General features: G+C 36.2%; 3 protein-coding genes and 3 long non-coding RNA genes across 12 annotated transcripts in view; 3 read left to right on the forward strand and 3 right to left on the reverse strand.

Annotated features, from left to right (window-relative positions):
• The window catches only part of kif7 (kinesin family member 7), a 20,276-nt gene extending 7,293 nt beyond the window's left edge, over positions 1–12,983 (forward strand). The window contains exons 5-19 of one of the 2 annotated variants that reach the window (XM_083559009.1): positions 89–629; positions 1,531–1,671; positions 1,775–1,963; positions 2,876–3,006; positions 3,696–3,823; positions 4,080–4,241; positions 4,542–4,744; positions 7,484–7,681; positions 7,885–8,010; positions 8,362–8,538; positions 8,830–9,045; positions 9,615–9,821; positions 10,165–10,363; positions 11,560–11,709; positions 11,928–12,983. In XM_083559009.1, the coding sequence (XP_083415135.1) occupies positions 89–629; positions 1,531–1,671; positions 1,775–1,963; positions 2,876–3,006; positions 3,696–3,823; positions 4,080–4,241; positions 4,542–4,744; positions 7,484–7,681; positions 7,885–8,010; positions 8,362–8,538; positions 8,830–9,045; positions 9,615–9,821; positions 10,165–10,363; positions 11,560–11,709; positions 11,928–12,298 (3,139 nt within the window). In that variant the 3' untranslated portion in view covers positions 12,299–12,983. The remainder of the gene's footprint in view (positions 1–88; positions 630–1,530; positions 1,672–1,774; positions 1,964–2,875; positions 3,007–3,695; positions 3,824–4,079; positions 4,242–4,541; positions 4,745–7,483; positions 7,682–7,884; positions 8,011–8,361; positions 8,539–8,829; positions 9,046–9,614; positions 9,822–10,164; positions 10,364–11,559; positions 11,710–11,927) is intronic. The other variant, XM_083559010.1, reaches the window with a different exon arrangement.
• An 11,209-nt stretch (positions 12,984–24,192) lies between these two features.
• On the forward strand, positions 24,193–30,030 carry LOC310736097. The gene is made up of 3 exons (XR_014536435.1): positions 24,193–24,397; positions 26,610–26,674; positions 27,941–30,030. It is a non-coding gene; the product is annotated as an uncharacterized lncRNA (long non-coding RNA).
• A 2,205-nt stretch (positions 30,031–32,235) lies between these two features.
• Positions 32,236–41,128, reverse strand: LOC310736121. 2 transcript variants are annotated; one of them, XR_014536458.1, is made up of 2 exons: positions 41,041–41,128; positions 32,236–32,634 (listed from the first exon to the last, which is right to left on the reverse strand). It is a non-coding gene; the product is annotated as an uncharacterized lncRNA (long non-coding RNA). The 2 variants fall into 2 exon arrangements; XR_014536459.1 differs by having other exon boundaries at positions 32,236–32,637; positions 41,041–41,104.
• Positions 32,637–37,289, forward strand: LOC310736108. The gene is made up of 2 exons (XR_014536445.1): positions 32,637–36,225; positions 36,260–37,289. It is a non-coding gene; the product is annotated as an uncharacterized lncRNA (long non-coding RNA).
• Positions 41,129–68,977: 27,849 nt separating the features above from the next.
• Positions 68,978–73,154, reverse strand: rhcga (Rh family, C glycoprotein a). 2 transcript variants are annotated; one of them, XM_083559262.1, is made up of 12 exons: positions 72,871–73,154; positions 72,395–72,587; positions 72,042–72,192; positions 71,768–71,915; positions 71,515–71,681; positions 71,270–71,407; positions 71,049–71,185; positions 70,774–70,898; positions 70,378–70,451; positions 70,172–70,247; positions 69,349–69,596; positions 68,978–69,284 (listed from the first exon to the last, which is right to left on the reverse strand). In XM_083559262.1, exons 1-11 carry the CDS (start codon positions 73,085–73,087, stop codon positions 69,574–69,576), a joined length of 1,449 nt encoding a protein of 482 aa, XP_083415388.1. In that variant the 5' UTR covers positions 73,088–73,154; the 3' UTR covers positions 68,978–69,284; positions 69,349–69,573. The 2 variants fall into 2 exon arrangements, with proteins under 2 accessions (XP_083415388.1, XP_083415387.1); XM_083559261.1 differs by having other exon boundaries at positions 70,168–70,247.
• A 13,262-nt stretch (positions 73,155–86,416) lies between these two features.
• On the reverse strand, positions 86,417–116,264 carry fes (FES proto-oncogene, tyrosine kinase). Of its 4 annotated transcripts, none has more exons than XM_083559117.1 (19): positions 115,717–116,264; positions 113,365–113,611; positions 111,852–112,025; positions 107,319–107,415; positions 106,763–106,946; positions 105,473–105,610; positions 103,082–103,201; positions 102,136–102,258; positions 101,079–101,268; positions 99,765–99,845; positions 98,916–99,152; positions 97,043–97,165; positions 96,297–96,350; positions 93,700–93,818; positions 93,520–93,614; positions 93,281–93,404; positions 92,182–92,339; positions 90,628–90,750; positions 86,417–86,810 (listed from the first exon to the last, which is right to left on the reverse strand). In XM_083559117.1, exons 2-19 carry the CDS (start codon positions 113,587–113,589, stop codon positions 86,677–86,679), a joined length of 2,499 nt encoding a protein of 832 aa, XP_083415243.1. In that variant the 5' UTR covers positions 113,590–113,611; positions 115,717–116,264; the 3' UTR covers positions 86,417–86,676. The 4 variants fall into 4 exon arrangements, with proteins under 4 accessions (XP_083415243.1, XP_083415244.1, XP_083415246.1 ...); XM_083559118.1 differs by having other exon boundaries at positions 98,916–99,125; positions 115,717–116,069; XM_083559120.1 differs by lacking the exons at positions 107,319–107,415; positions 111,852–112,025; positions 113,365–113,611; positions 115,717–116,264 and adding an exon at positions 107,076–107,176 and having other exon boundaries at positions 98,916–99,125.
• Between the last annotated feature and the right edge of the window lie 5,632 nt (positions 116,265–121,896).

Below are 121,896 nucleotides of genomic sequence, written 5' to 3' on the forward strand. Positions count from 1 at the left end.
ATATAATTTAAATTACTTTTATTATTAGTTTTAGCTGTTCCCTGAATGACTGAAATAATACAGAATTGTATGTTTCCCATTTCCTTAGAATTTTAAAAGACTCACTTGGTGGCAATGCCAAAACACTCATGATTGCCTGCATCAGTCCCTCATCCTCTGACTTTGACGAAAGCCTTAACACCCTAAATTATGCCAAACGTGCCCGCAACATTCGAAACCGAGCCATGGTGAACTGTCATGGGGAGCCAGATCGTGTGGAAAGCCTGGAACTCCAGATCAAAGCTCTAAAGCGGGCCCTGGAGAACCGGCATCGCTCTGAGACCCGAATACTTGCACGTTCAGAGCCCGAACGCCAGGCACGTTCCCTGAAACCAGATGTGTGCAAGTTGCAGGCAGAGAGCACCCACTATAGGACATGCACAGACTCAGCCTACAGGCTGCTGATGGAGCTGCAGGGGGAGGGAACACTAAACCCAAGCCAGCTGTTGCGTGTGAAGGAGTGGCTTTGCGCTGTTGAAGAGGAGCGCAGTGGTTTGAGTACGGCCTCGGAGCTGGACAGTGGCATTGAGAGCAGTTCCACTGAGGACACTACTGCACTGAAAAAGGGACGGGAGCTTCTAAAGTGCCAGGTGGGTCATCGAACAGTACAGTTTTATACATGCAGTGGCCATTCATACATATACCCATCGGGCTAAATTCATTACTGTACCTTCTCGAATATTTTTTGGGGAATATGTCTCCTTTTATTTAGTTCTTGTGTCTGACAGTAACCAAATTTGAAACAATGCTAATCTTCTTCTTCTTCTTCTTCTTTCGGCTTCTCCCATTAGGGGTCGCCACAGCGGATCATCTGTTTCTATACCCCTCTGTCCTCTACATCTGCCTCTTTCAACCCAACTACCTGCATGTCTAACCTCACCACATCCATAAACCGCCTTCTTGGCTCTCCTCTTTTTCTCCTTCCTGGTGGCTCCATCCTCAGCATTCTTCTACCAATGTATCCCATGTCCCTCCTCTGCACATGTCCAAACCATCTCAATCACACCTATCTCACTTTGTCCCCAAAACGTCCTACATGCGCGGCCCCTCTAATAACCTAATTTGTAATCCTGTTCATCGTCGTCACTCACAATGAAAATCTTTTATTGTTTCGCCAACCTCTTTCTCATTATGCTTTCCTGTACTTCCTAATTCCACCATCACGTCTCTTTGCCTTTCTTTCTCTTTCCAGATGTCATGCCAAGAACCTTCCAAACTGTCTCTCATCACTTTTGCAGTAGTTGCCCAATCATCCAGCACCTCTTCACCACCATGTCTGACCTCTTACATGAATGTGTTCCTCCTTCAGTTTCCACAATCTTATTTTTAGTGTTGCTATTACTATCAAAATCATATAAGATATGCAAACAATTTTTTTTTTCCATTTTAGGGATGACAGATTAGTGTCCTTCTGTGTGAATTACCCTACCATGTTGATTAACTCTGATTTCATTCCTTGTTGCAATGTGCTTACATGTTTCTATTGTCCAGGAGCTGAATATGAAAGAAGAATGGAACAGGGAAAGGGAGAACTATATTTCCCAGCTTCAAGCACAGATCCAGCGATTAGAGCAGGAAAACACAGACTTTCTTGCTGCACTGGAAGATGCTATGGAACAGTATAAACAGCAGGTTAGAATATTGATACATATTTGACTTTCATCAGGGGTGAAAGATACATTTTTGTTGTTTTTATTGGCATTTACTTCAATTTTGGCTTTGACTTTCATTTCAGAGTGATAAGCTCCAGGAACAGCAGGACATCATAGAGGAGCTTCAATGTCTTCGGGCCCATCCAGGGATGGGGCTGCTGACACAGAGACCCCATACTGCACCTAATAAGTCATTTCAGCAAGCAAGCCTTCGCCCAGGCCATTTGACACCTTTTAGCAATGGAGAGGCTGGAGAAACCCCTGCTCGGCAGGTCCATACCTTTCCCCTTGTTTATATTTAAGAACAGACAGTAAAAGTTGTTTTACTTCTCACAGATGGTGCAGTGAATTGAGGGTTAGCAGTAGGAGTATTTTATGTAACTATACAGCCAACTTTTTTATATATTTGAAGCCACAGTTCAAGCAGTATCACATTTTGCATAAAAAAAACAAAACAAAATAAAATAAATTTTCACAAAGCATATGTTATCTGCAAAGAACAACTGAGCAACTAAAATCTGAGTCTAAACAACTAAATGTGTCATACATTGCTGGTGTATATGAATCACCTTAATTGCTTTACAGAACTTCATCAGTTAGTCTAATATAGTGAGAGAAATTGAATATCTAAACTGACTCTTTATTATCTAACTAATCATTTCAGACAGAATCTGGACAGTAATAACATTAGACTCTAGTAATTAAAGACAGATCCTAACTGATACTAAAGAAATTGCATAAAACATGCACTGGTACTGATGTGTGAAAATGTGACATTTCGGTTATATATGTTATTATTGAACTTACAAAAAAAACTCTTTATCAGTGCAAAAGACATGGTTTTCCCTATGCCACTTTATACACACCATTCAAGCATGGAAGGCAATGTTATCTAGCTACTGAGGGCAGTGATGCCTGTGCAACGAACTAGGTGCCATTGGGCCTTTTGGGAGTTATCCAATATGCAAAGAATTTAGTGGAAATATTTATTTAAAAAATTGTGTGATTTTGTGTGATATTTGAGGCGTCAAACCTTTATATATCATATGCAACATAATTTTTTATATATCATTGTAGAGTATCTTATCAGAATATCCAGGTAGTGTGGAGAACAATATACATTTTCTTTTCTAAATGTTCTATATATAATGTAATGTTCTCTGTAATATAATCTATGCTTTCAGACTGGCATGAGTGTTTCAATGGATTGTCATTCATTTTTGGAAAAAGCCCATTGGGACAAGGAATGTGAGTCCTATGAGGAGGATAGAGAAGGCGAGAACACTTGCAACAAAGGAGTCAAAGACAAACGCAAGTATGGGTGGTACTCTTTTTCTTGCTACTTCTCTAAAAACAAATCTGTGCACATATTAAGTGAAATCAGTGTAATGTTTACACTTCATGTATAATAGCACATTCAATATAGTTATTCATAGTTATTCAGTTCGCTTCAAACTGCAAATCGGAGGGCAAGTGTAATCCTGTGCCTAAATTGACCGCAACACAACAAAACAAAGCACCTGAAAATTCTGTCAATTTATGGGCAGAGTGAGTGAATTTTTACTTTTTAAAAGTACCAGTGGGAGTAATTATTGTGGCCATATTCCATAAGCCAGTAGCAACTATGGAATCCAGAACAACTGCCAGGTTCTCAGGCTAGGACCACCCACAAAAAGCAACGTTTGATGACTTGAGAGAAACTACCAGTTTGAACGCAGGGTAAAAAGTAGGAGGCATTAAATTAGCATGAAGGGTGCCCTGAACCAAAATGTAATATGTAGGCAGTGTAGTGAAATGTGATTGTAGAGATGTTATTAAGAGTTGGTGGGTGTGAAAAAGACTTGCACACAACTCCACTCCAATCTAATGATCGGTTGAATGATTACAAGATGTGTTATTTGCTTTGCCAAAAAGTGCAGCCAGTGTTTTAAATATAGCTTCAGTTCTTTGTAAGTATATTTATTATAGATACTTAGATTATGTATTGATATGATTTTTCTACAGATACATAAATATTACCTGGTCCAAGAAGGATGCACTATTTCAAGGATCACCCAGAGGAGCTAGGGGAACCCTGTCTCAGGTCCTGGGGCCTAGCCACCATCAAGGATTACATTACAGCAGACGAACTTGTAAGTTCAGCACTTACATTATACAGATTCCGAATTATTACAACCCTTAGTTTTGTAGGAATTAATTGTAGTTTTTTGGTTTGTTATTAAAAATTCATTCATGCATTTCATACTGAATCTATGACAGAAATGTAACACTTTTATTAAAATAATTTAAATATGCGATTAAATATGCATTTTCAGTGTTTGATAGATGACCATATAGCAGTTTGCACTCCTGTGTGCTGACAGATATGACTGTGTTTTATGTGGATAGCTAACACCAGTGTAGGGGAGAGTTCTGTGCTGGAAAGCCTAAGAGGCTGCTTATTGGAGATGGGTTCAGACAGAGGGTTGCTTCAGGCCCAGCAGAAGATCAGAGAGCTTTCTGTCACCATCCGAATGAAGGAGGAACTCATCAAGGAGTTGGTCAAAACAGGTAATTTTGATCATTCAGACATGAGTATGTGTGATGAGCACCAATTGCACGAAGCTTTTTCATGTCTTTTGGATTGAAATAATATATGTTTATTATACCAAGCAATGAAATATAGAATTATTAATAAAAGTAAATATTCAAGCACAACCTAATCGCTGACATAATGATTTGAATGAGACTGACTTTCTGCTCTTTTGTTATTGTTATACTAAATGTAAACATTTGTTTTGTCTTATCAGATCATTGCCCCAACATGTCTACACTCAATGCCCTGATGGTATTTTCTTGGTGTGTTTACAGGAAAAGATGCCCAAGCTATGAATAGGCAATACAGCCGAAAGGTAGCTGAGCTGGAGCAGGAGGCTGAGCAGGCACGAACCGAGCTCACAGAGGCCCACAAACAGCTGCAGGAGCTGGAGGTTCATGGCAGTCGTGATGCTGCTGACCGCTCTAAAGCCCAGGAGTGCCGGAGAAAGATTGCAGCTGCGCAAAGCAAAGTGCAGGTCAGGCTGTAGCATGTGTCTATGGTTGTTATATAGGAGTTATAGCATCAATTGATTATAATTACAATTGTTGTGTTAAATACAGATATTGAGTCTAATTTATACCTTTAAAATGGGATTTGAACATTTAATAACCTGGTTTTTAAAGTGGTACAAGGCATGTGCGATTGACGTCTTTATATTCATTGGTCTGACAGAACTTTTTATAACTGCTATAAATATCATAAGCAAGGGACTATCTTGTTTTGGGGATATTTCACAACATTTCATGTTACTATAAGCAGATAAAAAGTACAGTGTTTTTTATTGTTTTATAAATACAAATTGTAAGAAATAAACAGTTGGGGGTGTATTCTGTAATAGAAAAACAGCCAGCTTTTGTACCTCTAACAGCATACTACTTTTTTTTTTTTTTTACTCTTTGCTTGCTAAGTTGATCAAGTTGAGCAGTGATTCTTTTTCAAGTCATGGCCTGATTTTTTTGGAATCGGTTTTGGCAGCGGACATGGAACGTGGGTGGGGGGGCACTCCCACACTTCATTCCTTAAAATTTTTGTAAAATAAATTCTATAGAAAGAAATATGCAAACTTTAAAATTGGGTATTTTGAGTTTGTATGTCAGAGATACCATGCCACAAAAATTTGCAAGAGGTCCCAATTGTAATTATTTTTTTTCATGAACAACTTATTGTAGGAATAAGGGGGCGCTGGTAAGATTCCATTATTGGACAAGCCCCTTAACCCAGCTGCTTAGTTGTATAAATGGGATAAATGCCTCTCTGGATAATGGCATCTGCCAAATGCCTTAAATGTAAATGTAAAAAATTATTAGAATTAATTAATTAATATAAACGTTATGCTACAATAATATCAATAGTGTTACTGGCTCTATGATGTTATGGAAAATAAATGGACAAAAGAGAAATTCAACCACTTGAAACTCAACTTTTTAAAATAGATTAACTTGTAGCTTGAGGGAGAACTGAATTCTTAAAGTAAATGGATCAAATTATGTTTAAAATAAAGGTTTCCGTTAGATGTGCAAGATGTGCTTGTTTGCATGAGGCTACTGAAGAAGAAGAATAGCAGAAATTCACCTTCTTTTTCTAAAGCGTTCTTCTAGATCTTGTGTTGCAGGAGTAACAGATGCATACAAGGTCATTTTTTTTGTCTTTGGCAAGTGTCCCTTTCAGCATGTTTGGTTTGTTTGATGAAATCATACTGTCATCTTATCCCTAACGCTTAATTTGGAGATGTTGTCACCCATGTAATATATGTACTAACATAACAGCATTGTATCTCTGAACCAAAGATCACGTGTTTTTGGCAATTAGATTTGAAGGGAGCAGTGGCTCTGTGCTTTTTACTGGAGGGTTGAAGAGTTGATTTCCCAGTGGAGCATTAAGACATTGGGACAAAGCATATTAGGCCTGCAGCTGTAACCATCCTTCCACCATTTTTCTTTTAGAGATTGTCCTGAGGCACTTGAGCAAGGAGTGTAATCCAAAATCACAAGACCTTACAATACCTCCAGGAACACTAATATCACAAGGAATGCAAAATCCTTGCGATTCATATTAGTTACCCTGGAAGAAATTCCTTTGCTATTACAAACCCATTCATCTGCATATATCAATAATTTGTTGCCATGTGTTTACCTAAGTGCCAAAGTGTGGGAGTCCTGTCCCGAGAAATCACAGCACTGCAACGTTCCAATTTTCTCATTTATTCAATCTCATTTAACACACCTGATGGAGGTCTTCATGGGCTGAAGCCCAGCTGTGGTGTACAGATTCACCCTGAATTTGCATTAAATCTCAATACAGCATGGAACAACTCTTTGTATTTTAAAATGTGATTTTGTTTAAAATTGTCATTGTTTTCAGTGTTATCAACTATATTCATTTATTCCACCTGGTTTTTGCATTTACTTACTGTAGCCTTGATTTCCCCATCATTTTCATCAACACATCTCAGTAGTGTATGCAAAAAAATTTTTTATTTGATGAACAGGCATGTTGTTTAGTGTTTAAAATCAAGTTAATTGTGTTTTGCTATTTAATATCCATATATATATATATATATATATATATATATATATATATATATATATATATATATATATATATATATATATATATATATATATAATTATACAGAACAGCCTGTCATATTATACCTTAAATTTCTTTTATTACAATTGTATTTGGTTAATGGTTTAGTTTATGGATAGTTTATATGTCCAACATCACACATGGACTAAATTACACAGGACATGCACTTGTGTTCATTTTGTAACATTTGTTTAAAGATTTTCTGTCAGCAGAGGTCTTCTAAAACCAGTCTTAAAAAGCAGATTGCTGTTAAATATAATTTATGCTGGAAGCATATGCTGTTCCATCCACTGGCATATGCTATGGGTTTTGTGGTAGGAGCATTTTTTCCTCTCTGCATGCCAGGATTTTCCACTTAGCAACGTTGGCACCTCTGGTTTTTGTTTATAATGGTGACCGAGAACGTCTCTGTGCCTTAAAGTCTGAAACATTGTTTCATGTGGTTTTTTTTTTTTTTTTTTTTACGTCTGTTAAATAATGTAAGAGTATTTTATTATTGTAAATGAGATAAAATTATATTTGTAATAACATTATGTATTTTGTAACCTAAGTCAACATCAACTGGAAAGACTTTTTGTCTAAACTGCAGCCTTGAGTGTGATGTCTTCGTTCCACATGTTTGCAGGTGCTGAAGCAGAGGCAGCGGGACACTGCACAGCTGGCCTCTCTGTCAGTGCAGAGTGAGCGTCGTGTGCAGGAGCTGGAGAGAAGTGTACAAAGTCTGCGGCAACAGCAGGACCAGCTGCAGAGGCGCCTCCGGGAAGAGAGTCAACAGAAAAGAAGGCTAGAGAGTGAGATGCAAAGAGGCAAACATCGTGTAAAGGTGACCACATTAGCAATGGGATTTTCAGCCATAACAGTACCACCAGTATTTCTGATGATCACTTATCAGACAGTTCATTCTGAGATTGAGGTTGATTGGGCATTTAAAACCTTCACACTAACATGATGTCAAGTGACATCTGAAATACTATCTGACCTTAACAAATTGTGTGATTACAATATATGCTACCTGTCTGTTTTCAGGAGCTCGAGATAAAAAATGAGCAGCAGCAGAAGATCCTGCGTATTAAGACTGAGGAAATTGCTGCCTTCCAAAGGCAAAGGAGGAGCGGCAGTAACGGCTCAGTCGTCTCACTAGAAGAACAGCAGGTACAGATCAGGAAAACTCAAACCACAGCATTATCAAAACAGTAATTGAATCTTTATTAAAGCCTGCCTTAAGGTTTTTATGTGGTTTGTTTTATTATAGGAACCCTTGTTTTTACTGTCTCATGGGTTGTTTCAGCATGTTTTAAGTTTACACTCTGTGTTTTACTCATGTTTGGACTGGTATTTGAGCTTATGTTTTAAAATAACCGTGTTGTTTTTTTGTCTGTGATAAACATGCTTCATCTTATCAGAAATTATTTTCCTCAAGAGTAACAGTATTTTGGGTTGACAAAAATGTGGCAGAGTTCAAACAGTTACAGTCTTTGTGACTGTTGTTGGTCTTTTGAGCAGAAGATAGAAGAACAGAAGCGATGGCTAGATGAGGAGATGGAAAAGGTTCTGGAACAGAGGAGAGGTTTGGAAGACTTGGAGGGAGAATTGACTAAAAGGGAGGAGATCCTAGCCAAAAAAGAGGCATTGCTCTTGGAGCGTAGCGGCCTGGAGACCAAACGACTCCGGTCAAGCCAGGTATATCTGACCTTGTTCATCCAACGTCTGTATGATTTGATACAAAGCATTTCGTGCAGACTCCACACACATCGGCCTGAAAAGATATTCTTACTCTCTTAAAAAAGTAAGCTGACTGTGTTAAACCCAAGGAGGACCCTATGGCAAAATTACAATCTACATAATTAGGCTTATACAGAATGCGAATAATAGGTATTAACATGAATTCCAGTCTCGAAATACATTAAATGGGTTTAAATAAAGCATATATTAACATTGTCTAAAAGTTCATTATGATCATTTACCTGGCAGGCTCTAAGTAAGGACCTGGCGACATTGTCAAACCGTATTGAATCGCTGGAGCGGGAGCTATGTGAGCGAAACGGCCAGCTGCGCAGTAGCAGTGCTCAAGACTCACAGCACATCCGCCAGGAGATCTCCAACCTGAGGCAGGAGAAAGAGCAACTCCTTAAACAAAGAGTAGAGTTGGACGACAAACTCCGCCAGGGTAACCTGCTGTCCCCTGAGGTGGGTACACAGCATGAACACTGCTTTATTACACCTACATTAATTGATTGAGTTCCATTAGTCACCTCATTACATCTATATAAATATTATGTAGACATTGCATTATATCTTAAGTTCAACTCCCTGTTGACCAAGTATATTAAATTAGGTAATTCTTGTAGGTAAACCCTTTTGTGACAGAAGCGTTAGCACATTATTATGCTGACAAGAGGTTCTTGTTGTTATCTATGGCTGTGATAATCTATAATAATAACATTCTTTTTAAATGCTTCTAAAGGTAATGATACATTCTGACTATATGTATTAAATGCACAATATTGTCTTAACCTAACCCTAACCCTGTCAAAAGCATTGCATCACCATCTCTGTTACAAAACTCTGTTAAGAACTTAAGGTTTGTGATGTGTAAGAGGGTTGGCATTAACAAAACCTGAGTGTTACCAATCAGTGTGTTTAGAAAAGCTTCACCCCAGTATTTCCAGAACTTCTGATTTCTTTCAACAAGTCTCTGAAAAGTTTTTTGTTGTTTCTTGTAATTAACTGCTCACTGTGTTGTAACTGTCCTGTAGGAGGAGCGCACCCTGTTCCAACTAGATGAGGCTATAGAGGCTCTAGACGCTGCCATTGAGTACAAGAACGAGGCTATAACACAAAGGCAGAGACAACTAAGGGCATCAGGTAGCATGCTCACTCAGTGGGAGATGAACCTGATGGCCAAACTCACCTACCTGTCAGGCTCTGAGACACGGGCACTACTCTGCAAGTACTTTGATAAGGTCTGCTTCGACATTTTTTATTGATATTGTGTTGTTAGGTTGTTATGAGGAGTGTATTATTAGAATTGATTAGATTTAATTATGAATGTATAGTTACACTTTCCCTTACGAGGGAAATATCAAGGTCCGTGACGTCGGAGTGACGTGGGGCCGCCTTCCCGTGGGCTCACCACCTGCAGGAGGGACCGTAAGGGACGGTGCTGTGAGGATTGGGCAGCAGTCGAAGGCGGGGGCCTGCTTAGACTGCTGCCCCCGCGACCCGAATTACGGATAAGCGGGAGAAAATGAATGAATGAATGAATAGTTACACTTTACCTTTCTTTTTGCTGTGAATTCTTTGAAGGTGGTATCTTTGCGAGAGGAAGAGCGGAAGCTGCAGATAGCCTTGGCTGAGCTGGAGATGCGATTGGAGGAGCAGCAACACCTAGTTGGGTGGTTGGAAGCAGCACTTGAGCGACAGCAGCTGGACACAGACCGCCGGCTCACACAGCAGCAAAAAGAGCACGAAATAAACGTGCAGCTCCTGCTGCAGCAGTGTCGAGGTAACTCATCAGCAGACAAACCACCCTTTTTAAGACTTAAGAGTAATGGGAAGACAATGAGCAAAAAAGCTGTGTCAGTGTTACTCGGTGCACAACAGAAGTTTTTTTTTTTTATACTAAATGTAATGTAAAATAATAAAATAGATAATGTCTTATGGACTACAAACCTCAAGAGCAAAAATTATAATAATAAAAATAAGATATAACCATCATAATAATAGGAACCAGCTAGAAATTGCTTGGGCAGAACCTAATATTCTAATGAGCACATTTGATTGATAATTTGTTGTCCTATTAGTTGGCTTTGAAAAATTAACCAATTGTTCATGCTTTCATTATTCATCCTTTGAGCTTCATATTGTGGGCAATAAAACCAACATAATTAGAAAGAACTAAACCTTATTGAAAAGTAATGAATTATTTTCCCATGGACTTTAAAGATGGTGCTTAATTATAATCCTTTAAATTGAAATTAACACAGAGATCATCTATACACATTACAGGCAAAACAGTTTCATACAAAAAACAAATGCCTGAAGAGGGTTCAGGGTAAGAGTCAGGCACCAAGAATTATGTTGCTGTTATTCCTGTGGATATATAAAAAAGCTGGCAGGAAAATTACATAAATGTTTAATGTAGGATGCAGATCATTAGCCAAATGAAAGGAAAGGAAAGCATTAGATTCAGATAAGCTGATGCGAGTGCAGAGAACTTTAATTAGAGTGCAAATATATAAAACAAGCAAACAAAAATCATTAAACAAATGCAAAATAACATGAAACATAAACCTGAGCGTGAAAGAAACCAACAGCATGGAACAAGAAGCATAAAAAGACAAACATTAGACAAAGGTGTGTGTTTAGTGACGTATGACAGTCATGTGATGGTGTGGTGGTTGATGGTGTGAATCATAGTCCACCTCAATTAGGCAAAAAAAATATATAATTATTAAAAATAGAGGATACCATTAAATTACCTTTCGAAAACATGTTTTTGTTTATAATTAGCAAATATTTAATTTGTGTCAGAGAAATTTGTAAAACAATGCACTTGTCCCATTTGTATTTTGTTTGTTTTTTTTAGTTTTCTGTTCTATTTTGTGAATCAGCTGCCAAGACATTAGATGGAATTTGCTGTGAATGAAAAAAATATATATATATTGCATAAAAGTGAAATAAGTCTTACTTCCTCCACAGATCAAATGGATGAAGGTCTGGCTGGTAGACAGCGACAGTATGAGGGACTGATCCACAACCTGAGCAAAGAACTGACTCTGTGCAAGGCAGCCAATCAGGAGCTCAACAACAAAATAAGGGACATGTGTGGACTGGGAGATCAGAGCAAGAGTGAGCCTTTAGTTAAATGTTATGATAACTACATTTTTCCATTATATATTTGTAATTTTTAAATTGAGAAACTATATCCTAATTTACTCAACTTCAATATACTAAATAATAGCTAGTTTTCTGTAATCTTAAATTATGAACACATCAGTTTTGTAAATGTATTTTTATATTTGTAAAATCTCATCTTAACCAGGTGAAATGTCTGATTTTTACTGCAGGTGGAATAGACAAGATGCAGTGCAAAGCAGGTGGAGACAGTACCAAGTACACTCCTGAACCAGACAGAGTTCACAAGTCAAGAGAGGAAATGCGGGAGTTGGTGAATGCACCGCTGCCCCCCACATGGAGGCGCTCTTCCCTCCCCACTGAAGACCAGCATGTAATAGAGGAACTTAGGCAGAGGGTAGCTTGTGAGCTGCCAGCCAACAGAACTGTCCAGCCTAATATGAATATGAACACTGCATACTGGAGTGGAACAGGCTCATTGTCCCTTAACAAACCAAAGAGAGAGAGCAGACGCTCAAGCCTAAACCCAGGACACATTAGTTCAAACTCTGTTATCATTGATGTTCGGAAAAACCCATTATAGCAAACCTCTTATTCTTCTTGTTCTTTCAGCTGCTCTTGTTGGGGGTCGCCACAGCGGATCCTCCGTCTCCATATTACTCTGTCAGCTACATCTGCATGTTTTCCCTCACTACATTCATAAACCTCCTCCTAGGCATTCATCTTTACCTCCCTTTCAGAATTCTTCTACTGATATACCACATGTCCCTCCTCTGCACATGTCCAAACCATCTCAATCGCACATCCCTCACCTTATTTTCAAAATGTCCTATATGCTCGGTCCCTCTTTTAGTCAATGCCACTGTCTCTAAACCATGCAACATAGCATGTCTCCCCACCATCCTACATATGTTCCCTTTCACTCTTGCAGATACCCTTCGTTAATACGTTATAGCAAAGTAATATTTACTTAATAGTACATACATTTTTCATTAAACTGAATCTTTTCCATGTGTACAATTCTAGTACTAAGTTTATACTGTGGACTTTTTAAACCATTATCACATTTTTGTGTACCGGACAAAAGCACTTTATGTAATGGCAATATTTGTCGAGCAGATCTTTTTTGTCTGCTCTTTTACAAAAAAACAATTGCATGCTTAGTGGCCTAAATTTTATATACATGAACAATGTAAACAATGTTGTATAAAGTTTGTGTGTGTATGTAACTTTTTTTCAATAATAAATTTAAAGAAAAATTCGAGCCAGCCAGGAGTCGAACCTAGAATCTTCTGATCCGTAGTCAGACGCGTTATCCATTGCGCCACTGGCCCAATTAAAGACGCGTCTGACGTGGCTCTATAAGACGATAGACTCGGATTCAATATGTAATTTTGATAGATTATATAACGGGAATTTCTATTACGATTGATTTAAAATACCTTACTAAAGCGGGTATGACTGCTAGCACAGCACCGTCTCTATTTTTAATGCGTTGGCATTAGTAACGAGTGAACTGGTTAGTACACACGTTTTTAAAATGTTTTAAGCTCTTTTGTAAATATACTTCATATGTTCAGTTTAACCTTGCTAGCATTTAATTTTATAGTAATTAAATAAATAAAAAAATTAATAAAAAGATCCGAGCCAGCCAGGAGTCGAACCTGGAATCTTCTGATCCGTAGTCAGACGCGTTATCCATTGCGCCACTGGCCCGATGACGCAAATAGTTAGTTGATAGTCGATGTTCTCTTTCACGTATGTATTCTGTGAACTGCAACCGATATGATTATGCACTTTAATTGTTGCATTATGTTTGTAAAGCAAATGTTAAAGTTAATGTTAAATATCTCACCTTCAAAATGGTCGTTAAAAAAAATCACAAAAATTAGAACGAGTCCAAAGACAAGTCGAACACCCTTATCCGTTACGCCATTGCGCCACTAGCGATAACACCTAAATATGGAACTGTTTATGAAGCGTCTCTACGAAAACTGGAAATAACATTTATTACTTGATTATTTTAGTAATTTAATTATATATTTATATCGACAGTTATTTGGGTTGTATTTTAGTTTTCTTAGTTTTAAGTAGAAGATTAAAACCGATCATTTAGACAATATAAACCCAGCCATTATGGATGCACAAGCCAGTGCACTCTTAGTGCCGGTCCCAAGCCCGGGTAAATGGGGAGGGTTGCGTTAGGAAGGGCATCCAGCGTAAAACATGTGCCAAATCAAATATGCGGATCACAAATGAGAATTTCATACCGGATCGGTCGAGGCCCGGGTTAACAACGACCGACACAGGTATCGTTAGCCGACAGGGTACCGGTGGAAATTGGGCTACTGTTGGCCGTAGGAGGAGAAGTAGAGGAGGAAGACGTCTACGGAGACGGCAGGGAAAGGAGCAGTGTAGGAGAGTGGAGGTTCGGGTTGGTACTTTAAATATGTTGGTACTATGACGGGTAAAGAGAGAGAGGTAGCTGATATGATGGAGAGGAGAAAGGTAGATCTGTTGTGTGTTCAGGAGACCAAGTGGAAAGGGAGTAAGGCTAGGAACATTGGAGGTGGGTTTAAACTGTTATCATGGTGTGGATGGAAAGAGAAATGGTGTAGGGGTGATTATGAAGGAAGAGTACAGTAAGAGTGTAGTGGAGGTGAAGAGAGTTTCTGATAGGGTGATGATCGTGAAGGTGGAAGTTGAAGGGATGATGATAAATGTCATCAGTGCCTATGCTCCACAAGTTGGCTGTGAGATGGAGGAGAAGGAAAAATTCTGGAGTGAATTAGATGAAGTGGTAGATGGTGTACCTAGGAAAGAACGATTGGTGATTGAGGCAGACTTTAATGGGCATGTAGGTGAAGGGAACAGGGGTGATGAGGAGGTAATGGGTAGGTATGGTTTTAAGGAGAGGAATGTGGAAGGGCAAATGGTGGTAGATTTTGCTAAAAGAATGGAAATGGCAGTGGTGAACACTTATTTTAAGAAGAAGGAGGATCATAGGGTGACGTATAAGAGTGGAGGAAGGTGCACACAGGTGGACTATGTGCTATGCAGGAGATGCAACCTGAAGGACATTGGAGACTGTAAGGTGTTGGCAGGGGACAGTGTAGCTAGACAGCATCGGATGGTGGTCTGTAGGATGGTTTTGGAGGCGAAGAAGAAGAGGAGGAGAGTGAGGACTGAAAGAAGAATAAGATGGTGGAAACTGAAGGAGGAAGAGTGTAGTGTGAGGTTCAGGGAAGAGGTCAGACAGAGGCTCGGTGGTGTTGAAGAGGTGTTGGATGATTGGGGAACTACTGCAGGAGTGATGAGGGAGGCAGCTAGAAAAGTACTTGGTGTGACATCTGGAAATAGAAAGCAAGACAAGGAGACGTGGTGGTGGAATGAGTAAGTGCAGGAGAGCATAAGGAGAAAGAGGTTGGCAAAACAAAAGGGGATAGACAGAGTGATGAGAAAAGTAGGCAGGAGTACAAGTAGATGCGGCAGCAGGTAAAGAGGGATGTGGCGAAAGCCAAGGAAAAAGCATATGATGAGCTGTATGAGAGGTTGGACACTAAGGAAGGAGAAAAGGATTTATACTGATTGGCCAGGCAGAGGGACCGAGCTGGGAAGGATGTACTGCAAGTTAGAGCAGTAAAGGATGGAGAGGGAAATGTCTTGAATAGTGAGGAGAGTGTGTAGAGAAGGTGGAGGGAGTATTTTGAGCAGATGATGAATGAGGAAAATCAGAGAGAGAGAAGGTTGGACGATGTGGAGTTGGTGAAGCAGGATGTAGATAGGATTAGTAAGGAGGAAGTGAGAGCAGCGATTAAGAGGATGAAGAGTGGAAAGTCGGTTGGACCAGATGACATACCAGTAGAAGCGTGGAGATGTTTAGGAGAGATGGCAGTGGAGTTTTTGACCAGGTTGTTTAACAGGATTTTGGAAGGTGAGAAGATGCCTGAGGAATGGAGAAGAAGTGTGCTGGTACCGATCTTCAAGCATAAAGGAGATGTGCAGTCTTGCAGTAACTACAGGGGAATTAAGTTGATCAGTCACACCATGAAGTTATGGAAAAGAGTAGTGGAAGCCAGGCTGAGAGAAGAGGTGACAATCTGTGAGCAACAGTATGGTTTCATGCCGAGGAAGAGCACCACAGATGCCTTATTTGCTTTGAGGATGTTGATGGAGAAGTATAGAGAAGGACAGAAGGAACTGCATTGTGTATTTGTGGATTTAGAGAAAGCGTACGACAGAGTGCCAAGAGAGGAGTTGTGGTATTGTATGAGGAAGTCAGGTGTGTCAGAGAAGTATGTGAGGGTGGTGCAGGACATGTATGAGGACAGTGTGACAGCAGTGAAGTGTGCAGTAGGTACGACAGACTGGTTCAGGGTGAAGGTTGGACTGCATCAAGGATCGGCCCTGAGCCCTTTCCTGTTTGCAGTGGTGATGGACAGGTTGACGGACGAGGTCAGACAGGAGTCTCCCTGGACTATGATGTTTGCGGATGATATTGTGATTTGTGGTGAGAGTAGGGAGCAGGTTGAGAAGAGCCTGGAGAGGTGGAGATATGCGTTGGAGAGAAGGGGAATGAGAGTCGGTAGGAATAAGACAGAGTACATGTGTGTGAATGAGAGGGAGGGCAGTGGAGTGATGCAGTTGCAGAGAGAAGAGCTGGAAAAGGTGGAGGAGTTCAGGTACCTGGGGTCAACAGTGCAAAGTAATGGAGAGTGTGTTAGAGAAGTATAGAAAAGAGTGCAGGCAGGGTGGAGTGGGTGGAGAAGAGTGACAGGAGTGATTTGTGATAGTAGGGTATCTGCAAGAATGAAAGGGAAAGTTTATAGGACTGTGGTGAGACCTGCGATGTTGTATGGATTAGAGATAGTGGCATTGAGTAAAAGACAGGAGATGGAGCTGGAGGTGGCAGAGCTGAAGATGTTAAGGTTTTCGTTGGGAGTGACGAGGATGGACAAGATTAGAAATGAGTTTATTAGAGAGACAGCGCATGTAGGATGTTTTGGTGACAAGGTGAGGGAGGCGAGATTAAGATGGTTTGGACATGTGCAAAGGAGGGACATGAATTATATTGGTAGAAGAATGCTGAGGATGGAGCCACCAGGAAGGAGGAAAAGAGGATGGCCAAGGAGGAGGTTCATGGATGTGGTGAGAGAAGACATGCAGGTAGTTGGTGTGAAAGAGGCAGATGTAGAGGACAGGGTGGTATGGAGACAAATGATCCGCTGTGGCGACCCCTAATGGGAGCAGCCGAAAGAAGAAGAAGAAGTAGGAAGGGTACTAACGTTCATCTTATGTGTACGTTTTAGGTCTTGCCATTTAAATTACACCTAATATGCACAATTATGCACAAATGTGATTGTGAATAAATGTGTTGCTTTTATTTGTGATGATCTACATGATGAGGCACTTTAGTTGTTGCACTGTATTTGAGAGCAAATACTACTATTGTTTCACTCGGTTTCAGTACATCTAGTGGTTGTGTGAGCACACAACCCATCAACGGCCTCGTGGCCTAATGGATAAGGCGTCTGACTTCGGATCAGAAGATTGCAGGTTCGAGTCCTGCCGGGGTCGTGATTTTGAAGGAGTTGAGGTTTTGTATAAAAGGCGCTGCAAAAAATATTGGGAAAATTAAGAAATGGAGAAAAGAAAAAAGAAATAACCGTATTATCAATTATCAACTATATGACATGTAATCAAGACATCCGTGTTTTCATTTATCACTGTTCTTTTTTTGCGTAAAATATCAAAACCGTGCTGCGACAAAGGCTGTCCGCTCAGAAGGCTTTAGTTTCTGTTTTGTCAAGTAAACACGATCTGGGATCAGTCAGCGAACCGAAAGATAAGGGGAAAGAGCAAGTCTATGTCAACCCACTAGGGGGCAGAATAGAACAATGTTATATTTTAAAACTTTATTTCCCAGTGAGCTGTGTATGTTCAGTAAATTTAGTACCAGTTCAAAAGGGTGAACATTTCAACAAGCAATTCAATGGAACACAATATAGAATTAGTTGATGATGTTTATGTAAGGAATTACAGCCTGCATTTCGTTTTAAAAGATGCAGTCAAAGAAATTTGTACTTTCTGGACGTTCATTTGAAAGAAGATGCAGAAAAGCACAATTCAGAGAATTATTTTTACCCGGCCTGAGAGTATGTGACTCGCCTTTTATCTTCATTATAAATGAACCCAGACGAAATTCAAACTGGAGACATTTATTGGCTTAATATTTTTAAAAGAAAAGTATATCCGCAAGGTTGTATGGATATGTCTCCTGAGCCTTTGTGTTGTATTCGCTGTCCTTTCAAACATCAACTAACAAATTAAGCATTACTGGCGACGGAAATGTCCTCCAAATAAATTTAATACGGGTGGATTAAACTCAGTATTGTAACACAGACCCGAAAAGGCAAAACGGAATGTCTCTATAGTGAAACCAAATTATGTATCCATCAGAAAAAAGCCTAAACATTATTGCAGTTACTTCGTGTGTCCACTAGATGTCATAATTAGTTTCCTTACAAAACAGCTAATCGACGGGTTTTCCAATCAAATGTCCAATTTGACCACGTGTTTCAGAAAATACCTTTGGAAAGATTTGGTTAAATAATGGAATATACATATATATATTAACTTTAATTAAATATTTTGTAATATCGATGTTCGAAGTTAAATAATTTATCGGCGATTTGTAATTCCAAAAAGGCAGTAGGGAGCAATGCGGGTTTAAAGCCATTAACATTCATCCCTTCCTATTTGTGATGTGTTTTACACACAGAAAAAAAAATGTTTCGATTCAGAGCATTATCAATATATGATTTATATTTGTGAAGCGTAACGCTTATTTTCAATTACATGTTGTATTTGTAAAGAGCCTTTAACAACAGACAAAGTGAAAGGAAAGAATACATTAGTATATACAATTGACATTTATAAATGTATACATTTATCCCTAATATGTAAACCAGAGGCAACAATGGCAAGAAAACCCCCTGAGATGATATAAGGAAGAAAACTTGAAAAACTCAAAAGGGAACTCCTCCTCATCTGGGTGACGAACAGTACGCTTATACAGAATCGATTTCTATAACTGTCTACTAGATTATCAGAATTGCAGGTGTGTCTTCAGGAAATCGACGTGTATTAACTGTTCACTGGAGGAGACTTTGGTGCAAAACTGTTCGTATCTATTGCAGTTCAGCGCGTTGTTCTAGTTTCTAAGTGCTACTAAGGTTGTCTATGCGGGGGCTATGCTCATCAGCAGGGAGTGCATCAGAATATATCAGGCACATCACTGCATTTTGCTTACATGACAAAAATACTTGTCATGTAAAATTAGAGTGGTTATCTCTTCTGCTCTCTCTGAAACCTGTCCCATGTTAATACTAGATTAAATAGACGGTAAACAAAATATATTTATTCAGACATATATGTATTGTTGCAAAAGAATAGCAATCGAAACATTTTTCTTATTTTTGTATATTAATGTGTGGAAATATCTGTGTAGAATTTCAAATTTTTTTACCGTAAAGAACAATTTCAGTGATCTATTTCTCAGCAAAATGGCAGGCGGCAGGAAAAAGGGTAATTTAAAAGGTTTGAAAAGCTGTATGTGGTCCAGTGTTTGTGTGATTGAACGATGAGGAAAATATCGGTTTATTTCATTTATTAGTGAAGTTATGTTATTCAATCTATATACCTCGCTTTTTGTTTAGACTATATTTTGAATTATTGAATTATACAACATTAATATAGTATCACGAGTCTAAACAACAGACTATATTCTAACACGTTTTCATGTATTTTCGAGTCGTTTTATTCAAACAAGCGTTTTGACGCGATCAGATGATCACAGCGTGCAGTCGCCGCTAGAGGTCAGTGTTGTCGCAAAAAGGCTCGCACATAATTAACGTATTTGTGGCCTTGGATAATCTATGAGGCTCTTCAATTTAGGCTTACAAGCGTTTTGATTTGCAGACAACTTGCAAATAAATATAAATTTATCTTGAGATAAAATAATTCAAAGTCAGTGTACAAACAACGCATCACGCAACGTTAATGACACATTCATAGCTCTACTTATACCATCTTTTGGAATTATACACTGAGATTTGGTAAAGATGAATATGAATGCATTATGTTAAATACTAAAATTCAAAAACTAGATTTCGTGAAATAAGACATACAAGGGCACAGTATCTGTTTATTTTCTGCCACGATTCTTTTCTTATAGAGCTTACCTCTATTAATTATTCCCCCAGGACGCGATAAAGGTTAAACTATACAAAGATACCCGAATCTATGTGCAGCGTACATTTAGTGTACAATGAAAGAAAAAACGAAAATTGTCGTTTTCTGAACATTTTAACTAGCGTTTGTGACCTACATATAACCTAAAAGGGGGGAAAAACATTTAAACTGGTGACTTAAAGATTATGTAATTGAAAAACAGGAATTAAGATTAATCACGTAAATTATTCTGGTCAGTAGCACATACCCATTAAGCCCAGTAATTTGGCTATACTTACTTCATTGTACGTACAGTACTTTGGTTGCCTTTTGAGGGGAAAATCCAGAGGAAGCACCCTTGCCGTTTTAACCACCATAAAATAACGCCTAAAGGTTATGCTTTGTACGATGCAGGACGACTGATTATTAGCAGATCGAGGGTCAAAAGACAACTAGTGTCTTCCTGTCTGACCTGCATTAAACCGAGAGGGTGGACTTTTAAAGTGAGCACTTTATTAACACAAAACGAAAAGTCAAGGGTCAAGGACTTCCATCAGACCGGCCAGTCACTCTTATTGCCTGTCCTTTATGAGGAAAACCATTGTATTTTATCTAGCAATTAAATACAACCCGTGGATAGGTAGGAGTGTGTGTGTGTGTGTGTGTGTGTATGTTTAAGATCGTGGATTAAACTAAGCTTTATTTACAAGTTGTAACTTTGTAACTAGTAAGTAAAATCAGTATAATTATTTTTTTCTATATGCTGTAGGTTAAATGTCTGCATTGAAGACACTTAGTAGGCAATGGTAGATATTTCTGGTTAAGATAATAAAGTAAAAAAAAATACATACATAATTATTTATCTAAAGAAAGAAAGGAAAAAATGACCAGAGTACATGGGTTTGGTAGACGTGATTAGGATTATTTCATATACACCAAAGATTATTTAGCTATATTATTTAAACATTTATGATTATTATCTAGTCGTTTATTTAAGGTATGAGTGGACTGTTATCTACGAGTATTCCGTATCAAGCAAGTTATCGATTAAGATAAGTGAATAATATAAAACCCAGAAAAGTAAAAACAGTATAGTAGTTTGTTCTGTGTTTTCGGCTATAAATATGTGTGAATAATGACATTATCCTATTTAATCAGATAATGACTGTGAGTGATTGTCTGTGCCTCATGTCCCGAATCCCGACAAAAGGTGTAAAGAGGAGGATTAAGACCGTCGCGAGATCTAAATGCAATATTTGGTGATTTTTTTTTGTGTGGGGGTATAAATAATTATTTTTTTATTAGAATCCTTATTAATTTGCGTTTAAATACAGTATAGTTGGGACCTGTGGTCTTGATGCGAACGAGGCTAACTTTCAGTTAACCCTCTGACTGCTGATTTAAGTCTGGCTGGACAGAGATGTACAACATGTGTTCATTCTACAGCATATATAGCATAATGTTCGGTAATTAGCTATTTTACTGCGTCATTGTTTTTATTTATCTTTAAAAAATTGCGGTGTTTTATACAACAGCTGCAAAGCCAAATTATTGCAGGCCAATGTTTCAACGAAGCATTGAGAGTTCACCAGTTTATTTTGATATAGATTATTAACGCATTATCGCTCATGCTGTATTTATATATATATATATATATATATATATATATATATATATATATATATATATATATATATATATATATATATATAATACAGTGTTAACCATTACAGTTATATACACAAGTAGGAATTTAAAAATGTATTGTTTAAGTTTATTGTCTATAAAATACCTCGGTGTCGGAAAAAATTTAAATAGATGTCCGCTAGAAAGAGAGAGAGAGAGAGAGAGAGAGAGAGAGAGAGAGAGAGAGAGAGAGAGAGAGAGAGAGAGAGAGAGAGAGAGAGAGAGAGAGAAAGAAAGATGCATCCTCTCTCAGCTTTGATCCGCTTTTCTCTGATTGGCCTGTGGCCTGCTGCTTCTTGACGTCACTGCGGGAAAGAAGCGACAGTGCAGGCTTTTAGACCCGAAAACTACAGACTCCAGAGCCAGAGAGCGTCGCACCACACGCACGGAAGAGTCTGCTCCTGCCTCAAGCTCAGCTCGGCCTGTGAAAGGTCAGACAAAGCCACGAGCATCTTAAATAAAACACGAAACAACGGGCTTTATTGGTTTCCATGGGAGGAAATCCCCCATGTTGGAAATAAAACAGCTCAGTTTCTGCTCACTGGATCTTAAAGAAACGCCATCACAGGCATCGCGGACTTACAGAGGAAAACGCAGCAGGGCTGTTGCCGTTAACCATCACGATTAATTTGTTAAAATATTTTGTAAGTGAATGTTTCAGAAGTACAACACAGTCCTGGTAGCATGACTTTAGCGGCAGAGATCATGCTTGGAGAACACAGAGAAGACCATTTAGATGTGCCCAACAATCGGGCACTTAACACTTTGCATCCTGAGCACGACAGAAAGGAATACGCACGGCATCATAAAAAAAAGTAAGACTTTATATTTCGTTGTCAGAAATTGGACGTGATCTCTGGATCACAAGATCGTACCCATTATTGAATTGTCAGAGCATAGACTGGTCGCTGACAAGCATGTGATTATAGCCATTATTACCTTTATTAATGTTTGTGATTATCTTTTATACTCAGACTAAATGAGGAAACCAGACAAAGTGCTAACAAATAATTTTTATGTCCTTTCTACTCTTACACCGCTAAGCAGAGCCAATGAAAGTCATGTTAACTTACCGGTGTTAACTTTTAGGGGATAAAGTGAGGGTATACACGCTGCAGTAAAGCTCATTATAGCGGCATATGATAGAGATTATTAATAGTAGTAGTAAATACAACATGGACAAATGCAATCCTGTAAAAATGTGTGAATCTCTTCCCCAATTTCAGTATACCACGTGCATAAGGGTGGAATAATGGAATACAGGCCAATATGAAGTTTCTATAATGAGTTTTTTTTTACTTCACTATATTAGAATATAGTTATTTGAACTATGTTAAACTTAAAAGCTAAAAAATTAAAAATAAAGCATTCATTGTGCATGCCTTATCTTAAATATTATATGATTGAAAATTATAACGGTATTAACAAGATAACACGAATATAGGTTTGTTTGTTCCTTTTAAAATATTAATATGGTGTCCTGTAGTATACGTAGTAACATGACTCATTCACTTGCTATATACATCTTATTTAAGATGCAACACAACAAGTAAGTCAGGCAGTCACAAAGAAATCAAACCCCATGACGTCATACGCTGCCCGCGCTCCAGAGAATTGTAGGGTCATTATTAGGGGGTGGTGTCTACATTTAAATTAGTTACAGCTAAATAATAATAATTGCATGAGTTTATAAAAAGTATTTCTTATTTGCGGTTTTTTTATTTTAAGACGAAGAAATAAAGACAAAACTTTTTTTTTCGGCCTATAGAATGACATTTTTAAGTACCTGTTAATCTTTTTTTCAAGATGATGAAATTATTTTAGGCTATAAATAAATTATGATTAGTTAATTGCAATGCCATCTAATCAATAGAACCATTATATTTACAGCGCGATGCTGTGAGTAAAATACACCAAATGAAAATACTTTCCAGCAATTAAAAGTTAATTATAGGGAAAGGGCATCACAAAACCATTTTATCATGACCCACGTTAATAAGTAAGGGTTTTATTTTTATTGTTGGTCACAATACAGCTTAATTATGGCATAAGACATGTGACGAAAAGATTAATAATGCTGAAGTTTTAATGCCGTAATATCAAACAATGTCGATTCATAAACAATAATGAATAAAAAAAATTGTCCTGCTTGAAGTGTGATTTCTGCTCTCAAAAATTATTTCACCTAAAATGAACACACGTCTGTTAGGTTTTGTGCAAAGAGATATTGAGCGCTGAAAAGGCCAAAGGATCAGGAGGACTAATGTCTAACGAGACAGATAAAATGATCTATTTTAGGAATATTAATCTTGCGCTAGCAATTATTAGACAACAGGAACTATTCTTGCCTAACGGAGCTAAATGAATGACAACCTCAAAAAAAAGAAGAGAAAAGAAAAACGACAGCACCATAAACTCTGGTGATCACACTGAATAAATGCCCAGGCCTCCCTAATACAAACGTGCGCACAGATTCAGTGTGCATTAATAAACGAACGTGCTTCTCTTTGTTCGGTTGCTAAGATATTAACCTCTTTTTTTGTCCATCATCAGGTCGGCACCTACGAGATGCTCCCCGTTACTTGTGTCGCGTGTGAAGGGGTCGGTTGCTATCTTTGGTTATCTAGCTGTATGAGTGTTTCTCCTCCTTCATAAAGCTAGATAACCGAAAGTAGGAGCGGTCTCCTGTACTGCGCACTGCTCCTGCACTAGAGCATGAGCAGGAAAAATACTGACCACTGCGTGAAGAGCAATCATAGGAAAGGTAAGCAACTGTGTGCAAGGTTTTTTTTATCCAGAGATATGAAATATTAGCTGTGATATTCTCGACCCCCAAAAGCATTATTTTCACTTATACTTGACGATTGACATTCTACAACACAAAAAACGTGTTTTTTTTTTCTTGTTCTAGAATTTGGACACGTTGTTTCTTTTCAATTTGATTAATGATATTGTAGAACACAAAATAGATCTGTCAGCCTACAGATGTTTTTGTATTGACATCCTAAAGGCACTCTTATGCAATGCGTCACTTTCACCTGTTATCAACCATCTAAGCATTTAATTTGAGTGGCTTTCTAACTGCCCATAATGTTTAGTTAATGAATGTGCAGCCTTTTTTTTTTTTTTTTTGGTTATGCTAAGTATTTCCCGAAATCACCTATTAACGCTAATATGAAGGGGCGGGGTTAGCAGTACCAATTCGCGCGAATGCTTTTTTTTTTCCAGTTTACATCAACAATTTGCATGGGAATGTGTTCCAGATATGCCCCAAAATATTATCTCAATTCTCAAAATGAGATCTATTTGCAGCCAGACAGCAAGGTATTTTATTATTCTAATTAAGCACAATATAGCATACGTACTAAACAGTTTGCATTGCATATATGAAGCAAAACGTTTGCATTAAATTTGGTTCACATTATCTACACCTACTATACACTTCCCAGTTTGTTCAAGAAAATGGAACAGTTTAACTTTGCTAAAGCCCTATACCACATTCACAAGTCAATTTGTCCTTCCACAAGCTTTTCATCCTGACTGCTTATGTATATAGGACTCTGTCGATGTAGCAGTCTCACAAATGTGATGAACCACTTTCTTTCAGTCAACAGGGTTACATTACAGCCTATAGCACTCTTAGCTGTGAGGCCTACAGTGGCGCTCAATAGGCGTGTAGTGGTGCTCAATGGCTTGAGCACGGTCCCTACTAATTGGTTTGATTTGGAGGGACTTGTGAAAGGCCTGCACAGGGTTTTCCCACGACGGCACAGATTTCTGCCCGAAGTGGTTCAGGGGCCAGTGTGGATTTTTTTTCTCCCAACAAAAGAGAGTAGATGATGAGGCGGCTTATGGGTTGGCTGTCTGTAATTTGAATAATTACACACAAACAAGCGTGCACGCACACACGCACGCGCACGTTATATGACTTTAGCACTTTTTTCTATGGGAAAACAAAAGCACATCTACAGTTATCATAATTGCCACAAATGTCACAACCCATTACCAAATACAAGCTAACAGGTTTATATTGCAAAGATTTACTAATATTACATCTTATTAGTTTACCTTGATCAAAAATGCTGCATACAAAGACCACCCCCTCAAGGCTCACAAATGTTTTTGAAGTGTCCATCATAATCATATCAATATAATGCTTGTATACAAAATTTGCATGCAAAGTTATATATATTTATTTAAATTTATTATATATATATATATATATATATATATATATATATATATATATATATATATATATATATATATACACATACACACACACATACATATATATATATATATATATATATATATATATATATATATATATATATATATATATATATATACACATACACACACATATACATACATACATACACACACATATACATACATATATACACACACACATATATACACACACACATATATAATGTGTGTGTGTGTGAGATATATATATATATGACAGCAATACAGTTGTCTAGGACAACTGCTTCACTGATACAACGTAAAGCTTTGACAGTGGTCTATTTCTTTGGCATATCTATGTGGCTTCGTTAGTAGTTTAGTCACAGTTATTCGCTTAACCACAACATTAGAACCACATTACCAAGAGTTTCATTACAATGGACTCCAAAATCTGTTTAAATTAACAAAGACAAAATGTTCAGTTGAGCAGGATTATTATGTATGTCCTCATAATGTGTAACTACCAGTACCCATTACTCATTTTGTAAAACTCTAAGTGCTTCTTTTATTTATCAGTATGAAAGAAAGTCACAGATAGACCTGTCAAATTGCCAGTTCCTGACTAATTAAAACCAACAAAATAAAATTAGCAGAATTACTTTATGCAAGTTGTTACATCTAGGAAATATATAAACCTGTTCTTATTTATATTTTAAGTGCAATTATTTTAATTTAAAAAAATACTGTTGAAAGTCAGACATGTTTCTTATTCAAACCTCTAGCTATCTCCTGACAACAGTGTTTGCTTGATCGACCAGACCACCAGGAGCTGGCACAACACCAAGTGGTAAGAACAAGCACTATCTCAAATTGGGGTTTGCTGTGTGGTTTAGCAAGTGTGAAGCACATTTAAAACATGCCAATGAAAAATTATGGCTTCTAAAATCTGACCTTGAACTGCTTTACTCTACTGAGGCAAGCATCAAGGAAAGGTAAAATATATCCAGGTTCCTCCAAGGAAGCATTTGAAAATGGTATTTGCAGCCATGTTTTCCTCTCTGGTTCAGAAAAAGTCGTGTAGTATGAGATTTAGCTCTGAGTTTTTAATCAACTGCTTCAGATAAAGGATATGAAGGATTAATGATGTGACATAAGCAGCCTTTTTACCCTCTAGCATTTGTTTTGTTTAGTTATTGTTTAGTATCTATCAAAAAATACCACTTGGAATATTCCTAAATGATGACTAGCTTGAGCTGGAATTGGAAATGATGCTAATGCCCAGAACTCAATGATGCCATGTTAAAACCACAAAATATATTTTGTATGAATCCTAGATAAGATCAAAGAGACAGAGACTGAATTTGAATGTCTTTTGGCGTGCTTCAGAATGCGCAGTTAGAATGACTCCAGGACATTAGGCTGGGGGCTTCAGTGCAATAAATGAGCAAAGAGAGGAAATTATGTGTCTGTCTCCATCTCAATAATGATAAAAATGTATGGCTAGCTATCACATTACATATTACTGTTATGTAAAATTAATGCAAGCAAAGAAATTTTGTCATCATTCATTAACAATGATCTTTTCCAGCTAAACTGGTTACCCAGCTAAATTGAATAAGGGTTATGGGATGAAATTACGGTTGGATAGCGATTGATGGTGAAGCTGATATAGTACACCTATCCTGCAAGCACTACGTTAAACACACAACTATAAGATATAAATATCCAAAAAGCCAAAAGGTTACACAACCTGCAATATTGCATTTATTGTTCTACTTGAAGGACTGTTGGGGGGAAAAAAGCAGAAATGGTTAAGTCAACAATTCTAAGTTCTTTGTTGTGGGCTTGTTTTGCAAAGAACACAAAGGTATTACAGTTATTTTGCTCCCTGATATTTTTCCGCTATCTAAAGACAGATTATATGGTAGTTGCCATGACATCTGCTTTGGCAGTGATTAAAAGGGGCTTTTTATTTAATTGTGCTTTACTCTTGTCCCCCTATAGTGACTGCCAGGCCATTCACACTGTCTTGATGGAGCATAATAGCAAAAAAAAAGGCTATCTAAATGAAAGAGCAAAAAATAATGGTCAACTTTCATCCTCTTTCTACCAGCCACCTCCTTCAATCAACGGAAGCATTCAGTGCCATGCCTGCCTCCCGGAGCAGAGGGCGGGCAAAGAGAAAAAAAATGATGTGCAAGAGGCTACAGTTCATGTGCCAGTGGAGACAAAGAGGCTGCCAGTCGCCACGATCCCCACAGATGCTGAAGATTGAAGCTCTGAATGAGGGGCTGTCCTTTGAGGAAGCCATCTTGACGGAAAGGCTGGCTGCCTGCTTCCTAAAATGGCTGTGTTGGCATGAGGTACGTTTGCATCATTGCCTCTGTTTGACCAAGCGTTTGCCATTAGTACTAGTTCAGAGCAAAGCTTTGAGTTCAGTCTTTACTGGCTATGATGATCAGCTCATCAAATACCTCAGTCAATCCTGCTGCTTGACAATATGTTAACATATTACTCCTTGTTTTTAATCATGTTATTGTTGCTTCTAGCTTTTATAAGCATGTAGTGAAATTATTATACAAAATGAGCATGATATGCTTTCAGTCAGGAGAAATAGAAACATTTAAAGGTTACATATAGAACAAATACACAGTAACAAGATGCTCACAGTTTAAAATAATCATTCACATTTTGTAATTCCTGATTAAACTAAATTACCAAATATATTTTATTAAAATATGTATTATAAGCCAGCACAATGTAAGAGTGAAGTAGCAATAAAAGTTATGATAGAATAAAAATGACATAAGAACACTGTGATTATCACATCAAGTGTCACTTTACTACTATATGCAGAAAGATCCTCACTTGTCAAATTGTGTTGAACCTCCTGTAAAACGATCATAACTACTTCACATTTAGCTAAAAGGTGTTGCTATATATTCATATCCTTTTGACCAGTGAACCAGAGCTGACCCAGTTTGAAGTGCTCTCAGGCACTTTATTGAGTACTTTTAATAAAATTCATTTTTACTCTTCGCCAACTGCAATATAAAGACGTTGAAGTACTTACTCTATTCAGCCCATCATCTAATGTTGAGATTAATCTAATGACATGGCATCAAGGAGCATTCCTAACAACACGAGTAAACTAATTTATCAACAGCTAATTTACAATGTAGATATGGACTAGTATTGTAAATGTAGTATGGTGTACTTCAGTCGAGCAATTAGCAAAGAAAAATATTTAGTTTAGATAGCTTCTTCTGGTTTGCGCTACTAAAAATGAAAGAAAAAAAAGAAAAGAAGAAACACGTACATTCACATGGATGACTTTTTTTTTTTTTAAAGGCCAGTGTTTTTCAATAGTGTTTATTATCTGTCCATTATCAGACTATTCCAATATTAAAGGTTGGTATTCAAATGTGTATAGTTGTCATCTGATTAAACATTGAAGCCAACGAGGTTTTATTTCTCAGCTTCAGAGTAAAGAAACAAGTTGGCATTATTTACAGGCCTTGAATTATTCCAGTTTAGATCTCAACTGTCCAGGAGAAGATAACTCAATAGTAAAATATAATACATTCGATAAATGCAGATTGTTATTCCCACTAGTGTAACAGAACCCAGACCCTTGTACTATATTATTTGGTATAAGATTGCAACATTATAGATGTAACCACAGGTTGTACATAGGAACAACGCCAAATACTGCTCCAGCTGGTTCTCTCTCAATAAGTACATACAAAACGACCATATTTAGCAAATATTGGATAAAAAACCCACCACTAAATAAATGGGTTTGTCAATGTTTAAAAGCATGCGGATGTGACTGAAGTGATTTTCCAACAGTTTGTTATTATTGCGTAAAAGCATCATATCAGTGCATAAACCGCGTATCATGCACCAAAATGATACCACTGCAAGACTAGTAGGTTTTAGGCTTTTGTTTGTCCCTATGATGCAATACTGTTCTAGAAAAAACACACATTTGTCACTAATGTGTTTTTATGTATAAAATTAGTGGAATGACTGCCGACCGTGTGAACAATAGCTGCGCGTCTGCAACGTGTTTCCGACGTCCTGAGGCAGGACACAGCTTACCTGTAGGAAGAAGGCTAAAGACAGTCTGTCGTTAACAAAGGCCGGCTCTCTGTCCTAATCATTTATGTAAAAATAAAAAGAAAGAAAGAAAGAAAAAAACGCTGAGACAGGAAGTTAGACTCTTCGTGTGGAAGAAAGATAAGTTGGAATAAAAAGTGAAGACATAAGAAACGCTCTTGCAGGCTTCTTGTCCATAGGGGGGCAAAAAGGATGCAAAGGAAGCAACAACGCAGAAGCAGTGCGTTAATGAAAAGAGGGCACGCGCGGGTATTAGCATAATTGCATAGGCGCGCGAGCTCACAATTAAAGGCGCAGTGACTCTTTAATGCAGCCTCCATTTCTGAAAAGCGTTTTCTTTCATGTTATGTTTAAGTGTTTAATTGTGTGTGTGTGTGTGTGTGTGTGTGTGCGTGCGTGCGTGCGTGCGTGGGCTTTCTAAATGCCAATGTGTGCCGAGGTCATACAAGACGACATTAGCTCCTGAATTCAAGTGATAAGTCCCTGTATAAAAAAGAGACCATCCCAGGTATTTCAAAGCTTCCATTATGATAAACAACGTAATGAAGTGGTTTAATTTCCTATTGAAAGCCGTATCAAGTTAGGCCAAAGCGTTTACAATTATATATATATATATATATATATATATATATATATATATATATATATATATATATATATATATATATATATATAAATCAGAAGCCCTCAAAAGAATTACAGCTCTTAAAGAGAAATAATAGCACAAACGAGATGCACTTGCAGGAGAGCCCAGATTGAGTCTAAAGTCTAAATGTCATGCACATTAATGCATAGTGTGGGAGATGCTGTCACATCCATAATGGACATAAATGCACAGGGAACTATTAGAATGGTTAATCAAATGCATCTTCACAATGCCTATTGATAACCATGTGATGATGGTTGTTCAGGTTATGCAATGGAAAATTTTAGTCCAGAACTCCACATTCAAAAGTGGATTGATGTGTGTTACACATTTGGTTTTATTGTCATGTATTTACAATAAAAGAGTAAATCCAGAAATGCATCATCTTTTTTATACTATTATATTTGGCACATCACTGTAGTCTACATGCATGAGAAGAAGTGTCTGTGGATGAAAGCAGAGCACTTTGCCTTTAATAGCTGTTTTCTAATTAGGCAGTGTATTACTGGAGGAAGGGGAGGGGAGGCTCCCCTTCCTCCTTTGCTTCTCTCAGACCTTTATGTCCAAGATCTTCACTGGCTATGTGTAGATAAATTCACAGAACAATACAGGTAGCCACATAAAGATAGGATTTATGATAGATTTTTACATACTAGCTGCACACTCCAGTATGTAGTAGCTCTTAAAACTCACTTATTGCTTTATACATTTATTTTACAAATGTTATTTTGTGTATTAGATGAGAAGCAATTTGTGTGTGTGTGTGTGTGTGTGTGTGTGTGTGTGTGTGTGTGTGTGTGTGTGTGTGTGAGCATCGCGTGACTGATGCAGAGCATTGGCGTTAAGTGTTAATTATGCCACTTGGCACGGTGCCAATCCTATACCAGATCTTTCCAGTTTTCATCATGCAAATTGAATTGAGCTTTGTTATTGAGGTTTAGCTCTAAAAGCCACTGTGTATTTCAGCAGTGTAGGATAAATGTATACCTTCTGGTTAATTACGTAGTTGTGCAAAATACTACCTATCCGTTTACAACAAGGAACGGGATAATGACTGTACTGTCATACAACACAAACTGCATGCTTAGCATTTTTTTATTATTATTATTATTATTATTATTATTATTATTATTATTTAAATTGTATTCGCTTGAAGGGTTAATCTACATTTGACATATAAATTAGGCTGCGTAATTAAACCATGAATTAAATAATGATTATTATTTTTTGGATGCTGAAGCTGACCGCTGAATATATTAGTAATTATTTATAAATATAATTAGTATAATATATATTCAGCTGTGTGTTAAAACTGAATAATATTTGACCTGCATTGCATCTCAGCATGCATTATTATCTTGTGTATTTTGTATGCAGTACGTTGATTGGCTTTGTCTTTAATAGACAGATTTTGAAAATGTCTGATTATCCTATGTGCTATGTGCCTTCTTATTTTTATATTCTGGGGAGGAAACGTGGCTAAAAGGATAGAAATATCTGGTGTATAGGGGTAAGCATATAATTACTTAGCTGCATTAATAATTAGCATGAAGGTCCTAATAAGGAAAATAAGACAAAGGTGTGTGCGTGGGTGTGTGTGCCAGATCTAAGAATTCTATATAAAACAACAAAATGCTGTCTCAAAACTATAAAGCATTTATTGCTTTATAAAGATGGTCCAATTATGTGCTGACATCATACATTGCATGACAAAAAAAATTGCTTGCATAATACATTCAAAATTATTTCACTGTGGATGGCTTGGAAATATTCGGACACATAGAGTTGAAGTCTGCAGCTGTAGAGTACATGTTTGTAAACAGTTAGACGTTACTGCATTATTATTCTGATCCTCGTCTGCCCTCTACAATAGCAGCATTGTAAGTGTAGCTCTTGACGTGATTCTATGGTGCCCCCTTTTCCCATCATTGTCAGAATGGATGGGGAGTGAGAGACACAGGAGGCACTAGACTGGGAAAGATGCTCAGTCCCAGACGGAGCCAGCTGCCTAAATTAGCGCCCAAATCCCGAGAGACAATCTGCTGAAGAGGAAAAAACAACAGAGAGAGCCCTTATTTTAGTGGGCATGTGGAAAAATGGGTGGGAGTGCATAGGTGCATACAATGTTTCATATTTCTGATCATGTAATAGTAACTATTTGATGTTTAGTGATCTTTGGGTTTTCTTATATCTCTGTTCAATATTCTGCAGAACATAAAACATGATATAATATCTTATCAGAGATAAAAAATATTTGTCTCATCACAGAAATAAAACAATGGGTCATTGGTCCCAAGAAAAATAACAGTGTAGACCTGACAGACAGCCTGTCTCTCTTTTCCCTTCTGCCAGGGCAGAGCAGTTGGGAGAGCAATTAATTAAAGCGCCATTATAATATATTACCCAAAAGAATTGAGCCAGCGTTACAGAAAACCAAAAAAAAGAGAGAAAATGTTTACACCAGGGACTCAGTATTTCATGGGAAAAAAAACAAGAAAAAAAGAGGAAAGAGGAATAGATTATTCCAAAAGAGTTGTGAATTAAAGACAAAATGTCTCTGTGTCAAGATCACCTGTATGCTTAGGTTGTCTCCCCATGACCAGATCATTACACCTTTAAGAACAAATCTCAGATAACTACATGATGGAGTTGGTGTCTGTATGGTGGGAACCTTTGCGCCCACCATGTGTGTGGTAAGAAGTGGTGGGTGATATGTATAGGGAGGGGCAGGCGGGCCTTACTCTTTGACTTTTCCTGTGGCCCCATGTGGCAGATGCCGCAGCTGGCATGCTAATCGTAAAGGCCTGGGAGCCGACTATCTGGGAATATTTGTCTAGCATACTAACAGTATTTCCAGAAGACCCCCGTCAATAATATCCCAACTTCCCCCACACCCAGATTCCAAGCCCCCCAAATGTCATGTAATTTTTCATTTCCACTATCAACATGTTTTTTTTTCTTCTTTATTTTTAATTTTATGACCACTTTTTCTTTTAAATCAGTGAAATCTGATTTGATATTGTGATAACATAGTACATGGTGGAAATGAAACTCATACAATAATAAATTGCCAGTGCAGTATGGCCCAATTACATATCTCTGTTATTGCATCACCAAAGGTCTCAAGACCACTCCATTTATGTTTCTCCATTCATGTTTATTATTGTAATATATGAATTTAAATGTCATCTTGTTTTTAATAAATGCCCTAGATACACTCTACAGAATTCTGTCAAGACATAAAGATACTTGCAATTACTATAGTGAACACCGTAAAAATCTCAACAGTCAATACAGCTAAAACCTCATCAAACCACCACTGGGATTTTGCTGAGGATGTTTTATCGTGAAATCCCTTTTTCATCCATTGTGCCTACCTCAGCTGCCGTTCCTGTTTTAATCCCAGTATAAAAGTGATTATCCGGAGAACGCTTGTTCTCAGCTTTGTATCAGCTACAGGGGCACTTTTAAATGGCCTGTTCCCCTTTCTTTGCCTTGTCACTGGCCAATTGGCTGTGAAAAGTTTACCACTGGAATTCTTGCAATGCAAAAACTGATATATTAGCAAGTAAATATAAATTTTATATATATTGAATTTTGTCTAATACTTGAAATTTTAAGATTCAAATAGACCAAATATAAGATTATTAGACCTATTTATAGTCATTTGTTCCAAGTTCAAGCCTGAAATGTTCTGGTCATTATGATAAACGTGTTTTCTGTACATGTCCATAATAATAGACATTTAAGCGGTCTTACACAATGATAGATCTGAAGAAAATAGAGGCAATCTCTTACTTCAGCTTAAAGCCTAAAGGAAGGGGATAAATTGAACACCAAGTGCTTCATATTGGAACATATGAGTGACAGAATGTTTAAAAAAAGTGTATATGCTCATGAAATGCCAGTAATTTCAACAATATAGGAATTTGATAGACTGTCACCGTACATGACAAATAAAATACACTAGTTTTTTTCTGTATTGTCAAACTGGTCTAATATAAAATAAAATGAAAAATAAAATGCAAATAAATACAGCAAAGTTTCAATATGGTTTCTTTGAACTCAAGTTCAAGTTCACTTGGAGGATGTCTAGCCAAGGCTAGACAGACTGGGTACTTCTTCATCCAGTTCTGTCAACTTTGTCTCCCTGTCTACCCCCAAACCAAAGGGAGGGGACTCGCAGCGCAGGGCAGTTGCCAAGGGAGAGGGGGCAGACAGGCCCAGAAATGTGTTGCTGAAAAGGCCGGCCTGTCAAAGTGTCTGAGGGAAGTCAGGCTAGTTGCCCCCCACACCCACATACACACTCCATACGCCATCCCTAGCAGCTGGGCACATTTACAGTGTAAGTGTGGGTGCATTTCCAGGGCCTGGGAAAGTCAGCTTTGCGGTGAGCACTTTATATTCATCAGGCCCTCCCTCCACCCCCTCTCTCAGTGACTTTGATAAACAGCCCCCCCTCATCTTAAGGGTCTAGTCTATCTCCATCTACTAAGTCCTGCTCCATCTTTATAAAAGTATTTTACTCTTTTTTTCCCCCCAATTTTATTTAAACTGTCAGTTATTAAACAAAAACACATTGTTGCTGTATATGTCTAAATGAATTAAGCCTGTTATGTGGTGATTTTCTAATAGGTTAGACTAGTAAAGCTGTAGAGATTACAACTTATTTCTGACTCCACCAAGAACTAAACTGGTTATGAACTTCATGCCAATCAAATATAAGACAGAGATTTTCCAAAAAGAGCAAATTGTTTTTAAATGAAAGAATACGGGCCATTTTGTGAGAATATTTTTGTCATAATATTCCTCAGTTTGGATGTGAGTGTGTATTTCCATATTGCATTATAATTTGAGTTTATTGGCAATTACAGTAAATGTGTTGATTTCTGTAGTATAAAAATATATGTGGGTACAGTGTACAGTAGCTTGCAAGAATTTTGGTGAGAAAGACCTAGTGTGTGTGTGTGTGTGTGTGTGTGTGTGTGTGTGTGTGTGTGTGTGTGTGTGTGTGTGTGTGTGTGTGTGTGTGTGTGGTTGTGTTTTCTTGAGATCTCATTGAAGTCGGAGGACGAGTATCGAGGATAAAAGGCCAATGATTTGCATAAGCTGCATGCTGTCTGAGGGCTTGGGGCTGGGGAGGGAAAAAGCGATATAAGGGAGCATAAAAAAGGAAAGAAAGAAACCCCACATTGTGGAGGCAGAGAAAGAGAGAGGGTGCTTGAATGAGGGAGAGGGTGAAAATTAACAGAAAAAGAGGTCTCACCAAGTCTCCTGGAGGGATTAAATTGTCCAGAAGCCTCTCTACACATAATTTGGTCAAATTGGTAATGGCACCACTACATAGTACTCATGCATGATGAGAAACAGCAGTGATTTTTATGACTTTGTGAAGCAAACAGGAAAAACATGACAAGGGTCCTGTAAAGAAATGGAAAGGTGAGGGATTGGCAGTTGATCATATATAGGAGATAAAATTATTAATAATTTTTGCAAACTTATAAATTTAGTGATTAATATACAGCAACATTATAACCACATAAAGGTACCATTTCAGTTAGAGTTGATATGTAAGAACCCTACAAAATCCTGAAAAAGCCTTGTCGCAGATCCAATAAAACGTGACCATTGTTGCAGGTTAACACGTTTATTAATTCGCTCAAGCATGCATATTTCCTAAAAATGTATTTACCAATTTATTAGATGGCACAAATTATGACCACAATTTGGTTTTTGTACTTGCCATAAAATGAATCAATGCCAAAACAATTTCCACTCATTTACTGTGCATAGAGACACAAATTTAGAATGCAACTGGATCTTTAGTCAAAAGATTATTTAATGGGAGAACATGCATTACACATGATTCAACATCAGAGCAGGCATGTTCTCTCAGAAGCTTGCAGGGACATCCTGGAAATGCAGTAAATTGATCAAATGGATGCTTCTCCCTTCCAGCAGTATAGAGTTAATACTCTATATAATGACTTTTTGGTAGATAAAACTCTAATGTTTTTATTGAATGCATGTACATTCTGTGGACAGTGATGTTGTCAAACCATCTCTTCTGCAATTGCATGTTGTGTCTGAGTTGATAATGTTCATAGCATCCCATATTTATATTTATATTTTTTTTCTTCTTCTAGGAACTCATCATCAAGCAGCATCAAGCAGATGGGATACTTTTCGATTCTAGACTATTCTAAAGTCCCTGTGCCACTCTCATCAGCTGCGTTGGTCCCCAGATATCTAATGACTTCTGGCTATTTAATAGTGGACAATCAAAACAAATTGCAAAACATACAATATTAGGAGACTGGCATTAAAAACCTTTTGCTTCTTGAATAAACAACATGACAATATGTATAAAACTGAATAATTTGTATTTTCAAAGCTAAAAAGGGCAAAGACTAAGTATGTATTGATCATTCTAGACTGTGCAAAATGCTGGCAAATGCCAATGAGCCTTACTGTGTGAGCTGTTTACATTGTAAATTTAATTAAGTGAATTTAATAAATAACTGTATAGTTAATGAACATAGGAGTAAATTCTATTGTCTATGTTTTAATTTTTTCTTCAGAACTTCAGTCTCAATAAATAAAATGTATTACTTTCTATTCAATCTATTAATCTTTGTCTTTCAGTTCGTTTTTCTTTTTTCTTTTTTAATAAACATGTGCAATATAAAACTGATATTTATGGTTTGAATTGAATTCCTAGAGCAAATATTTTAAATCGTGTTTGTTACTTGTGTGCCATATGTAGATTTGCACTCTGGACACCCATAATGCTACCATACAAGGTAATTTAGACCAAATAATTTAGTCATTCAAACAGACGTTTACAGCTTAAAACACCTGCATGATTCAGACAGGATTAAACCAACTATTTATTAAGTAATTATAAACATTACAATGGCATTTATTCTTAAAATGTGTACTACAGAACAAGTCCTTCATCTACCACAGCAGGTGTTTTGGATCCACATCTTATGTATAAGAATATTGCTAATGAAGTACATATGCCAAAAATACAAATGCATCAACTTTGAAGTGCTAGATTTAATAATTTGCTTCATTGTGCTAAAATGAAATTTAATAACAATTTAAATACAAATTATAATGAAAAAAGTGTCTATTTATAATAAAAGAAAATGTCTATATAAGCAGCCACACTATCTCAGCATATTACAAAAATATTTAACAGTCTATTCAGGAAAGTATAATGATATTCCTCTTAAAAATTACACTGAGGAAAATCTAAGAAAACATACACTCAAATTTACAGTTTTAAAAATTATTGATCATTCATACATCGGAAAAAAAAGTAGAATACCTATTTACATAAAGGCTAAAAGATTCTGTGTACTATAAATATCTATAAAATTTGAATGCAGGTCTTTTCACTGGACATCTTCTGATCATGTAAAAAAGAAAAGTTGTCTTAGAAATCCTGATATTATATTTTAATGTTCATTTTGTAAATCATACAGAGGCTACTGGAGCAAACATTTGACATTATTTGAAGCACTAGTTACCAAAGAAAAAGTATAAAACTGAATAAAACACTGCATCATTACATGTATACTTACATTTCAAGCTGATAACATATAGACCTACATGCTAATATTAACATTAAGATAAAGCAGTGAGTGCTATAAGACCCGAGTTGTCCTATAAATAATGTCTTCAAATAAAATGCTGGTTTTACCATATATTTATGAAAAGGTCAGTATGAATTGTTAAGCTTTATAACTAAATAAAAAAATGGAGTATATGTTATATAAACATTTTTAAAAAGCATACAGGCAATTGTTTTTGTTGTCAACGGTTACATAAATTTATAATTACTAATTGGTTTTTGTTAACTATGTTAAAGGGATACTTTTTGACCAAAGAATTGCAGAATCTGTTTATTTGGTAAGTCTCATGGTCTTTTAATTGCAAATGAGAAAAATAAATACATACATTATAATTTTTAAACAATACATTTGCAATAAAATATAACTGCAAATAATTAAATAAATAAATAATTTAAGTTCAATGTCAGTGTAATATTTTGGTAAACAGCTGCGCTTATAGAGTGAAGTTGATTAAATAAAGAGGCAACATGCAAAAGGCCTAAATACAGTGCTCACATGCAGGTAGATATTAAAATTGTTTTGTTGCAAACATGCATTGCTTTTATTAGCAAAAATAACACAATATGGAATTCTATTAATTGGAATAAGATGCAGTCAGTGGAGGTAGGCGTTGTGCGAGTTTGCGTTTGATCGCCAGTCTCTGGAGGGTCGGACAGGGTCAGAGGTGATCATCAGGGGTCAAGTGGGTTGTCCAGCTATTCCCTAATGGCTAATCTGACAGGCTGAGTTAACAGGAAACGACACGATTTTCCTCACCATGTCATATCAGTTCATGTTAAAAAGCGACATGTGCAATAATCAAGGATTACATCTGTTTAAGACAAAATCTTAATATCTTATGCTAGAAATCCATTATTGAATCAATTTGAACCCGTTAAGATCTATTTAATTTAAACCATTTTTTAAACCAAATTTTTAATAATTTTGCACAATACATTTCCTAATATCTTTGTTTGATTCATTTTAAAATTATTTAAACTATTCAACTCTTTAAAACTATACTTCCAGATTTATTTATGATAGCACAGCTAAAGATTTGAAATAAACCTTATACGGCCTGAGTGTGTGAATGCTGTTGCTTTGTGCAGCTGATTATATATGAGAATGTCTCTGCGTGTGGTACTGGATCATCATTTGTATTCATTCTTAGACTCTGGTCAGATTTTCTGCTTGTCATAAGAGAGATAAATAGGCATGGATTCTATTGTATTAAAAAAGCATTCAGGATCCATTTATTAAAAATAGCATGCAGAACTTAATCATCTAGGAAGAACCAAACATTAGTCTATTATGTTTTGTGTTGTGATGAAATTCTGATCGCCAAAGATGGCTACATGTACCAAAGACAAAACAGCCAGTTCATGTCCCGAATTAAAACACTGGAATGCTGAACCTCAACTCTGATTCACCAAAAGACTTTTTTTTTTTTTATTCCTAAATGTTGGGTTTGGGTTCAGCTGAAATATTATCTAATAAATGTAATAGTCTATTATAAGGTAAAGCATACATATATGCCATTCATGATGGCCTACACCAGAGGTTTTGTTCAGCAACCTTTATTTGTGACTATAGTGACTACAACCTGTCAGAAAATTAAGAAATAAAAGAATTGGCACCACTATAGCCAGTTGGTAATAAATAGCCGTTAAATCTCACAGTGAATGTGATTCAGGGTGCAAATTAGCTACAGAGCTGCTCGTCTAGTCTCAGAGAACCAAGGAATCATTGTGCCATCATTTATATCTTCCAAATCAGTAAGCATTAGAGGTTGTGCTATATGTTAGCATAAGAATAGAACGGGTCCTGTGAACTTCTGCGACCTCCTGACTCTCTTTTTCCCTACGATGAATAGCACCACTTTGAGACTCCCCAGTCTCTCTCCAACAAGCTTGAACCATGCCTAAATTCTTAATTATGGTAATTTATTATATCTTAAGCTCCCAACCGCCTTTATTCTTGTCCATCTACAGTTTGTTTTAGGCATTCATGCCACCTTAGAACATCATTAAAGCCTATTATTTGGCAAAACTCAATAAACCATGCTTATATATTGTGCTAAAAATGGAACCTGTGCATTACAGGACAAATTAGGCAACAATGAGCAAACTAATTATATTCCTATATACAAATATTCCTTATGCAAATGTAAATTTGTACCGAAAAATTTAGCCTGATATTTATATAACATAGTAATTCAGCTGAAATCACTTATAATAATGGAACAAAAAAAATACTTATTTTTATATAATTGTATAGTTAATGGCAAATGTGTACCCTGATCTTTATATCACTTGATAGTAATACAATATATATATATATATATATATATATATATATATATATATATATATATATATATATATATATATATATATATATATATATAATTTTTAAATGTAGTTTATCATGGCAATTCAGCCCAAATTTGAACATCCTGTATCTGCAATATGCCCAATGCACAACACCATCACAAGCAGCCCCTCCTAGACCTGTCTGTCTCTAACGCTCAAGCAAACCAGACTTGAGGGAAAAAGGCGACATCTCTGGGCGGAAACACGAAGCAAATTAATTTAGCGCTTTAGAAACCCGAAGTTCAGGACTAGAAAACCAAACGATTTATAACATACGTATAGGTTAAACAAAAGGGAAGATGAGGCCGCCGCCATATTTAAACGACGCCATGCCGTGTTAAATAAGTGTAAGCCTGTTATAAAATACCACATATGCGCCTTGAAATAATATTTAATACCCACAAAATGGTGAAAATTACAAATATTACTCCGATTTTAGTCATTTTCCTACCCCAAGATTGATCTGCGCCTCCTTGAAGGGCGCACTCGGTGGGCAGAATGAGACTGAAACTGAGCACACCAAAGCATTAAACAACATTAATTATGGCGGCGAGATAATTTATGCATAAGCTAATTGGGGTGATGTAACAGTATCGCGAGAGCATGGAGATGAGCGCCTCATTTCTGCTTCAGTTAAATTGCCCTTAAAGACGTACATACACGCCATCATACATACACGTGAACACATTTCTATAATACATTTGCAATGTTCTGGCGTCATTTCGTGCATTTCAGTTAAGCTTGGATTTTAGTTTTTAACTAGAATGCACAAATAGATTCTTTGTAGAATGCTTAATCTTTCCCATCTTTCATAGAGTTTCATAGCGATCCTCTGACCTTCATCTTTTTCCATGTGACATTTTTCTTCTTTAATAAACGTAATTACCCCCATCAGCCCTGCTGCACATAATGCAACACATGACAAATGAATGTTTGAGGTATAGGCCTACTAACAATAGGACACACCGAGAAAAATAAGATGACGTTTTTTAGTTCATATGATCGTGGATATGTTTGACAAGAGTCTTAAAATGTAAATATTAAAATATTTATATTTCTTTTGAAAAATGTTGTTTGTGTATTTCAACTAACCATTTATTGTTAATGTATTATATTTCAGTGGCCAGTGGACTTTTCCTTTTTTATAAAAGAAAAAAAAGTTAAATAAAAAAATAAGTAAAGAAATATTTCTCTGCATATCCGAACAACGCTTTTGTTGAGTTTCTACATAATGTTATTGCTTTATAGTTACATATAGACTATGCAATCAGCTCAGTCTAATGCAGTATGGCAAACTTAAAACCGACTTAGTATCCTGTAACTTACAGATTAAAGGTTATATGGACTATAAAGGCTACTCTATTGAGAATTAGAAATGTTTAACACACACACACACACACACACACACACACACACACACACACACATGTATATATAGTATATAGTATATATATATATATATATATATATATATATATATATATATATATATATATATATATATATATATATATATATGTGTGTGTGTGTGTGTGTGTGTGTGTGTGTGTGTGTGTCCCCTACGAATCCTAACAATTCAAATGAGTGATGAAACTTATACGATCACTCACTTATCCTGAAGCATTTTTAATAAATTAAATTAGATTATAAATCGTGGGAACATACAGACAGACATAATTCAGCCCGCTTTATAAACCACAGTTTACATTTCAAATAATTTACATCTGAAATATTTTTCAGGAAACTTTTACGTTCAGAAGGTGATCAATCAAAATAAAAACCCTGTTTATTTTTGTTTTTAATGTTGGTAATGCGTTCACAAAAATAGCTTATTGGCAGCATGAATAATAAATAATTCGAGTCTGTAGATACAGCTTAAATTACGTTGTACGAAATGATTTCTAGTAATATAAAGTTTTATTTGAAAGGGAATCTTTGCTTTTACATACATACTGTACATACATACATACATACATACTGTTCATACATACATACATACATACATACATACTGTACATACATACATACATACATACATACATACATACGCATGCATACACCAAAAAGATTTTTCATACACGTCCATACATACATGCATATAAAGTGACAGAAAGTTAACACAGACAGATAAAAAATAAACAAATACGTACATATATGCATATTTGCTTATTAATATGTAAACGAAAGATGCTCAACACGTTTCGTAAGCCATAGCTTTAGGCTTTAAAGGTCGTTTATTAGCAAGACGTTTTCAATAGATTTGATATGTGAACTGGGTTTAGATTTTTTTTTAAACCAAATTAGCACCTTCCCTTCGCTTTTAATTTGATGCAATCGTTATCAAGACCAGGTCTTTGTTTCACGAGCGCTCACACAGACACGTGCGCGCGCGCAAACACACACGCACGCACGCACGCGCGCACACACACACACACACACACACACACACACACACACACACACACACACACACACCGCCATAGACAGAATCTCATAATACGTGCGACTGCCAGGCATTTAATGCATTTAAGAACTTTTCTCAAACTATTGCAAGTTTAATGAAAGAAAAAAATCTTAGAAGTAGTTGTATTATAGTGTAGTGGAAATACTACTACTGCTACTACTATAATAATAATAATAATTATAATAATAATAATAATAATAATAATAATAATAATAATAATAATAATAATAATAATAATACAAATTATAATAATAATAATAATAATAATAATAATAACAATTGTTATTATTATTATTATTATTATTATTATTTGCTGTAATGTGTATTCAATTTCATTTATTAAATAACGCATTTAATGCGCAACAAATTTATAATCTATTTATAATTTACATTTCTAAAAATATATTCACATTCATGTACGATATAATATTGCAAAGAAGGAAAGGAATAAAAAAGTACCCACTCATTTACAAAATATCGGTTTACATTTCTAGTTCTGAGCTCTCTCTCTCTCTCTCTCTCTCTCTCTCTCTCTCTCTCTCTCTCTCTCTCTCTCTCTCTCTCTCTCTCTCTCTCTCTAAAACAAAAAAAAGAAATTTGCCATGTCTAACCCCCATTATGAGATCCGTTCCTTTGTGTTCCGACCTGCAAAACAGAAACGGATGGGAATGGTTTTAGAGAGAATTAGAATACAGTCGGATATACATGTTTATAGATGGAATTGACATCAGCTTAACCAGAACAAAATTAATAATATAGTGGTTATTTAAACTAAAATCCAAAAGCAATAGGGATCATTTTGGAGAATGCTCAACAAACTGACTAGCAATAAACTCAGAATTACATGTTTATTTAAAATGTATGGAGTCTAGTAGGTCAGCACTTTGTAATGGTCAGTGAAATTTCTGCCAGTCTTCGCAGTCTACGAGTCTTCAGTACAGTTAAATTTTTTTGTCTTTAAGAAAAATAAAAGAGGCGCTGGGTCGGGAATGGCTGTTTAAACTGCTATAATGTAACTGAAAACAGAAACTAACTTGTTTTACCAACATTTTGCAGTACTAAATGTAACTATAAACAGCTAATTTATTATAACGCCCCTTAATAAAATGTTTAATAGTTTGTAATTGTTGTGATAAAAAAAAAAAAGAAAGAATAAACCAATTTACGACATGCTTTCACTGAAAAAATTATCCATGTGCTTCATGTTGGGCCACATCACACCACACCATCATTGATTGCTTTCCTACCCCACATGCCTTGTCTTGTTTTATTTCTACTTCCTGTCTGACATATATTGACTGGAGAATTTGAAAAAAGTATATGCTTTAGCATAAACATTTGTTTCTTCACTCTTTCATAACGACACCACAGTGCTTTATACTTTGTCCTATTCACATTTAAATTGATTAGACTTATTAACATGGCTGTGAAACATTGCTTTCCTGTTGAACTTAATACACTTTTGGGTATCAGTATCTAAATGACTGTTTATCTGCAGCACACTGTATAAACAAATGCTTAACAAACTAGTTGCAATTTACCTGATTTGAAATGAGTGTGTAAAAGCAGAGAAATCTCTGATTTGTGCAGGACATTGGGTACCCCAGGAGGTAAAAAAACTTGTATAAGTGCATAAGTTATAGTCATCATTGTTGATTCTCATGCAGTTTAAGCTACTGGTATTCATCTGTGGGATTTTGTGCATTCTAAGAACACCTCCTAAACCTTTCAGTTAATTTTAATAGACATTCTGAATTGGGCATGTTTAGTCCAGTACAAAACATAGACCAGGTTAAAAAAAAAACCAGCTTGGGCATGGGGTGAAGGATGTTGTTTTGCTTGTCTAGTAGAACGAGGGAACGTTAAAAGAAGAGGAAGTTGCACAGTAGATTCATTGTGCTATAGTCTGTCACAGTCACAGAAAGGTTTAGCATCACTCTTCAGGGTTCGGTGACTTGCTCAGAATGTTAAAATAGCCTGCCGTCAGGTTTCTTTCACTATGCAGAGAACGTGGTGATTTGTGAACCAGGCTTTTCTTGCCCCTCTTATGCTTCTTCCTGTGCTGTATTGAGAAAGAAGGGAATGAAAAACAGGGAAACATTGGTTGAAAGGTTTGGGCTTTGGCATGGGGGGGTTGAGGATTGGGGAATAAGCCATAACTCGTGTCTCAGTGGGGTGAAACATTGCCTTGTGCCACCCAGGTGCCTGGCATGCTGGGGCTTTGTCAATGTGGTAAAGGAGAAAAAAGGTTGGAGAAAGGGGTGATCTTAAAAAAAACAACAGATTTACATTGAGCACTAAACATGTAACACCTCTGTAGCCTGAGGTGGCCTGAATATCAAGTCTAAATACATAATAATCAGGTTTTAATAAGGACACTTATTCAGTCTTACACCATAAAACTCCCATTATATCAAAATTTATAACTATTTCAGAAATTTCAACCAAACCAAGACACAATACTGATTTTTTCTTCATCCTTTCTTCAATTTTCTTATTATAACAGCTCTCTACCTTTCACACATTCTCTTTTTTTAACTGCTAGCATGTTACTTTCATTCACAGATCTCTATAATGGTTCTTTTAAATAAGTGAAATAAGTATTATGACAACAGAATACAGAATGTGTTAGTCAAAGAATATTAAATCATGTAAATGATCATACTTTTTTATAAATCTGTTCTTAATATATTTTTTAAAATATAAATGTATGTATCAGCCTTCAATTAATATGTGCGGCAGATTTTTGAAACTTTGCTGGAAATTATTATAATTCTAATATAAAATTAACTGCAAGAATACTTTCTAATACTAAACATTTAAATTCCAGCAAATTTCTAGCACCATTAAGATTGAACCTCTTAATGCATTAGTTCAGTCACACTTTCAAGTCTATATAAAAAAAGGTGGGAAACAGCTGACAGAAAAATGACAAATGAATGCTTTGCTTTTTTTGGCAGTAGAAGAGCTTAGAAACCCACAGTGAGCAACTGACAGGCAGTTTTATTGAAGCCATATTCCACAGTGTCTGTCTAAGCTATTAGTTTCAGAAAAAATGAAATGCAATCATTAGAACTCACCATGGGTTGCACATATAATTGTATGTAATTACACACAGTGCACAAGCATGTATTAGTTTTGATTGATTGAGCTTTTAGGTGTGATTAGTTTACACTGTTTGTTTGTTTGTTTGCACCAAAACTATAGTCAAAATGGTCACCATTATTCAAAATCTAAATTCTAGAAATTATTTTACTGAACTGGTGAAGCTTTTTTCTTAATGTGCTCACAAAAAAAATCTGGGTCATTTCTGATTTTTATCATTAATATACTACTGCCCAAATTATTGTATTTGCTGAATTCAAATGCAAGGAAGAAATGCCCTCTTTTTTGTCTTATATTACATCATGACAGAAATGCACCTTGATCAGTTTATTCACTGATAAAGTCTGAGTGTACAATTCATTGTATGTACTACAGACAGTGCTAGAGTTAGGTTTTGATTTGCATTATGGATGTCACACGTCATAATGGCACACAATGCCAATCTTTAGTCTTGGCATGCCACTGTGGCACCCTCTGGTGGCAACAAAGACTATATTTCTAATGTTAAGGTATTTCTTGTACTGTTTTCAATCAAATGCATCCTTACAGATTGGCATACAGTCAGTGATACTCCTAAATAATTAGTATTTCAAGTATTCTCAGTTTATTGTGCTTGACTTCACTTTACCTTAAAAAAACGAATGCTCTGTTCAGTTACCGAGTTGTCTGAAATTTGGTGATGAGACATGCCTTTATTCTTCAGATAACTATTCTCAACAAATGTTCACTGTTTTGATTATTGACAGTTAAAAATAAGGGAAGGTCTGTGCTGCACCGGAGAAACGGCACCAGTCAGGAGGCTGGAGCAGAAGGCCAGAGTGTACCTTGGCCCTCAACAAAGCTTTCCCGAAGCTTTGAACATTGAAACAAAGCACAAACATTTCGCTTTGCTTTGCCCACTTTGACCATTCAGATCTTCCAATTTACATTGGATATCCTTAGTGAGATCAAATGTGTACAATTATCTGCTGGGACTTTGATAGTGCAGGCTCGCATTATTTCAACTCGCTGAATCCTAAAAACGAAACAAAACAAGGCAGTGTTTCGTACCATGCCTTTTGCAGTGCAACACAACTATAATGAGAGCATGCTCTAATTCTTGGGTCATTTCACACACATTCCTATATACAATGCTGCCTGGGCGCTGATAATACCTATTGAAAGTTTGCCACTTTTCATAGAGTGGGCAGTGCCAGGCAAATCTGTTCTTCCAGCTAAACTTGTCAATTTAGTTATTTGACTTCTGTTTAAATGCATGCACAAATTTCATACATTCCCACTTTAAAAAACATATTTGCATACATGGCGACAAGTAAGATCATCTTTTCTTTTTGATCCAGAAATGCAAACGAGGGTTACAGGATTGGGTTAGGCTATAACACAAGAGTATAGTGTCTTTCAGAAGGCAATGCAGGCCAGGTTCAGACATCACCATTTGTGGGCTCTTTACATGATGTGACAGCCCAACTATAACTCACCAAATCCTGCATTTTGGGCCACTTTCCTGCCTTGCCCATTTACAATGGTTCAGTGGAGATTTCTTTATTTCATCACAGACAATGGCCCTTTTCTTTATAGCTCCCTCAGTCTCTTTTTCCTCTCACGCAGACACACACACATATGCACGCCTGCATGGACACACGCACGCACACTCGCTCACTGCCGTGCGCATTTTGATGGTAATTAATGACATCAGTGAGAAGCGAGATGAAGAAAAGCGAGGTGCGTTTGTTTGCTGCGCAGACCGTGGGAACCTCGAGGCTCTTGAGGGTGGCGAGTCAGAGGCTGGAACAATACTCATGCTGTTGCCTTTCACCCAAACACCCCCACTGCACACACACAGACTTCCTGAGATTCTCCCATCCTCTCCACTCTGTCCTAGATTCTCCATCTCTACACTGTACACTTTCTTGCCCTATGTTTTGACTGCCCTCTTTCTGTCTGGTGCTGCACTACAGAATCAACATAAACCTGATTCATAAATGTAAGGACACAATCCAATAATGTTACTTAGATTTCCCAAAAACCCCCACAGATACACATGAAAGTTTAATTTTCCTGTTACTGTAGAGCATCACCTTAGTAAATCAAGCATGCATCATTACTTTCCCTCTTTCATCCTAGCTTCATTATGGCACAGATGTCAATCTAGGCCACAATGTGATTTTATAATCAGTGGTAGGAGGAATTGAGTCTGTCAATCAAAATCTGTTGGTGGGTCAGCTATTCTAATAACCCCTCAGTCCACGTAAAGTTCCACAGGAGGAGAGCAGTATTTCTCCACCCCCATGTGCTCTTTAATAACAGGGTTTGTACTAGTTCGACGTGGCACCTACGTAATCACTTCTCACACTTTCGTCTACTGCACCATGCCGATATCTATAATCACACCCTTTTATGGGCTTTGCCACTGAGACGAACACAATATGTATGCTAGATACTATAGATGAGATAGTAGGATCCTTTCAAAAAATTTACTTCACTCATGCCATTTTTCATGTCATAAGTTTCTTTGAAGAACCTTCTACAAGAGCAGAAAATTGTATATGATAAGACATATGTCATATGACATATGGTGCATTCATCTTTAGCACAATGAATATACTCTTTGAGGGGATTATATATTGTATATAAGCTACCCGTGGTAAAAATATCACATATTCAACATTCAACATTTTTATTTTCTTTGTAAATATGCAAGACACGCACACAGACTATAGGAAAAGGAATGACCTTTTACTTGACCTTTTTTAAAAAAAAACATCAAATATATTCTTGTCAAGACTAACTAGCTTCAGATCCTCTACTGTGTAACTTAATGACAAATGATGGATTTATCGATCATTGCAGTTGTGCATGGTAGGTTTTGTATTGCTATTGTACAACATAATGCCAGAATACACAGATGGACTATAAAAAATCAGGACACCCATACTTTAGTTTTGACCTGTATTGTATACTATAATATTATTTTTCAATACACCACAGGCAGACATTTAGACATCAGACTTAAAAGAAACCTGACCAGACAGTGCCTACCAGACAGTCAAGATGTGGAACAATGTAGCCACTCCACCCATCCCTTTCTGGCACAACATATGCCGGAATGTGGCGGCTGTGCGTTCCCAGACATGATATGCATTAATTGGCTGCCCCCTCCACAGTGAAGTTTTAGTGCAGTAAGACTGTGGAACCCTTTAACATCACTCCCAGTGGCCCCAAGTGGCCCCAGGAGTTCTTCACAGTGCTGCATGTGGCGGTATGAATATGCATGCAGTGATAAATGGAGGCAGGCCAGCACTTGATTGTGATCCATGGCTAGAGCACAATAGTCCCCAGTCCTTTTGCTTTATAGCTTTGCTCTGCGAGTATGCAATGGCTTCAATGCAAACTCTGATTTAGATGCATGGGAATGGTACGGCCTCTCCCTACCCGAGACATTTTCTGTCTACCTGGGTGGGTTTATGTCCCTTTAATGGTCTAGAAATACTTACTGGTTAAACAAATTTGTATAAAAGGAAAGGAAATGTGTTCACAGTACATTTGTGGTATGCTTTCTGATTTGCGTGACCTGGCATGGTGAATTGAAAGAACAATAGACAATTAAAGAAGACTTTGAAATCCATGATTATTTAATTATTTACCAAATTTATATTTTAGTAATTTTGGTACTATTTTCAATACATAAAACACAACACAGACAATATTTTACAAAAGTTTGGGTTTTAATAAGTAGGAGTGGAAATACTTGTGTAAATGTAATTTGTCACTGCATTTAAATATAATTTTCTGAAGTAAAAGAAATATGAAATTGTGTACCACTGTAATTAAATATTTGTACTATTACAATTAATTTTTTTCTTATAGTCTTATTTTTTGCATGTATGTGAATATCAGCATTCTATTTTTCTCTCATCTAGCCAATAACTCTGATATGCATCAAATGGGGCCATTTTAATTTTGCATTCATTCAAATTTATCATTGCACACTATATGACAAAAGGTTTATGAACACTTAACCAACATACCCACATGACCTTTTTTAACATCCTAATTCAGATTTGGTTCCCCTTTTATTTTATTATAACCTTCACTCTTCTGGGATTTCCACTAGATTTTGAAGTGTGGCTATGGGGATTTGTCCATTCAGCCACATGATCATTAATGAGGTCGAGCACCCATGTTGGGCAAGTCAGCCTGGGACACAGTCAGCCATCCAGTTCATCCCAAGGAAGTCCAGTGGGGTTCAAGTCAGGGCACTGTGAAAGCCATGAATTTTTTTTATTGAATTAATGTACCTTATTTGCTGCTGAAACATGTTTCAGCCCCTTTGTTCCAGTAAAGGGAAATAGTTATGTGACAGCATACGAAGCATTTTTCCATCACCAGAGTCTTTCTTGAAGTTAATTAAACAAAAAATGTATGTAAGGAAAAAAATTAACTATAAAGCACAAAGTTCTATGCCATTAAGAATCTCTCATGCTGGAATAAAATGCTGATGCCCCTGATTCCTTCAGTAAATAATTAAGTAATTAAATATTTTCAAACATTTAACAGAGTGTTAATTTAGGCCAGGACTACTGTCGGAGCCATGCTGTTAAAGAAAATTAACTCTTTCTGACTTGAAAATTCAATAGTGCTGTAATATAATAAATATTAATTAAAGCACATTTTGGTGGTTCAATACTTAAGTAGAGAAGGCAAGCCTTTAAACCCCACTGTATTTATGTCCATCACTCACAAAATGCAGTCAAAATGGATATAAATTAGGCCTTTCCTCTGCCTGGACAGGAATGTGGTAACTTTTTCAGGCCCAAAACAGAAGTGAAGAAGTCAAACATGCCTGGTTCAGTTGACCATGTTTGAAGGCATAATCACTGCAATCTACAGAGATCCTAGTCTCACACATACTACATGATTAAGCTGTCTATGAGCTACTGTCAGAAAACAAGAGACGTCTGGACCAACCTGACAAAGCAACCATAAGTCATAGCATGCACTCCTCCACTCGTTGTCCTGCCTAGCAACCGCCATCAAGTGACACAGAGGCTTCATCCCTAGCAACAAAAACTGAGAGATGGGGAGGCCTCACACCTTAGCAACAAGAGACCTGCAGCTGAGAAAGGCACTTCTCTGGGTATCTGAAAAGACACTGTCCTCCTTCACCACCCACCCCCAAAACAGCCTTTTTTCTTCTTGGTGTGAAGTTCATCCGATGGCTCTGAAAAGACAGCCCTCCCCCAACTCAGACACTTGTCAAATGAGGAGAAGAAAGAGGCAGATACTTGGTGGATAAGATCATGACTAATCTGTTGTTCTTTACTGCCGAGATCCGACAGAGTCTCTAAAACAAGTTGCTGGCTGAGGTGCATACAGATGACTGGCTGTAACCAACACATTCATGGAGTATGAAGAACAAATGGGGGAGTGAACATGGGGATGGATGTAAATCCTTTCAGAATTCAGAATTCAGAAAAAGCTTTTGAGAAGGAAGAAAGTTTTTCTACTTCTCTACAAAGGTTTCATTTCAGTCAAATATCACACAACAATAAGCAATTTAAAAATAGTAGTTTACATAGAAGCTTCTTTTAATCTTCCACAATTTTATTGTCATGATTACATTTTCAAAAGTAGTTAAAAAGCAAACAGACAAAAATATCCCATTCACCTATTACAGACAGTAGAGTTTGTGCTCATGCAAAGAGTAAGAAAGAGCATTCTGTTATATTGTATATATATACCCCATGCTTTTAGCATGGGGCTTCCACCTTGCATGCAGTTTAAAAATACAAACAAAGCAACCAGGTAGTGGAAAAGAGGGAGGGGTACCATCCACTTCTGCTCCCTTTTGTCTAATGGCACACACTTTTTGGCCATGCATTCTCCTCCCTTTTTTTCTCTCCATTCTTTCAGGTAACTACCCTTTTTTCTGACAATTAATGAAAGCTTATGTTTGCCTGTCTCTGTCAGATAACTGTGAGGATTGATTAAAAGGGCCTGGCAATCAGTTTATTCCAATCAATTAGGCCTATTTTGGCCAGAACTGGCTTAACAGAACTAGCCATAATCAGTGGTTTCACCTTATCATTAGCTGTAATTCTAGCTGTGATGTGGCTTCAACTAATTCTGAGGTCCTGTCTTGACTGGGGGTGGGAATGTAATGCCTTGGGCAGGAAAGACTGGCTTCTCTTTATGTAGAGCAGATGCTTTTCTCTATTGATTCTATCCATCGTCACCTCAAGATCTCTTTTGGGTTGAGAGAAGACCCAAGGAACAGAGGAACAATCCTGTGAAAGGAGGTGTGAGACCAGTAGTAGATGTGTTAATGAGGAAAAAGGAAGTTAAATTAGCACAGACTAAAACCAGCACAGAGCAAGATTATGTGTTGTATACCACAAGCGTTTTCATGATGACTTCATACAAGGGATCAGTCATCTCCATTCTACAGACTTCAAGTGTAGATCCTCTTTTGAGTGCTTAAAACATCCACTCTGGTCCATCGCATGGTTGAACACCTCTTCCTTTCTTTTGCTCTTTAACTTGTCAATCAAGTTTTACAACTGAATGAAAAGGCAAATAATCAGCTTTTTGAAATTAGTCACCATTATATAGAGTCCCGTTACATCCCTCCCACTCTTTTTTATGCAAGATGTATGCAGGTGGATCCTCTAATTAGATGGATCTTTTAATCCAGACCCCGCACAGTCCATCCCAATTGTTCAACCACCATCCCTTTCATTATAGGCTTGATGCCTCTACTTTTGTGTCCAAATCAACAAGACCTAGGCTTCTAATGATTCAACTATTTCTACTGACACGTTACACATGGACTTACCCTCATCATTGTCCGTAGGGTCATGCTCTAGTGTGCCAGAGCTGTTGACCCTTACAAATGGATTCATGTCACATCATGACAGGCTTGATTGAGTTTTAACAAGGACCAAAGTTCCTGGCAAGAAAAATGAACATAAAGAGAAAGTAGATGTGAGAAGAAATTTAAGAAAAACAACACACATAAGACTGGAAGAAAAGGGTCCCTATCGAGAGAACGTACCCGACAGTTTAGATTGACATGGTATTGTAGGCTTTTAACTGTCATACTTCTCCTTGTCTCGTGTACTATATATAAAGATGTAAATCCAACAACAAATGTAATCTATAATAATCTAATTATCAAATCTGATTCTGAAGTTTAGTCTAACCCTTTGTTGTGTAAGTTTTTAAATTCCCTGGATCCACTGGCATGTTCAGACTTCCATAAGTCTCATAATGGTAAAAACTTGTACATTGTACTAGATTTCTATTAGATGTTCATTTGATAATTTTATATAAAAAATTGACTTTATCAACGGAGACCACTGCTATATTCTTTGAAAACCACTGGAAAAACCAAGTCAACTTTTTTGTGCAAAAATAACTAAGAATGTCAATTCTATGTAAAAAGATCTGTTCGGCCAGATGTACCAATCATCCTACAGCAATCAACCCCTCAAAGTGATATAATTATCAGGTCAGAAGGGGAACGGCTGGTGCATAAAAGACACCACCTTTCTCCCACCCCCTTCTTATAGCCCACCATTATACCCCACCAACAACAGGCCAATTTGTCCGTGAGGCCCCTTGTGCCCACACTCCCTGCTGAGTTATTTAGCTCCTCTCCTGCACTTCAATGGCAGGTACTGATTAGAGGGGCTGCAATCTCCCTCCCCTTCTCTTAAAAGAGAGGTTGAGAGGGAAAAAACTAGCCCCCTTCTTCCAAGCAATCTTTAATCTGATTACAGGCTTTCTACAGCCTTTCAGACAAGACCAGCCTTGTGGGACAATGGAAGACCAAGTGGTTTCACACACAGCCTCTGAGCTATGTGATCCAAGTGTAGAAACTCAGGGTGCTCTCCCTTGGCTAGTAGTCTCTTTCAGGTTACACTATAGTTGGGTCAGCCCACCTGTCGCACAGGGTCGGGAGGGGGGATTAACGAGGACATCTCTGTTACAGGGTCAGCCCCCGCCTTTCCATGCAAAACCTGTTCTCCCTCCCTCTCTACATCCCCTGCAGACATGTTTGATTAAGAAGAGAAGATTTGACCTAGACGCCTTTGCTTTTCGCCCACTTGGTTTGAAGCTTCATGTTCCTCCTCCAACCCATGGGAAAGGAGCCGAAAAAACAGTCCAAATGCTGGCCTTCCCAATGCAAACCCCTGCTGTCCATCTCATTTGTACCTTGTAATCCTTCCCAAAAACCTGCATATCCTTGTCAAGTTTATGTTTTTACCCTGCTTGACTTTTTCATGAGAGGCTTACAAAATGAGAATTCTGTAAAGAGCCACTGCACAATGGTTAAGCTACACTCTTTAAAAACAAGATTCTTGGCAATGGTCGTGTATAGAACAAAATTGATTCAAAGACTCATTCTCGTGCTTAGACGTTACTTTCCATTTTAGAAAATTGTTTTTAATAAGTGTGCTATTCAAATAATGTGACAGTTGTCTGCACAAGGTTGCATTTTTTTACATCTACATTTTTATATATCAAATATTTAATAAAAAACTTGCATAATGTAAGTGGTTATGTCAAATAATTGAGGAGAAAAGCAATTATGTTAATAGCATTTGCTAAGAATAACAAGTAATACAGAGATACAGGGTAAAACATAGTGAGCACAGTTGTGTACACTCTGCTTGAGAGGTAAAGGGTAGTGCTTCATATTAATATTGTTATTTAATTATAATTGTACATAATAATGTTGCATAGTGAATAAATAAAATAGCAGCTCATGTGTGATAGGGTACTAGCCTGCTTGTAAACCAATGTAGCTATGTTTTAACTCTGTTTAAATCTAGAAAACTTTTCTCACATTTTCAAGTTAGAATTAAATCTGTTTTTAAAATATATTTTGATTAACCTTTTAGTGTTGTGGTTTTCAGTAATTTATTGAGTTACATCTACAGCAGGTGCTTATTTCAGTAGTCATCTAATGGACACTATACCTTTACCATATCACAACATTTGATGTAAAACATTTTTGACACACTGTTTCTGGTAATTAACTTCAATACTTGTTTTAATACGTCTCCCAATTGAAATTCATTGTTTTGCCATTTTTTGTATTCAGACATTATGTTCTTTCTGTTTTGTTGTTTTTCTGCCTGCTCTTATTGCTATACATGGAAGGCATTTGGAGCATTTGGATTTGAGATCAAACAGAACTTTTTAAGGACTAATCAGAATTTCAACAATTACTTCCTGATATTTATACCTAGATGTGTTAAATGACCTAAAACATGATTCGTTTGGTTCCAGATCACCCATTTGTCAAGTAAGTAACAGTACTGGAATAAAGTCTTAAAATAAATAAACATAAATCACTTAAATATAAGGTAAAACATTTAATAGTTGGTTATATATACATTGCAATAACTGCATCAAGCATGTCAGCAGTTTCAGGATTTTATTTTTTAGGTAGATATATTCCCTTCAGTTCTCTATTCAGAAGTTAAAATGCATACTTAATTAGGTAAAGGTTTTGTGTTGATTTAGCCAGTCTAAAACCTTCCACTTTTATCCTGATAAAGTCATCTTTTGTCTTGGCAATGTGTTTTACTCATCTTGCTTCATGAAAAAGTTTCTCATAATTTGAGTGGATGGATTTCTTTGCAATTTGAATGAATTCGTTCATTCTGCTGCTACCATCATGAGTTATATAATCATTAAAGATTAGTAAGCATGTTCTAGAGGCAGCCATGCAAGCCCAAGCAATGACACAACCTTTGAATGAACCACCTCTACTTGATCGATGAGCTTGTATGTTCTGGATCATAAGTAGATCCTTACTTTTTCCACACTTTAACCTTTCTAGCACTTTGTTTAAGGTTAATCTTGTAAATCTGATTTTTTTTGTTGATAAGTTGTTTAATCAGTCTATTAAGGTACATTGGGACACCAAGAAAAGGCCTGTAATCAATATTTTTGATTACTTGTAAAATGTGTGATTTCATGCAAACGGTCCCATGAACTAAGTTGTTTTTATTTATCTAAGTTGTATTATTTTATAACATTTTATAATATAAAATAATACAATTCTTATTTATATTTGATTATATTAGCTAAACTACAAATTACTTATCTGTATAACATTAACAAATGAACAAAATATGTTTTTTGATGAGGATTGTTTATAGCTTACAACTTACCATCAGATAATTTTTTTCCTGCTTAATAATATATATTTCTTATTCATTTAAAACATTTTGTGTGCATTTTTATATTGCTGCTAAGATTGTAACCATGGTTATGAGGCTAAGCTAATGTAATGTAAAGATGTTTTGGTTGGTATGCACTGGTTCACACAGCTGAGATTTAAAAAGAAAAGTTTGTGAGAAAATTCATTCTGAACTACCTAAATGAAAAATAAGTATATTATATAAAAAAAAATTATTTTATCTTAAGATTCTTTAAATCTAAGTTCAAATATACCCATCCTTTTTTATTTTATTTTATTTTTTACATATTACTTTTTTCTTTTTTTTCCTTTTCATCATATAAAATGTTTATCTTCAAATGTACAAATTCAAATATTACTCAGAAATACATTTAATATCTACTTACAATTTGGCTGTCAGATATTCACAAACCTCTTCTGTGTATTTTAAGTCCATTAAAATGTCATGGGGATTGATCAGGAAATCACCCTATTGACCCTGTTTGACCTCTCTACAAGAAGTTGATTTCCATAAGAATAGTGGAATTGAGTCAGGCCTGAGGGTGACCAACAGGCTTAACACCAACAGATATGCTTGAGAATTCAGTTTATATAAATGTTGAATAATTAAGAATATATTTTTTGTTGTTGTTATTAACTGTATTATTTTAATTCCCAACAACGCATACAGTCTGATTTTGGAATAGAATGACTATTCCTGGAGTAGGTTTGAATTGCATTCATTTTTCCGATCAGAATGCATAACATACAGAATCGTGCGAGCAGCAATATTACTTTGTTCTGCTGACATAGCAGCTTATAGGCATTGGGGAAATTTCTCCTGAAAAAATGAGTGTGTGTTGTTGATTTGAACGAAGAACCCCACTGGCAGAACAAGTACATGCATGAGGGATGTCGACTAAAGATTGTGGTGTTGAGCCATTTGCCCTTTGACCTCCACCATGTCCCATGCACTTAACTAAACAAACAGTTTAGGAGTCACACAGTGGGTGAACAGCTGACATAAGGGCAAAACAATAAGGTGACCACATTAAAACAAATGTCATTGTGCAAACCTTTCTAGCAACAGAGGATTAAAATAGAAAAATATAAGGGTCCAGCAAGCACCTTGTCCAGCAAACCCCCAAATTGCAGGCTTTTTTCCAATTACTATAGCCCAATGCTTTAAAAACAAATTGGTCTCTAGAATTAAAAACATTTCTAGATTCTCTAAAATATTTTTTCATTTGTTAATTTAGCAAAACTACTAACCAGTCAGACTTCTAAAACTTCATTAAATGTAAGTAGAGTGTGGATAGAAGGAAATTAATTCATTGATCTCTTCAGTATCTACTTTATTCAGGTCAACGTAAAAAAAAAAAAAAAAATGATAATAAATATGACTTATCTGTTTTTATTTAAAAACTGAAAAGTTTTTTTTTTTACTTTACTTTTATATTTCAATATTGTATGCAGACAACTGTGGTTGATAAAATATAGCAAATGTGAACTTATTGTTTATAAAAACTATTATTTGCACAAGGTAAATAAATGTATAGGTGTAGATTACATAATATCTAATTAATTGACTTTATCTGCTAACACTACACATTATGTCCTTTCCCAGCATATGAAGACACACAGACTGCCCTGCTGCTTTAATGCCGAAAGAGAATGAGAATGAAATGGTGATAAATAAGTGAAATATTTTTAGCCTGTCTCAAAAAAGTATTTTGGCACAGCTGCACATTTGCCAAAGCACAGAAACTTTCCACAGAATACATATTCATATTCAAATATTGATATTAAACTACTATTATTGTCACGTCAGTGTTACCATCATTTTTTGCCTTTAGTATGTAATAAACTTGGAAAGGTGCATGTTGTGTGCTTTGATTAACTTATAGTTAAATGGTCATTATAGATGATAGATTATTATTATCATCCCTTTCTTATTACTTAAATATGATGCTGTGCACTTGTAATTTTTTTACAATGTAATTTGATAAAAATAATATCAAATAATATGTCCATTTTACAAATACAACAAAAATCTTTTTTTAACTGTTGAAATGGGGCCATCACCCCTTGATAACTGAAAAAAATAATGGTTGTACATTTTATATGCATATCAAACTGATATGTAATATATAACTCTAATATTTACCTGCATGACTAGAGCTTAAAAAAATGAATGTATTGTACATTTTTAATAAGTGCTGAATGGTGATCCCTCAAAGCTGTGTAAATTCATTCCATTTTATTCTGACAAACGACAAACAATGAATTATTAAATACTTAAATATATTTAGGATATTTTATATATAAATATATATATATATATATATATATATATATATATATATATATATATATATATATATATATATATATATATATATATATATATATATTATTGTTTAGGATATTTCTAGTACAAAGAAAGAATTTCTTAGAATAAAAAAAATCCCAGGTTTCAATCCCCAGTGGATAAAGTGAATTGTTATATAGCGCCACCGTGTGGTTGTTTAAGGGAGAATTACATACCATCTGCAGAGAAATTATTTTATCTATTTTAACACAAAAGACTTAGTTTTATGCACCAGTGTTTTATAAATTGTTGTACTAACATTTAATTTCACCTATGAAGTTGAATCCATTATAAATGCATGAGGAGATATGGGTGATATCATAATACATGTTACATAATCTGAGGTTATGACACCTTCAGACACAATGAAACCTTATTTTCTCCTGTATTTTTGTGTAAGTCACACGGTTTCAGTTGGCATGTTAACTTCAATGATACTTCCTAAACACAAGTGATCACATAATTCACATAATGTTCATGAATTCACTCTGCATTGTAAGGACATATGTTATAATGCTGAGATGTGATCACATTTTTTCAAATAGCCATGCAGTTACTATAACACTACTTTAACAAAATAGATTTGTTCCAAATTATTTAATTGAATTGTATAATTCAAAATGGTTTTTTTTGTTTTTTGTTTTTTTTATATTATCAAACATAGATTTGTTAAAAACATGGAAAGCATATAATACTATACCATTTGGCTACCACACTAGTCCTCCAATCCTTCATTAGATAATGACTGGTTATTTGATTATATTCTATATTTGTATATTACTTTTATCAAAAAATGACATTGTCTTAAAGCAGCTTTACACATTTAAATAGATGTCAAATATAACTTTACATTTATAAATCAATTCAGGAAAATGTATCCCTCATTATTTTATCTGAGCATGCCAGTGGTGACAACTTTTTAAGACAAACCAAACTCGAAAGGGAACCCATACTCATCTCACTGACACCAAATATCGATTCATTATTGTTCATTTACTGTTAATGTTTTATAATGTAACAGTTCTCCAGCATAAATTGAAACAAGAAATTTGGAAAAACTTTTGTGATTTTATTTCTTGCTTAATTTCTTGTTGATATCAGCTTGTGCATATGTTACATGTTACTCAAATAGACATTAGCCCATTAAACTATGTAGCTATTTTAACCTTCTAGATTAGACCAGTTAAGCCAGTAGGTTGACCCAAACCTGAGAATCTGTGTGGTTTCTGAGTCAGGTTTCTGAGTAACATACAAAGTACAAAGTCAAACTGTATTATGCAACTTGACTTTTTTAATAATCAAAGGAAAAAAATGCATTATTAAATTGCATTAAAATATAGAAAAAATCTATTTCTCATCTATGGTTTAAACATACACACACTGAAAATTTTACATTTAACTAATTAAATCAATATTATGGAAACATCTGAATGTGAAATTTGGGCCCCAATAAAACTTACAAATAAAACAATTTGAAATTTTGCACTTGGAAAAACAAATGATGAGAAATCATTTGGTTATATATATTTTTTTTAATGTTACACTTTTTTGTACAGTTACTGCTGCTTGAAATTGGAATGGCAATTATTTGTCTGTCAAAGATTTAGGCATAGGTGAGGCTTGGAAAATTACCATGTCTAACCTGCTCTGCTCAGCAGAAAGGCTAAAAATAATGAAGGTGGTAAAGATGTTGGCTACTATGACAGAACAGAAACTGAACCAGATAAAAAGTGAACAGGGACATTTAGAGAAACACATATGAACCTTTTGAAACTACATTTGAACCTAAATTAGGATATCTAGATCAGTGGTCCCCAACCCCCGGGCAGCGGACCGGCACCGGTCCGTGGGTCAATTGGTACCGGGCCGCACAAAAAGAATATATAACTTACATTATTTCCATTTTATTTATTATCTGATTCTGAATTATGTTTTATTTTGGAAAATTACCAGATTCTCTTTGCCACATCTGTCTATGACTCACTCTTGATGCATGTCAAGATGCTTCAGTCACATGTCTTACCCACATCCGCTACCTTTTTAAAGAGGCTGCTCCGGCCGGTAACACATAATACATTACCGCTAAATTAAAACTCCCAAGCTAGAAAAATTAACAAACAACAACACAGTGAATTCACAATTATTATTATATTTAGAAAATATATCATACATGCTACATTAGTTTGTATTAGATTATTACATTTGCATTGCAAATAAGGTGATACAAACAGATTTAACACCATCAGCTGAGTAGGACTTGATTTGTGCAAATGCACAGGTAGATACACTGCCATACAGAAGTCAGCACTGATGAAACTGAAATTAATAAATCAACACTGCTTACAGATCAAAGGGCTACTGTTCTGTAACTTGGCAGTTTGTTCAGTAGAACCGGTTTATACAGATCACATTGTACATGTACATGTACATTGTAACGCCGTAGGTACGCAATAAGGTAATTATGCTTTAACATTTCTTACATAGAGATTTTAACAAACAAGTCTCAACAAGACAATTAATAATAAAAACTTGGAGAATAGTCACCAGCGACAGCTCCACACTGGCAAATAACTTAAACAAACTTTAAATATGACTAAGTCCATAAACCACAAATGAACATGAAGTGAACACAACAGACGTGAGACAAAGAGCTACTGACAGACCTTTAAAAACTCTTATGCATTACTAAGTAATTTGATTCATGTGCTCAAAAGACCTTACAGTTACTATATGGTAGCATAAAATATGCACTAAAATGAATAAAATAATCAACTGAAAATTCATTAGAAGCAATCAGATATGATGTATCACAATATGTGCAGCAGTAAGTCTATGGTAAAAATCAAACACTATTTTCAGTTCCAAATGCTCACGTGTGAAGTACTGAAAACAGAAAATAAAAGCTACAACAGGGAAAGACTGCAGGCAACTGGTTTGTGTCCTAGGCTCGGTTTGTGATTTACAGAAAGTGCCAGTGTTATAAAAAAACAAAATGAATGCACGGCCTCTTGTACCAAGATCAATGGTTTATTTATTTGACTGACAGGCTCATTTCGAATCAAATTTCTCCACTAACTGCTTAGAGCAAAGATTAAAGTCAAATGTTAGGCGTAGAGCCCAGATGTCATTCACTGAAGTGATTTTGCTTATTGAGATGAAAAGAGGAACCTGCAGGCACATTCTAATTTGTACAATAACTTAAGCAAGTTTACTTTTATATAAGAGGCATTACTTTCAGTAATGACAGCTAGGTATGACAGCTTTTTGTTTAGACATTGCGTACTCCTAGGCAAATAAGGTACATGTACAAAATATCAAATATTAAGCTTTCAACAACAAATAATTCATTATTTAGATGCCAATATTTTGCTGCAGTAGAAACTAGAAATTCACTTATACAGTCTTTTTGGACAATCATAATAATTACAGATTTGATGTAAAATTAACACACAAAGACTAACATGTCTGACTGTAGAAAACTTACAAAGAATTTTTTTAGGTTGTGTTTATTTATTAATTAATTAATTAATTTATTAATTTATTTTAGTGTGTGTGTGTGTGTGTGTGTGTGTGTGTGTGTGTGTGTGTGTGTGTGGGTGTGTGTGGTTATCTGCCACACTTGATATAGAACAACAAGAGCCTGTTAACAAGCTCATTGGAAAACAGGAAGAGATCTACACTATTTACACTACACTATAATATTTTTGGATTTTTCTTTTATTATATTTATGTTCTTTGTTTTAAATAAAACTGATTTAAAAATGTTGGACAACTAAATCTTTTCTTTGCCTTGTTTTTCAGCAGTACAATAACAGTTAATAAACTGCACATGAAGAAAAATATAGGGCTTGGAACACGTCAACAAAACCGAAAACACGTCAACAAGTGTGTACCCAAGGCGAGTTAATTGTGGCACAATGCCAGAGATCTTGGAAAGTAGCGCATGCAAACTTTGAACTTGACCACTCTTTGTTCTGTAAACCAGAACACCATTTAACATTTTATTGTTAAATACATTGGATATAGAAAGTCTACATACCCTTATGAAATTGTAGGGCTTTTAAATATAAAGAGAACAATAACAACATAAATATGAGACCTGGTACACCTTTAATGGGATCTTCCAACAAACAAAAATCCAAACCAAAAAAAGATAATTTTTTTACAATTCAGAAACTTTTAAATAACCCCCCGCCACCCCACCCCCCACCACAATTCCTTTGGTTGCATAAGTCTGAATACCCCTTCCAATTAATACTTTGTGATAGACTTTTTTGCAAAAAAAAAGTTAAAATTTGTTTAAATTACAAGGAGATCTCCAATGTTTTTTTAGGTCACTCCATAATTTCTAAATGGCATTGTGGTCTGGGTCGACTTTGATTATTATTTTTTGAAGCTATGTCTCTGTTCATTTTGATGTGTGCTTTGGATCATTACTATGTTGAAATGTGAAATTCCTCTTCATTTTCAGCTTAAAGGACAGAAGCTCTTTTGTGCCAAAATATCTTCGTATTTGGAGTTATTCATTTTTCCACCTATCTTGAAAAATGCCCACTGAAGAGAAGCAGCCACAAAGTATAACACTACCTTGACTATGTTTTTACAGTTGGTAATAATAATCTGTATTGACTTTGCGGCAAACATACCTTTCAGAATTTTGGCCAAGATGTTCCATCTTTGTCTTGTCATAATACATTTTTCCACATAGTTTGAAGTGACTAAATGTGTCTTCTGTCAAAATTCAGACTTGAATAATGTTTGAATATTGTTCTTCATAAGAATACCCCACAGCCCGGACTTAAAAGGAGAATACAGACATGAATACAGGAGCTGGTAGTCACATGCAAGGAGTGACCAGTACCTGCAATACCTGCTGGATATTACAATAGATCCTTCAGTGTTGCATTTGGTTTCATGGTAGCCTTCTCATCCTCCTCTCGTCAACTGTGGAGGGCAGTCCTGATGTTTGCATTGTCCCTGTGTTTCCACATTTTCTCCACTTATGGATGATGGTTTTGATAGTGTTCCTTGGTAGGTTCAGTGCCTCTGATATTCTTTTATATCCCTCTCCTGATTGGTACTATTCTACAGTGGCCCATGGCTGTTAACAGAATGCAACCCCAAACATTCAAGAAAATACTACAGCAACGGTTGACTGGTTTTAATCAGAATCACTTTAATTGATAGCAGGTGTATGCATTTCATCTACAGGTCTAATTTTATAAGTGACTGGTTACTCTGAGGACAGTTAGGGCCTGCATTATATAAGTGTGTGCAGACTTAGACAATCGTGTTGAAGGTGTCAAGGATAGATCAGGCGTCGGAAACCTGGAGTAAAACAGAATGTCTTTATTTTCCTTAAACGTACAAACACACGAGAGAGTTGACTGGAGCAGATGATACACTTAACTGAGTGCTCCCTTAGAAGCGTAGCCAGGAGTATGGAAGCATGGAAGCACAGGGAACAAGAGGGTAGGAAGTCTTGGTGGTCTATAGTCGTAACAGGTAGATCGGGCAGTGAGTGAAGGGGGGGGTAGGGACCTTATAAAGGGGACGGGTAAATAGAGGACAGGTGTAAGAGATTAGTAGAAGGAGGACAGGTGTAGGTGATTTGTAGGAGGGAGAGGCTGAGTGAGAGTGTGAGCATTGGAGGGAGGCGTGACTGGTGACTCCCTGACAGTAGGTTTTATATATTTTCAAATTACCTAATTAAAAAAAAATATTTTTTTTCTCTGGATTTTGTTTGTTGGATGGTCACATTAAATATGTAACAAGTCTGACATTCATGTTGTTCTTCTCTCTTTATATTTTTAAAACCTGCAATTTCATAAGGGTGTGTTGCCTTTGTATCCACATTTTATATCCACTTTATTACCCTAGCATAAACAAATGTTATAAGGTTTCGGCACTGTTGTATTCCATAATATATCTACATTAATCACAATGGGCAACAAGTTCATAGAAATACATTAGAAAAAGCCTGAACATTGTTCATTATTTGAATGAAAGGTGCCCTGAAAAGGAGTCATGAACATTAATGAAACAAGCACATACGATAGAAAAGCTATAATGTTTAAGATTTATACATTTTAAATAACAGTATAAAAGTATAGACATCATAGATCATAGAGTTTGAAAGCTTGGTTGCTTCAAACCAATCCAGGTTAATTGAAGCATGCTAGCAAGTGCTTTTAGAGGAAATTATACTACTTTGGAAGAGAATTAAGATAATTCTTGAAACCCAAGATGAAAAAAATGCCAGCTCTTCAAATAACTGCACTCTTATTAAACATTAAAAGGAATTTGTAATAAATACCACTCTGATCTTTCTCTACAAAATTCTCACCAAGTTTTTGTTGGGTTAACATTGATTTTAATTGACAAGGCACACTAGTGTTTTGTTGTTGAACTACTGTTGTATATGTAGTTATTGAACTTCTACATATGTAAGGAACAATGTTATCATTGTGAAACAGAGTTTTAAAGAGTACCTAAAAATCCTACTTGAGTAAATGTATAGATACAAAACTGCAAAACTTACTCTATTACCAATTAAAAGTCACCAATTTTAACATGACTTGAGTAAAAGTCTAGTATCTGAATTGAACAATACTTTAGTATTTGACTCATATTGAACAAAGGCTCAAAGATGCACTAGTCCTCAACACCAAGACACGTTAGTGAAAAGCAAAGATTTGTTGATTTGTGAGGTTTTATTTCTTAAAATATGAATACTATTTTACACCTCAACACTGCACTAACCAAGATCATTACAACAGTCTCTTCAACATGCCAAAATGAAGAGAAAAAAAAACAAAGTAGTAAAGGGTAAAGCAATGCTAGTGAAAGTACCTTCACAGAGTTAGTCATTATCAATTAAAATGTAGTGGAGTAAAAAGTACATATACCAAATCATAAATGTAGGTGCATAGAGAGTAAAAGGTGCCTTTATTTTTGATACTTAGTAAAACTAGGGCGTAGCCAATAAATTACTAAAATTACTGTAGTGAAGCCATGCGTTGTTTTACGTCCATGACAGATGAACAGCTGACCTGATAATAAGGAGGGGCTTAACACTGCTTCATGCAGATTGTCCATTGGTGTCCCACAAGTTTCACAGTCATTTTCTGTTACACCATTATACCCATTATTGGTGATATCATATTCTTACATAGTTTTTCATAACTCCTATGCTATTGGCAATTAATTATTACTAACTGGACTTAGTCACACAGGCTTTTTTCACATTACCCAACCAAGGGTGTTTCATTATAGCTAAATACATTAAATTTAACACACTATTGCTTGCCTTTAAAGCCACAAATGGAACAGCCCTCACCAACCTAAAAGGTCTTTACATCTTGCACTAGTCCATGCTCCCAAAAGAGATCATGCCTTCAAAAGACTGATCATCTTAAGGTGAAAGGAAGAAGGAAGAGGAAACACCTAATTTAAATAGGAAGGCAAATTAGAAGTGAACACAAAACCCAAATGGATAAGTAATTGAGGCAGACAGTAGAAAAAAAGTCAAACATATGGTTGCCCTCTGGTGGTCTGAATTGCAATTATTCATGGTGGCCATAAAAGTGACTTGTGCTTCCTTGTAATGCTGGACATACTTTCAATAGTCCTCCAACAGGCTTTTTTAGACTATAAACTATTGACCTATTGACTCTTAAGATAACATACCATCACTAGTCAAAGTAGCTGTAAAAACCAAGAGTTTGCAATCCATCTTTGACTTTAATTAAGGTCTCAGGATGTTTTTGTGTTTTTCCCCATACAAGATGGCATTCAAGTGTTTCTCACTGTCCCTGACAGTTAGGAGGGAGGAACAAAACCCATTCACTACATTTCCAGGGTGGGGTTGATAAAATGGTGACTAACTGAAGCAGATCTTGAAAAATGGTGCTGCTGGACTACACCCAAAACTTCCAGGGAGGCCTCTGCTGTCAACGTTTTGCGTAGATCAGACCTGGGCAAACTACGGCCCGCGGGCCACATCCGGCCCTTTGTACGTCCCTGTCCGGCCCGCGTGAGGCCAATCATAAATTACAGGGATGCACCGAAAAATAGGCCGAAAATACCTAAATCACCGAGACAACACGGCAGAAACACAATTGTAATGACGCAATAAAAAAGCGCAGCAGCACACGGTTATCTGTATAAGAGCCAACATGTCTGCGGTGTGCGGAGAGCGATTTGCAAAACATGCAATGCTGAAATTTCAAGAGGGGGTGTATCTGCAAAGAGTTTCTCCAAGTTTCTCCCATATGGGGGCCCAAACTTCTGTCTTGCATACCCCCCTTAAAACTGTTAATTGTGCCCCTGATTACACGGCTCTTCTTAAAGCTCATTCACTTAAATGGGCTTCTAAACGTTCGGCGGTCAATTATTTTTGTTTAACAGACCGCTGCTAATAATAATTGACCGCTGCCTGTTTGTCAATACCTATGAATGGTAACAAAAATAATAATTTATAATAATAAGTAAAAAAAACTTTTGTAATTGATTTAATCTTGGAATTGCAATGCATTGATTTTAGTGAGGTTAGTACACACTCAGCCATAAATGCAATGGTTCTAATAATTGACAATCTTTTCTTTCGGTGTTTCAGTTTTCGGTTTTGGCCTTGGTTTCCTCATTTTTGGAATTTTTATTTCGGTGCATCCCTAAAATATTATCGTTGGTGTGGCCCTCTGACATAATTCAGGTTTCTCTTGTGGCCCCTTGTAAAAATTAATTGCCCACCCCTGGCGTAGATTGTGTTAGAAAACAACATTGTGTTAGAAAAACCTTTCCATAGAGCTACATGGAGAAAAAGAGAGGAAAAAAAGTGAAACATTTATATGAAGGACCACATAGTCTGAAAACTGTCAAGCCATATGACAGAAATATCTTGGAGATTAGGTTGGGGCTCAAGTTATCAAAACATGATTATATAAAATGAGAGGGAGGAAATTACACACCCTTTTCTGTCAGAAATAATTTGTAACAAAGAATGAATCACACACATTGGAAAGAAAAGCTTAAATCTGTAATCTATGTATTATTTGAAGAATGTTATGTAATTATGGGAGGAAATATATGTTTGATCACCTCAGAACTGTCCAGGATAAACATGGCATTTTAACATTCAAGTGTATGATCCAACTTCATAATCAAATTCATAAAATGCCTTCTATTTGTTCCTGATATGTACAAGAACCGTTATTCTATCTATATTCTACAACAATATACTACAACCCCAATTACAAAAAGTTGGGATGGTGTTTAAAATGTAAAAAAAAAAGAACAGAATGCAACAATTTGTGAATCTCACAAAGCCATATTTTATAAAAAAATATTTTTCATAATGGTTATTAATGCAGTGCCAGCTGAGGGCCAGAAGATAACAGACATCCAATATTGATTTTTACCCTTGTCACTTTAACACAGAAATTTGTCCATATATTTTTTTCATGATATTATGTAGATGACAAGATGTTTAAAGTATTTGCAATTTAATGTTAAGGAACTTTATTCTGAAATTGTTTCACAATTTGTGGATGCAGTTATTTTTGTAGATTAGTGAACCTCTACCCATCTTTAGTTCTTTACCACTGCACTACTTTAAGATACTCTTTTATACCCAATCATGTTACTGACCTGTTGCCAAGTAACCTAATTAGTTGCAAAATGTTTTGTCATGTTTTTTCTTTTTAGTAACATACTTTTCCAGGCTTTTTTTGCCCTTTTGTTGGGTTTATGAGATTGCAAATCATTGTATTATGTTTTTATTTACATTTTTCACAATGTCTTGAATTTGGAACTGGTTTTGTATAATGTTTATTGATGAGTACATTAAATGTATTAACTGATAAGCTGATATCAATACCTATTTGATGTTATTTCCTTTAAAAGCATTACACTGCACAAAGCAATTCACAGGTAAACTCTTTCACATATAAATCACTTGTATTGTTAAAATAATACAAAAATATATATACAATGTTGGGTAATGGATTGATATATCTTTAATTTATAAGAAGCATTAATCAAAGCAATTATATACTGTCACACAGGTAGTTATAAACAACATAAACTTACTAAACTGTAAACTCGTCATATAAAAGCCTAAACATGCACTTGAGAAAATAGCAGTTCAAACTATTTTTTTTTAGGGGAGGACAAATTTACAGTTTCCTTTCAGTCATGTGTTTTGGGGCTGAGTATTTTGCATGAATATCAACAGAAGGAATATACACTTTAAATTCATCAAAATGTTTACTTTAATGGCAGCAGATAATAACAATGAATGCATAATGCATTGAATAAAATCAGTCAATTTACAAAACTGACAATACAATTAGATGCAAAATCTAAATAAATATTACACAAAATGGAGGTAATCGAGCCTTAACCATTAAATTCTGGAAAGCAGAAAAAGATAACTCTAGCTTTTGTACATATAAAACAATGTGCTACATGCTTTATGAAAAACCTGCATATCAATGATCAGCAATTAAATTTTTTAAACAATAATAGTATTTCATTTGTGTGAACAAATACACACACACTCTACATACATACATACATACATACATACATACATACATACATACATACATACATACATACATACATACATACATAATACAGCAAAATGTTACTAAACCAATTATTATTACAGGTATGACACCTGGTAATTTTAAAAGGTTTTCAGATAAAACTGGTTTAATTTCAATTAGTCTATTAAATCTACCAAAATGCAATTATATCTTTGATTTCCTGGTTGCCAAGAGGATTCATTCAGGGCTGATTGTCCACACCATCTCTATGTCATTTTCCAATTCTGTTTAGCTCTGCTCTATGGAGAAGTTTGACTCAGACCTTAAAATGATAAAGGATTTAACATAAGAAAACTGACAAGAGATCATGAAGAATTCTATGAATATTGTATTTTTAATTGTACAGTATCTACAAAGTTTGTACTCCAAATATTAAGTAAATGCTGTTTTGGGCATTTAAAGGCACAGGATTTTTCTGTTGGCTGAATTAGTACTGGCCATAATGCAGTAAAACTGTGGCAAAAAAATGTTGTTGCATAGCCTTGACCTACATCAAAGAGCAGCCCACCATCCTTCAACACAATCTAATTTCTTATTCAAGTAATAGCTAGTGTTATTTGTCTTAAAAATGGGTCTAGGTTGGTTTATTTGGAATAATTTTATGTTTTGGGGATCACTCAAGATTTGCATTGTGTTCATATATGTCACTTTATGCACACAAGTAGGATATAATATTTTTCCCAAATGTAAAGGATTTTCATCAAAATCAAATTGTAAATGTAAATTTGTAAAGATTGTAAAGATTTATTTGTTTCTCACTTTATTAATGATGCCCTATTGTTACCTACTATACTGAAATACAGTAAGCATGAACATCATAATGTGTTACTTACATACATGTGTCAGGTTGCTTGTTAGCAAAGTGGTTGTTGTATTCCAGGATTGGAGGAATACTTTCTTCATCTTCAGGTACCTTCACAACAATAAATGCCCATTAGAATGTAATCACTGACAGATCTATAGACTTTTATCATTTGAGATACCTGAACATTTAGGTGTAGAAAAGACAAACAGATTTGCCAAATGCATGTCCTATCACTCACCTCCCAGTACACTTCATCATCAAAGCAGTTATCATCAGCTGGGTCTCCCCATAAAGGCAGTTTCAGAATAAAACCTTGAAAATATAGAAGATAACGAAAGTTAGAGATATCTAAAAAATTTTATATCAAAATGATACATTTATAAGAGCTTAGGACACTAAACTCAGATACACTGATTCTACAAAAAAAGTAAAAAAGTCAGATGATAATGAGCTAAACTGGCTAGATTAACTAATCAGATAAAAAAAAAAACATAAATTGTTTTTTTGCAGTTGCTTTTTGATAAAAATCTGGTGAGTGGTACCAAAAATACAAGTCTTTTGAATGTTTTTGTCCATTGCTCCCTAACTTGGACTTTTTATTAAATAAATTACACTCACTGGTAAGTTTACTTACCCACTATTGCTCCACCTACTAGTCCAAAGGCAAGGGCCACACAAATACCAGCAGCCTGATACCCTCCCTGTGTCTGAGGAGACCTTTTTGCTAATTCGCCATGAAAATCGAATGTGTTGACCAATCTGCAAATAAATATATTATGGCTAGTTAATTATTTGATTAACTGCTAAAAACATTTTGTCTAGGAAATGCAAATGAAATTTAATTAATGTATTTAATTAGTTTATGTATTATTCACTTGATGTAATCAAATTTTGAACTTGCACACCTACCCTTCATGTGAATAGACAGTTTCACTTGCAGTGGCAGCTGTAATTGCACCTACAACTCCTCCAAGGAACCCTGGCATAGCATGTAAATTGTTGATTCCACAAGTGTCCTGGATCTTCAAGCGTTTCTCAAGGAATGGCTGTATCGAGAACCAACAATTTGTTGGTACAATAAAACTTCACATTTAGAATGAAAGTCAACTGTATCCTCTTGCAACACTTACACTTATCACTAGGTAGCCAAAAGTAGAGATGATCCCACAGAGGAAGCCAACAATAAGTGAACCATATGGTGTGATCATGAATTCGGCTGCTGTTCCCATCGCAACACCTCCAGCCAGGGTGGCATTCTGGATATGAACCTAATTGGCAAAAAATATACATATTATATTTTACATGTAGTGATTAAAAGTTTTCTCCACAAAAAATATACATGGTAAAAAATATACTTTGTGTGGCATGCTGTTACCATGTCTAATTTGCCCTTCTTGGCAGAAAGGCTGGATATGGCAAAGGTAGTGAGGACGCTTGCTGCTAGAGCCAGGTACGTGTTGATGGCTGCTCGGTGCTGCCCATCTCCATGATTTGCAATGGCAGAGTTGAAACTGGGCCAATACATCCAAAGGAAAAGAGTGCCTAAAGCAAAAGAAAATTTCAGTCTTTTGTATCAGATCTTCTTATAAAAAAAAAAATCTGTGTTTGGGAAAGAAACATTTTCTCACCAATCATTGCAAAGACATCAGAGTGGTATGTAGATCCGTTGAGACGTTTGCTCTGGTTTAAATTAGGCCGATAGAGTATCCATGATATTGTCAGACCATAATATGCTCCAAATGTGTGGATGACCATGGAGCCACCAGCATCTCTGGCCTGTAGCAATGTTACAATCATATAAACATATTTGGCAAAATTTCTAGATTCGATATAATAGAATGTGCAAATACATACAATTATGCTTAGTATAGTTTTAATAATTGTCTACCATGTGGCACATACATGCAAAAGATTGAGGATGATGTACTCTTCTACTGCATATAAAGGGATGCCAAAGAGAGTTAACACCATCAGCTGTACAGGACTGACTTTTCCCAGACAAGCTCCATACGCAATTAGGCACCCCGCCACACAGAAGTCAGCATTGATGAGGCTAGAGATAGAAGAACAAATAATACATTGTATTATTATTTAAAAAAAAAAATTTCTTCTTCTTCTTCTTCTTCTTCTTATTATTATTATTATTATTAATAATAAATATAAAACATGAAGTAGAAATTTCACAAATTTACAATTTCACAAATTTGCATTTAAATGGTGCGTGGTGGCCATGAACTAGTCGATCCAGTTCTTACCTTTCTACTCCAATCTTAATCGTGCCATCTACAGGGTCCAGTGAATGGAACCAGCCTTGCACCAGCAGGGCCCACTGCAACCCAAAAGCAGCAATAAGGAAGTTGAAGCCCACTCCACCAAAGCTGTAGCGCTTCAAAAAAGTCATGAGGAAACCAAACCCCACAAAGATCATAACATGCACATCTTGAAAACCTGTCCGACAAACAAAAGAAAAAGTTAGAGAGATTAGAAAGGATCCTTTCTTCCAGTTACAAAGGCTCTACAACTAATTCACTTTAAATGAACAACAGTTCAGCCTTTAAGTTTGCAGAATTATGAAACATGAAATATAATTTGAAATTAATAAATATAAATAAATGAGAGTATAAATCAGTCTCTGCTTTTCTATAAAATATTAGATGTAAATACCATGGATACTATTTCATATTTAAAACAAAATTTCATAATGTCTGCAAAAAAAAAGATCCATACTCACTTGGATATCTGTAGTAGAAATCGTTTTCAATATCACTTGTAATATTATGCTCCTTCTTATATTCGGGCCAGTGAGCATCAGACTCATCATTATAACGCACAAAGACCCCAAACAGGATGATCATAGCAGTTTGCCAAACGAAGCAAACAACAGGCAGGCTGATCCGGACATCTGTGTTTTTAGGAGCATTCCAGAAGCTTTGGAAACTGTTTCCCATTGTGTCTGAGAAATTAATTTCTAAAGCGAGAATACCTTTCAAGCTGGGGTTTGTGTAAAGAGACGCTCTGTGCAGAGACATTTATAGCTGAATCTTTAGAGGTGTGTCTCATCTAGACACCTGTTTGGTTGTTTCAATTGCATCATTTGCACATGACTCAAAAGTCAGGAGACATCATTTTTGATGAATATCTGTAAGGTGCTTGTGAATCACAAGTGATGATATTGCTTATATTTATACTGAATAATTCATATAATTAAATCATTAACCAGACTAAAACAAAAAATATATTTGGAAATCTAGGGAAAAATAAATTATAATTGGTTATTTTTTTTTATTAAAATATAAGGGACCTGTTCAGCAACAGGTGGGCATGTGAATATTGCATAGTAATTTATTTACAGTAAAATAAGACAAAAATATTTTATTCCATTAATAAATAATAGCTAATAACTAAGTAACTAAAAGCATTCAACACCGTTCTATGTTCTAGCCAATTCACAGGATATTAATAGAAATGGAAATGGAACAGAAATTAATGAATTTTTCCCACACAATATGTTTCATAAAGGAAAATATATTTTACAGTTAACAGATTTAAGTGTACAAATTACACTTTATTTTAAACATAGTTTTTTTATTTTTACACCCTAAATTTGGGACATAAAATATGTAGTTGTTTCACCTACCCTTTGCTTTATATATATATATATATCAGCATTAGATATAAACTGTCTGCTTTCTCTGTAACTCTATTATGAAAACTATTAATAAACTTCACTGAAGCTGTTGAGTTCAACTATGATACAGCTGCTATAAATCAACTTAGTTTTGCATTCAAAGAAAACCAATAAGGGAATTTCTTATTCAAATGGGAACCTGAGCAGCAACACATTACAGTATATCCAGCACATGCCAGATAACTGATCAGATGATCTTTACTGTCCAACCTGATATTCTACCTTATAAATGCAATTTACAAATAAACAGAAACCTGCAGGTGAAAGAAATGTACATTAAGTGTCACCTAAGTTTACATTCAAGATACTATTAAGTGCTAGATAAATGTAAGATGTTTTCAAAAACTTTATTTTGTTAAATACATACAAAAAATTAACATTATTTCAATTAGTATTATTTCTTTCCCAAAAGATGCAAAAAGCTTGCATCAAATAATCCTTATAAAGTCTGTAGGCATGTGTTTACTGACCCCATGACAAAGACATTACCCTTTCCTGCAGAGAGATTCCTTGTGTATAACTGTTGGTTTTTTTTTTTAAATCATATTTCCTTTTTATAAGATATTACATACACACATACATACATATAAAAGAAGATTACAATTTAACTTAACTTGACTTAATGCAAGCTTGTTTTCATGATAAAAATCAAATGCACCTTTTTTTGGTGGCTTTCCAAAATGATGCTTGTGGATTCTTCAGGATACTTCTGGAGTGTCAGTAAAAAGCTTTGCATGTAAGAACAAAACAGTACAAAGACAAAAGTATCTTTTAAAATGACTAATTATGATTACAACCTTTTCAACCAGAACATACATCCTGTTGAACTTGTTGAACCACTGAATCATGTCCCATTTAATCAGTCTGTACCTGTTAGTACAGACAGTAAGTTGCAAGTTTCTTCTTCCAAGCATGCTGAAATCTTTTTAATTAACACTTTTCAGTGCATGTGCTTACATTATGCTTGTGTTTCTGCTTGTACTGTCACATGATGATCCACCCTGAAAACTGTGAGATGTTCTGTTATCTGAAGATTTCTGAGATGGAAAGAGGCATTTGTGTAGTCTGCAGTCAAATGTGGATTAGTAGATTTTGGAGATAAACGAGATGTCATTGTGACAGTATGAGCAGGTTCACCTCACCTCAGAGTGAAGCGGAACATTGAATGACGTCTGATGAAGAAAAAATTGTTATCGGGGCAGCATTCCAACGATTGCTGCAGTCACATGTGATCATGTGGTTACATGCCAGCAGAATAGAACCCATGATTCCTGTATTGTCAATGCCAGAGTGAAAAAGCTGATTGCTGAGCCAGAGACTGCCTCAGGAAATCTTTTGATTGATTTTGTCTTTTAACATTTTTCTCATGTTTCACAGTACAACCAATAACAGTGAGAAAAAACCAACCCACCCCCAGAATGACTCATTATGTAGTGCTGGTCGTCGTTCTTCTGTCTTTCTCTATCATCAGAACACATAAAATGACTGTGAATCTCTCTTTAATGGGTAAGGATTAGGGTTAGATATCTTAATTCATATCATATCTGACTGGTCAAGGGTTTGTGATTATTTATTTTTAAAAGAGCAGTTCTGACAATAGTACTGGCTGCAGGTTTATGTTCATCTGTCAAATGCATTGCTGCTCTGTATTCAGTGATAAGTTATAACATTAAAGCATAAAATTGTTTTAATCTTTTAAAAAGTGATCCTGCTTTCTTTTTTTTTTAATTTACAATGTTTTTACAATGTTTATACAATGGCCTTTATACTGCTGCTAATTAATGCTAAATTACTCAAGGGATCCAGTCAAATGTGCACACAATGTCTAAGCTGTCAGATATACCTATATTTACCTTTATATTGTGGTTTTCATTACAGTTTAGTTTTAGAATTCTTTGTCAACTTTGCCTTTATTATTCTTGATAATAATAATACATTTAATTTATGCATGCCTTACATGACACACAGGACACCTTACATAAAGGTACAATTTTAAAACAAGTAACTAGAGCCAGGTACATGTTGATTGCAGCTTGGTGCTGCCCATCTCCATGATCAGGCAATGGCAGTGTTGAAACTGGGCCAATACATCCAGAGAAAAAGAATGCCTAGAGCAAAATAAGATTTGTCTTTGGTATCAGAAAAGAAATTCTGTGTTTGGGAATGAACATTTTCTCACCATTTGCTGCAAAAAATTAAAAAATAAAAATAGCTCATCTGAAAAATGTTTTTAATAAGAGTATTAAAGGGGGGGGGGGGTCTTTCCTGTGTAGTGCATAAAAGTCAAGATAATATAAATCTCAAACTAATTTGTTTTTACTTCGATTTAAAAGGAACATCTTAAAAAAAAATGTAAGTGCTATAAACAAAATAAAACATATTTCGACGTTCAACATTTAAAACATTTAGGAAGGTATAATATGTAATTTTAGAGCAGACAATAAAACATTTACAGTCAATACAACCACTGAAGGTGGCATAAACTGGGGATTTTGTAGACCATTCTTGTGAACATGACTGGAAGGTATGCCTATACTATACTATACTATACTATACTATACTATACTATACTATACTATACTATACTCATACTCATATACTCATTTTTATTTAATCGATAGTTACGTTTTTTTTTTTAAGTGGGATTATATGAGGTATGTATGCGTAGTCAGTGTATTACAGGTTAGACAGTGCTCAGCACTGTTGTAAGGAGCAGAGTGAAACACTCCTGATCTTAGGGACATCTTAAGCAACAGCTTAGTCTCACAGCATTTCGTAATATAGTCAGAAAATGTAATCTATTGATTCATGTTCATAGACACATTGACACATTCTCTCCTTTTTTGTGTCACTGAGGATGACATTCTATGTAATGTATTATAATAGAAAGTATTTTTTGTGCCTCCACCAAAGTTTTCTTTTTGCCACTTGATACCACAGATGCTGTATTGATTTTTTAAATCTTTAAGCACTTTTACTCAACATTTAAACATTTAACATTAAGATTATTGCTTTAAATTCAGTAAGCTACTCGCTATTATAAATACAGTAAATATATTTTCCTGGTTAATTAAGGAGGCTGTGTTAATTAGAGACACACACATTTATTACAGTATAACCCTAACACTTACCCTAACCGTATATTTTCTGCCTTATTCTTTGATAGAAATGTGGAAAAAAGATTCCCTTTGGCATTTCTGTCAGCATTACCCATGATCCTCCATTGCTATGATGCAGTCATGCTGAGTGACATAAAAGAAGAGGAAAATTCGTGTCCATGAACACGAATCAATAAATTAAAGTTTGTAACTATATCACAAAATGATGTAAGACTGTGTTGGGGACAATAACACAGCAATAATTATATTACATATTACATATTTTTTTATAAACGCATGCTGCATAATAACGCTGTTGACGTTACAGTGTCCTTGCACTGTAAGCTGAAGTATATATTAAAATATGTCCAGGGGTTCACGTCATTTTTTTTTAGTTTAACTTAAACAGAACTTGACAGGGTTTTGCTTTCATCTGGGTCTGTACCACTGCTCTCTGACTTGTTCATTTCCATCTTTCTTGTGATTTTAGAGCAGTAGTTTCTGAGGTGCAATTGTTTTGCTTTGCTTTTTTTTTTATATTCTAATTTTGCTCAGTAACAGATGTGATATGATTTGAAATAAAGCAAAGTACAATTCTACATACAAAATATATTAATTCAAAGTTAAATATACCGATTTTAAAAACTACTTTATTTACAGTACTGTGTAAATGAAATTCAATACTTTCCACTAGAGGCCATAAGCACAACATTTTTTTTTCTTAAATACCCATAACATTCAAGTGCATTAAGGCAACATATGAACATGTAAAAATAAATTATGTCATTCAAAACCATAGGAAATATCATGCATAGATTTGCACGTAAAGCCGATAATTATTATAAAACCAAAATAATTTAAGTGTCAGGTAAACAATACAATTAGGCTAATATGACACCATGGGCAGAAAGAAAACTTGGCAGAAAAGCACATCAATGTAAACTCCTGCTATAGAAATGCAAAGGGGACAAATAGGCATTTGTGCAAAATTCTTCTGTGAAAAGCACTCAATCATATTAAATTTACATGAGTTTCTTGATACTGAGGGCAAAAGGGTACGTATTTGGTGGCTCAGTGGTTAAGACATTGCACTTCTAAGCTCAAATTCCAGCACTGCCACAGCTGGGCCCTTAAGCAAGGTATTTATCCCACAACTGTTCAACTGTTTTATAAAATGAATTAACTGTTAGTTGCACTAGATACTGGTGTCTGCCAATAGCCATTAATATAACTGCATGGCATTCATATACAGGACCTCTGCTGGAGGAAGTGTGTCACACCCATAACAATCTAACTGCCATTTAATCAACAGAACCTGAACTTGACACTAAACACACAATACTTTCTTTTAATTTAGTTAATTAAACAGACATTTTAGCTTTTGTAATATTTTATGAGGCACAAATCTCATGCTAGGTACAACTCAGTGCATAACATCAATGCAGTCTGAGTGTAAAAAAAAAATCATTATGAATCCACCTGCAACTCTATCAACTTGGGTTTGATAGACTTCTCACTACTGCAACAAAATAAAATTAAAAATTAAAAAGTACAAGCCAATTTGAGAAGCACTGGTTTAAAGTATTACAACATAAGGTTTGCAGCCAACAATGCTTCTCAAGACTTCTTCTCATTACTATTTGTTCTAAGTTTCTGCTCAGCAAAAGAGCACACAGAGGATAAGTGTCACTTGCATGACATAATAATCCACTCAATGCCATATACTCATTGTTTTAAATGATCTTTCATCTCAAAGTAAGTAAGTAACTGGGCCAGGAATGTACTTTGGGGGACTCTGTCCCAAATTATCAGATTAGTCTGAGATGGCATGAAGGAATGCTAGCTAATCGGATGATTTTGACAGCTGGCAGGCGGCAACAGCATGAGAAGGTGATAGTGATATGGGAGGTATCACATGATACATAGTACATGATGCTGATTGACAGCATTTAAAAATGCCTGCATCACACAACTTTGTTTGCATGTTAATGTCTTGATAAAGATCTGTTATGGTTTAGGGTTATGTACAAAATGCTGTGTTTGAGGTGCGAATTATGAAAGCTGGAGCTAGTTCTGCATGCTTATGACCAAATGACAAATGAGCAGTTTGCGCTGTTTTAACAGATTGTATTAAGAGAATGTAGCTTACATAAACAAAACTCGTGACTGTCGAGGAGGTGTTTTCCCAATAATCAAAGTTATGAAATAGTTAAGAAAGACTTTCACACTAAAGTAAGCTTTGGACTTTAGATGGAAAATGCAAAGTTCAAGTGGAAGAACAATAGCAAGGACAGTAATTAAAGACACCTATGGGAGCTTTGTCATAATTTTGTCCACAGCTAAGCACCCTGACAGCAATGTTCATACTCATGTCCCCTAAAAAATTTATAATAAAATAGAAATTCCATGTTTTTATAAACATGTGCAAAGCACCAGTCAAGTAAAAGCAAAATAGGTAATAAAGATATAAATTAACCAACATGAGATAATCTCACTTCTGTAGCATGCACATGACATGGAGTATAACTCTATGGCTCTATTACTTGTTACAACATGTAACTCTTGGCTCTATTACTTGTTACAACACATAACTCTTGGCACTTTCTATGCCAAAATGGTAGCAGAAAAAAGCCAAAGAAGGCAAATAATTATTATAATAGAATAGAATAGAATAATTATAGAATAAAATTATTATTGTTTTATGTGCTGAATAAGTGACAGAAGAGTTTCACAATGAAAGTGTGTTGAATGACATGAAGGTGTGTTGCTCATTTCTTGGAATTCTGACTTCTGGTATGTGTGCATGACCTGAACTTACAGGTATGGCAGAGTTCATTGCATGCAATCACATTTATAACTAAAAACACGTTTTCATATAATGTCTAAAGAATTGTTTGTACAGCTCTGTACTATATATTATACATGTAGTGATATAATTGTTCATTTGAATTCTTCATTAAATGTAACCATTCATTCATTTAACTTCAGCAACTTCTGCTCAGGGTCTTGCAGGAAAACACTATGGAAAATCATTCATTCGCAGGGAACAATTGACATGCACATACACACACTCGTTCACTGCTAAGGGGCTATTAATAGCAACCAGTTTACCTACAAGCATGTTTTTGGGAGGTAGATGGAAACTTGAGAATCCAGAGGAAGCCTATTCTAAACAACCTGCAAAGACGCTCCATGCAGATAGTGGGTATATATGAGCTATATAACTCTTGAATAGTTGATGTTGATCCATGATACATAACTTTATAAGTGCATGCAAATGCAGCAGCAGCATTGATTGTCCATCTGTAGAATTAAATTCCGCATCCAATCGATAGCAATTAAAAACCACTGATAATCTGGTGTCAGGATTTGGGAGCTCAGCTAGGATTCTGCTCTTTTCGTTTTGTTTTTCTGTCTTTGTATTTTTTTATTTAACAGAGCCATTAGGGTTGCACAAGCCAGTGCACTCTTAGTGCCGGTCCCAAGCCCCGATAAATGGGGAGGGTTGCTTTAGGAAGGGCATCCAGCGTAAAACATGGGTCAAATCATATTATGAGGATCACAAATCAGACTTTCGTACTGGATCGGTCGAGGCCCAGTTAACCAACGACCTCCACAGGTATCGTTAGCCAACAGGGTACCGATGGAAATTGGGTTACTGTTGGCCGAAGGAGGAGAAGGAGAGGAGGAAGAGGTCTACTGAGACAGCGGGGAAAGGAGAAGTGTAGGAGAGTGGAGGTTAATATTGTCAGTGGTGGTGAAGAGGTGCTGGATGATTGGGCAACTACTGCAGAAGTAATAAGGAAGACAGCTAGAAAGGTACTTGGTGTGACATCTCGGAAGTATGTGCTGCAACTTAGAGCAAAAAAGCAGCTAATGAATGAGGAAAATGAGAAAGAAAGAAGGGTGGATGATGTGGTGATAGTGAAGGAGGATAGGATTAGTAAGGAGGAAGTGGGAGCAGCGATAAAAAGGATGGAGAGTGGAAAGTCGGATGGACCAGATGACACACCGGTAGAATCATGGAGATGTTTAGGAGAGATGGCAGTGGAGTTTTTAACCAGGTTGTTCAAGATTTTGGAAGGTGAGAGGATGCCTGAGGAATGGAGAAGGAGTGTGCTGATACTGGTTTTTAAGAATAAGGGAGATGTACAGGCCTGCAGGAACTACAGGGGAATTAAGTTGATCAGTCACACCATTAGGTTATGGAAAAAGTAGTGGAAGCCAGGCTGAGAGAAGAGGTGACCATCTGTAAGCAACAGTATGGTTTCATACCAAGGAAGAGCACTACAGATGCCTTATTTGCTTTGAGAATGTTGATGGAGAAGTATAGAGAAGGACAGAAGGAGTTGCACTGCGTGTTTGTAGATTTATAGAAAGTGTACGACAGGGCGCCGAGAGAGGAGTTGTGGTATTGTATGAGGAAATCAGGTGTGGCAGAGAAGTATGTGAGGGTGGTGCACTGCGCATGTAGGAAATTTTGGGGACAAAGAGAGAGAGGCCCATTGAGATGGTTTAGACATGTACAGAGGAGGGACTTGGGTTTTGGCTTTGAAAGAGGCAGATGTAGAGGACAGAGTAGTATTGAGACGAATGATCCGCTGTGGTGGCCCCTAATGGGAGCAGCCGAAAGAAGAAGAAGAAAAATAAGTATTTCTTTTGTTTCCCTGCTAGATGTCGCTAATGGGTCCATGTGTCCCTCATTAATTATCCATTGTCTCTGGGTGTCATAAATTCTGCCTATTTAATTTCCACTTCTTTCAGTTTGTGCTTGGTTTTTATAGTTGTATTTTGTCCCTAGCCCTGGCTCCAGCTTTGTAGCTGTTTTCTTTTTCTAGTAGAGATTTTGTTGTAGACTTTTGGTTATTAATTTTTTCCATTTTCCTTACTTCCTGGATTTCTATTTTTGTTCCTTTTGCTTTTTGTCCTTTTTTGCTTTTGCAATTTTGTGGTTTTTAGACATAAAAAACAAAAATGGAACTTTCAAAACTATTTGAGTATGTCTCTGTACTTGGGCTCACTCACCCCCCTGAGGTAAGTTGTTTTAAACCGTGCTACTCATACAGCCAGCCCCTGAGGCCTGAGCCCTGAGCCTGACAATCTGGGGTTGGAGTAAAAATGTGTATTTATCGATTTCTTTTATGAAGAAAAACTCTTACCTTACATTAAAAACATTAACTGATCTAAACATACAGAAGAATGTTAAAAAAACAAACAAACAAAAAAAAAACAGACCACGTGGTAGACGTGAAGGATAAATTAGAAGGTTTTAAAATAAAATAAAAATTTACTGTAGTAGGTAGACTGCTTAGTGTTAGTATTCAATAATAATGTCTAGAATGGTATATAGCTCACATGGTGCTATACTGTCCACACTATTTTAAGCTGATACTGCATATATATTATTCATTTCCGATTAATAATTAATTGTGTAAAAAGTTTAAAGATCATATGTAATGTTTAGGTGTAAAGGTGCTTTTTTTTTTTTTTTTTAATAAATGTTTTTTTCATTAGCTTGTGATTGCAAATAGGCCAGGTGCTAGCTAGGTACTGAGTATTTCACTTACAGCTTATTAAAAAAAATATTATTCAGGAGGCAAGAAAACAAAAAAAGAGCTAAATCCAATAACATCTGCTATTTTTTTTTCCTATCAAAGTTTGGTCCTGCAATTCCCTCAGCCAGCTCTCCGCTGTATTAACCAGGAAGGTGAAAGCTACCCCACAGAGATAATGCCGTCCAGTCAGACGCAACGTTTCAGCAGACATGAGTCACAAAATACTGGTTGGCTAATGTCACTGTGATTCACTAGAGGAAGAGCATATGCTTTCCTTCCACCTAGAGAGCATAGACAATTTTTTTATATTGGCTTTTGCAGTTTGAATGATCATGCATTTATTTTATTACATTTTTTATGACTTATGTACACTTATACTTATTTCTTTTTCACTCTGAGATAACACCTCCAAATGTGTGTAAAACAGTTAAAAGACCTAAAAAGTACCTGCTATTTGCTTTGTGCTCATTAGGTCTCAGTTTATTGTAGGTCAAACAGATTCAAGGGTAAGATGTTTTGCAAAAGTGTACTTGCATGAGCTGTGCCACATACCGGACATGCACAGACCTACTCGACAAGAATGGCAAGGTAATAAAAACCACAGCCAAAGAGCATGGATTATAGTGCAGTTCATATGCATACAATGCATGTACATTATCCTACGCCACTGCTCTTTTCCACGTTGCTTTACGGATCCACTGAGAGCTATAAGCCTGTACACACCCTCACAACATAATCAGGTTCAAATAACAATTGAAAATCTCCTAATTAAATGTTCTAGTGATTAGGATGGATTTGGACTGTAATTAATATAAACAGTGCTACAGTGGCTTTGGACTACATTTACTGTAAATAAATCTGAAAATCTCCATCAGAGAACAGTTGATAACCTTAATACAGATGACATAATGAAGAAGAAGAATAAACCACTATAAAGAATAGACATTCGGTGTCAGATAAGCATGGATTCCCTTTTGAGTCTGGCTCCTCTCAAGGTTTCTTCCTCATACCATCTCAGGGTTTTTTTCATGCTACTGTTGGCATTGGCATGCTCATTAGAGATAAACTTAGAGACTAATTAATAAATGTAAACTATATATATTTTTAATCTATTTATTTCTGCACAGCTACTGTGTGGGAAAATATCCATTATTAAAAGTGCTATACAAATAAATTTATGTGGAGATTTTAGCTCAGTGGTCAAGGCATTGGACTTTAGATCCGAAGGTCATAAGTTCAAATCGCTGCCACACCGAACTGCTCAGTTTTATGAATGGGATAAATATAAGTCGCTTTATCATTCATGCAATAAGGGTGTCTGCCAAATGCTGTACATTTAAATTGAATTGAACAGCATGGTCAAAATAAATGGGTCAGTATACATGGAATGTTTTTTTTTTTTGCTGTAAGTGTTTCAGGGATTCTTCAAAACAAGTTCTCAAGAATTCTGCAAAATGTCTGGATATTTTTGCTAAAGTGCTGATCTCCTCTGCAATGTGGTCAAAACATTTCACTTTTTTTTTTCTACAGGTATGAAGTATATCTGGGTAAAGGTAGGGAAACTTTGATAGTTGGAATTTTAGATACTCATTAGGGGGTGTAACAGTACACAAAATGTATGGTTCTTTACGTACCTCTGTTTTTAAACCACGGTTCAGTTTAATTCCGGTACAGGTAGGGGGAAGAAATGCAAAACATAAAATTGCTTGTTGATTTTTATTAACACAGGTTATTATTATTAACATTTGAAAACAACAATGCCTTTTTGGTTAAATAATATCTAAAATGTAATTTTTTTTTTATAAAAATGAAATATAATAAATCAAATAAATACATTACACTTTATTATATTTATTAAATTGACTAATCAATTAAATTGCCACAAATTAAATTGATTAAATTAAATACATGGGAAATTTTTATTAGTTTACATTTGTAGACCCCATATGGGGATTACAGATGTGTATGTAAGTGTGTGTTTTACATTTAATATTGAATTTTCTAAAGCTATTATCTATTTAACTGTGCTTTAACAAATGCCTTCATTCCTTCCATTCTTCATTTGTTCCCTCCCACGATATGTGGAATTGTCGAGAATTTCTCCTTTTAAGAGAAAGTCTTAAAGCTGGACATAAAACACTAGCATTAGACACTAGCCACTTCCTGGTTAGCAATTAACACTAGCGCTATGGATTGTTTGTTTTCATGCATGTGCTAAAAAAAAAATATTTTTTCTGGTATGGCATGAGTAGCCACAGTGACACTGCGCTAACTCTGGTTTCTTTTTATTTTAGTTTTTTTTAATATATATATATATATATATATATATATATATATATATATATATATATATATATATATATATATATATATATATATATATATATATAGAGCCCTTGCATTGTTGTGTTTTCAATTTTAATAATAAAAAAGAAATTCGCTTAAAGTGCGAGGTGAGACTAAACAAACTTGCAGTCCCCCGCTTGATACATTCCCAAGGGAACTCAGATTTGAACTATGCTCCGCATGAAAAAAGGATTGTTTTTGGTACACGTGTATCGATCTGAAAACGCTGTACTAAATAATTTCGGTACGAATGTGTACTGTTACACCCCTGATACTTACAGATTGCGTCTTATCACCTGTATCAATTCATTTGTACTGACATCTACTTTCTAACAAAATTAGAAATTTTCAATATTGAAAGTAGGTAAAGTGCAGGAGAAGTAAATATTATGAATGTCAATTATAATTATAGAAAAATTACACACTTACTTCATGTGCATGATTTTGTTTGCCAGATTGTGTTTCTGCTCATGCAAGATTTTTAATGTTTATTTCATACCTTAAGCTTCATTCATGTAATAAACTTTAAATAAGATATGTTTATCTTGGAACTTGTAAATCTGACCAAATATATTTGGGTGGTTGTCACTATAGCTGGATGCACTTGTCCAAGTATAAAATATGTGGGAAAACAATGTCAACCCAAAAGTATAACACTAATAATCCAAAAGTATACATCCATGTATACATCCATGTCAGTGTCTCTGCAGGTTTTTTATTCTTTAAGCTTTGAGAAGCATACTGTTCAAATGCACAAGAACATATTGTCTGGATATCTGCATAATAGTGAGGTATTTTCAGTAAATACCTAAAGCAATCCTTCACAAGTCATCCGTAAATGTTAGAATATCTGACCCAAGTTCAACACAATATGTGATTTGATTCTAATTGATGGATTGTGATACTAATTCACTAGTATAAGAACACAAATTTCAAGATGCCATAAAAATCATATACAGTGTTCAAATACTGCAAATTATTCAAACAGACTGATGAATCCCCTCTAATAAGTGTCAAAACAACACCATATGTTCAGCAGTGTGTAAAGTCAAGCTTCAGAATGTAGCCTGTTGGCTTTGCCCTCACTGAAACACTGAAAAGATTACTTGCTATTTACTTCTTGTCAGTTATGACGTACACTATATGAACAAAAGTATTGGGACACTTGAGTTTCCCATCCATTTGTGGTTCTTTCCCAAACTGCAGTAGCGGAAAATGTCCCCTTCACTTGAGCTTAAACTAGGAGACCCAAAACTGTTGGAGTGGAAGATCTTCTGCATTAGAGCTCTGACTTCAACACTTTTGAACACATTTGGGGTGAATTGGAAGTCTGACTGCACCTTTTCGCAAAATAGTGTATCTGTAAAAAGCCCTGTTACAGAACTGATGGGTTATCTTTGCAATTCCATTTCATCCTGCTGTTTACGAAGGAAGGAAAAAATCAGCATAAATCAGATTCATATAGCCCTGATTACACATATAGTAATTTAGCAGGTGATGTACAGTAAGACACTGCTGATGATAAAGGCAGCTCATATTACAAAGAATATTAGATAAGATTCACATAAAGACTGATTTTATCTCTACAGATTTAATCTTTTAGTCACAACACTGACTTTATTCAGAGAAAAAAAACAATGTCATGTGAATACATCGTGATCATAAGTTATGGCAGGGTTTCAATTTAAATACATTAAAAATATATATAAAATGTTCCAAGAGCAAAATATACATTCCAAAGATAGTCTTATAAAAGATTCGGTTTAATTAGACATAATTTCAGCACAGCTTGGATGTGTGTGTGCTTTAAATATTACAAAGAATGTATGTGTGTGTTTGCATGTATTAAATTAGCTACAAAGCGATTGTAGCTCTGCCCTGATTTTTTTGAAGGAAGGACGCATTCTCGGGTCATGCTGCCAGCAGCGACGCATTAGGGCATAGATCTCATCTGGACAGCCATTGGGAGCTGGCATACGATACCCTGTGATTAACAAAAATCATATTTTAATAATCAGCCATCACATTCAAAGTCTGGTTTTAAAGAAACATCAGCAAAACCTTTCTGGTCCCAACATACACAATAGTCAGAACAACATATAAAAATGATTTTTTCATTTTTGTTTGCTTAAACTTGTGAAGACGAGTTGTGTCTGGATTCAGGGAAAATAGCCCAAAAAGTAAACAAAGAAAAACTTTAAAATGTTTTGCAGACAAAATGTATATTTCTTTATTAGACACACAACTGAACATTTACATTCTGGGAGACCCTGGTCAACTTTGCAGACCTCTTGTCTGTGTTCCCACAAAGTAATTTAATTTACACAATTATATTTTTTTCCATTTGGTTGCAAAAGACCTGAGGGTATAAAATGATATGCTATGTATAGTATGAAAGAGTCTATTATACCAAATACAATAAGCTAGTTTGGCAAAAGCTCTTTATCATCCTCACATGCTTCTTATGACCTGGTATACTAGAGTTAGAGTTAATCTGTGATGCTGAGCATTTACCCCTAAAAAATCCTCTCTTGTATTGTATGTAAGTTCTGCATTTTTCCTTTTATAATAAACTACTGTGTATTAAATTTATTTAATACACATAAAAACACAAAATGAGAGAGAGAGAAGGTTGGATGATGTGGAGATGGTGAAGCAGGAAGTGGATAGGATTAGTAAGAAGGAAGTGAGAGCAGCGATTAAGAGGATGAAGAGTGGAAAGTCGGTAGGACCAGATGACGACTGGAGAAGGAGTGTGCTGGTACTGATCTTTAAGCATAAGGGAGATGTGGAGACCTGCAGTAACTACAGGGGAATTAAGTTGATCAGTCACACCTTGGGTGTTTGTGGATTTAGAGAAAGCGTACGACAGGGTGCCGAGAGAGGAGTTGTGGTATTGTACGAGGAAGTCAGTTGTGGCAGAAAAGTATGTGAGGGTGGTGCAGGACATGTATAAGGACAGTGTGACAGCAGTGAAGTGTGCAGTAGGAACGACAGACTGGTTTAAGGTGGAGGTTGGACTGCATCAAGGATCGGCTCTGAACCCTTTCCTGTTTGCAGTGGTGATGGACAGGTTGACAATCAAGGTCAGACTGGAGTCTCCGTGGACTATGATGTTTGCAGATGATATTGTGATTTGCGGTGTGAGTAGGGAGCAGGTGGAAAAGAGCCTGGAGAGGTGGATGTAGGCACTGGAGAAATGGGGAATGAAAGTCAGTAGGAGTAAGACAAAGCACATGTGTGAATAAGAGGGAGGGCAGTGGAGTGGTGCAGTTGCAGGGAGAAGAGGCAGATAAGGGGGAGGAGTTCAAGTACCTAGGGTCAACAGTGCAACGTAATGAAGAGTGTGTTAGAGAAGTGAAGAAAAGAGTGCAGGCAGGGTGGAGTGGGTGGAGAAGAGTGACAGGAGTGATTTGTGTTAGAAGGGTATCTGGAGAAGCGGAGATTGAGGTAGCCGAGCTGAAGATGTTGAGGTTTTCGTTGGGAGTGACGAGGATGGACAAGATTAGAAACGAGTTTATTAGAGGGACTGCGCATGTAGGACGTTTTGGGTACAAAGTGAGAGAGACACGATTAAGATGGTTTGGACATGTGCAGAGGAGGGACATGGGGTATATCGGTAGAAGAATGCTGAGGATGGAGCCACCAGGAAGGAGGAAAAGAGGAAGACGAAAAAAGAGGTTCATGGATGTGGTGAGGGAAGACCTGCAGGTAGTTGGTTTGAAAGAGGCAGATGTAGAGGACAGGGGGGTATGGAGACGGATAAGCTGCTGTGGTAATCCCTAATGGGAGCAGCCGAAAAAATGTATTTTGAAATGAGCGGTAATAAGAGAGCAGTGTTGCTGAACAAGTTTTTAAAGTTTAAAGTTCAACAGTTCAGCCTAACCTTTGCTTTACCTACTACGTGAGCACAGCCTGCTGGCAGCAACTGTATGCACATTCATTCATTTCCGTTGCTGCATATCTCTACAAGTCATGATTACAAGACAAGTAGGGGTTTTTTTTTTTGTTTGTTTGTTTTTTTTACAACCTTAATTCTTACTGCAATATTTCATGGCATGTGTTACAATTTAAGTTCTTTGGTTGAGTCAATTTTACGAAAGAAAAACAATCTAACACATCTGTGAACACTTTGAATACACAATAAAAACTTGTGCTCTTCTGCCCCCCCACTAAAAAAGTGCTCTTACAATTCCTCTCTTGTATCAGCTAACATGATACAATGATGGTTTATATTATTATTGGTGATAAAGATTTAATAAATATTTATTTAACTTTTCTGATGAGGAGGTTGTCTGCCTTCTCTGTAGCTACGGAAACAGAAAATCATGAGAAGAGCAGCTGCTTGTGCAATCTAACTTTATGCAGCCACAGTTAAAGTGAGGAGAAAATGCCAAATGAGTATATTTCAGCCATTTGTGATATCATTGCAATATTAAAATTTATAATAGAATAATGCCTAACAAACAATACAGTATTTTACAAAAGTGAGTAAACCCCTCACATTTCAGCAACCATTTTATTATATATTATCAAGGGACAATACTATAGAAATGAAACTTGGATATATTTTACAGTAGTCAATGTTCAGTTTGTTTAGCAGTACAGATTGAATGTCCTCGCACAAGAAAAGTGAGTACACCCTAAGTGAGCATATCAAAACTGTGTCCAAAGTGTCAGTAGTTTGTGTGAGCACAATTGTTATCCAGCACTGCCTTAATCCTCCACTTAGGGTGTACTCACTTTTGTTGGGAGTTATTTTTACAATAATGGCTGTATGTTGAGTTTTTTTTTAGAGGACTGTAAATCTGTACTGCTATACAAGCTGCATATTGACTACTCTAAAATATATCCAAGTGTAATTTCTATAGTAATGTCCCTTGAGAAAATACTAATATGGCTGCTGAAATGTGAGGGGTGCACTCACTTTTGTGGGATACTGTAAACTGTATATGCAGACCTGATATATGTATTGTGTATACACTTTGCATACCTGCATGACATTTAGTAAAGTAAGTGCATAACAATGATTGGTTAATACTTGAGATAGATAATCGATCTTTGAGATTAATGTTTGTGCTAATCATTCAGAGTGGATATGCCCTTTGAACCCGTGCTCATTTGGCCAATCGAATAGAATGCACAGAATTTGATTGATTTTACTTTTTCTACTTGTAATATCTTAACAATCATTAACAAACATATTGTATAATTTCATAGTTTGACCTAATTTGTTAAACTACCAAACCTCTGTCTGAGACACGTGTACTTATTTTTGGCTAGTTTTATTACATAGTCCTTTATTATAATGGTTATATGTATATTTTTACAAGCACTTTTTGTGTCAAACATGACTGTCCCAATAAAGGCTGTCATCTATGTAACAAATACATTACAAATCAATGTTTTAAATTATATCGTCAAAAGACACTTTAATGCCACTAGAGGGCAAAATCTTTCCAAGAAAATAAATGTTTATGGACCATTTCTAAATAATTTAGCAAACTATAAAATTTTGCCCTCAACTTCATTATAAATTATACATGTTTGATAAAACAGGGAACAGTTTGTAATACTGCCCCATTACCTAAAATGAGTTAAACACCTCTGAGCTACTGTAAGTTAAATACTTGTGTATGTAGGCATTCAGTCAAGAGACAGATGAATTTACACATGAGGACATCAGAGCTTGTTGGAAATATCAGATGTATTTTATTTTTTCATAAGAATAAATGCTATGCAGAAAGATTCCTGATTCAGAAGATGTCTGATGTGTTTAAGTGACTGTGCAGTAGTCTCACCTTTTTCTACTTCGTCCCTGGTCTGCTGATTGCTCATGCTGGTGTATGGAGTTATTCCTCTAGAGAACGTCTCCCAAAGCAGCACGCCAAAACTCCACACATCACTCTCATGGGTGTAGCGCCCTAAAATCAAGCAAGAGGGCAGCAACGAGTCACTCACAAGCATCTGCAACTTTTTCTTTTTCTTTCGGCTTCTCCCATTAGGGGTCGCCACAGCGGATCATCCATCTCTATACCCCTATCCTGTACAGCTGCCTCTTTCAACCCAACTACCTGCATATCTCTCACCACTTCCATAAATCGCCTCCTTAGTCTTCCTCTTTTCCTCCTTCCTGGTGGCTCCATCCTCAGCATTCTTCTACTGATATACCCCATGCCCCTCCTCTGCACATGTCCAAACCATCTCAATCTCGCCTCCCTCACCTTGTCTCCAAAACGTCCTACATGCGCTGTCCCTCTAATAAACTCATTTCTAATCCTGTCCATCCTCGTCACTCCCAACGAAAACCTCAACATCTTCAGTTCTGCTACCTCCAGCTCCACCTCCTGTCAATGCCACTGTCTCTAAACCATACAACATCGCAGGTCTCACCACAGTCCTATAAACTTTCCCTTTTACTTTCGCAGATACCCTATCACAAATCACTCCTGCCAGTCTTCTCCACCCACTCCACCCTGCCTGCACTCTTTTCTTCACTTCTCTAACACACTCTCCATTACTTTGCACAAGCATCTGCAACTCAAATCTAAAATCTCTATGTGAATATAAACACTATGAGCAGCGATGGCAAAAGTACACATACCCTTCACTCAAGTAGAAGTACAGATACTCATGTTTTAAAAGACTATGGTAAAAGTTGAAGTGCTCACTACACTTTTTCACTCAAGTTAAAGTAAAGAAGTTTTTTGCCTTGTTGCTTTCTGCCTTGCTCATTGTTAACTTCGTAAACTAGCCTACATCTGTGGTGCGTGAGAGCCAGGAAATGATACACCGTGGTAGGTTAAAAAACCCACAAATTGAAAATAAATAGGGTGATGAGCTGAAAATGGCTCGTAATGAGAAGAAAAAATATTGATCATGCCACCAAATAGAATAAAACTAAAGTAACAAGACTGGTATAAAAATGAAAGAAGTAGAAAGTACAGATATTTGTGTAAACAATTTAATGAGTGAAAGTAAAAAGTTGTCCGAAAAATTAATTGTGAAATAAAGTACTGTTACCAGAAAAATCTACTTAAGTGCAATAACAAAGTATTTTTTCATCTCTGACAGTGAACGATATTACAGATAAGCTCTTGGTGGAAAACAGATGCTCAACAGATTTCTCTGATGAGGCATTAAAACTTGCTAAAGATCCAACCATCTGCTAGAGATTATTCAATCTGTCTATTATCTCCTACTCAGTTTGACATGCATGGCACAATGCCATACTACAAAACCACTTATGAACATAAACACAGTCCTAAAAGATATGAATTATGATCAATGGTTCCTCTTTCCTGTTTTGATTGGTGTTTAAATTGTGAAAAAGACCTAGGCGTAAGTGGCCGTACCATAGTTGAGGGCCTCAGGGGCAGTCCATTTTACTGGGATCTGTTTCATGCCGCCGGTTGCTGAATACACGCCTTCCTGTTCTACACGCGACATGCCAAAATCACTGATCTTCACTATGCTCTTTTCTCCAACCAGGCAGTTCCTTGCTGCCAAATCCCTGCAGGAGAGGCAGAGAGATTGTGATTGATAGACCATAAAACAAAGAAAAAGACAGAGCAAGACAAAGACAAGCAGATACTGTATACACAAGATAGATAGATAGACAGGAAAAATATTAAAAAGATGAAATATTGGAAGAGTAGAGAGAAAAACAGAAACCGTGATAGAGATTTAAAACATTACAATAAAGTTAAATCCCTTTCTTTCCAATACAAGTGTTTCAATCCTGTGGTTATTTCTGATTTCTCTTTGGACATTTGAATTGATTTCTATTTCCAAATTATGAACAAAATAGTAATTAACACCATTCTGATCAGGATGAAGCAGTTAGTAAAAATGAATGAATGAAGTTTTCCAATGTCAACAAACTATATGCTATCATTTAAGCTTCATATTTAGCCATTAAGTTTCGTAATTTTTCTTGCCTTTTACAGGATTCCTAAAATCTATAAACAGCTATAAAGTCAACAATATTCACTTCACATCACTACATTAAATCATAACAGATTTTAAAAACCAAAGCGGTTTATATTTTGGGCATCTAATTAATCATACCGTTTCTGTCGTAAAGCCTATAAGCAGCTTTAAATCATTTTCCTTATTAGCCTAGTCTGGGTGCTGCAAATTCCCTCTCATTAGCCAATTCTCCCTTCAAACAACAGGTTGGTGATTACTATATGCTTCTCCCGAGACGTGTAGATAAAGATCAGGTAGAAGCTGAATTATTTGCTACTGCTCACTGCTTTACATCAATGCTACAGACACTGGAACAGGTGTAAGAATTGCTTGTAAGCCAGTGCATGTTCAGCCTACTGTTACAAAAATAGACTTGCTAATGACTTCTGCATATCACAGGTTAAATGCAATAAAACCTTTTATAAGTGGTGTAACTTTTAAATGTGTAGCATAAACCTTATATGCATAAATAAAAATTATCACCTATGAATGCACTTCTTGTTCTCCAAGTACTCCATGCCAGACGCCACATTCTCCGCCATCTTAATCATCATCTTCGGCTTCAGGATGTGTCCCTCTGAACGGAGGAAGGAAAGGAAGTCTCCCCCTAACAATACAAATTCAAACACATACACACACACACACACACACACACACACACACACACAATGAAAGGGCACTTTTACACCATGAACAGAGTGATATGTAGTACACATCATTACCTTGCACAAGCTCCATGATTATATAGATGGGTTGTTTCTGCGTGCAGACCCCGATGAGCTTCACTATGTTCGGATGGTCGTACTGTTTTAGAATCCTTTAGAAACACAGTGGAAGATTCAGTCACAGCTTGAGTGTGTTTAAGTGTAAATGAGAACTGATAACTGATTGAGCTTTCTTACCGAGCTTCCATGAGAAATCTATTTTTGAGTTCTATGGCAAGGTTTTCACGACAGGCTTTCACCGCCACTGGTGCATTGTCTGAGCGCAGACGGCCACTGAACACCTCGCCGAAATTCCCCTTTAAGCATGAACACGTGTTTTGAGACCAGATACACTCAATGGGCAAAGGTTTTGGGACATCTAATCTTTTCTGCTCTATGTGGTTCTTCTCTGAACTGGTACCATAAAGCTGGAGGCACACAATTGTACATGATGTCTTTGTATAATAAAATGTTGTGTTCAAACCTGTTCCAGCATGACAATTCCCCTCTGCACAAAGCCAGCTCCATGAAAATATGCTTCACATGGTTTGGAGAGGAAGAGTGGCCCTCTTTAGAGGTTTAATCTAGACCCTACTGAACACATTTCCAACGAATTGGAACACTGACTGTACCCCAGGCCTCCTCACCCCACATCAGTACCTCACACCTTAGTGGCGGATGAGCACAAGAACACTCTGCAATCTAGTGAAATATCTTTCCAGAAGAGTGTAGGGAATTATAAGAGCAAATTGGGACTAAATGTGGAATGCGAGGCTCAAAAAGCACATACCATACTTCTGACCAGGGGTCCACAAACTTTTGGCAATATAGTGTACATAATGAGCAAAATATAATTTACTGAACCACACACTGTTTACATTTAATGATAATCAGCATTTTTAACTTGGCATGGCAGTTTGTATTATAAAATGCTTGCCAGTAAATCAAAACAAATCATTTTAGTGCAAGAACTGTATTCATGTACAAACTGTTATATATTTTGTAAATGGGACATGAACAAAAAAAGTATGCAACAATAAATTTGTAGTTTTGAAACTAAGGGCTGTTTCTGAGAAAGATGTTCTGCTGATATGAGGCACCATGTGCTAGGCTGTACGTAGGCTTGCGCATTGCTTTTATGAGCTCATAATTTATATACTTCCTCACAACACCATCCACAGCAGTTTCCGATATGGTATACATTTATTGCTTTTGCGTCATTGCTGACCTTTTCTCAACACTATTCATTTCCTTTGTTCTATTTGAGTTATTCTGCAACGGAATAGAATTAAACTAGTGCTGCACGATTAACTGTATCCCAATCGCGATGTCAGCTTGTGCGATTATATGATGGCAGACGTTTAATAGAATAAATAAGTGCATGTGTGGACAAACATTCTGCGAACAGTTTGACAAATTTCCGCCGCTAACAAAACAAAAAAACACACCAGAAAGTCTCAGTGTAGGCAGGGCACGTGCGGTGTGTGTGGTCAGGTGACTTTCCGGTGTGCAGCGCAGAGACCAGGTGAAGATGGATGCTGAGCGTACTGACACTAAACCGGTAGCCAAAAAAAAAAAAAAGCTAAATTGTTTATATGGCAATATTTAAGCTTTAAGATTACCAGCACTGAGCGAAGAGGTACTGTGCAAGATTTGCTAAATTAAAGATGCTACATCATGTGGCAATATGACAATTCAGATCTCACTGGTTCCCGGTTGGAAGAAAAAAACGACAGGTGATTGTTTAACAGTCAGCACTTTCTTTTATTTTTCCTCTCTCTTTCTCTCTCTCTCTCTCTCTCTCTCTCTCTCTCTCTCTCTCTCTCTGCTATTTCATTTTGTAAAAATTATTCATTTTGAAAACCTTTATAGTTTTACAAATACAAATTCAGCATTATCACTAATCTGTGTCAAGTCAAGTTTATTTCTATAGCGCATTTCACAACAGACATTGTCTCAAAGCAGCTTTACAGAAATCAACAGTCAAGGTGAATGGTGTGCATTTATCCCTGATGAGCAGCCGTGGCGACTGTGGCAAGGAAAAACTCCCTTACATGTAATCAGGAAGAAACCTTGAGAGGAAACAGACTCAAAAGGGGAACCCATCCTCATTTGGGTGACATCAAGAGTTTGATCATAAATCTTTCAACAATACAGAACACTGGAGAGTGAGAACTAACATGAGTACTGGAGTATAAGATTATAAGTAATGAGTGTGCAAATTCCTTGATAACCAATCATGATACCATTTATTATATTGCTCTCACTATATTGACCACGATCATGACCTTTTTTCCAATAATCGTGTAGCCCTAAATGAATCACTAGTTTCTGATCAAAGTTTTCACTAGATTTTGGAGCGTTGCTGTTGAGATTCATGGCTGGCGAGGTTAGGCACTGATATTAAGTGAAGAGGCCTGGGAGATTTTGTTTATGAGGAACTGTCATGCTGGGATATGATCCAGTGTAGGGAAATTGTATGCTCCGAACATTGTGGCACAAGTTGGGGAAGATTAATATGTATGCATGTTGACACCTTCCAAGGCCATAGGATCAAAAAATAAATAAACACCCATTTGCCTCTGACTTATACACTGACACCACAGAAAAAAAAAAAAAAAAAAAGATTTATTTCATTAGCGTTAATTTAATGACTATAATTGCCTAGGATCAATGCTGTGGTACTTAACATGTAAATGGATGGCTCTTAAAAGGCATTAAAAGGATTGCTCAATTACTCAAGACATCCACAATCATCTTTAAATGACATTGCTTTTATTGATCTGTGTACTTACCCGTCCAATGCTTTGGCCAAGAATAACATCATCATGATCTAAGCACCACTTGTCCTTGAAGATGAGAAAACCCACAGAGCAAGATATGTAACCAGTGTTTTTCATTCTCAGCCAGTAAGAGCATACAGTGCAATATGAAATACAGTGTCTTGTAGTGTGCCGTACATATTTTGGGCTGTGTGCATGGCCAAAAAGATTATTGATTTTTTTTAATTTTGCTTGCTGGTGTAAACTAATATATGTGTAGCAGCATGGGAACCTTTATTTTTTGACATAGCAGGCACTCAAGTACAAGTACAGTCAAAACATTTAAAAACATGACTGCCCTGAGATTACCCCCTCTGGTTAAAAGAGTGTAAATTGTATTTTTCATACTTGATTTTAACAGTGGAAAAGGAGTTTGATGGATATGGCTGACCGCTAATATATACGATTACAAAGGAAACTGATCAGGATCGTGCTTATTTCACTATGGCACATAGCTGTGCAACTACATGAACAGATCATGAAATTGACTTGTGTGATAAAATCATATTTAGCTATCAAGGACGAAAAATCTTCAGGCACACTGACTGCAATTACCACTGCATTTGTAAAGCTGGTTCCAGACTGAACATGATCTTTGCAAAAAGACTGAAGCTTAAAACATAAATTAGGCTGTTTTGCTTAAATAAATGAAATTAAATAAATGATTCAAAGAAATCAATGCAAAGAGAAAATTACTGTTGCTAAGAGTTGTGTGCTACCTTAGGAATGGGTTTTTTCAGCACTATATCTGTCCTCCTAGTGACATTTCTGTTGGAGTTGAGAAGGTAGTTCATGAGCAGTGGTATGGAGTGGAAACCTTCACCATCCAGACGATACATACCCTATACACAAACACAAGCATATACACATAATGGATTATACATGGTTTTCACAGAAAAGGTCAAAATGATATTTCTATTCTATTCTATTCTAAATGCTCTGATGTAATTGATCAGCCAAGACATGTTTATTTCAGCCAGCACTGGGTCTTGCTGAGTTCTGCTATCTATCTAAAAAAAAAAAAATGTATGTTTTACTCTTTTACATGAAACGTGGACAATATTTGTCCCTGTAACAAACTCACACTGTAAACATTTCCAGACAAAAAAAAAGATAATTGTTTTAAAAAATGTTAATAAAGCAAACCAGTTTTTACTTTAAACCATTCTTTACAGTATTGTGGATCTGATTTTGAATTTATATAGCTGTCTTTTTTATCCATTAATCTACATATTTTGTCCCCAAACTGATACCACTTTAGTATTCAGTCCTTATTTGCATCCTGTTTGTATTAATTATGATTATAAGGAAGTGTATTTAAAACTCACCTGGCATTTGCCTTTTGCAGTTTAAATTGATGACATATTTTAGAAATGCAAACACAAGGGTTTATAAGGGCCACATCTTTTGCACACATATACTCATATGCATGTACCCATACCCACACACAGAGAAAGAGAGAGATTCAAATACTACATTCATGAATTGTTTCTGTTCCCCTTTTAAAGATTTTGTACATATATAGTATTATAGTATTTTAGTCTCTGGCTACCCTCAACAACAAAAAAAAATTATAACTTTTTTAAAGATTCCAATTAAACAGTCTGATTCTGGTGCTGGTCCACCGCAGACATTTTGATTAGCCTGTATCTAACAGGCTGCTTAAGTTATGGGTTGCCGTGATGGCAAGATAACATAACCAATTGTAAAATGAAAGCAGGAAAAAATACAAGTCAACCTGAAACAGGAAAAAGTGTACGTCCCAGGACAAGGCATGGGAGAATTTTATATTAAACGCAAGGCAATGGGAGCATTTTATATTAAATGCAAGGCAATGGGAGCATTTTATATTAAACACGGCAATGGGAACATTTGATATTAAACGCAAGGCAATACGTGCATTTGATATTAAACGCAAGGCAATACGTGCATTTGATATTAAACGCAAGGCAATGGGAGAATTTAATATTCAATTGCTTTGAGACTGTAAAACCTGCAAATTATGCAAAGGTTTGTTGCAAATGATGCAAACTGAGCTTGTATGGCATGGAAGTACCACAGGATGCACGAGCACATGAAAAGAAAACACACTGGTGTCATGGATGAAGGCGAAACATCAGCACGGTAAGCAAAAACTGTATACTCCATCATGTGAAAATAGTACAGTTTAATAAAGTGCTATTATGTAAACTGTTTGCGCACTAGATCTGTTCTGTCGTGATTGAGCAATCACCTCGCTCGCCAACATAGTGATGGATTCAATTAAAACAGTGCGAACAAACACAAAATCCTAAAAGCAGCAAATAACTGCATCAGTGCATGCAGGGTTGCACTGCAGACTTTCACAAACCACTTCTTTTATTATTGCATCACATTTGTCCATACTGTTGCTAAAAGCATAAGCCAAAATCACATACTTGTTTACCACTTATCAATAGTATACAACTTAAATAATACAAATGTGTGTTATACTCTACTATTTTAATGGAGCTGTTGTTTTTTTTTAACCAAGTATGATGATTTATGCATGCACTAAACAGAATGTAATGCTTGTAATAACACAGGATGCAACACATTCTCTTACACACGTACCTCTGTGTTCTGAATGAGGAAGTGGCGACACTGGCCACCCCAGTGCACAGACAGCACATACTCCTGTTTGCCTTGGCTCTGTCTGACCAAAAAGTCCCCATCATTCTTTAGCAACTCTTGGACTTCGACACGTGGAATGGCACCATGGTACCAACACTGCTGATTTAGTGGCTTCTCAACCTCTGGCACAGGAGACAGAGCAGGTGGTACCTGGGAGAGATCGTAAAACACACTACTCTACACAACAGGACATGAGCAGGCTACATTAGCATGATTACAATTATGTGATTTGCCAGTTCTGCTTTTGGGGTTAAAGATACACAAGATGAAGCATTTAATTCGATGCCAATTCCCCACAATCCTTCTACATTTAAATAATATGTATAATAAGATGTATAATAAGATGTAAAATGCATAAGAGAAGCCTCAGTTTGTATTTGGTATAAAAGGCTGCAGTCACAATGACAAATTCAGACTAATAGGAACATTGTAACTATTTTAGTCTATTTGATTTGGCTATCAAATTTCAGTGCCTGAATAAAGTTCCATCCAAATTTAGACTTAGACATTCATCGGACTCCTTTATTTAATAACACAAAACATGCCTTTTACCTTTTACAAGAATGCTTATAATGCTTATATATTTTAATAAATGTTATTTTTAAGAATGCCATTTTGTTATCTTATTTCTTTTTCTACTTGTGTTATTTCACTTGATTTTTTTTACATGATCGTAGTCATTCTGGGGTTTTTTTTTTTTTTTACTATTATTTGTAGTTACTATTATTAGTTTGTGGCCCAGGATTATTTTTATGAAATGAGAGGCAAACTTAGAAAAGGCTTACTCACTGTGTACTTAGGTTTGAACAGGCTGCTCAGGTGGTTGATGATGCCGTCCATGCTGGGGACCTTGAAGTCTTTGTCACGCTCCTTAGAAAAAGAAAAATAGGACATGCTGTAGGACGTGTATTTGAGATAATGGGAAAACTTTAAAAGTTCAGTAGGTACAAAATGGCCAGCCAAAAAACGTTAAAGGATGCTGAAAAGAGTCCACAATGTTTATCTCACTGTAAAATCAATAATGCTTATCATTTACACTAAGTTAAAAAAAGCCAATGAGAACTAAACTAATAATGGAGGGAATAGAGAACAACAACAGAGTGCAAAGAATCTGTAAGTCACAGTCCTGAGAAAATACAGCAAACAGAATAATATTATAATTAGTAGATTTATCTGAGAATTCAGCATTTCCATTTGTGTTGGAAAACAGAGACAAAAAAAGCCGAGTGCAGTCTAGTGGCAAACCTTTTAGCTAATACAAATGTAAGAACTAGGTCATTTATTTAAGCTTTTTATGTCACTCACAGCTGAAACACAGTACAACTATAAAGTTTATGTTTAACTTGTCAGAGTCATGTAAATGCACACTGAAAAATGCCAGATCTTTAGCAACTAAATACTCTTACCATGATTGGTTAATGGAATTAAATCTACATGACAAAGTTTTCTGAAGAGCGTTCAAGCAAACCCAATAGGTATTTAGCCTGTTAAAATGACCAAGTTTAATCCAAGCTGTAATACAATGAATTAAATTAATTAATATTTTAGTAATTTAGGTTGACTTCCAGTGACTGGATGGACTGCAGGAAGATCCATTGTCAGCTGCTAATGCAAGATTCATAAACCTTATCTGCTCAGCTCAATGCCTGTATTAAACCTAGTTTTAAGGCAGTTTTATATCACTTTATGCCAAATGCATGGAAATGAATGCTGAATGCTACTAGAAGTATTTGAAGACTGGCCCCTACAATCAGTGGGTGGTCAAAATAATTACATAATGCTGGACATTAAAAACAGTGAACGAACAGTGCAGTCATTATGTCATGAGTTTGTTTACTGTTACAAAATCTTTTTTTAATGACTGTGTCTTTGTTGAAATAGCAGCCTTAGCTAGAAATTTGTGGAATGGTATTTGAATAATGGGTCTTGTCATAATGCTTGAAACTGAACTAATGAAAACAATACCAATTCATATAATTGTACACCCACTGTTTCAATGTTATTCATCCATAAAAATTTTGATTACTACTCAACACTGAAACTGTCAAATGCTTTTCAGAGGGCCTAGTGTTTCTCCATGCTGTCTAAAGACAACTGACTCACAGAGGTACAGGAGCTGAGAGAAATCCGATCATCATCCAGTCCCAGTGTAGGTGGCTCTTTATTGCCGAGGCTCTCTAGTTTATCAGCCAGCAACCTGCGCTGGGCCTCAAGCCGGGCACGCGCCACCATCGACATCACCACCTGCTGTCTGCTGTCCTCCAGAGCATTGCGTTTGCTGAACTGGTAAACCCTGGTTAACAAGATAGCACAACATTAGCGGTTGTTATTCTGCAATAGCATGACTACCGGAAAGCCAATTTTGGAGTCTTTGCACAAGACAATCAACTTTTAGCTGTTATGTGTGGATCAGGTTCCCAAGGTAGCCTCTCAACTCCACAACAACCCTGACCAGGCTAATGAAGATGAATGAAAAGCATAGATGCTAAACAATGGTTAGTCATCAATCTGTTCTGAGAACCTAATGATTTTTATAAATTGTGGATCACTTGGTGAGTAGTTCAGCCCATCGAATAGACTAATGGACAGCACTGGTGTTAATTTTAAAATTTTATAACTATTCTAATTACAAAAAATTATAATCATTTTTTTAACACACAATAATCTAGATTTTTTTTTTTTTTACACAAACAAAGAATTCACTGCACTTTTCTAGTTACTGACTTGATTGCAGTTAACCAAATGTACTACCTTTTAACTTTGTTAGTTAGTTATTTGACTGTAGAAGTATGTCAGACAGGTGGTCTCACTACACATTCTATAGCTTATCTAGATCTGTAATATGTGTATCTATGCTTTAATACATGCTATATTTCCTCTGCTGCAACATATGTTTGATGGTAATCTTTAAGGCTGTAAGAGTTTCACAGTTGCTCTCAGGCCACCCAGTGATTAGACACAACATTAACTAATTACCTAAGCAGAAAGAGTGCTGAACAGCCAAAAGAGCAAAGCACTTGAGTCTATACATCTAATACTTATGAAAACCCTTTTTGAATAACCGCAACCCTTTTAAAACACAACAAATTCCTCTGCCGTTCAGCTCATGTATTATTTTCATGTAAATGAGACACGTCACGGCTAATCAATTAAACTTCACCTTTGGCCAGCCTTGTCCAAGCTCTCTTCTGCCTCAAGATCCATCTCCAGTTGGTTAACAGTGGCCTGCTGTGTTCCCAGAGTCGCTGCTATGTTAAGAAGCTCCTCCTCAATAGCTGTTAATCTAAAACAGCAAGAGACAACAGCATGAAACAGTCACTGCACAGAGAGGATAGAACTTTGCATTTCTTTATTACATGATTCTAGGCACATAATTATTAAAATTGTTCCTTTTCTAAATGCAGCCATGGACAAACAGTAAAGTATAAATCAATAGTAAAAAGAAAATATTTAAGAAACAGTACCAATTGAACTAAGTGCACTAAAATGATAAACGCAATAAATGCGTAAAAAATGGACATATCAAATTGAGACGAATTATGAACTCAAGTTATGTATCTGAGTTTGAGGAACTGGATCTGTCAGAGCCATAATTCCCCGACCATGCTGACAGTGCTAATGAACTCTGGGTTTTTTCCAGTGCTTTCCAATGTTTGCAAAGTCATGGGAATCGGGTTCCTGTATAGAAAACTTTCCAGTTTAGACCATGCCCACTTTGACATTAAATCTCAATACAAACATGGATCTGGACATTTAAAATTGTAACCTCATACAAACACACAGACCGTGTGAACTGTTTAACGTAACTAATCTGTGTACCTGTGTGTACTGTTCTCTAATGTGCATTATAGACACTGATATTAACTTGTGTGTAATGAAGCCTGATGAGCACTGCTGTGCAATGCATTAATGCATTAATGACTGATGCACACAAAAATATATTATAGATATAATACAGTGCGAGTGGTGCACAGTATGTATACTATTATTTGCAGTGCACGCAAAGTACACAATTGTGTATAATACAATTGTAAAATAATATATAATTTCTAAGATGCTTAAGTAATCTCCACAATTCTGCAGTATTCAAGTAAGGCTGTATGCACCGGTGCTGTATTCCTTCCAGAGTGAGTTCATTCAATTCCAATTCCTCAGGCTTCAAACGCTCAGCATCTTCCAGCAGGCTGCTGTCAAACTCCACACACGCTGGTACTTCTGCTCTCGACCTACGCACACAAACACACATTCTAATAATTAGTTCATATTATATTCACCACACTGGTGTATTCTGTATACATGGCAGTCAAGCAATTTGTGGCCAACAACAGTTTTTCATGTTTTATTAAAAATTGTATGCCACAGCATTTGGGACTAATACATTGTTATGGTGACATTTTCTGTAAGTAGACTTTTATTGAAGAATTTTAGGATGGATATTTCTGTAGTTTATTTGTAATGCACTCTTAGCAATGGACATTGTCCCAAAGCAGCTTTATGGGGATGAATAGAATCATCTTTTTTTTTATTATTATATATTAGTGACTACAAGTTTAGGACTAGTGAGCTTGTCCCTTTTGGATTAAAATACTGCAGGAAGTAATGGTTATTGGACAATAATCTTCACAAACTAAACAAACCAACCTTTCTCTAATTATTTTTCCATAACAATGTTTCTTACCGTCATGGTTCAAACTAAATTACATAGAATAATAACAAATTAATTGTATCTTTGTGGAAGGATGTTCATAAATGGTTGACTGGCATTTTAAAGTCTATAACAGTTATGTTGCGCTTTCTCAAAAGAGTTGCTTCAGTGCCAGAGATCTGGAGACAAGTAATGAACAGAAGAATCTAATGAGCAAATCATCCAATCTGCTCAATGAGACCAGTAATGCAGAGCAGATTAAGCTCAGCAGCAGGCCATGCATGCTTCAGTGGTCTTTTTCTGGTCTTTCTTCAATGTGGCTGTCGGACTGTCTACCACCCTGAACTTAGCCATCTATCAGTCTGTATTTGTGTGAACAGAATTTCCAATAGAAATATGTTCATATAGTCAAGCATTTTTTCAGAAAGATAGATGATAACCAGTATTATACAGAACAAAATGTAGGCTAACATGTTACTGCTTTGGTGTCTTTCTGGTGTGTGTGTGTGTGTGTGTGTGTGTGTGTGTGTGTGTGTGTGTGTGTGTGTGTGTGTGTGTGTGTGTGTGTGTGTGTGTGTGTGTGTGTGTGGTTGTGTGAGTGTGAGTGTGTGTGAATGTGCACCCCAGTGACACTGTGTAAGCCGAAAAGCAACACACCCTTTAATCTCTCTTTAAATTTGTGATACCAATCCAGAACGCTATCTGGAAAAATATACTCATCAGATGTTATTGTGTCAAGTATCTGTCAAGTAGCCAAACAAAACCAGAAATTCATGTTTTGCCAAATATTTTCCACCAATAACATACTTTCATATCTTAACAATAAGAAACCAGAAGTTTGACAAAGGCTGTAGCAAAAACAATGACTTTAGTCAGTCTAAATATAACTAAAACTCTGTGTGTGCGCTTTGCTTACTAAGTAAATATTATCCCTTGATCAGGTTGTTGGATAGTTATACAAGTCTTCACTTTGTTTTCTGAAGGCAGCTGCTAAAATGTTCTTCTGAACTGCACTCTCTAAAGGCAAATTCTCCTTCTCAGCAAATAAATTCACTTCATAAAAGTCTGTAGGTTTATTTGCAGTTTTGTTACGAGTTTTCCCAAGCTGCCCCCCAGATTATCTGATAGTTGTATTGACAGAGCGATATAAGAAGAATAGAATACCCTTTACCTGTCAAGAGTCTATTTCTCTACATTTTGATGATTGTGGCTTACAGCTCATGAAACCCCAAAATTCTATATTTCAGAAAATGTGAATATTGTGAAAAAGTTCAATATTGGAGATTCTTGGTGTCCAGAAGACGATCATTGCGACCCTGCACATGGAGGGTAAGAAAAAAGTTCATTGCAAAAGAAGCTGGCTGTTCACAGAGTGCTGTATCCAAGCACATTACTGGAAAGTTGAATGGAAGGAAAAGATGTGGTAGAAAAAAGTGAAACGAAGCCCATTAAAGAATTTGGGGGAGATTCACAAAGAGTGGACTGCAGAGTGGACTAAACACAAATATCTGTAGTTTCTACTTCTTACATTTTCAAACCAGGCTCATTATTTTAGTTTTAATCTATATGGTGATACTTAAAAAGGTAGTAGTAATGGCTACTTTATCTGTAGTACTGAGTATCTGTACTTCTACTAAAAGGTAAAGGATGTGAGTACTTTTGCTATCCCTGGTTCTCACTCATCAACAGTGAAGTAGAAAAACCACAGACTAATCAATAACACTGAAAATGCTAAATGCTATTTGAATACAGACAGCTGCAGTCAAATTGAACATGGAACAAAGTTCCTTACTGGTGAAGATTTACCAAACCTGCTGAATAAACAGGGGAAGAGAGCACAACAAAGCGCTACCTGTTCTGCTGAATGAAGCTTTCATACTCTCTGTGTGGTTCGATGGCTTTGAGGGCATTGGTCATCTCATTATGTACATACACTATTTCTTCCTGGAGAAGACTGGTCAGGTCAAAATACTCCTGCAGAATCTCCTTCCTAATAGGGGAAAAAAGAAAAATGTGCTTATTAAGAATTCTCACAGACAGAGAAACCACTTCTCATTTTTGCTGGGTTTATAGGTGACAATACAATATGGACGTTGTCAGCTAATGACACAGTGAGAGAAAGAAAAATAGCAGAAGATTCAAGGGCTTGTCATGTAAAATGTGCAACTTTAATCAGTTTAAGTCCTTTTGGTACTTCTTTGTATTTCAACAGCTTGACCAAAGCAAAACTGAAAATGCGGGTAAAAACACAAGTTGTGAAATTTGTAATGTTCGTTGTGAAACTTAGTTTAGCTTACATGGCTGTTATACACAGTCGCCAGAAATTCCCATTAGACATCACGTTCAACCATAATGCACACGTTTATCCCAAGACTGGAGGTTACACATAATGTGCATTTTTCTTTTTGAACAGGGCTGCATGATGTATGAGACTGATAAAGAGCACTAGCTTTTAAACTAATCATATAAATACATATATACTACATATTATTAATATATGATAAATATTTAATATGGAAGAAAATGTTTTAGCAAACATTTGCTTACCTCAAAATGTAGGATATATATATATATATATATATATATATATATATATATATATATATATATATATATATATATATATATATATATATATTGTAGATAATATAGTAAATTAGAAAGTACTATATATAATGTAAAAATATATGAGAAATATAATATACTTTAAATAATCAAAATATATTCGAAAATATTTTAAATACAGAGGTGTGGAGAACAGTTACTATATTAATATATTTAAGTCATATATACTTAAAAATTACACATCCTTATTTTAATTCACGCCTCATATTTGCACCTTTTCATATCTGACAGCTTCAAGAAGTTGAACTTTACCAGGTGTGATATCAAGAATAAACCCTAAAAGCTACTTTCTAAAGTCCATCTGTCACTTTGAACACTTTGTATCTTCTAGCTTACATGCAGCTTCTATGTACAAATGTGGCCGAGAAAATGATCACACCAAGTAGAATATATCTGCAGCCTGGCAAGAGCGAAATGTTGCATCTTTGCTCTACAAATACCTTGCAATTAGAACCAGTACAATGGTAGAAGTAGCACACCTGCATGATGCAAATATAAATACTGGGGTTTAACTCACAGAATGAGCACCATCTCCTCCTGCAGCGTCTGCAGAGCTGTGAGCAGTGCCGGCTGGCTCCGGCCAAAGTGCTGCTGATGGTGCACCTGAGCCGCCTTCACTGCCAGAACATACTCGTTATGGTGCTCATGAAGCTTCAGTGTAGCTTTGATGTAGCGCTCCTTGGCCTTCTCACGGTCTTTGTCTGGATGTGATAAAAATGTAATGAAAAAAAAAGCACAAACCCAATGAAATGAACACATATTTGGAGAAAAAAATAAGTTCTGTCTTATATAAAAAATTCTTAGATGACAACATACAAATAAGATACAACCTGCAGCTTCTGTGAGGCCCATTCTGATGGCTACGAGGTTGTTCAAATGAATTGTGTTTTTCTTAATCATGGTAACGAAATTTCCACATTGTGTGTGTGTGTGTGTTGAACAAAAGCAGTTCCTCTGATTGTAAGTGAGGGCTGTGGGCATTTGTGTGCTATTTGCATAGCATTTGGCATTCAGAGTGGAAGTGAAGGAAGCCAATGCTGCAAAGAGAAATGAGTAACAACTATGTGCCCTACCTTTACTCGCCTCCTGATATTTCTTTTTGGCCTGGCCTGCATCCCGCACCAACTGCTTGTAATTAGACTTCAGGCGATCCAACTCAGTTTGGGTGACCTAACCTTCCACAACAGGGTGAGACGAGAAAATCAATTAGACAGAATTGCAGTGATTTCAGATACAAAGAACTAACCAAGAAGTGTAAATCCCCGTGGTTTTTACAGGCAAAACAACAGCAAAAGACTATGTTCCATTTCACATTTGAGTTTCCAAGTAAGTGATTAGTTTTACAATTGTATTCAACTCTATACCTAACATCCTGCATGGTTTCTCTTGTGCAAACTTTTTAAATGCTTAAAAATAGTTATTTATGAAATAAGAATTATCTACTAAACATGACAGGGTCTGCTGTTATAGAAAGAAATCAACAACTTGATAATAGAAATGGATAGAATTTTGTCAACAACATCATTATCATTCATTTAAAGAATACAACATCCCATATTTCATTCATTTACAGTTATGTACTGGTATTGTGGAAGAGCTGCAAAAGGAAGTTCCTGTTTTCACTTACAACATCACTATAAATCCTCAATTATAAAAACAACCAATGCAACCTGATCCTGTTACAAAGCAGTGCAAAATCCTTTATCAAAATTGAAATGTTTTTAACAGAGATTTACCTCTGACAGGCACAAACCACTGACACTAAAGACTATTTGGATTGAACATATACTATATTCTAAACAAATATAAATACAAATAGGAGATGTACTATTTTTATTTTCACAAAGGGCATCTCTTCGAGCCTAGATTCTGTGCTTGATGTGATCAAAGCTAAAATCTGAATGCAAAATAAACAGCTTTGAAAATCTCAGAACTGCCAACCCTGGCAAAACTATGCAAAGTCATTTGATATCTACATCTACCTAAAACTTCCTTTGGGCTCTTGAACACAGATTTTACATGCCCTTTACACAGCCTCCACTGAAATGTTTGAACACAGTCTAACACAGAAGTAAGCCCTTGACGTTCGGTTGATAACGGAAGCTACGAGGTAAACTGCAGCATGACTAAGTTCCTGTGCAGCAGGAACACTTCTATTAACAGTTGAAGGAGATACAATAGCAATCATTTTAAATGATCAATTCAATTCAATTTTATTCAATTTCATTTGTGTAGCAATTTTAATTGTGGGTCTTGTCCCAAAGCAGCTTGACAGAAAAAATAAATAAAAAGTGAAACTGTTAATTATTAGAATAAGTCTGACATATTTTTAAGCCATATGTATATATGTATCAATTTCTCCAAACTACACTACCCCATACTCCACCTCACCCTGCTCTAACAACACACACAAATTTGATATATATAAAAAGCACTCAAATCAGGACATCTGGACAGAAATGAAAGCTGATTTGCTTGGTTACCTTGAAACGCATCATATGTAATATATGCGTGTCTGTAAAATCTCATATCTATGACTATGATTATAACTCATATTACATCAGGTTGTTATTTGAGAAATATTTAAATATACTGACCCTTTTATAAAAAGAATATATTAATAATTGCTAGTTCTATTAGATAAAATGTATCAATTGGTTTAAACACAAATTGAACACAATGTTTACGACTACGCCCTACGACTACCAATAATCCAGTAGTGCTGACTGGCCAACTAGGGACATTTGCCAGCCATTAATCGCCAAATGCACAAAAACAATTTATGATTCCTTTCATGAGTTTCCAGAAGGAAGTCAAAGTATCAAATGCAGAAGTATGAAAGACGCACAAATGACTAATCAGAGGCGATAATAGTAACCAGAACCTGTAGAACCTTTATGCAGGTTTTGTTTAATATAACAAATAGAGGTCAGAGGTCCCCTGACAACTCAAGTAAATAAATATGATTATTTTAATGCTCCCAGCCTACATGCCCATAGATGTGGCTCTCACTCAAAATTTTTCTCACAGACAGTTGACAAAAAAAGGAAGCATGATCACAAAAGATCTTAGTCTTGCATTAAAGCGTACTACAAACAACAACCATTTTCAAGAAGACCACTGATAGTGATCTTAAGGAGGCCTAACTGTTCAGACCTGAAAACTTTGCTGTTGAAACCTGAAAACTGCGTAGATGACAGCTCTATGGACTTTTTTATGTTTGCGTAACTTTTTTGAACAACTGCCTTGTGTGTCTTCTTGTCATTTTTAGTTCATGGTCTGTCATAGTGACGGAAAAACCTTCTTCTGCATAATTTAAACCGTTTACGCTCAGAATTCAAACCATCCCAAAAACTTTAAGAGAAAACTCAAACAGCGGGAGAAACGCAGCCTGTGACCAGTCGAGACTTGATTTAACAAAGGCTCATACCACAACCTGCTGTAATTATCTGTGAACTTCTCCCTGTCATTATGAACAAGCATGTGTAAATTGTACAAACTATTTTATTCAGTCACAAAAGTATTTAAAGATATGTCAACAAGGGCAACACAGAAGCCCTAACTATAAATATTTCTTATATTATAACAATGCACAAGACAGCTTAAAGTTCTTTAAATTGTTTCTGTAGGTTTTTTCCGTCTTTAGGATTTAATATAGTTTATAATGCTAGAATCTAATGCACTCCCAAAGTTCGTCCATCTATGTAATATTTACTTTCATTGGTCAATGCATAATCTGCTTATCCAAGGCCATTTATTACACCTACACCTGTATTTCACATGCTGCTTCATAATCACTGGTGACATTGTTACAAATCATTCGTGCCAGTGACATGAGCTAAAAAAATATCAGATCAAATGTAAATCAAATCCAGGGAACAATTCATTTTGTGAAATTATCTGATATGACTGTCACTGATACAATCTGGGCTAGAAAGAAGTCTCAATTCTCCATAGAATGCTGTGTATATCTTAAAAACCATTGTTTAAAAAAACTAAACAAAAACACCTCCACCAGTCCATTGAATTGATTGACTGATTGGTCCATTGAATGAATAATGTTCACAAAGAGCAAAATCTCTAACTCTAACTTTCTGTCCACCTGTAAACCTCTGGCTAGATCCCTTTTCTGTTTCACGTAACATAGTCCACCACTACTTTTTCACTTCCATTTGTGTGGTTTTTTTTACACTTTCATTATGGAAACATAAAGAAATGCCTATCTTTAGTTCCCTTCTGGACATATTAAAATGGGCTGGACACACTGGCTGACGCACATAACCTTCAATTTTTCATTATTTATGCTGTCTGTATATCATCTGCATTCCCATGAGGAACAAAGTTTGGCATATTTGTCACCAGACCTAATCATATCTGAATGAATTACCATTAAATAAGCATGCACGTACAACTTTTATTTATCAAAATCCAGATCATTAAATTCACACAGTATCCAGAGGATTCCAGGACTTCTTATCCTTAACCAAGTGCATTTAAAGTATTCTTGTTGACAAAGAGGTTTACTATAATGATCTGCTTTAATATGTCACAATGTCTGTAGTAACAACTATTTTGTAAAGACTTATATAAAGAATTCTCAATATAAATGGAAAAACTTTTAATTGGTGTGTCAATTTCTTGGATAATGTGCTGAAGTGTGTCTTGAAATCTTTAGACGGGGTCTCCAGTGTCAGAGCCTTGTAACAGTCAGAGTTAAAGCTATACCTATGTTTTCCAATACTAGACACTGGGCTTTGAGGTTTCCTGGTGACATTACAAGCTATATTTTATTGTTTTATTTGCATCAGAAGTGAGTAAAAAGTGCAGGTATAAGAGCAATAAACCACAATTGGATGTGCCGTTCGGTATGTGAATAACAGTCAGCTTCTGGGTGGTAAAGGCCCTCCAGAAATATGGGATGGGTCACTCTGCTATGCCAATAAGTATTGCTTTTGGCTGACAGTTTAAATAAATCACAAGCACAATTTCAAAGGCTTTATGACAGCTGTTTCAACACTACCAGTGGTCAAGGGTTACATAATGGCTCTAGAGGAAATCCAGCTAAAGAAAAACTCTGATATATGTCACGTAGAGACACAGCAAAGCTTTATAAATCGCTAAAACATTCTTCAATCATAATTATCCAATATTCTCCCTTATTCTACATTTCTGTTCCTTATCCTCAATATTATCATGCATTTTTTATGTTCCATGAATTAACAAACACTTTACTTTCCAGCCCATTTGGATAAGCTCCTACTTCTCCATTCCAGTCTTGTGACCCCATGTGCTCTCCTTGCACCAAAACATCACGTCATCTGTCATCAAGCCGTTCATAGGCCAAGTCAGATGTGTTCAACAGGAAAAACAGAGGATTTGGGTTCTGCCACTGCACCGTGACGTGATGATATAGTTTTTAGACGAAAGTATTCATGCTCATCTCCCAAGTGTACCAACAGCTATATGTGTATAAAAATTGCAGCTTAATTGCACACTGCTGTCATGAGAAAAAATATATGTCCCGCCAACTCACATATAAAAAATATACACACTTACATTTAATGTAAACCAGATGAAAATATAAAGTGTGTATTTGTGGTGCTGACCCTGCATAGCTCCTGGTTGAGAAGGCTCCACTGTTCGCCATATGTCTTCTTTAGTTGCTGTTTGTCCCGTATTAGAAGTGTAAGTTTGCTATGCGGCCCCACCATCAGGTCTTCAGAGTGCTTGCGCAGGAGTCGACTCAGGTTCTCCGTCTCGCTCACCATCACATTCCACGACTGTCGGAGAGATTTGGTGAAAAGTAGGCGTGCTTTCATCATAAAGTACCAATGAAAATGCGTAAAGTCGAAGTCATTAAAATCCATTCACAATGCTTTTTAAGAAACCTGAACACATCTCTAAACTTTCTTCCCTTAGGTGTAAATGCACAAATCTTTAAATATGCATAAAGAATGGAAACTGCCATCGGATATTTAGGTCATTCAAACCCCTTCCGCTTAACTTGTAAACAGTGTGCTATTATGCTATTTTGAAAAGTCGTGAGGCCACATTTCCATTATGTAAAATTTGGACTGACTCAAGTCTAACAGGAATCATTTGTTCATCAAAAATAGGGAAGTTAATGACATTTTATCAGGAAAAGTTCCCGACTAGCACTTATGGACATGGTTTACTGAAAAGAAATGCACCACAGACTCCACACAGCAAAAGAGTAAACAAATCAGCAATATGCTTGAATATATTGGAAAATTTTCATTATGAAATGGAATTGAAATTCTAATAAGCAAAAATTATAGAGTATTTCACATATTATTTCCTTGAAATAGTCTTTTTTGGCAGATGAGTTTTAAAAAAGCAAGAACATGGTTATAGACATTAAAATGTGTTTTTTGAACATCCCAATCCACACTTTGTCCCCATTTGCTGTTATAATAAACTAGTCTCTTCTGTGTGGTGTGTGGTTCCGGAGATTTGTGTTTATTTATCCTCAAGTTAAGTCAGGTACTGATGTAAGTTGAGGAGACTTGCCTTAAAGGTTTCACTGATGTTATATGTACATGAGGGTTGCCTACATGGTGCATGCAGCATATGTTTAGGTAAGTGTCACTATGTCTGTGTGTTAATCTTAACGTGAGTGCATCTGACAAGGGCTCTGAAGGAGACCACATTACTGTTGCATTAGCATAGCTAGGAATGGATGTCAGAAAATGAGATAAATGTTTTCCCTGCCTGCTTCTCTCACTCTGATGAAATAGCTGCAACCAAACACACACAAACACACACACACACGCACACGGAAATCTCAAGTCACAAAAACACCATGAGGTGAATAATCAGAGTTGCTTTTGCAACCTTGGCTCAGAAAACAGCCCAGGGCATTGGAGGCACACTAAAGCACAGCGCTTCTTAATTGAGCAACCTTTCAATAACCTCCCAGAGACAGCATAAGTCAATCAGCTCACCCTTGTTCAGCAGAATATGAAATTTAAAATGGCATTTAGTGTAAACTGAGTCTGTGAATGGCAGCATTGGTGTAGTTTTACCCTCAGCTCATTAACCTATAATACAGAAATAATATGTTTGATTGAATGAAGTCCAGCAGGGACACATACATACCTTATTGAGCTGGCTGATGTAATCTAATCCTCCTCCAGGCTGAGCGCCCTCTAATTTCTCCACCATGGCTGCCATTTGGTGCAGCTGAGCAGAGAACTCCCGGTCGCTCTTTGCTCTCTGGGTCATCCACTTCTTCATCACCTCCATGAGCCGCAGCTCAGTGTCCTGCAGCCGCAGCAGAGCGGCATGACCCTGATTGCACCACAGTTCCTCCGCAAAACCCATCGTCCCAATGCACGACAACAACCTAAAGGAAAAAAAGTGGCCTTTAAATGACAGCCCTGAAGATGTGAACACTGTGTCAATGAAGACAAAGTTTCAAAAGGTAATATTTTGGCTATATAGTGTAGCTTATTAGCTGTTAATTAGCCATCCAGCTATAAAGACTGGCAAAGGAAGTTACCAAGTTGCAAATTATCTTAAGGTTTCGCCTTCGGTTTTTGTGCAACTACAGCAATATTTGAAAAGTTCATGGTAACTTACTTCAGTTTCATAACTTTCTTTTTACTTTTCTGAAATAAAGCTATAAAATACAGGAAGTAAAGTTCGACTTGGTTTAAGCTTGTGTTATTGTCTCAGTGGAGTTTCTGTGCGTGATCTGCTCATGTCTGAGGTTTCCTCTGGGTTATCCAGTTTCCTCTCAGCTCTGAATAGCATGTTATGTAGTCTGGCTATTCAAAATTTCTTAAGTTTGTGTAGGGTCAGTGAAATGGTCGAGAGCCCCTTTTAGAGTGTATTCCCACTGCACACCCTGTGTAAACCATAAACCTGACCAGTATAAGGCAGAGAAATAAACAACAGTACAAAAGGATTATGAAAGACATCATAAATGGAAGCACTTATAATGATATCACTAGTCAGATGAAAGATTGTCAGTTTTGAGATTTTACTCTAGATTTTATTCCCTTTAGGGAAGTTTTAGACAAAAAATGTATGATGCAAATAAGAATAACTTAATTTATTACTGCATGATGCCTATAATTTATTCACCATTGCTTTGCTTACATGTCACACACATTGCAATACAGAGATAGATGTTTACTAGTGGTGATTTGATTGTTTTTCCCACAAAAAAAGAAACCTGACAGGTTGTGGAGTTTTGTGCTCATTCTCCAAGGGCATTAGTAAAGTCAGCTACTGAATGTAGAATGAGGAGGCCTGGAGTGCAGTCGGTGTTCCAATAGATCCCAAAGATGTTCACTATGGTTGAGGTCAGAGCTCTATAGCAGGTTATCCAAAGACATCCTATACAATTGTTTCCCACTTTGTGGAAACATTTTGGGGAGGAACCAAATATGGCTGTAAAAGTAGGTGTCCCAATAGACCGTTGTGTGGTTACTGCTCGGTTGGAATGAAAACCTACAACCATACCTGCTTTTTTTATTTGATGATACAATTGAAGACCCCTGGTGTAAAGGATTAGATTAGACATTTAGGATTACGGGGTGAAACAAAATACACAGTACAACCCACTATAATATTAATTGCATATTAATTACAATGCCAGAAGTGTGTAAGTATTCAACACCTTTAATGGTTTCATATTTTGTAGCATGCATGATGGTGATAGAATCATGTTCATAGGTCGCTTCTTGGTTGCTTGTCTGATTAATATCATTGTTTCTATGCTTTGGTTTTCATAACTCTGCTTTTTCTTGTTGTATCCTCTAGCAAACCCTAGGCCTTTAAAGAATTAATGTATCTACACACAATCCGAAACAAATCCAGGTCTTTATGTCACGTGGAATAGTTGCACCAGAAATAGGAAATTCTTATTACAATGTGTGTGAATAACTTGGGAAATCATTCCCAGATCAAAACTAAATTTGGAGAAGATCATGGCGAAAGAGTACAGCAAGCCACTGTATTACAATATCTACAGTATCACATAAAACAATGTATATTTGTTTGGTTACAGTATTAGTTACAATGTTAGGAGAGTATATGCATTTCTCATCCAGCTGTTAGTGGAGTCTCAGAATAATGCAAGAATACAGTTTCCTCCATGAAGTGTTTGTTCTTTGTCTGTTGGTGTGACGTCACAACCATGTCATATATTTCTCTTCTCATCCCAGAAGCCTGGTGTACTTCAAGAACTAAATGTATGCCCATAAATACTATTAATCTCTTACAAAACAGCCCCGATGTCTGGCAACAGGATGCGAATAAAGTTGCACATCCGTGGGCAGCTTCAGTCACCTGCAGTAGTTTTTTTTATTCACGTTTTTAGCCCTTTTCTGGAGGACGTCATAAAATATGGACTGGGAATAAACCACAATCTGATCTAACATACCATAATTGCTTGTACTACGTCACCATTTCTACAGCATTTAAAGTTCATCCGAGTCTCACCTTCTCCGGTGTCTTGTCTTAGAACGTCTGAAGGGCGTGGAGATCCATTAGATCACGGCGGCGTGGACGAAAAAAAAAGAAAACAGCCTAATGATAAAAACAAACAAAAACAGGACTCGTATTGTGCAGTGTAGTTGAAAGCAGCGAGACTCACACACACACACACACGAGCCGCCGCGCGCTCAGCCTGATTTGAAGCTGTACCGTACAGAGCCAGTGTCCTGGTCGAGTCCTGAAACCACCCCCTGTTGGACAGAGAGCGCGTTACGTAGGGCGGAGCCGCCTATTGTTTCACATTCAAGCAAGAACATGGAGCTAGGGAGCAGGGAACTGATTGGGATGCGGCCCAGCAGACCGCGGAAGTTCTCCCCTGAGCGCAGCAGTAGCAGCCGCTGATCAGTAGATAACATTTACTAGTAATGCATGAAGCAATGTGGTCACTTCTCCATCATTCATCGTTGTAACGGTGCTTGTTTAATAAATATATTGTTATTATTAAAAGGTAACGTCTACGACTGGATCGGATGTGATCTGGTAGCTTTGTCTATGGGCGTTTACCAAGGCTTTGTCTCTTGACGTGTCCTGCTAACACCATCGGACATGAACGGGGCCACAAAAATGATCACCTAGTCTAAGAGGTTATATCTTTTGGCCTGTACATCTTTTGTTTAAGATCTGTTTTAAGGATCGTCTGTGATCCTTAAAATCCAACCGGATTCAAAAGATGTCTTTAAGATCTTGTGTTTTGGTCACAATTACGATAGTGTTAAAAGACAAAAACACAATAATAATAGTCTGATGATGATGATGATGATGATGATAATAATACCAGCTCATAACTACTACATCCACATGTACTTTTTGAATGATCCGATCCATCCATTTGCCCTCTATAGCATCTCTGTATAATTATATTTCTATATATGTAAATAACTAAATTCATAGAAGATGCAAGATTATCATCTATAAATCTATGTATCGACTGTATATACACTATGTATCGATGTGTATAAGTTTTGTACAGGGAAGTAGTAGTGGTGGGGGGGGGGGGGTGTATGTACAAATCTTACATCCATCTATCACTTGTGTCATAATTTTTACTATTGTCCTTTGACTCGTCCTGTACTATTTTGGAGGTTATTCGAGTAAATGCACTTAAAATTTCCTGCTTAGATGTGATTTGGTTTTCTTACACTCCAGTCCTTTTTTTTTTTTTAAGTCACAATTATATTTTTGCTTTTTTGTTTCGCTTGTGTTAGGTTTCATGTTTGCTAGTTCGCTTTACAGATCGCAGAATTGTTGCAAACTGGCAGTCATATGACGTATTTTTTAGAGGTCTGTCTCAGGACTGTAAAATGATGTAACATCTTGTCACTTCAGAATGATCAAGAATGTCAATATTTCATGTCAGGGGTTCCTGTAAGAGGAATTAATCTCTTTCTCTATTAATCTGATGTGTCAGATGACTCATGGTGATGACCCTGTAGCTCTCAGAAGATGTGGCAAATGTACACACATCCCTCACTCAAGTAGAAGTACAGATACTCATGTTTTAAAAGACTGGTAAAAGTTGAAGTACCGACTACTCTTTCACTCGAGTTAAAGTAAAGAATTTTGGGTTCAGACATGTACTTACATAAACGTAACCATTACTGGTACTTGTTTTAATGTCCCATTAGTGACTGGACCTCACATCATAATATATTACTACAAAATAATTTTAAATTTTGTTATTTAATGAATGTATCCAGGCTGAACATCCACCATTTAGAACACAAGCAGAGAAAAGTTGATGATCAGGTGATCAGTAATGTCTCTGTTCTCAGTCATGTTGCCGACTCCATCTGTCTCATCCATGTTAGCCATATTTCTTGTTGCCTTCTGTCTTGCTGCTTGTTAGCTTCATTTGCTAGCTTCATCTGTGGTGCATCGTTACTTCTCATCTTTGGTTCTCAGTCCAAACTGTGTTGTCCCAGTAGTGATTTTGGATTTAGAACAAACATTTTTGGCCGTTGTGTAAATTAGTGGAGCACTTCACTCTGCTTTCCCGATTTAGAGGAAAATAAGTCATCGTAAAGAATAAAAAAAATCTCAAACCATTTCATAGGATCCAATTACAGTGGTATGAAACTGGTATGGCCACTTCCTGATTAATTTTTTTGCATGTTTGTCACACTTCAGGGTTTCATTTAATTCATTTATATATTGGTCAAACATAACACAAGTTAACACAACATGCAGTTTTTAAATTAAGGTTTTTAATATTGAGGGAGAACAAAATCCAAAACTACATGGTCCTGTGTGAAAAAGTGTTAAATCTGTGGTTTATCACACAGTTCAATTTCTCTGTTCGCAATTAGGAAATCTCTTAAATAGGACCTGCCTGACAAAGTGAAGTAGACCAAAAAGATCTTTAAAAGCTAGACATCTTGCCAAGAGCCAAAGAAATTCAGAAACAAATGAGACAGAAAGTAATTTAGATCTATCAGTCTGGAAAAGGTTATAAAGCCATTTCTAGCTTCAGGACTCCAGCCAACCACAGTGAGAGCCATTATTCACAAATGGCAAAACCATGGAACAGTGGAAAACTTTCCCAGGAGTGGCCGGCTGACCAAAATTACCCCAAGAGCACAGTGACGACTCATCCAAGAGGTCACAAAAGACCCCACAACAGCATTCAAAGAACTGCAGGCCTCACTTGCCTTGGTTAAGGTCAGTGTTTATGATACACAGCGCTGTAACAGATTAATTGCAAGTTATCGCAAACGCTTCATTGCAGTTGTTGCTTCTATGGGTGTCCCAACCAGTTATTAGGTTAATGTAGTTTTTGGATTTAGGTTTCCCTCAATAATAAAAACCTTCATTTAGAAACTGCATGTTGTATTCACTTGTGTTATCTTTTACTAATATTTTAATTAGTTTGATGATCTGAAACATAGGACATGGGACACCACTTGGTGGTGTGAAAACCCTGGTCTTAATGATTACAGACCTGTTGCTCTCATGTCTGTGATCATGAAGTCATTTGAAACACTGGTCCTGGCCTACCTGAAGGACATCACTGGACCCTGAATCCTCTTCATTTTGCCTTCAGAGCAAACAGGTCTGCGGATGATGCCGTCAACATGGGACTGCATTATATACTGCAACATCTTGATAGACCTGGGACCTACGCAAGGATCTTGTTTGTAGACTTCAGTTCGGCCTTTAATACCATCATGCCTGACCCTCTCAGCCAAACTGACCCAGATTGTCTGTCTGTGGATCACCAGCTTCCTGACAGACAGGCAGCAGACAAAGAGGCTGGGCAAACTCACATCCAGGTCTCTCACTATCAGCACTGGTGCTCCCCAGGGTTGCGTTCTCTCCCCAGTGCTCTTCTCACTGTACACAAATGAGTGCACCTCTAAAAACCCCTCTTTCAAGCTCCTGAAGTTTGTGGATGATACTACAGTCATCGGCCTCATCCAGGATGGAGACGAGTCTTCTTACAGACAAAAGGTTAAAGAGCTGGCTGTCTGGTGCAAACACCTCAACCTGGAGCTCAACACGCTCAAAGCAGTGGAGCACTCCCCCCATTAACCTTTATGAACAGCACTGTAACAACAGTGGAGTCATTCATGTTTCTGGGTACCACTATCTCTCAGGACCTAGTGGGACAATAACATTGACTCCATTGCTAAAAAAAGTCCAGCAGAGGTTGTACTTCCTTTGCCAACTGACGAAATTCAACCTGGCACAGGAGCTGCTGAAACAATTCAACTCGGCCATCATTGAGTTTGTCTGGTGTAGATGTATAACTGTCTGGTTTGGTTCAGCTACTAATTCAGACATCAGGAGGCTACAGTGGATGGTCAGGCCTGCTGAGAGGATTATTGTTGCCCCACTGCCCAATCTCCACGATCTTTACTCATCCAGGGTGGGGAAAAGGGCTAAGAAAATCACTTTGGACCCCACACACGCAGCCCACTCTCTCTTCGAACTGTTGCCTTCTGGTCGGCGCTACAGAGGTCCATCCACCAGAACAGCCAGGCACAAAAACAGTTTTTTCCCGCAGACTATACTCAGCATAAACAATTAAAATATTAATAACTACACATTGTCCATCGTAACTGTCACATTTGTACTTAGAATCCAAATGGTCAATTTGTAAACTGCAAACTTGTGTTTAAAAAAAAAAAAAAAAACAAAAACATCTGTACATTCATTTAACAACTTTTTTTACTCTGTATATATTGCCTTATTTAACTGTCTGGTTTACTATTCTTTAACACTATGTCTGTACTTCTCCTGCACTGGAAGCTTCTGACGCCAAGTCAAATTCCTTGTGTGTGTAAGCATACTTAGTAATAAAGCTATTTCTGAATCTGAAATTTCTGCACCACTAAAAAAAGAACCTCGGTCAAGCTCCTGAAGTTTGCAGATGACACTGCAGACAAGGGGCTAAGAAAATCAACACTTTTTAACTCCTCTTTTAACCCCACACGCCCAGCGCACTCTCTCTTCGAATGGCACATTTGTAAACTGCACACTTTTAAATATGATCTGTACATTAATTTAAAAAAACTTTCTACTTCTGTAGAAAGTGCATTATTTAATTGTCTGTTTCACTTATATTTTGTTATATTATGTCTGTACTTTCTTCTGCACTGGAAGCTCCTGTCACCAAGTCAAATTACTTGTGTGTGTAAACATACTTGGTAATAAAACTATTTCTGATTCTGATTTCTGATTATACTTGATGTTTCCATGACATATTTCATCACAGGATTGCCAATTATTCAATTCAATCAGGTCCAGCTGCATTTATAATAAACATAACAATGAAACATTTGATCATTTTCTGACTGTGACCTACAAAAGGGACCGAATCCAGAATAGCCAATGAACATAAACAAACACAAGAGTTAGATTAAGTGCTGGAAAGCTTCTGCAGAGTTTATACTAGAGCTAAACAATAGAACAATTTAATATCAAGATGGTGGTAAGTTTTGTACAATTCACTTTTCTGAGATTTCCTGATTTTTTTTTTTTTTAAATAGCAGTAATGGTACACATTAAACCTATGGTGTATGTAAATTAACTTTGGAAACTTTTTCCAATTAAAAAGATAATTTTTACGTATTGTATGATGCCACTAAATCTGTTTCTGTAAAATTTCTAAATCAGTTAAATTTAATTGATTGCAATTGCAACGCATTGATCCATATTGACCGAAGGTAGATTATTTAAAGACAAACTAAATTTTTTTTTTTTTTTAATTGTCAGTGTGTTACAGCAAAAAACAACAACAAAAAAAAAGCGTTTGGCCTACAGCAAACCAAATGTTAGTTTTCTTTTGTCTTTTTGACTGCTAGTGTAATGTTATCGAAAGACAATGGCAGACATTTGCTATTCTTATGTTGGATATCTCAGACCAGAACAACACAATTAAAAAAAAAAAAAGAAAAAAAAAAAAAAAAAAAAAAAAAACTATAAAGAGGGTTTCAAACTTCTGCAGCACATTTGGAAGGCTTTGTAAAGCTCGATGTGCTCGTGTAAAATGTGGTTAGGGTTTCACACACCATATATGGTGGATTTGTTACATCTTCTAGGTATTAATAGACTGCTACGTATCAAGCATGAACTAACTGCACTAAGATGCACACTGTGAAAAAACAGGTCAAGTAGTTATGCAGCCAGCATCGTGTTTTACAAAAACACCACAATAGTTCAACACAACATTCAACAGGGTGCAAATTTCTGTATAAGCACAAAAGTAATGGATATATATATCTTTTTTTTTTTTTTTGTCATTTGGCTGCTGACTCTTGCTAAGTGAATTAAAAAGAATTTCAATATTTGAGATATATATATATATATATACACAGTATAATAATATACATATAGCACAATCAATATTGTACCTCTCTTCAGCCCTTCGACAAACAACTTGCCTCCTGCTACAGCCAAATATTTCAATTTCAATTTATTGACTCCTCAGTCCAGAGAACCTGCTGCCATTTTTCAGCAACAATATTTTTTGGCAGAGCAATTCTTCCATAAAGACAATTTCTGTTTAAACTTCTACAGACAGTAGATGGAGGTACCTGGGTCCCACTGGTTTCCTCCAGTTTTTGCTGATGGTACTGCTGGACATCTAATGACAAAAGGTGAATGAGCTTTGCGTCTTTCATCTGT

This window comes from Silurus aristotelis, assembly GCF_946808225.1.
Source record: "Silurus aristotelis genome assembly, chromosome: 13".
In the NCBI taxonomy this organism is placed as follows: domain Eukaryota; kingdom Metazoa; phylum Chordata; class Actinopteri; order Siluriformes; family Siluridae; genus Silurus; species Silurus aristotelis.

Bases quoted from the DNA above. Each gene is read 5' to 3' on its own strand.
- rhcga (XM_083559261.1), bottom strand. From the start codon at position 73,087: ATGGGAAACAGTTTCCAAAGCTTCTGGAATGCTCCTAAAAACACAGAT. The intron at 72,193-72,394 runs GTAAGAACTGGA...TTCTATCTCTAG, and splicing joins ATTAAGATTGGAGTAGAAAG to CCTCATCAATGCTGACTTCT. The intron at 71,186-71,269 runs GTAAGTGTTGCA...TTCTCGATACAG, and splicing joins TTGGCTACCTAGTGATAAGT to CCATTCCTTGAGAAACGCTT.
- fes (XM_083559117.1), bottom strand. From the start codon at position 113,589: ATGGGTTTTGCGGAGGAACTGTGGTGCAATCAGGGTCATGCCGCTCTG. The intron at 102,259-103,081 runs GTGCATACAGCC...TTGCTGTTTTAG, and splicing joins CTGGAAGGAATACAGCACCG to ATTAACAGCTATTGAGGAGG. The intron at 93,819-96,296 runs GTAAGTACACAG...TCATGCTTAAAG, and splicing joins TTGGCCAAAGCATTGGACGG to GGGAATTTCGGCGAGGTGTT.